This window comes from Rhipicephalus microplus, chromosome 3 (genome assembly GCF_043290135.1).
Source record: "Rhipicephalus microplus isolate Deutch F79 chromosome 3, USDA_Rmic, whole genome shotgun sequence".
In the NCBI taxonomy this organism is placed as follows: domain Eukaryota; kingdom Metazoa; phylum Arthropoda; class Arachnida; order Ixodida; family Ixodidae; genus Rhipicephalus; species Rhipicephalus microplus.
Genome location: NC_134702.1, coordinates 74,954,240 through 75,098,418, shown reverse-complemented (window position 1 = coordinate 75,098,418; position 144,179 = coordinate 74,954,240). Strand labels below are relative to the sequence as shown.

At 46.9% G+C, this 144,179-nt stretch overlaps 2 long non-coding RNA genes across 2 annotated transcripts; one reads left to right on the top strand and one right to left on the bottom strand.

The window, feature by feature from the left end:
• Positions 1–29,560: 29,560 nt before the first annotated feature.
• LOC142803237 (uncharacterized) lies at positions 29,561–91,265 on the top strand. Its single transcript, XR_012894019.1, has 3 exons — positions 29,561–29,676; positions 48,684–48,741; positions 91,079–91,265. It is a non-coding gene; the product is annotated as an uncharacterized LOC142803237 (long non-coding RNA).
• A 36,936-nt stretch (positions 91,266–128,201) lies between these two features.
• Positions 128,202–128,929, bottom strand: LOC142803236 (uncharacterized). Its single transcript, XR_012894018.1, has 3 exons — positions 128,778–128,929; positions 128,609–128,722; positions 128,202–128,311 (listed from the first exon to the last, which is right to left on the bottom strand). It is a non-coding gene; the product is annotated as an uncharacterized LOC142803236 (long non-coding RNA).
• Between the last annotated feature and the right edge of the window lie 15,250 nt (positions 128,930–144,179).

The following is a 144,179-nucleotide window of genomic DNA, read 5'->3' as shown; positions in this document are numbered from 1 at the left end:
GACGCAGGGGCGGCTGCATGGATGAACGCAGGGACGGACGCATGACCACACGCACGCACGGACGGGCTGAGGGACGCATGGACGGTCACACTGACGGACGCATGAACGGACGGAAGCAAGAACGAATGGACGGACGAATTCTTCGCCCCACTCTCCATCATTCACTCCGTGGATATGCTGCCATTTTTTTGAGGCCTGATCCCATCGTCGCCGGCGCCTGCTGGGACCAGCGAGCATGGTGTCAAGGCCTGTGGCGCTCCACCTCAAGGAGCACTGCTTTAACTTCACCGTCCCGGAACGACGGCGTCCCTCGACGAGATCATCAATGGCCTCGAAGACGTCATGGGGAGTGAAGGGGTGCTGTTCCTGCAACACCTCAGAGCTTCGAAGTTCCTTGTTGCGGCTCGGTCGGCTGCACTAGCAACCAAGTTGATGGTAAACCAAGTATTCAAGTTACAAGGTCACAAGGTACAAGTTGAAGCAGTCGGGGCGCGAAGCGTACAAGTCAGTGTGTTCCGCTTCCCGCCGTACGTGTCAGAGGACGCAGTTATTTACACTCTTCAGCCAAACGGAAAAGTGAAGGGTATCACATTTGTTACCTTGCAAAGGCATCCATCAACGTACACTGGTACCCACATCGTCCGAATCGAGATGGTCAAGCCCGCCCCTAACTTCCTATCAATTCAAGGTCACCGCGTGATGCTCGAGTATTGCGGTATGCGCAGAGTGTGTGAACACTGCAGCAGAGAAGGTCATGTTCCGGCTACTTGCACAACACCCTTCTGTCAACGATGTAGCAGCTTCGGCCATACATCTGCGTATTGTGTGTCCAAGTGTAAGCGCTGTAATGGGGACCACGCGACGAAAGATTGCTTCCGTCCCAAGTCATACGCAGACGCAGCGAGAGCGTCTCACAGTCACTGAAAGAATTCCCAGAACTTGGAGAGAGTGCTTCGAAGAGAGCAACCCAAATTGGAACCTCCAGGCACTTGGTGGTTTTTCAACGCAAAACCAAGCCACGGCAACAGAAGATTCCAGATTATTGGGATGAAGACAGCGCAACCGACTCAGAATTTTATGACGCCAAGACAGAAGACGCGAGCGGCATTGATGCCACGTCACGAAGCACAATGAGTGACAACGACGTTTTTGCGCTGACTGGAGACACCGCAGCGTTGTCATCTCCCACAACGTCGTCAGAGGAGCCCAGCAACGCTGTGGAGATGCCGAGTGCGTCTGCTACGTCTTCATCAGAGGAGCTCAAGCCTACAGAAAACGAACAATCCTCGAACGCATCTCTGCTGGAGGAAGCGTCCCAAGCATCTCGGAGCGCTGGCCACCGGGAAAATTGCTCCAACCTTCCGAGGCAACAAGTGCAAGTGACGAGCTCCATGAACGGCCACCTGTCGGCCTGGAAGGTAGCGTGAAGACGAGGCCCACGAAACAAGTTAAGACCACGCCTCGCACACACGCTGTACAGGCCCATGAAGAAGCATCCGACAAGACATCCAGACATTGTAGGAGCCGGTCACTATCATGAAAATTAAGGAGTGACAGATTTTCTCAAGCCTCACGATCGGTATCTTTGTTTCCTGAAAATAAGTGTTCTCTCGACAAGTTGTGAGGAGCCACAAACTCTCAGCGTCGCACAAAGCCTGGTAGTTTAAGCAGTGGAAGTGATCTCACCACCTCCGGAACATCCAAAAAGCCCCGAGTGGATTCGCCAAACCAAGATCCATCACCTGACGCAGGTGAGGACTCGATGTTTTTTTTTGGGCTGCCCACATTCATTCTTTCAGCTTCCTGTTGCCTGTACCGTTGCAATGCTTGCTTCCCAGCCATAGTACCACTATGCACTTGTTGTCTCGGATGCATGCAAACTGTTTAGCGCTCCATATGTTACTGTCATTCATGATGAAACCACCATGTGCCAATTTGTGAGCTCTATGCTGTGGCGGCTATACCCTGTTATAGTAATTGCATCATGTGAGTGACGTTACATGCTACGTGTACTATTTCTGTTATTATATGTGTTGCTTACTGGGTCCATTCTATCGGTGCGCGTGAGTAAATCTCATTGCCAGTCTTTCGAGTATCGTCACATTGACTTCATCCACTGCCGCTTGACCCAGGAGAGGCCGTGCCGTACCCTTACACATTGCTGTTAAAAAAACGATTGTTTCGTTTCCCCCTAAATTTATTTTAAATGAATAGGCTATCTTTCATAAGTTTCAATGCTCGTGGTTTCAAAGATCTTGTAAAACAACAGGAGATAATGAACCTTGCGCACTCTCTCGGAAGAAACGTGCTTTTTCTGCAAGAGACCAACTTATGAAAGTGGCACGACGTCATGACTTTCGTGCTAGATTTTTGGTTGAAGCTTTCTTCTCCTTAACGCAGACGAAGTCGCGTTGCACCGGTGTCGTGTTTTTCAATCTGAGGTTCAGGCGGGATGCACATTGCCTCTTCGATGCAGAAGGCCGTGTTATTGCGGTGTACATGTGGATAAACGACCAAAAAATCCGATTCACCAACTTTTACTCGCCCGTGGATAGGTCTCTTGCCAATAACTTTTTCAGAGGGGCCAGGTCATTTCTCCTAAATTCAGCACCGTGCCTGTCGCTAGGTGCCTGTCGCTAGGGAATTCAGCACCGTGCCTGTCGCTAGGTGCAACTGTGTTTTCTATTCAATTCCAGATCTCTGAGACTCTAGTCAAGGACAAAGCACATACCATTCGAAAGAGTTGCAGACAATTTGTAGAGAGTCGAAGCTGGTCGATGCATGGACAACGCTTCACGGGAACACCTTTAGAGCCACGCGCGTTCAGGGTACGTCTCAGAGCAGGATTGACAGAGTCTATATTCCTAATGAGCTCGCTACAAGTTTAGAGACATGCAATGTCATTTCTTTAGCGTCTGGCCAACGCAAGCTCAGCGACCACATGCCAGTGCTGTTCACCTTGAAGGCCCAGCTGGGGAGGCATTGCTCCAAGTTGTGGCGAATTTATTGATCAATTTTAAATGATGAAGTTTCGGCATCGGAAACGCGCATGAATATCTATGCGTCTTTGAAAGACACTCCACAAATTACGCCGACAGCATGGGATCTCTTGAAGGCCAGATGGCGTGTGATTGCGCAGGAGGCCGGGAAATGCGCCATGCACGTCTAACATCACAAATGAATGATATATTGAGGCGCATTGAAATCGTTGAGCGCGCAGGTAATCTAACCAGCGCAATTCAAGAGTACATTGGGGCCAAAAAGGCTAAATACGACCTCTTGTTCAGGGCAAGGTCGGGGCTTTTAAACGCGCAAAGGAACTGCACCTGCCTATGAATGGACTAGATAACTTCGCATGAGCACATCGAGTAGGGGTAAAAAAACACCAGTCCAGCATTATCGGTGCAGCACGGACAGAGTGTGGGAGCATCATCACAGATATCAAATCAATCGAGGAGGTCCTTAGGGTGCATTTTGAAAGACTCTGCTCGTCAGATCATCGCTCCAAAGACAGCAACCAGCATCAAATAATCGCAGATTTTTGTGAAGGCTTGCCCACGCTGTGTCCTGAAGCGTCTGATATGCTCTGCGCTGAGGCGACGAAAGATTAAGTTTGGCAAGCCTTGGGGAAAATGAACACTACCACGGCTGCAGGTCGAGACGAAATAGTGACGGGGTTTTATATAACTTTCTCCGACGTCGTACGCGACGCACTTACTGACATGGTTATCGAGTTCATTGTTGATGGACGAAAGCCGAAGTTTTTGAGTGAGGGCCATGTAGTCCTGCTGCCAATGGAGGGCATGGATCCTGACGATCCACGGTCATGGAGGCCGATTACCCCCCTTAAAACGGACTACAAACTTGTAGCTACGATCCTTGGCTTGAGGCTGAAACCTTTTCTAACCGATATAGTGTCACCCACGCAAACGTGTGCAGTGCCTAGTAAGTCAATTTTTCAAACACTTACTGTGATAAGACATTCGTTCTACTATGCCAACGCCAAAAACGTTACCGGTGCTTTCGTGTCATTGGATCAAACTAAGGCCTTTGACAGGGTCGAGCATGCCTACCTATACTGCGTACTTAGAATGTTTGGTTTGCCTGAGCAATACGTTGTCTGTATAAAGCTTCTATACACCAACATGACCAGCCGACTTCTCATCAACGGCGTGGAGACAGCAAGCTTTCCAGTAACAAGAGGTGTTCGCCAGGGACGCCCAATTTCACCGGTGCTCTTTGTTCTTTCCATAGATCCTCTCCTTAGAAAAGTGGCAAAGTGCCCTAATATTAAGGGCTTTCCAATGAAAGGTCTGGAGTCAGTTAGCATTACCGTTTATGCAGATGACATCTATGTGTTCGTGCGAAACCAAGCCAGTTACCGCGCTTTCTAGGAGCTGTTCGAAGAGTATACTAGTTTATCGGGTACTTTCCTGAATGCGGAGAAAAGCAAAACCCTTCGTTTCAGCGGCTTCCACGGCTCTTTGCCGGGTGGTATTCAATACGTGGATGCCATAAAAGTCCACGGGTATACTTTCAAGACGGGGAGGTGGCCAAAATAAATTCGGAGGACGCCGTACATAGAGCCACGCAGGTCTTCGCGTATGCCACTGACTTCAATTTGTCACTTCACGCCAAAGTGACGGTGGTGAAAAGCAATGTATCCGCATATGTTTTCTATATCGGGCACATTGCGCTCATACCCAAACTTTTTGGGAGTCGCTTTGCGTCATTAGTTGGAGCCTTCCTATGGGACGGGAAGACGCCAAAAGTTCAACAAGAGTTCCTGGAGCTCCCAAAAAGTTGTGGAGGACTCAGTCTGCCAGATGTTGCGACATTCACAAAGGCACTTGCAGCTAAAACAGTTCACAAATTGTTTCAAAACAATGACTATCCTGGCCATAGCTTATTGCTATATTGGACCGGAACTCTTGGAGCCGCGTTCACGTCGAAAAGGTACCGGGGACCTCAATCAGAACACCCAGAAGTTTTTATAAGGCAGCAGAGGGCCTTAATCGTTCGGTTGACGGCGACGCCACTGAAGAATACTTTGCAAAGCTCGCACCCGCACGCATTAGCGAAATTTTAATCAGTTGCTCAATTACTGACGAGGAAAAACAGAGAGGGAGGCCCAGAAAGTGGAAGAAATGGCAGAACAACCATGTATCAGAAATAGCTAAAGAATTTGATTGGCTGCGGCGATGGGAAACGTTGCCCACTCGTCAGAGACTGTCAAAGTGGGGCGTCGTTCCCAATGACCACTGCTCCAACTTTGGGAGAAGAAAAACGATCCGCAACACGACGTTTGAATGCGTAGCAGCGAAAGGCCTGTGGCACGTCGTGCGTCGTCAATTCGGAGTGTCAATTCCTTCGGGCCGACAGCGCGGAAGGAGATTATTTGAACAACTCGTACTGTACATCACAATGTTCGTCCTGTGGCGTTGCCCCTGTATGGCCGAAGCACGGCGACGACCCCAACGAGCTGCATACCCAGCGTTGCAGAAGATTAGAATGATCATGGCACGGTACCTTACCAAACACATTGAAACTCAGGGTGAAGAAGCATTTATCAGAAGGTGGCATACACGGTTTTTGGAGTTCGTAACGGGAACATTAAAATTCTTTTACTGCCGTTTTAACTCGGGGAAAAAATTGCTTCTCGTCGCACGTAATATGTGAATCTCTTCCAAGTTACTGCTTTTTTGCGTTTCTTTTCTCTGTGTTTTCTTGAGTGATTCATGATCTGTGAGAATATTGGAAGGGCTGTGTGTTACATCCTGTCTATTTTCTCTTGTATGTACACGCCACTCAAGGGATTTCATTACACCAGACAGTTGTGCTCACCTGAAATTTTGTTACCAGTTTGCAATAAACTTCCCTGTTTCGCCCCTAAAATTAAAAGCAACGTTATGGGTGGCCTTCAGGCTGCTGGTTGTGGCATCCAGCAGGAAGTTACTAGCCGCGACGTCCTCTGCCGAAGTCACCAGCCGAAGTTGCAGGTCCAGCCTGGTGCCGGACAAAGCCGCCTCCCACTGTCACGGACATCTGAGGAGCCAAGAGGCAAGGGGCAAGTGTGCCGAACAAGAGTAAAGTATGTGCTCATAGTTAGCGATTGAGCTGCCACATAAGCGGCATGCTGGCGAGTACGTTTTGGGGTGGAAGAGGGCAAGACGTACAAGAGTAAGGAAGTTGTGGGCCTGGGGTTGGCGCCGCAGATGTTGTCAGTGCTGGGAAAGGGATAGGTGTGGTGGGGGGAAGGTGAGGTGGTAGTGCAATGTGATGTCGTGGTACGTGAGAAGCGCGTCTCGCGCGTCTTGCGTGGAGGCGGGCTTGCTCGGTCGGTCGAATCGCGAGTGATTTTGTTGTAGTAACTATGGACAAGTTTCCTTTCCACGCGGGATAAGCTCATCAACATTAGACTTGACTTTTTTGTGTGGCCAGTTTATAATTTTATCGTGGGAAACGTTTGATAATGATCATGTACCTATTACTTATGAAATAATTCTACCACACCTCTTTTCTGGTAGCCGGCAACAACGGTTCATCTACTATAAATTTTATAAAACTGTTTTAAATTCTGCGCTTTCATTATTGAGAGCACGTATCGGACAGCAACGAGCTGCTTCAGTATTATCGAGTCTAAGTGACTCTGTTCAGCCGGCCGAGTTTTCTGTTAGGTATGGTAGCACACCATCAAATTCGGCTTGGTGGAATGAAGATTGTACGCCTGCGTATAGGCGACGCAAAACTGCTTGGAAACGTTTACGCCACAACGATACTCCAAAAAATTGGGTTGACTATAAATTCCAGGCAGCACTGTTTAAGCATACAGTTGCTATAGCTAAAGATAAACCAAAAAACCTGGCAGATCCCTCGTGCAGTGGAAATCGATGATAGGCAAAGCAAAAATGAAAAATGTTGATATGTCACTTTATTTATTATCAACACAACGTTACGAGGCGGAACTAAATGGTGCCGTACATGACTTCCATGTCATGATTATCATGTTCGGACGTGTCGTTTACCAGCGTCATCTATTCACGTCAAGTGATACCACATTTATAGTATCTTATAGTATAGCAGCTTGCGATATGGTCGCGAGTAATATATAAGTGTGGTATGTTGTCATGTTCTTACATTCTTACATAATAATTGTTTTTACAGGATTATCATGTTTGCACCAGTCTTATTATTCGCCATCTATTGACGTCACGTAACACCAAGTTTGGTATATGTGAAGCTAGCAAAACGGCCATGAGCGCATCATGAAGGACCCAATATACTCCAATGTATCGTTGACGCTCGCGCACTTTGGGCACAGCGACGCTACGTTTGCAAAACGTGAGCACTTTAAAGTTTGACGCCAGGCGCGGAGAGCGTCCGTCGGCGCGGACCGATGGCAACCGGCGCGAAATGCGTCATGCTCCATTTCGTGCCAATGCGTTGCCAAGACAACACTGCGTCTCCCTCTTTTCGTGACGGAGGGACGCCCGACGCGCTGAAACGCGCATGCGTCAGAGAAACGCAGCGCGGCGCGCGACTGCTAGTACATGGCAGGACAGGCGCCTGGCGTGGCAACGCGGGCGCGATGCGACGAAATAAACACCGGTGAACACGTGCACCGCGTCACGTCGAAATGTAATTGCACCTTGACTGCGGCATGCTGTCATGTTCTCACATGACATGCATCTCACGATTATCATGTTTGCACCAGTCTCATACCTTCGTCATCCAATGGCATCACGTAAAACTAAATTGGGCATATGTGAAGCTAGTGAGCGGCCTCGAGTGCATCATAAGGGTGGCATGTAGTCTTGTTGTTATATTTATTTATTTATTTACAATACTGCCAGTCTCTTACGAGACCAAAGCAGGAGGGCATGAGTTACAGAATACAATGAATGCTAAGTACTTTCTTACAGGCGGCATACAGAACTGTAGTTATTTTAAAATTGGTAATAATAATCCTAGTTACATAGAAACATTAGACATAGGTATTTATGCACTCCAAGTATTCACACTTCGGAAGCAGCGAACTGAATCTTTGCTGCATAAAAGAATCAATACAGTTTTATACAGAGAAGGCATTGTGTACACTTATACATCCAAATAAATACTACTGGAAAACAATAATGGAGGTCATGGTTGAAGAAAGCCTGTGTCCCAAAGTATAGTCTCAATTTTTAATGTTAATTCTGCCAGTGATGGTGCGTTAGTAATGGAGGGATCTAACCTATTCCATTCGCTGATTGACAGGGGTAAAATGGATTGCTTGAAACAGTCGTTGTTGGAAGCGTATTCTTTGATAGTGTATGCATGTTTATGCCGCAGTGTTCGTGATTCTGCCAAAGATATGTACTTGGATGCATCGATCCGGCTGTGGTTATGCAGAATGTGGTATAGAAATTTAAGACGCGCGATTTTTGCTCTTGTTGCAAGCGTGGGTAGACCAGAGGTTTCTAAAAGGTTTGTGGGCGAGTCGGTGCGTTTGTACTTATTATGTATAAACCTAATGGCCTTCCTTTGAACCCGTTCAACTTTTGCTATATTAGTAACACCTTGCGGGAACCACAAAGAGTTAGCGTGTGGTTCCCGCAAGGATATTCCCGCAAGGATATGACACGCATGCCGCGATTCTCAAGTTTGGATACGGCATTTATCTATGTTGTCCGCTTGCGTCGCGTCATACTGAGTTTGGTACATGTGAAGCTAGCGACATGGCCACGAGAGCATCATAAGAGTAGCATGGAGTCATGTTGTTACGTGTCATGTTGTTACATGACACGTATCTCATGTTTATCATGTTTGCACCAGTATTATACCTTCGTTATCTATTCACGCTCCGTGATACAAAACTTCGTATAAGTGAAGCTCGCCAAACAGCCCCCAGTACATCATGAGCATGGCATGTAGTCTTGTCGTTACATGACATATGTGTCAAGATTATCATATTTGCACCAATCACACACATTCGCTATACATTCACGTCGCGTAATACCAAACTTTGTATATATGAAGCTATCGCAACGGTCGTTAGCGCATCATGAGCGCGGCATGTAGTCATGTTGTTACATGACACGCATCTCATAATTATCATGTCGGAACCAGTCACATACCTTCGTCATCCCTTCACGTCCTATAATATCAAATTTGGTATATCTGACGCTAGTGAAACGGCCGCGAGCGCATCATGAGCGTGGCATGTTAGTCATGTTGTTACATGACACGATGTCATGATTTTCAGGTTTGACTCTGTCGCTTGTGTTCGTAATGCAATCATACCATACACTACCAGTTTTGCAACATGTCATGCGAACGAAACCACCGCAAGAGCTGCAGGACCATGATATGTAAATCATGACATTCATGACACTCAATTCATGATTTTTATGTTATGACTAGTCGAGTATGTTTTTATACAGTCATGTTATGCCATACCAAGTTGGCTATCAATACAATTATCGAAACGGCCAGGAGAGCTAAAAGTCGTAGGTGGCTAGATAGATAGATAGATAGATAGATAGATAGATAGATAGATAGATAGATAGATAGATAGATAGATAAATAGATAGATAGATAGATAGATAGATAGATAGATAGATAGATAGATAGATAGATAGATAGATAGATAGATAGATAGATAGATAGATAGATAGATAGATAGATAGACAGATAGATAGATAGATAGATAGATAGATAGATAGATAGATAGATAGATACGCTCAAAGTCGCCGAAGCTCGCCAAGAAATGCTTCGCATTCAAAATCTGACTTACATTCGCGTTTATCGAAACCTGATAAAAGATCTGCCCTGTACCGGTTTATACGGAACAAAAAACCGACATAGGTACCAGCCTATTTGCATTTAGTAGTGCTGTCTCCTAAAGAGGTCACCGATTTGTTGGAGGGCATCTCGAAAGGGCTAGGTGCCAACCAGTGCGGACGCGCGAAGATCGGCTCCTGCTTTCAAGAATGCTTTTCTGTGGTATTCACGAATTTGTCGCCGAGTTTTCAGTCTCATCGTGTGCCTAAGTTTTCAAGAAATCAGCAGATACCACCTTTGTGCTGGTGAGTGGACTTTCAAACCGTTTTGGGGGCATGTCTACATGGCAACGCCACCGGGGGATTTACCCTGACAACCAAGGCGGCTATTGTCGCCGATGCGCCGACCCGGCGCCAACGTGACTCAACGCTCTGCCCGTTCAAAAACCTGCAACTGAGAATGGAATACCAAGTAGATGGAGAGGACATTTCTCCAGAGGATTGCACGGAAGGCATGGGTTGGAAGGAAGCCGAAACGAGATGCTCAAGGAATAAGCAAGCCGCGGTTAGCGTTCCTGCTGCCAAGGGTTCGACCAAAGCTGGCGTTGCGGGAGACGCTGGAGCCAGTCGTAGTTGGTATAATACCATAATATCAAACATACAATCGTGCGAGCTGGACGCATGCCACCACTACCCAAGGACTTCAGCAAAATTGTGCTACGACCACGTGGAGGATTAAATATCTCGAGAATTGGCACTGAAGCCGTGGTAGACGCGATAGTACTGGCGGCCGGCATCAAAGAGAAGGAGGCCATGCAGGACATCATCTGTTCTAACTTGCAGCAGAACATTATGGTGGCAAGCAATCCGGATCAAGACAGAGCTTCAAAATACCTCAAGGTCAAGCAAATTGACATTAGAGGCAAAGTTTTCGAGGTTAGCGCGTACGCCACGGCACCCCATGATACTTGTAAAGGAGTGATTCGCGGGATCCCCGTAACCGATACTCAGTACATTTTGACCCAAAGGATTATGAACGCGAACAACCCGCTCGCGCTGCAGGCCAAGAGAATCAAGGACACCGGGCAATCATCATAGCGTTCGAAGGACACAAGGTGCCCAGATTCGTGAGATATGAACCTTCACTTTTGCAGTGCTCCCTTTACCGCAAGAACATTGATATTTCTTTCGTCTGTGGAAAGCTGGGAAATCAGTCTGACGTCTGTCCTAACCCAGCTGAAACCATCTGCGTAGGCTGCGAGATCAAGAACCCAGATAGCTTGCACAAGTGCAATCCAAGATGTAGGCTGTGTGACGGTCACCGTCCCACGGCAGACAAAGAGTGCAAGAACAGGTTCTTAGTGCCATACGTCGTCAGACACAGACGTTGGGAAAGATAGCGAGCAGCCGCAGAAGCCCGGAACGCGTCAATCACATCGATTCCAGACATCAACGACAAGCAGCTTATTCCAGCCTACAGGACCTAGAGCATCCAGACTACACAAGAACAGGAAAGGCGTTCCACTTCAGAGGGAGGTGCGTTCCAGAAGAGGTTCTAGACCCAAGGCCCGCTCCCAATCACAGAGGCGCTCGAGTTCTCAAGGTCACCATCAGGGTCGGGATCAGCCTGGGCGGCACCCAAATGACCAGCTGCCTGGCGTTCAGTTCGAGATCACGGCTTCACACCCAGGGAGGACGCCTGCAGTTACATCGAAAGGCAGCTGGGCTGAGCGAGTGCGCAATGGCGCGGCAGAGGTGATGACAGGTAAGCTGCCAGAGCATGACAGAATTGCACAGCTAGAGCAAGAAAACGCGAGACTTACGAAATCGAATGAGAGGCTATCAGCTGAGTTAAAGGAAATAAAAATTCTTCTCACTAAGCTAACCAGCGCGCAGTCTTCACAGCCAATGCCTCAGCCAGTTGATGTCCCTGTGGCTGAAAACGTGAGGGAATCGAGAACCACAAAAAAGAGGGCAGTCATGGCAGAACACGTGGAAGCCAACCAAACGACCACATCAGATATGAAAGAGGTCTTTGACACGCTCAGCAAAGTAGTAGCAAATCTTAGCGATCAGATGGGTAGGCTACAGTCAAGCGTGGTGGCACTGGAAGAGCATATGACTTTGCGCATTACAAAGGTCGAAGCATATCTGCACAATACAGCAAGGCCTCCTCATGCACCAAACTCACTCCTTCGGCCACCAATACTAGTGGTACCAAACCTGTCGACAGGCGCAGCATCAGGCTCTGGCCACCCATGTAATAACCATGATGGCAGCGCTACGTGAAGCATTTCGTATCTGGCATTGGAACTGTAGAGGTTACTTTAAAAAGAAGGCAGCCCTACAGCAGTATATCAAAAGCAGCTAAGAAAAGCCTCATATTATATTATTACAAGAAACCCTTTCACCGCAAGCAACGTTGCCTGGATTCCGGCCTGTAATAGGGAATACTGAAGGGAGGGGAGTCTGCACCTTCGTATGCAACAAACTAACGCACGTAACCCACGACCTCAAGATAGAAGCAGGCCGGTTGGAACACGTCATGGTAGAGATTGTGCCAGGTACCAGCAACCGTCAGATCATTTCCATTCTTAATATGTACATCAGTCCAAAGGAATAAAAGCAAGGGTTCAAGACGGTTCTAAAGAAAGCTGTTAATATCGCCGGGAAATGTACACTCGTCATAGCAGGTGATTTCAACGCCCCTCATCATACATGGGCGTACAAGTACAACACTGGGAAAGGAAATCGCCTTTGGCAAAGTGCCAGTGAACTTGATCTCACCCTAATCACAGACCCCAGCCTACCACCAAGGCTTGGTACATCTTGCTGCAGGGATTCCACCCCGGACCTCACATTTGTAAGGAACATCAAGAAGGCCCAGTGGAGGAACCTTGCTGTAGACCTAGGAAGGGACCACTGCATTCTTGCCACTACCTTCTCCGTGGAGCGTAAAAAGCACAGAGAATTCCACTTCACAGACTGGGATAAGTTCAGGAAGATAAGGATGGAAAGGCAACAAGATGGCCCCAGACAAGGGTTAGAGCAGTGGGTAAAAAGAATAAAGATGACATCAAATTCGTCTCCTCCACCATTACCACAGATTTTCCGGTTGAAAGAATGGACAGCCAGCTCGCTCACCCTCTTGAGGCAAAGAAGGCACTACTGAACCGTTGGAAGGGTCAGCGCCTGAACCAAAGACTGAGGAAGAAGATAGCTCCAGTAAACAGATCAGGCGAGGAAAATTGTCGCGCACTATCCAGGCAGCAATGGGACGAAATCTGCAACTCCGTCGATGGTCAGATGCGCAATGGCAAGACATGGAATATGTTAAAGCACCTCCTCACCGAAAACACCACTAAAACAAATCAAAAGCATGTTATCGCTCGGATTTTGCATAAAGAGATAGAGCGCACTACAGAACACCAAGTTGTGCAGCGGCTCGTGCATAAGTACCTCCCAATAAAAAGAAGATTGGCCCCACCAAGTAGACAGTACAAGGGCGGGCACAATCCAGGTCTTGAGGGCGACTTTAACATTGAGGAGATCAGAAGAACCTTGCATGATCTCAACGGCAGGTCGGCCCCTGGCCCGGACGGTATATCAAACAAGGCCCTTCGTAACCTTGATGATGATTCAATTGAAACCTTGAAGAATATGATCAATGCAGCATGGAAAGAAGGCAGGGTGCCAGAGCAGTGGAAGCTGGCCAGGACGATCCTTATTCCTAAGCCAGGAAAGCCCCCTAACTTGGACAACATGAGGCCAATATCCTTGACGTCTTGTATCGGCAAGTTTGCAGAACATGCCATACTGCATAGAATAAACAAGTACTTGGAAGATAACGACATATATACACACAATATGATTGAATTCAGGGCAGGGCTATCCACAAAAGATGCATTGAAGCTTATCGAACACCAGGTGATCGACAACAAAACGAGAGACGTGAGAGCCATTCTGTGCCTAGATCTAGAAAAAGCGTTTGACAACATCCACCACTCATTCATACTCGAAGCAATTTCCAAGCTTGGTCTGGAGAAAGCCTTTTATGACTACGTATGGTCCTTTCTTACCGACCGGAAAGCCGTGATGAAGATTGCAGATATCGAGACCGCAGCAATCGAACTAGAAGCAAGGGGCACGCCGCAAGGAGCAGTGATTTCACCAATGCTGTTCAACAATGCCATGATTGGACTGTCAAAGAGATTATCGAGCAATGCAGGATTGAAGCACAGCATCTACGCAGATGACATTACCATCTGGGGCACAGGTGGAAGCCAGGGGCAGATTGAGAGCTCTCTGCAAGAGGCGATTGGCACCGTAGAAGAGTACCTTCGTCCTTCTGGGCTCAAGGGCTCCTCGCGTAAGCCAGAACTTTTGCTGTATCGGACTGCACGCCGGGGACCGAAGCCCAGGGGATAGAAGCCGTTAAAACAGATAGACATCCACATCCGTACAAGTCAACGCGATTCCATCCAGAGAGTCGACTCCATCAAAGTCCTGGGCATGCTGATAGAGTATACCGGTGCCAGCAGCAAATTTATAGCCAAGTTAACTTGAAAAACAGACCATGCGGTGCACCTCATACGCAGAGTGGCCAACAAAAGAAATGGGATCAAGGAAGACAACCTCATCAGGTGGATGCATGCGTTTGTTCTAAGCCACTTCACGTACGAGGCAGCAATGCACAACTGGTCAAGAGCAGAGTCCGAGACACTGAAGGTGCCACTCAGTAAAGTTATCGAGAAGGTCCTGGGCCTACCCATACATACCAGCACCGAGCGTCTGCTTGAGCTTGGCATTCACGACACGCTCGAAGAAATAGCAGAAGCCCAAGATAGAGCACAGTTTGCAAGGTTATCTACAACAAGGTCGGGAAGAATGATCCTGCAGAAGCTGGGCCAACACCCAATGGCAAACAGGCACAATTACGATGATATTCCCGACAACATCAGGGAGAATATCACAATGTCTCCTATACCAAGAAACATGCATCCAGAACACAACGTCGGAAGAAGAGTAGCGAGGGCCAGGACTATACTTCGTCAAGTCTCAAACGAGGAACGAGGGGTCGTATTTGTTGACGTGGCTTCCTACGCCAATGGGAAAGCGTTTGTGGCAGTGGTGGTTGATGGCGCTGGCCATGTCGTCAACTCAGCGACGGTCAGGACGAAAGACCTAATCGTTGCGGAACAGGTGGCCATCGCCTTAGCACTCAGGATGAATAACATTGAAGTCGTCTACAGTGATTCCATGGCGGCACTACGGGCGTTCGCCAAGGGGACGGTCTCTGAACAAACGCTGAGAATACTGCAAGGCAAGAACATAACGCATCACTTTCTGAGTTGGTTCCCAGCTCACCTTGGACAATTCAACGCCCTCCCAATCTCAATGAAGCAGCACACGAGGCGGCGCGAGAACTCTCCAACCACGCCTCCCCGGGGATGCGTTCTACCGGTGAAGGGGATAACCGGGAAATTCTTACAACATATTGCTACGTAGCTGACGAGCGCCGAGGTAGACAAAGTCTGACGTGGTTGGTTTGACCAACGGCGGCGGCAATAGCGAGAAACGTGCCCAGGCTGGTGGCAGGAAAAACAAATAGGTCGGTCGTCGGGTGTTCGCCATTCCGAAGGGTTACGGAAGGGCATTATTGGAGGTGAACGGCGAGCATGTCCTCGGGAGTATGACGGGACTTCAGGGCGAGTCAGGGGACATGCTGAGGGAAGTCCGAGGTTCGCAAACTCCTGCCTCACCACAGCTTGTATTAACGCCACTGACAGCTGTTGTTGGTCAGAGGCGAGCGTTGCGAAAACGGGTGGCTGAAGAGGAGCCGGACAGGCGGCTTCGATTTCCCGACGAACAATACGTGTGACGTTGTTATACGTGGGAGACTGGCGAGCGGCTTCACACGATAAGGTCGCGGCCGTGTTGGGCAGCCGGGTGAATCGCTGAGTAATACGGCGGCTCTTGGCTTCTTCGAACCGCCGGCACTCTTTAATGATGGCGTCGACGGTGGCAACGTTGTTGTAAACTAGTAGATTAAATGCGTCGTCTGCTATGCCTTTCAGCACATGGGCCACTTTCTCCGACTCACTCATGTGCTCGTCAATCTGCCGGCATAGGGCGATGACGTCGTGAATGTACGCAACGTACGACTCCGTCGACGTATGTGCACGGGCCGCCAGTTGATTCCGCGCTGCGATCTGCCGCCCAATGGTGTCGCCATAAAGGTCGCGGATCTTTTCTTTAAAGGAATCCCAGCTCGTAATCTCCGCTTCGTGCGTCTCGAACCACACGCGTGGTGGGCCATCGAGGTAAAAAAGCACATTGGCAAGCATAAGAGTCGGGTCCCACCTATAGCTTGCACTGACCCGTTTGTACCGGTTGATCCATTTGTCGACGTCAACGCCATCCTGACCGGAAAAAACACCGGGATCACAAGCAGAAGGTAGAACGACGTATGTAGAAGTCACGGTAGGGGCAGGTGGCGAAGACGATGGTTGTTCAACCTGTGACAAGGTTGGACTTATGATGATGCCGCCGTTGCGGAGCTTCGTGATGAAGACGGGGAAGTACCCAGCACCTCCACCACAAAGATGTTACGTAAAAACGACACGAGGTGTGTCTATTTAAAATCTATATTCAAAATGATGCGTATGGCGTCGACTAAGATGGAAGCAGCACGCGCAACCGACAGAACACTTCCTCGTTGTCGTCTTTTCACCGCTGATACGTCAGCTACGTAGCAATATAATGAGCTCACTAAACATTTCTACCTGTCTAGAAGGATTTTCTCTCCACCTCACGAAAATCTAACTCGGCCCCAAGCTCTTACATTAAGGCTTTTGCAAACGCGGATGTACCCTACTTTGAAAAGGTTACACATCATGTACCCTGACCTATACCCAAGTAATCTTTGTCCACATTGTAAGGAAATAGCTTCATTAGAACACATGCTCTGGCAGTGCACCAAATTCGCTCATATATCGAACATCACCTCTGCCAGATGGGAGGCGCAATCCGCAGCTCATCCTTGGCAGATCAGCTCTGGGCTGTCCACGAAGCCCGCGAGGCGGCTGAGGAGCTTGGCATCTGAGTCCCCACGTGGGAGGTGCCCGCAACATAGTGATCTGTGTTTTAAAGGACCAAATAAAAGTTTATCCAATCCAATCCAATCTCGAAAGGACTTGAAGCGCGTGTTGCTTCGTCATGCCTAAGACCTAGGTCATTCAAAAGTTCAACCTCGGACTTTTGGGAAGTCACTATGACGGGACTGGCAGATGTCATACTAACTGTAAATCAAGCGGCTCCCAGTCTGGATCAAATTACAAACACTATGAATAAATTGATATTTAATTCCCAGCCCAATGAGCTTTTGAATATTTTGAACTGCTCCTTACAGCACACATTCCAAGCGCATGGAAAGTTGCTAAAGTTGTGTTGCTGCAAAAAATTCAAAGACTCGGTTAGGTGCTGGATAGCATTTGGCCTATTTCGCTCACTTGACACTTAATTAAATTAATTGAAAAAAATTGGCACATCCCACATACAGTGGGAATCGATGATATGCGAAGCACGATTGATGAAGGTTGATACGTCACTTTAAAATCAGTACAACGTTACAAAGCGGAGGTAACTTATGCCGTACATGTCATCCATGTGATGATTATTACATTTGGACGTGCCATTTACCTCCGTCATCTATACACATCCCCCGATAAAAAATTTTGTATATGATGAGTAAACGAAACAGCCGCGAGCATGCTACTAACGTAGCATTAGTCATGTTAACCATGACACGCATATTATGTTTGGAGCTGTCACTTACATTCGCCGTCCATTCACTTGACATAATACCAAATTTGGTACATGTGGAGCTAGCGAAACAGCCGTGAGCGCGTCATGGGTGAAGTATGTTGTCAGGTTCTTACATGGAACGCGTGTCATGATTATCATGTTTGCACCAATCATAGGCTTTCGTCATCTACTCACGACAAGTAACATCAAATTTTGTATATGTATGCAAAAGTAGCGAAATGGCCACGAGTGCATCATGAAAGGCCAAATATATTTCGACGTAACATTGACGCGCGCGCACGCTGGGCGCAGCGACACTACGCAAGGAACAGGCGCGACCGGTGCCACCAGCGTCCGTCGACTCAACCCGGCGGCAACCAGTGCAAAATGCAACATGCTACATTTTGCGCCGAAGTTCTTACCCAGCTCTACCCAGACAGCACTGCTTCACAGAACACCTGATGGCGTCTGCCTCTCTTCGTGATGGAGGGACGCCGAATGCGCTCAAACGCGCATGCGTCAAAGCAACGCAGCGCGGCACGCGCCTGCGAGTATATGGCAGACAGATCGGTGCCTGGCGTGGCATCACCGGCGTGATGCGACAAAACGAACGCCGGCGTGCACGCGCGCCGGGTCATGTCGAAGTGTATTGGCGCCTTGACTGTGGCATGTAGTGTTCGTACATCACATGCATCTCATGATTATCATGTTTCCACCTACCACATACCTAGAAATACATTTACGTGACGTATTAGCAAATTTTGCAGATGTGAAGCTTGTGAGACGGCCGCGAGCGCATCATGAAAGGGGCATGTAGTCATGTTCTTACATGACACGCTTGTCATGATTACTATATCTAAACGTGTCATTGATCTATGTGCACAGTTCGCATGACGTAATACCGAATTTGGTACCCGTGAATCTAGCGAAACGGCCGTGAACATGATGAGCGTTGCATGTAGTCTTGTCGTTACATGAAACATATGTCAAGATTATCACGTTTGCACCAATCACACACATTCGTTATCCATTCACGTGCCGTAATACCAAACTTTGTATATATGAAGCTATCGAAACGGCCGTGAGCGCATCATGAGCGCGGCATAAAGTCAGGATGTTACAAGACGCGCATCTCACGATTATCATGTTTGCACCAGTCACGTACCTTCGTCATCCATTCACGTCCCACAATACCAAATTTGGTATACCTGACGCTAGCGAACTGACCGTGAGCGCATCATGAGCGTGGTATATAGTCATGTTGTTATGTGTCACGCATGTCATAATTTTTTGTTAGAGCCTGTCGCTCCTTTTCGCCATGCAGTCATGTCATACCATACGAGTTTTGCAACTAGTCATGTGAACGAAACCGCCATACAAACAGCAAGACAATGAAATGTAAATCATAATATTTATGACTTGCAAGTCATGTTTTTCATGTTATGAATTGTAACTTATGCTCGTCATAGATTGATGTTTTGGCATAACAAGTTTGGTATTGGTGCCATTATCGAAACAGCCAGGAGAGCTTAAAGTCATAAGCGGCTAGATAGATAGATAGATAGATAGATAGATAGATAGATAGATAGATAGATAGATAGATAGATAGATAGATAGATAGATAGATAGATAGATAGATAGATAGATAGATAGATAGATAGATAGATAGACAGACAGACAGACAGACAGGCAGACAGACAGACAGACAGACAGACAGACAGACAGACAGATAGGTTCAAAGTCGCTGAAGTTCGCTAAGAATTGCTTCGCATTGAAAAATTCTTCATAGGAGGCTCTGTGAATTCATCTCTCGCCAGGGTATTCTTTCGCCAGGGCAAGTAGCATTTAGTCAAGGGTGCTCTATATGATCGGATTGTGTTGATTTGGAAAGCTGAATTCGCCTTGCAAAAGTATCTGGTGAGCTTTCTGCATTACTCGCATTAAATATTGCAAAAGCCTAGGATACTGTGGAACAAAGTACAATAATTTCAAGATTACTGGACTGTGATGTGCCCAAGTACATGGTATCTTGGGTTCAAGAGCTTCTTTCTGAGAGACAGTTCATTTGTTGCCATGAGAGAACTACTTCTGCCTTATATAAGCAAACAAGTAGTGTGCCGCACGGATAAGTTCAGTCACCTCTTTCATTTAAAATCTTATTACGATTGTAGAGAAGCCGCCGAACACTGAAGTGGGTAAAACTCTCAAGTGTTCTCTAGTGGGTCTACCCGAAAAAGGACGCTGCTCGCGCTTAGAGTCCGTGCTTGGCCGTTACTGTCGCCATTGTCTATACTCGCTGTGTGCCTGCTAATAAACGCCATAACAAATTGGTGGAGAGTGCTACGATCCCCTTTGATGCCCTGGGAACTGCGCTCACGTACCCTGGAGTCTACCATGTCCCACGACGCCTCTCAGCAAACGCCTCCTCCCATGCCACCCCCTTGTCCCGGTGTCCCCAGGATCCGAGATCCACCCATCTTCACGGGCGCCGATGGCACTGACGTGGAGGACTGGCTCGCTATTTACGAGCGCGTGAGCGTGCCCAACAAATGGGACGAGGACGGCAAGTTGACAAACTTGGTGTTCTACCTTGCGGGCGTTGCGAGCTTGTGGTACAACAACCACGCGTCCGATATCGCAACCTGGTCCAATTTCAAGACCGCTATCACCAACGTTTTTGGCCGCCCTGCCGTTCGTAAGCTGCAAGCCGAGCAGCGCTTACGCGAACGCGCTCAGCAGGCCGGTGAGTCATTCACCAGTTACATAGAAGATGTCCTGGACCTGTGCAAGAAATCTAACGACAGCATGTCCGAATCAGACAAGATCCGGAACGTCATGAAGGGCATTGACGATGATGCCTTCACGATGCTGCTTGCCAAAAACCCAGGCACAGTAGCTGAGGTCATCACGCTGTGCCAGAGCTATGAGGAGCTCCGCCGGCAGCGTTCGATGACCCGTCGCTCCACACCACGAGATGCAGGGCTTGCAGGCTTGGAGGCGAGCTGTGATCAGGTGGCACTGCTGGCAGACCTCAAGTCCTTCATACGTGAGGAAATCGCGCGGCAGTTCTCTATCCTGCACTTCGCCCACCCACCGGCTGCTCAGCAATCGGCCACTGCTATTCTTCCACCCATACGCCGAGCAATTGAGCAGGAAATAGCGGAGGTCATGCCTGCGTACCAACCACAGCAGCTTCCGGCCCCTGCGCCCTTAAGTTACGCCCAAGTGGTCGCCAGGCCGCCTCCAGTCGTTCAACCGCCCGCCCCACTGACTTACGCCGAAGCTGCCACACGACCTCCATCCTTTGCAGCGGCTACGCCGGCTACGTATGTTGACGTGACCTCTCAGACTCAGCTCCAGCACCCCCTGCAGCCTTTCCAGCCACCGTTCCGTCCATCGGCTCTTGCGTCATGGACAAGACCTACCCCAGCGAACCGATGGCGCACACCCGACAACCGGCCCATCTGCTTTGCCTGTGGTTACGCTGGTCACGTAGCCCGTTATTGCCATCGTGTACAGCCGGCTCGAATTTCTTCGCCTAGTGCTGGCCACCTCAGCCGTCCCTATCACGACGAACCACCGTCTATGCCACCGCCGTCTCGCCCAGGTCCATCTCCTCGAAGGTCGCCGTCTCCACGACGTCGTTCCCTGTCCCCCATGAGGCCAAGTTCAGCTACTCATGAGCGGGAAAACTAGTCGTCGCAGTCCCCGAGGCAAGGACTGCGAGGCTATTGCGATGTGAAAGCCCTCAGAGCCGCCCATCTAATGTCATCGACGTGCTTGTGGACGGTGTTCATGCGTCTGCTCTTATTGACACTGGAGCTGCAGTATCCGTTATGGACGAAAACTTTTGCCGCTTGCTTCGAAAAGTGACGACGCCGATTTCTGGGTTGTCCCTTCGTACTGCCGGTTCACATCGTATCCATCCTTCAGCAGAGTGCACAGCTCGCGTTGTCGTTCAGGACGTTCTGTATGTCGGCCAATTCATCATCATTCCTGCATGCTCTCATGACGTCATCCTGGGGTGGGATTTTCTTTCCCGCAACGACGCCGTCATCCATTGTGCCAATGCCGAAATTGAACTCTCACCCTTCTCGCATTTGACGCCGGAAGACAGTCCCTCAAAATTGAGTAAGATTCTCGTGAAAGACGACACCTTAGTGCCTCCAAGCTCAGCGATGGGTGTACATGTCTACTGCGCTGGACTCTCCGACTCAATTGCGCTCGTTTCGCCATCCGACCGTGCTTGCCGACGGAAAGGGTTGCTAGTACCTTTCGCGACCGTGCAAATCACCCAGAGCAACGCCGCTATTTTTGTGACCAACCCATCCCCGTACACTGTTACCTTGGTTCGAGGGGAATGTCTCGGCAGAGTGGAACCAGTGGATAACGCACAAGTCCTGGACGTACCTGATGACTCGCGTTGTCCCAGTTCGTGTACTGTCAGCGCTGTTTCCACTTATGATTCATCATCTCCTGATGTATTCGGCCCCTACATTGATGACAATCTTACGTCGGTACAGCGTTCCCAGCTTCTGGACCTGCTGCGAGAATATCATTCTTCTTTCGATGTCGGGCGAAGTTCTCTCGGTCGCGCGTCCACTGTTACACATCGTATCGACACTGGTGCCCATCCACCATTACGGCAACGTCCCTACCGCGTGTCGCCTGCTGAACGTCGGGAAATTAACGAGCAGGTTGATGATATGCTCAGACGCGACGTTATTCGGCCCTCGGACAGTCCCTGGGCGTCTCCTGTTGTTCTTGTCGCGAAGAAAGATGGTTCTGTGCGGTTCTGTGTGGACTACAGACGGCTCAATAAGATCACGCGCAAGGATGTTTACCCACTGCCGCGCATCGATGACGCAATTGACAGCCTTCACGGAGCCGAATTTTTTTCTTCTCTCGATCTGCGCTCGGGGTACTGGCAAGTACCCATGGCTGATGACGCTCGACCGAAGACTGCGTTCATCACACCCGACGGCTTGTACGAATTCAACGTCATGCCGTTTGGTCTATGTAATGCTCCTGCGACCTTTGAGCGCATGATGGACACCGTGCTGCGCAACTTGAAATGGCACACGTGCTTGTGTTACCTCGATGACGTTGTTGTGTTCGCCCCAGATTTCTCCACGCATCTCCAACGTCTGAAAGAAGTTTTCGCACGTGTGAGCAATGCCGGCTTGCAACTAAATCTGCAGAAGTGCCGCTTTGCAGCACGGCAACTGACCATCCTAGGGTACGTCGTGTCTAAGGATGGCATTCTTGCTGACCCAGCCAAGCTTCGGGCCGTGGCTGAATTCCCCAAACCTGCGTCCGTCAAAGAACTGCGTAGTTTCGTTGGCCTGTGCTCATACTTCCGACGCTTCATACGAAACTTTGCTACGATTATATCACCGCTGACGAAGCTCCTTGGAAGTAACGGGCCCCTCAATTCGTGGTCGTCTGAGTGCGACGACGCGTTCGCGAAGCTCCGCCATTTGCTGACGTCTCCTCCCATTCTACGCCACTACGACCCTACGGCCCCGACGGAGGTGCACACAGACGCCAGTGGTGTAGGCCTCGGCGCTGTCCTGGCGCAGCGCAAACCCGGATTCCCTGAATATGTCGTAGCATATGCAAGCCGTACGCTCACGAGAGCCGAGACAAACTACACCGTCACGGAGAAAGAGTGCCTGGCGATCGTCTGGGCCCTTACAAAGTTTCGACCTTATTTGTATGGTCGCCCATTCGATGTCGTCACCGACCATCATGCACTATGCTGGCTTTCATCATTGAAGGATCCCTCAGGCCGTCTCGCCCGTTGGGCTCTTCGCTTACAAGACTACGACATCCGCGTGCTTTACCGCAACGGACGCCAGCATGCTGACGCCGACGCCCTCTCGCGCTCCCCTCTGCCTGAAGGTGATGTGCTCTGCTCAGTATCCTCGACTGCAGTTTCTGCCATTGATGTTGACATCATCGCTACCGAACAGCGAAAGGATAATTCGATCGGCCCGCTCATCGACTTGCTCGCTGATCCTTCCGCAACGCCATCCACGCGTGCCTTGCGTCGTCAAGCTCGCCATTTCGCCATCCGTGACGGCCTTCTACACCGACGCAATTACGACGCCGATGGCCGGCAGTGGTTACTCGTGATACCCCGCAGTCTGCGGTCAGAGATCTGTGAATCCTTCCACTCTGATCCGCAATGCGCGCACTCTGGGGTATTCAAAACCTACCGTCGCATTCGACAACGCTACTTCTGGCGCGGGATGTACCGCTACGTGCAGCAGTTCGTTCGCTCCTGCCTCGCTTGCCAACGCCGCAAACCGTCAGCACACATGTCGCCAGCCAGTCTTCAACCGTTACCTTGCCCTGAGCGTCCGTTTGGGCGCATAGGTATCGATTTGTATGGGCCGCTTCCTCTGACGTCGGCTGGTAACCGCTGGGCCATCGTCGCCGTAGATCATTTAACGCGATACGCCGAAACCGCCGCTATCCCTGCGGCTACAGCGCGTGATGTTGCGTCCTTCTTACTGCAACGATTTATACTGCGCCATGGTCCCCCTCAGGAGCTTCTCAGCGATCGAGGCCGTGTCTTCTTGTCAGAAGTCGTCGAAGCCATTCTCATGGAGTGCCATTCTGTCCACCGCAAAACAACTGCTTACCACCCGCAGACGAATGGCCTGACCGAACGCTTTAACCGCACCCTCGGCGACATGCTTTCGATGTACGTCGCCGCCAACCATACGAATTGGGATACTATACTGCCCTTCGTCACCTATGCCTACAACACCGCCCCTCAGAGCACGACCGGTTTTTCACCTTTCTTCTTGCTGTACGGAAGGCACCCGTCACACACCATCGACACTATACTCCCGTACACGCCGGATCCATCTGAGTGTGCACCTATTTCCGAGACAGCCAGGCTTGCTGAAGAGTGTCGCGAGCTGGCCAAGACATTTACGACGCATGAGCAAGAGCGGCAGAAGAGTATTCGAGATGGCTCCACCGCTTCTGAACCTACGTTCCTTCCTGGTTCCCTTGTATGGCTCTCAATCCCGACCTCTGTAGCTGGCCTTTCTTCCAAACTACTTCCGAAATATGAAGGTCCCTTCCGTGTGATCGAGCGCACATCTCCGGTCAACTATCTTATCGAGCCAATTGAACAATCTTCGGACATGCGCCGCCGCGGGCGCGACATAGTCAACGTGGAGCGCCTGAAGGCTTACTATGACCCAATCGTAGTGACAAGCTGCTAGGTCGCCAGACGGCTCCCTTTTCGACCCCGGGGTGATTGTAGAGAAGCCGCCGAACACTGAAGTGGGTAAAACTCTCAAGTGTTCTCTAGTGGGTCTACCCGAAAAAGGACGCTGCTCGCGCTTAGAGTCCGTGCTTGGCCGTTACTGTCGCCATTGTCTATACTCGCTGTGTGCCTGCTAATAAACGCCATAACACCATCCATTCCCGTTCATAAAAATGTTCCTCTATACATCTACACCGACCATAATGTTTTTGTTTCTTGTCATCCCGAGATATCAGTACTTTGTACTATAGCTTACAGTCATATTTTAGTGAGCTTGAGGTATGGCTGGGCAGGCTGTCTTTTTCGCTTAATGTTAGCAAATGTGCTCTGCTTGTATTTCCTCTATCCGTTCCCGTATTTCTTTCACTGCATTATCAAAACAATCCGATTCCACAAGTAACGGCACTAAAATATCTTGGCATTGTTTACTTGGACAATTTAAATTGGCAGCAACAAATAGAATCAAGCACCCGTGAAGCAGAAAGCGACTTAGGATTGCTACGCCGGTTTTGCAGTAAGAATTCAGGGATGCGCAGGAATACGTTACTTATGATATACAAACTTTACGTACGTCCAATTCTGGAGCATGGTTGCGTTTTGTTTTGCCGAAGTTCTGAGTACAAATGAAGACTTCTTAAGTTGCTAGAAAGGCAAGCTCTGTGGCTTTGTCTCGGGCTACCTAGGTGTGTTTCGAATAGCGTGGTTTATTTGGAAGCTCGAATCATTCCACTTGATGCTAGATTTCGACAGCTTACAGTGCAAACACTTTTAAACTCTACGATGAGCCCCTATACTGTTCACAGACAGTTTTCATGAAATATTCAGTTTCTTTAAGCGCCCGTGGTGTCATCATCAAAAAGCCCCAGTCATTTTCGTCGAGCCTCTGTTATCAAATCTTCACGTTTCCTTCCAGCATTTGACTCCCCAAACCCTATTCTCGATGTCGGTTGACTTAATTATCGATGTCATTTTTTCAAAACACGCCAAGTTACTTCCAAAGCATGTGGTGGAGGGCCTCCTCCAAGACCATCTCAGTCATTTTTCTAATTATGTAGTAATTTCGACGGATGCAACGCAAAATCTTCAGAAGGCTGAAGGTAGGCATTTTTTCTCATCAGCTTAATTGGTGTTTTGCGCTCAGATTGCGTGACTTTGAATTTATCTCGCACAATTCCTGGCTAATACATTGGCTCTTCAAAAATTAGGTTCTCAGCAATAAAAGCTATTAATACTTCGGATGCTTTGTATGTTCGTACACATTTAACGTCTGTAAAGCAGTCTCCTCTTCTCAGGATATTTTGGTCTCTCGTACCACGTAGCTATCAGATGTTCGGTTTCTTTGGGTATCCGGGCATGCTGGAATGGCACTAAATGAAACTGCTGACTTGCTCGCTTCGGCATCTTTAAATTCCCCAGTGGTACTAGTTGCTCCACAGTTTTCTTTTATTACTGCCGAACTATTCAAACACCTGTTAATCTTAAAAATCAACGAAACATTGCTCCTGCAATCCGAAGAATTGCGGTACTTGCAATTCACCAGGACCACGGCAAAATGCCTTTCCCGTGAAGTTCGCCAGCGTCACGGTCGTGGTTTGCCCCGAGTGCCTGGTAGAGGTCAAGAATCGGAACGGCCTGCTTTGCTTGATCTCAAGCTTCGTCGTTCCACGGAGGCAGCGGGAAGCTACCGCCGCCACCAGGTCCACTGTCGGGCGTTAGCCCAAGTGCTTGGCTGTGGCTCCTGGTTCGCTCGTCCAAGGTGAAGACTGCCTGACTTTGCCAGCCCCTTCTTCGGAACCTACGCGCACCGTCTTGCCTTCATATGAGCGTCACCCTGCTTTTCGCCGGACCATCCAATGATGGCCACCAGGTGCACGATCTGCATGCTGTAGACGTCCGCGACACCTCAGTGTACTAGCACCCACCAGTGAAACTTTCGGTTACAGTTGGGCTATACCTTTTTTTCACTTCTTAGAGCTTTTGTCTTCGGTTGTACAATGTTTTGTTATCAGCAGTGCGTGTTCTGTGTTTCAGGTATGTGTGGTGTTTCCATAAAGTGAGGGAAACAGAACAGAGCCTCGCCGTCTTACGGACGCTGTGTTCAATGACGCAACGAAGTTTGCATAATTCACATATTCCTATAGAACCCCATCACATCTGGATATCTCCGGTGGGGTGATGAGACTTAAAAACAATAGGACTACTGACTATATATGCAAAACAGCGGGTAGCAAATAATGCAGGCTAAAATCGACGTAAAGTATTATTTTTACCTATTTCACATGACCTTCACTCAAAACACCCCCGAATGCAGAAAGAGCGCTTTATGGTATTGAATCTCGCGCCAAGTTCGGCTACCACAGACTTGAAGTCGGGGCTAATTATGTTGGGTGGTGACATCGACCCCGTTTGCGGAACTGTTGCTTATTCGAAAGTTCTCAGCATCGGCCGCCGTTCATTCGAGCTCTACAATACGAAAAAGTCACGTTTAGTCAGCGGTGGCTCAGTAGCAATGGCGCCGAGCCCCCATCACCGTGTTGATTAAAGTATGCACGGGTAGCTGGGCATGTAATTCTTATATAGTGTTGTGCCAAAAAGACAGTAAGTTTTGCAAAATGTCATGGAGAAAACCTATTCTAAAGGTTTCGTATGATGTCGAAACACGTTTGCCTCTGTGATGTACTCCCGCGACACCTAGTATTGTCAAATTTGCGTGATCGAAGGATTCACAAGGCAGAGCTCTCGCATGTGAATAATTTATCGTGGTCTGTACCTTGCAGCGACTGGACGGCACTAGAGGCTCTCTTTCATCATTAAAATGAGATGCTTCTGCTTTTCTTGTAACTCAGTAAGTGATCTAGAAAGAACTTTGGTGTTAGCAAACACATAGATTCGTAAGTGCCTTCCTTGCAGTGCTAAAGAAGGTGGTAATACAACGGCGCTCTTCGGTACACCTAATAGTAGTGGTATAAAATTGTCATTCCTCAAAATGTATTCTTCAATTCATGCTACATTAAGCTTTGAGTGCTGAAACAAAATGCCGCAAACTGAACGGATCACCAAAACAATCTACTTTTTACAATGATGAGCCTTGCGAGCAACCAACGATTTCTAGCTCGTCACATTAGACATCCCTGCCTTGTTCTTATCCGTAGTGAGATGCATATAAAACCTTTCTACTATGTCTGTCATACTACATAGCAGTAAAACAATTGCCTAGTGATATCTCCGACGGCTATTTTCCCGTCTCCTTGCGCGTACTTTTCTCAGTGTGCAACGTCATGACAAGTATCATCTGCCAATAATTAGGTCAAATATTGTACTGTGCATGGCGGCACCCAGCTTCTGATCACAATGAGCCCACACTTGTGGCGCCCGCGTGTGCAGTGACAGTCATGCAGCGGGTTTTCTGAAAGACAAGAACATAAGAACACTATACGAAGTGTGGCGAGAACCGTAGTCGTCTAGTGGTGTTGGCTATCAACTGCTGTCCCACAGGTCGCAAGATCGAATACGGGTCAACATGAGCGCATTTTCAATGGAGGAGAAAACGCTTGAGGCCCGCGCGTTTAGATATAGGTGCAATTTAAATAAATTCAGGTGGTTAAAGTTTACGGAGCCCGCGGCTACGTCGTCTGTACTATTCACTGCTTTCTGTTCATTAAAATTTTTTTTGTAAATATTCCACCCACCTCTGTAATGCCATTGGGCACTGGGAGAAAATAAAGAAATATATATATGGTATTTTTGGGACATCATACTGCATTGTTATTATGTGTAATGACAGCATCATATAGTCTATCTTAGTTATTTATCTTGTATTCTCTAGCATTTATTTCGCACTAGAAATTCTTATTAGCTGCCCATGTGTGCCTATGTTCGTTTCAGTGGTGCGAAGATAGACATTGCGTAATTTGAGCAGCACATACGTTGGTGTTTGCTGCCTTATTGCTCCTTTCTGAAATTTTACAATACAATTTGAAGTAGTGAAGTATGGCAAACATCTACCGAACATACTTGCGCTGGAGGTCTTTACACGCAGACAGCTGGATCGCCTTAGCCTTATACAGCCTCGCTTGTACATAGGCGAGTTATTTAGAGGTGAAAAGAAAATTGCTGTAGTCTCCTCTGTCCTATACAAGGTCTCAGTTCGCATTTAGGCCCATAAAGATATTGAAATCTGCGCTATATTATATGTTGTATGATGCATTACATAATGATATTGTGCACAATGCGCTTGCTTGGCGTATGATAGTGTCTTTTTCATAATAATTTAGGTAAAACAGCAGTGCATATTGGCCAGCGCAAGACGCCGTGCGAGCATCTCTCATAATCTTATGGTGGTTTTGGGACGCTAAATCCCACATGTGACGACTCTGTGCAACACGGTCTATTTTATAGCAAAGTAGTCTATTGTATGCGTATCAATGTATTTTACCACTGGCAAGAACATATGCGAAAGATTACAAATAGAATGTATTTGGCTTTTGTACATTATTTTGAAAAATAATTCACTTTTGATTTTTCGTTACCATAACCGACAAAGGCTCGCAACAATGGTTGAGCAGCACTATTGGACGACGTACGGTAATATATTTAAATCAATTAGGAGTAGCCTTATGAAAAGGCGATACGTTCATCTTGTTTTTACGTTTTAGTGAACTCGCCTGTACAATTGCAGTTCAAACCTCTAGAATATAAAAAAGGCCGCGGATCTAATGATACTCCAGTAAGTTTGCTCCTATCAAGGGTCCACTTTAAGCACAAGATGTTTCGTTACATTGCTTTGGCTTTTCTGCTTGTTGCGGTCGGTCTCCCTATGATGTAAGTGCTGCTACAAATATTACATTACACTCATTTACCACGTAACTGAGAGCATTGTGCTATGTTCAATAAGACCGTGAAAATTTTTCCCAAATAAATTCAAATAGAAATCATTTCTTAGCGAACCAAAGGCACCGTGGCCATTTTGGTTAGCCGGCAGGCTTGCCTCTGCCTGACTCTCTGTCCTATAATTGTGTTTGTCTGTTTTTCAGGGCGCGTACTAGATTATCAAAAGTGGACACGAGTTTTAGAGGAACGTTACTGACAAGTAATAGCAGGAATAACGTGAGACTAACGTAAAGTACGTCGAAAAATTCTTTGTGTGTCACGTGTTACGCTAGCTGCATAACATGGTAATTGGAATAAGCTTATGAATCGCACACATTGCACAGCTACGATCAGCCAGCAAACAATCAGAACATATAGTAAAAATCTGAAGCGTGAGCCTAGGATTCTGTGTGGCAGCAAATTCAGTCCCTGTGTCGTAAGCATTGTTCGTGGGCGAAAAAAATAGATGAACGCTATAAATATAGACCACGGATCGAGCTGGAATTGAGCACTGGTGATCTGCATTTCTCTTCAGTATCCTTCACGTAACTACGCCAGTGATAGAAAGTACGTTGAATCAAACCACAGTAGAGGTATTACGTCGCATGCTCATGTTGCTTGAAAAGTTGGCTATAAGGTTTTCTAACACTATACTTACGATATACTACTAATTACACCGTATGGGCTATGCATGTACATAAAACTGACTTTCAAGCTGTAACGAGAGAGCTGACGTTACGTCGGACTAGTTTCTAACCTCTGCGCGTCAATGTATAAATTTGTTTCAGAAGTCCACTTTGGGCAAAACAGTTAAACATGCAGATTCACCTAACCACCGCCTACGCTGCGCTAAAACTGCGGTGCTGCCTGCTAGTATATTCGTTCGACGTCAATTTTGATATTGCGTGTGTTCTGTCGTAATTTTTCACCTCATTTCTTCAGTAATGTTGCACATAAAACAAAAAAATGATTTAAACCATCCTTGTGCAATCCGACAATCGCGCATGTGAATTTGATTTTCTAGATAAATGAAAAACGGTAATGACGTTTGTTTATTTGATGGCCGGAAATACATATGATATGTTTTTCAAAAAATGGTCACTGGCAAGGCATCTTGCATCAAGGCAAGATAACCGCTGCTGTCACTAGTGTCGTTATTAGGAAGGCAATCGCCGGGCTAATATTAAGGGTTGACGTATCGTCCCCTCGAACTGCACCACGAAAGCGCGGACCATTTAGTGCTGGTTCTTTCAGTGCTGTAGCAAACGCCAGCGGTGATCCAAAGAATGAAGCGAAGCCCAGAATTGACAAAAAATATTATCAGAAGAGACACACCAAATAAAACACAAACATGTAGACTCGGCAGTTATCAAATACAGCATGACACCACTCACAAGATACTACAATAAATTTAAAACAATTAGCACAAAGAACAACATGCGCTAATGTGCAATCTCATGCATTAACTAACCAAGGCACATATAGGCTAAAATTTTCATCAAACATAATTACTCCAAAGTTGTTGGAACAAAGCTTGAACGCTTCTCTTTAAGGAAACACTATAAGGTCCAACGGCTGTCGTCGTCCCGCTGCGTTCGAGGTTTCTCTTCCAGGAAACTCTCGCATCGCAAACTTGCCACACTACAGTAACAAAACTTCTCCGTTGGTAACACGTTAGCCACTAATGCGCTGCTACTACACAACACGTCTTCACCCAATGGCGGTAAACACACACTGATCTTCTGGTTGTAAGACAAGCCTTCACCCACAGATGGAAAACACATTTCTTTTACTGATTCGCCTTCCTCCACCGCAAGCCTATATACACTCGCTCTGAAATCTGAAAGATTCGTAAGCGCGCTGCACAGCCAAAATTTGGGGGACCCTTAAGCTTCGTCTTTAAGAGTTGAGGTCAATAGCGAAATCCGGCACCTTGTGCAGCCTTCAACCACTAAGTGCATATTTACTCATATTATGAAGAAGAGCTTTATTCGAGACGAGTTCCAGCTGGCACACACTAATGATGACATCTACAGATGAGGAAATTATACAAATGATGATGACACGTCCAATTGATAAAGAAGAGTCAGTGACTGCGCTAACACTGATTCCCCGTCACGCTGGAAGTGGCCTCTTGGCCGCGTGAGTGACAATATAAGAATTGCATCGGTTATACAGCTTCCATCGAGAAACATGCACAATTTCTGTCCCACGGCAACGATGGTTGGAGGAAGCGTTAAGTGGTAAGATACGGTAATTAACGGGGTACGTTTGTTCGATGATCATACAAGGTCCAATGAAACGACTGAGGAAGTTTCCACATAAGTCGGGCACACGCACTGGAGTCTAGAGAAGAACTTCGTCTCCTGGAGAAAAGGTGACAGCTCGGTGAGTCGTAGCGAGACTTGCGAGCTTCCTGAGAAATGCCGGTGTTAGTTCGGGTTAGATGGTGCGTCGTGTAGCCGATGGTGCATTGAGTAGCCGTATTGTGGGCGAACGTTGTGAATGGCAAAATGGCGTCCCAGTTCGTGTGGTCACGGTTGGCGTACATGGCAATCATGTCCGAGAGGGTACGATGAAAGCGTTTCGTCAAGCCATTCGTTTTGGATTCTAAGTAGAAGTTGTCATGTGGATAGTGTTGGCAGCCCGTAGAACCTCCGCAACAATAGAGGGAAGGAAGACCTTGCCGTGGTCGCTGAACAAAACACGTGGAGCTCCATGGCGTAAAAATATGTTACGCAGAAAAAAAAATCGGCTACTTCAGTGGCTGTACCAGCGTGCTGCGATGCTGTTTCCGCGTAGCGTGTGAGGTGGTCAACAGTCATTACAATCCAACGATTTCCATTGGAGGTGACGGGAACAGATGGAGATGACAAGTCCAATTGATAAAGAAGAGCCAGTGACTGCGCTCACAATATTTTTGTTGCATACACAGGCACGCACACAAACATGCACACAGTAGATTGGACCAGTGCGCGATTATCACTGAATGGGCTTGTTTTCGTCATGACACCTTTCGAACAATGTGCGTTAAAAGGGCCCTGAAACATTTTCTCAGGTGACCATGGAATGAATTCACTAGAAGAGGTTATTGTCTCACGAATACGACGCCACAAAAAGTTTGAGAATCCGTCTGGTGTGGGTGGAGCTACAAAGGTTTGTCGCATGCTGCAATTGCATTATCTCTTCTCTCATCCCGACGAAAGTGCTTGAAGCTAAGCAGGGAGAGGTGACAGGTCAAAGAAACTACCGCGCCTCGTGAGCTTGAGCACTTTTTTTTCTTTGAATGCCCGGCTTTTTCAGTGTTATCGAGCGCGCACGCATGGACAAGTAGCAGCCTCCCGCGGCTATATCGGTAACATGAGTGTTTTGTCACAGACGCACAGACAATTTTTCACTCACAACCAGAGGGGCCAACGCCGGCGGCGGGTATTTTGCGATGCAAGCTCTTAAACGCTATCGCGTTAAAACCAGGGAAGGGGCGGGACCTTTATCGAACTCTCTGCGACCTATGACGTGACGCAACTAGGTAGTTACTCACTCTTTCCTTCCATATGTTTCAAGAGATCCCTTGGTGATAGACCGGAGGAGATCGGTTGGCGTGGCTAATGCCACGTTGTAAAAATAAGTTACGTGCTGACACTCGCCGCTCCGCGTAAGGAGATGGCGCGGGCAGATTGTGTTCACCGATGACTTCGAGCTACGAGTAATTTCCGGGGCGTGAGTTTAGATGGTGCTACTGAATGGGGTGCAAGGCATAAAATTTCCTAAAATTGACAAGAGACACTCTGGCGCGGCGATTATTCAGCTACCATGAAAATGATGGGTAATACTCAGATTTTTTTAGTTCTTGTACTTGTAGTCGGGGAATGATACTTGTTGCTTCGTTTACTGCTATGTTTCGACATTGTTTCGAAAGAAAGAACGAACCCTTTCGAACTTCGTGACCTAATTTAAAAGGGCCAGCCTGAGACAATAAGGTTGTGAAGCGTAACCTCCAAAAATTTTTGATCTTTTTTTGTGAGAAAACAGCTCCAAGCCACAGGAACACACACGGAGCCAGAAGTACGAAGATTCGAAAAATTCGCATACTACCCATGATTCCCATGCTCACTGAAGCACCGTGCGTTGCAGCTCCCATAGACACTGGCGCCAGAGTTCCCTCTAGTGTATATTTAGTAAACTCTGTGGTGCCAGGCATTCGCACGGCGCTTATAGGGAGCTTGCACGAACGGCGACAGTGCTATGCACTCTGGGTAGGCAGCCATTATTTTGTCAGAGGCGGCTGGGTATCGCAGTTGCGCAGTCGTGTTTCTGAGCGTTGACGTAGCTTGCAGGTGCAATTGAGTGCGCATTCAACACAAATTTAAACTCCATAAAGTGTCATGCACGATGTCAGCCTCACTGGAAGACTATGCCGCAATGCTGTGAAAGAAAGACCTCGAGCGGTATGAAGAAGAAACTAGAAGTTGCTTAGTGGACCCATTCACGCTTCGTGCTGGTGACTGTGTAAACGACGTGGACTTGTGACCTCTCGTCGACAGCTACGATATTTGCCCTGCTTGATGTCGGATAGCCAGCTTTTCACAGTTTTGAATATCTGTAGCACTTTATTATAACCGTCTTGCGACATTTCAGGAGCACTACCGATCATGGTGCTTACGGCGCAACGCGACTTATTAGGGCGAACCTTTGGTAGCCTTAGATGCCTCATGAAACTCAAGATGTGATTGTCTGCGTGGAATGGTGAAAATGGGATTGTCGGATGGAATGTTGCAAAGCTTGGAGGAATGGAGTGGCAATCAAATTAAAGGCATTCTCCACGCTGTGCAATAGGAATAGAATGGCGAATCACGAAAATAGAGCACATTTTCGCTGAAGCGCTAATTTTTCAAACTTCAACTATTGGTAAACCAGACCCTCGAATTCAACAACAAAGCAGTATTTCCAAAAGGCTTCACTGATTACAAGCACATTTATAAGCAACGCACCTACCATAAATCTCTCCCAATATTTATTGTGTAGCACCAACGGTTTCCACTATTCTTGCGTAACCACGGCTCTATGCCATGGTATTCGTCTCACGGAACTATATGGTGGCGGCATACCCACCTTACACCTTGTGATTTTTTCGTTCCTTGGTGGCACCTCATTCGCTTGCTTTCTCCCCATCGATCACTTTGTTTTTGCTTTTGCTGCCAACGGCGACTCCGACGCATATTCGAGAAAGTGCTCCGCAAAGCTGTGTTTCATACGGACGCCGGTGCAGTGCTTGAGCTTACTGCAAATTTTCGCATACCAGCTTGTGAGCAGTGACGTCACATATTACACTACCTCCATTTTTTGGCACTCCCTCCCCTTCCTACACACATGGGTGCCCACTTTGCCTGAAACTCAATCGCAAAGGTCTTTAAGCCAGTGCAGCACACATTCATACTCGATTAACTGTGAGCTGCGTGAACTGTGTCGGAGATTAACTGTTGCACACGATGAACCACACAGAGAGAGATGGAATAGACTTTCGATAGCATTGGCTTCGGTAGACAGGTACAGGCAGACAGGTAGATCAAATTGCAGCCGCTGCGGCTGGGATTTTATTCCGCGACCTGCTCGCTCGTAGCCGAGTGCCTTAGCCACTGGACCACAGTGGCGGGTCGCTACAAGATATACGGTGATGTTTATGAGAGGTCGAGGCGATCTTATGTAACGAAGGCGGCGTAGCCCGCAAAAGCACGTGATCCCATGGAATCAAGGCTTCGCGTCCCCGAATCTCTACGCGATGATTTGCTCAGTCAAAATTTTGCATTAATCCACTTAAACTTAAACAATATTAAAACAGTGTTTGTTAAAACATGCACTCTTATAAATAGGGCCTGCTTCTTTACTAAAATCTAGCCCCTTACATGTCGCAAAATCACTAACCTCCTAGTGAGCGAAGGTAGTAAAAAGCTGATTAGTGAAACTTGCTAATTTGCTAAGTAGCAAACAATTGGCACGAAATTCTTCGCCATACTTTAGCGGATACTATGCTTCTCAGAAGTATGACAAAAATAGCATTACGAATGCCAGCCCTAAATTTCTTATGACAATTGCCGTAATGAGCATCAAGCAAGTGTGCTTGCAGAAGCTACATAATGGGTGTTTAGAAAAGGCTCTGCAAGGCCGCTCTTTTAGCTTTCGGTGTGACTGTGCTGCACCTTCAGCGCAGGCTTGGTTTCATTTTACGCAACTACGAAGGGGCCCGCGTGGCGGTGCCGGCCTCTTCCGCCACCGCGGCGGCAGTTTTAGGTCCAGAACTGGCCAGCACAATATGAGAACCAGATGTGGACTCACACCGACTTTTGGATGTGCACAGTCTGGTTTTGTGCTGAGCGTATGCTGTTTTTTTCTCACTCTCGCAAAGCACTTTCAAGCCGAGAGGGACGTGGCAGCAACCAAGCTTGAACGTCAACGTTAGTCGAACTCATCCTCTGATGAAGGGAGGTCCCTTCCCGAAACTGTTAAGTAGTATCTTTATCTTTGTTGACAACGCTCCCATTGTGTTATATCCTGTATATATATATATATATATATATATATATATATATATATATATATATATATATATATATATATATATATATATATATATATATATATATATATATATATATGTATATATATATATATATATATACCAGTGGCATCGCAGCTCTAGCGGGAATAGTTCGACAGAAGCAGAGGAAGCGGAAGTGAATAGAACAACCAGTCGCATCAAGGGTGCCGTCTCTGTCTTCAAAGCATTTCCCGGACTGGCTTGCAAACACGAATAAAGACTATACCGCCAAAGTGAGGCGGTATATTTGCTTGATTGGCGTCCGACGACTCTTGCATGACTTGCAATGTCACCCTCCAAATACTCTGGCAGCATCACAAGACCATTCTGACCGTTATAAAGACCGGCCACCAGGAGACAGCCAGACTCGCCCACCAGAGACGTTTCTGGCATATCTTCCACCCACGTTGCATAGCAGTGGGGCCCGACCACCACGATGCCACCGACCTCGCTCACCTGAAGCACTGTCAGCCGCTCCCCACGCTGCCCGTCATAGCCGAGTGTTAGAAGTCCTAGAGACCGGAATATAGACAAATGCCTAGTTTCTTACTTGCCTTCCGATTGTGCCATTTTGATATATGGGCAAGAATTTCAGGTTAAAAATGGCTTTTATAGTGTTCTTACGGTGCCAATGAATTCCTATTCTTAGTGTTCGTGCCTAAATGCCTATAAGTTCATATTGTTACACAAGGCAAGGTAACTTAATGAGGTTTTTAATGGGCCCTGAGTCCGCGATCCCAGTATAATGATGATTATCTCCACCGCCATGGCTCGTACCCACTCAGAGGGATCATAGTGAAGGCAACGTCGTCTTCATTCTCTACCCGCGATTCACTTGTTTTTCCTGGTAGTGATTCTTATCTTCTTATCATTCCTCCGGTCTCATAGGAAGCCCTCTGGGTGAGTCATTCTTGCATCCTTCGTGTAAACGGCTTCAGGCGGGCAACATGCGTCACTTCTGTCTTGCATGAACGTCGGCCACTAGTGGTGACACGTGCAATTTCATAGTTGACCTCGCTGAGACGATGGAGTATCATGAAAGAACCGGCGTAGTGTGCCAGTAGCTTTTGGCTCAAGCCATGTCTGCGTATTGGGGTCCACACCCACACTAGATCACCGGGGGCATAGGTTACATGCCTGTGTTGACTGTCGTAGCGAGTTTTGGAGGACTCCTGCGCTGCCAGTGTAGGTAAGCAGGCAAGTCGACGTGTCTATTCCGCACGACATAAAGTTTCGGCAATTGTTAAATCGTAATGGACGACAAAAGGAAAGATAGTGTCCAGCGTATGTCGAGGTGAGCGAGCGTAGAGCAGATAGAAAGGGCTGTAGCCTGTCGTTTCGTGTTTCGACGTGTTGAAGGCGTGCGTGACGAATGGTAAAACTTCATCCCAGTTTTTGTGGTCGGAGGCGACATTTACAACATGTTGATCAACGTTCGGTTTGTGCGCTAGGTGAGGCCGTTAGTTTGCGGATGATACGATGTTGAGTGTCGGAACTTGGAGGCACACAAACGAAGTAATGATTCGACAATATCAGCGGTAAATTGTCGTCCACGTTCACTTATCATCACGCGAGGAGGTCCGTGTCGGAGGATGACTGAATGCAACAGGAACTCCGAAACCTGGACTGCCGTGGCGGAGCATAAGGCAGCCGTGTCGCAGTACCGCGTCAGGTAGTCGGCGCATACAAGTATCCACCGGTTACCTTTTGAGGAGCGTGGAAATGGTCCCATCAGATCAATGCCGACCTTTTCAAATGGGGAACTGGGAGGCTTTACAGGTTGCAGGTGGCCAACTGGACCCAAGGAGAGCCGCTTGTGGCTCTGGCACTGCGTACAGCTGGCCACGTAGTTCTGAATTGTCTTGCTCATTTTCGGCCAATAGAACCGCTCTTTCGTGCGACTAAGTGTTCTTGCGGTGCCTAGATGGCCACAGGCGGGGTCATCATGCGTGAGACGCAGAACAAACGTTTGGAGGGACGCAGGAACAACCAGCAGAAAGCGGGCGCCCATCGTGGACAAGTTTCTCTGGTAAAGAAGACCATTTCGGACGCAGAATCGGCCTTCACTTAATAAATTTCTCGATCCAGGGAAGAGAGCTTTCAAGCTTGGGTCATTACGCTGCTCAGCGGCGAAAGTCGCGGCATCAGGAAAGCCAGACGACAGAGAAGCGATAAGGTGGTCAAAGTTATCACCTTCACAATCTGCCGATAGTAGCGGCATTCTGGAGAGGCAATCCGCATCAGCGTGTAGACGGCCAGTCTTGTATGAAATAGTGAAGACATGTTCTTGCAAACGAATGGCCCATCGTGCAAGGCGGCCGGATGGGTCACGAAGGTTGACCAGCCAACACAGGGAATGGTGATCTGTGACGATAGTGAACGGGCGACCATAGATGTACGAGCGAAACCGTTTCACGGCAAAGACTACCGCTAGACATTCCCGTTCGGTCACTGTGTAGTTGCGTTCAGGCTTGCTTAAAGAACGACTTGCGTACGCCACAACGTGTTCCTTCTTGCCAAAACGCTGAACGAGAACGGCACCGATACCGATTCCACTTGCGTCTGTGTGAATTTCCGTGGGCGACGAAGGATTGAAGTGCCGAAGTATTGGCTGCGAAGTTAACAAACATTTTAGCTTGCAAAATTCGGCATCACACTCGGAGGTCCAGTGAAACGGGCTGTTCTTGCGTAAAAGGCTTGTCAGGGAGTGAACGACATCCACAAACTAGGGTACGAACCGGCGGAAATACGAGCAGCGCCCAACGAATCTACGCAGTTGTTTCCCAGATATAGGACGCTCGAACGATTCAACGGCCGCTGTCTTTTGTGGGTCAGGTCTAATGCCATCTTTGTCAACGAGATGTCCTTACACCAATGTCTGTCGCTCGCCAAAGTGGCACTTTTTTGAATTCAATACAAGGTCAGCTTTTTCTATGCAGCTGAGCACGAGGTCTAGGTGAGTGTTGTGCTCCTCAACCGTACGTCCAGAAATTACGACATCATCAAGTTAACTCATGCATATATGCTATTTTAAACCACGCAATATAGAGTCCATAAATCTTTAGAATGTCGCTGGAGCATTACATAATCCGAATGGCACAACGCTGAACCCGTAAAGTCCGTCGGTCGTAACGAATGCCATCTTTTCTTTGTCAGCTGCGTGCATCAGAATTTGCCACTAACCTTATCTCAGGTTGACAGATAAAAAGTAGGACGCGGAATGCAGGCAGTCTAGAGCGTCATCGATGCGCGGCAGTGGATAGACGTCTTTCTTGGTAACAGAATTCAGTCGGCAGTAGTCAACGCAAAATCTCCACGTACCATTCTTCTTCCACACTAGAATGACGGGAGCAGCCCACGGAGTTGCCGATTCCTGTATTATTCCCTTTTCCAGCATTTCTGGGACTTGCTCATTGATGATCTTGCGCTCCGATGGTGCCATTCAGTAAGGTTTCTGCCTAATGGGATGCGCCGACTCGGTGTGGATCTGATGACGTATCCGGGACGCTGGGATTAAGGGCCTTTGGCTGTATTGAGAAAAATTGAACACTTGCGAGTGCTTAGATAGAACGTCGAGCAGTGTATGACGTTCACTTTGGTCAAGTGACTTGCTGACCATTTGTATCAATTGGGCATCTTCTGAACCTTCTAAGCTTTGATGTTCATTTTGGTTTGTAGCATCAACAAGCGCAACCAGCGTCCTACATGACTCGGGTCTAAATAATGCAAGTTTCATGCCGCCTGGCAGGATTGCAGGCTCCATGGAACTGTTCATTGTCCACACACCTGCCCGTCCATCAACGACTGGCACTATACAATAGGGAATGAGAATGTTCTTTTTTAGGCATGCCAAGGGAATCGGTTCGAGCGTGGCATCAAACGTGCCACAGTTGTTACTGTGGCATGTCACGGGAACACACACAGCAGAAAATGAAGAACAATTGTATCCACGGAGACAAAAAAGATGGATTGCTCCGGACAGGAATTTTCCAAGAGCGCCGTTGGGAAAGTACCGTGTATAGAAAGATGCCCGCTTCTGCAGTCTACAGTTGCCCCACACTCACACAAGAAGTCAATACCCAAGATAACGCCATGTGTAGACCGCGGAATAACCACAAACTCTGTGCAAAACACCTTGCCACATAGCGAGACGTCCACAGTACTATACCCCACCGGACACAACACGTCACCACTTACACCACTAAATGTCACCCCACGGTTCAGGCAAAACATCACTTTTGGTCCTAGCAGGTTCTTAAAATTTACACTCATCCCCGAGACTGTCGCGCCTGTATCTACAAGTGCCATAGTAGCCACTCCATCGACAACTACATGAACTTTGTTCTTCAACATAAACGCTGAGGGGGGTATATCTGTAGATAGCACCTGTGATTTCGCAGCCTCACCCCCACTGGCCGCACCGACTAGATTTCCGGCGGTGGTGTACGTGCGCGTCGCCGTGACGACGGCGATCGTGGAGCACGGGGAGCTAGTGGTGGCGTCAAGCTTCGATCAGAGGCGGGCAAGGGGTAGCGTGACCCGGTTGGTGCGCGTGGTTTCCGTGAAGTGGAGTGCGGATGGTCGATGGTTGCCGGATGGTCGATGATCGATGGTTGCCATGGTGGAAGAGAAACAGGAGTCCGCACACGTTCTGGTTCGTTTACGTACACATCCTGAAAATTGCTGGGGCGATGATAGGTCTGCTGACATCGAAGCAGCTCTTCTCTGATGATCTGCCGTATGATAAAAGCAAGGTCGTTAGGCGGCACTGTTTCAACACTGGCCACAGTGGGGACGTTGGTCAGGCGGCCTAATTTCGAAGAAATTCGTCGCATCTTGAGGGATTCAAAGGTACGACAGTGCTTCATCACGTCGGACACGGAGTTCAAGTAGTCTTTCCCAATTAAGAAATTGTACACGTCTTCGGCTATACCCTTGAGAACGTGTCCAACCTTGTCTTCTTCAGACATCTTCGCATTCACGATTTTGCACAGCTTCAATATTTCTTCAATGTATGTCGTCTTCAAAAATGCTCATTTCCTAAATCAGCGCCTGTATGAGCACTATTTAAATACAAATTTTCTTCTCTAGCGTAATTTGAAGCTGTTATTTAGGCAAAAGAAGACAACATTGATATTTGCAAACACTACAAGGTTCAACGAGATCCTGTAGCCCCAACAGCTTCCGCAAAACAATTGCTAACCGCAGTGAAATGGCACTCGCTGTCCACTATACGCCACACAGTAGACACCCTTCGAGCGATTGGAGGAAGAGCTGAAAAAGACGCTATTTCTGCAACCCTGAGTGGACGAACGTCTCAGCGTCTGCGGGGGACGAGGAGAGAAAATTAAAAATGGGATAAGAAAATAAGAGTGGGGTCTATAGCCGAGGACGCGGCGACCGTCTTATAAAAACAGCTGTCCAGTGTCCTGAAAAAAACTTAATAACCCCCCTCCCCCCCCTGAAAACCTGGGTGTGGTGATGAGACGGAAACAGCGAGTTTTTCTGTGCATCCACGGGTAGGTGGCAGCGAATGGAAAACCATGTCACTCATGTAATTCTCATGCTGATTCAGTGGTGGCGAAGGCCACTAAATTTTTATACTTTACACTACGAAGCCTGAGAAAGGCGCCGGCATGTTCACAATCAACAGTGCATACATTCACCCTATGCCTGAATACGCTTGTGCCGTGCGAGGTCTCTTGGCATATGTCTTCAAGTGACAAGCATGAAAAACTACAGAACAGGGCTGGGAGGTTTGTCGTAAGCGATTACTCAAAAATTGACCACTGTACCAATAAAAAATTTCATCTAAGATGGGACCTACTCTCATCGCGTCGAATTAAACTGCGGTTAGAGCTCCTTTGTAAAGCATTTCATGGCAAAACTCGCATTCGAAAATGATTATACCTAACAGTCCTCTTCGCGAAATGGTAATTGAGACTTTTGAGTGTCGCTTCAGATCTAACTTTTCTATTTGTTTTTGTTACTTCCACGCCCCCAAAAATTGGGTTGTAAAGAAAAGAAGTGTGCTGTATCAATGAAGGCATGCTTTCTTTGAAATTGTAACCCATCTGCTTCAGTGCCTTCGTGTGAAAATGTTATGTGCACGCGGCTTTTGTTTTGTTTGTAATTTACTTCTTTAACCATCCCTCCTTAGGTGGTAAAAAAGTTATTGTTAAGTTCCTGCGTGCCCATTGAAAAGCGCTCTACCACAGTGATTTTTCAAATTGGTTCACTACGAGCCAAAAAACCATGGTGCGAGGTAGCAAGCTTCAATTTCTTGCATATCGCCCCATTTATAGTCATTGCGAGCCTGATTTTTTCCCTACTCTTTTCGGTATCGGGGCTGGAGGATCACATGATGCATAGGCACCAATAACATCACGCGTAAGCAAGCTCACGCGCTCAATACGTGCCCCAGCCTGCTCGTGCATGTACGCCATTGATGCTGGGTCGTTTTGGCGTTCTGTGTTTCGGTTTACCCGTTTCTGTGGAATGGATTAGTCAGTGCACGAACTTTTTTAGAAGGTCGCGTGGACCATATATTCCGTCCGTGATACAGGTCGTCACTCCGCTGAAACTGCGGCCAGAGACGACGCACCATACACAAGCAATGCGTTGTCGGGGCTGGCGAAGGCACGGTGCAGGAACGACGAGCAGACGAATGCAAGAGAAATGGAGTAGTAGTAGATGTGGTGGTCGTATGGGTGGTTTTAATAAAAAAACTACGATATGATTATGAGGAACGCCGCAGTGGAGGTCTCTGGAAATTTGACCGCCTGGTGTTTTTTTAAGCTAGATTCACACGGCAGGGGAAAATCCCGGTGCTCCACGAACCAAATAGTCACGCAATTAGTTTATGCCGGCGCAATAGCAGAGACGTCGCCTGCACACAGCCGTAGCTACGCTCGCAGAAGCATCGTTCACACTCTCGACTCCTATGCTTTTGCAGCGCGTTGTTCCACCTTTATTTTCTATGGGGAGCTATTTGAGACGGGACGCAGCTGACACCAATAAGATATTCGTATTTCTTTTAACTTATCTGTCATGACTTCATGTTCTCGAACACGTGAGAAAGTCCCGCCTAATTACGTGGACCTCAAATACTAAGCGTCGTATGCGTTTACATGAAACGCTGATGGAGCGCTCCCGTCACTTTCCACACCGTTACGAGACGCGCCCCAAAACAGAGTACTTCGCGTAGGCTGTCTGCTTCATAGCCACGCCAATCCGACAAATGTTGACAGATTTGATGCTGAAACCTCTCGCTCGAGAGAAGACGACCGTCAAACGGAGGGATCGAAATAGCGCCGACACATTTCCATCCGTGCCGCAAGCAGAGGAGAGCGGATGAAGCGAAGACGGCACGTTTCGATGACGCGCACGTTACGTGATGCGCCGTCCGCTGCGAAAATTCCTCCATCGTTCTCTCGTGTGAATCCACCTTTACCATGTCCTCACATCGCGCAATGCGCAGGCATCTACCTTTTCACCTTCATCTAGACGTGACCGCTGTGGCCAGAATTGAACCCGCGACATTCGTGTCAGCAGCGGAGCACCCGAGCCGTGCACTGGTCCACCGAGGCGGACGCTAAATGAGGACCGCTTAAGCTAGATTCACACACGAGAGCTGAATTTTACTGCTCCGTGGACCGAATAGGCTCGTGATTAGTTTCATCCGGCGCAGTAGCGAAGACGGCGCTTGCACACAGCTGGAGCTACACTCGCGGAATCCTCGTATGTACTGTCAACACCTATGCTTGTGTAACGCGCTTATGTCGTTATGCACGCCACGCGCTGTGAATGAAAACCACCAATTCACCACCAAAACCACCAAAAACCACTCGCCTCTTCCACTGTCACACAGCCGCTTTATACGCCATCCTTATTATTGTCTGATTTTTCTTTCTCCTCTCTATTCATGTTGTGGTAGGGTAGCGAGTATGTTACTCTGCTGATGACTAAGCTCTTTACCAAACGAAGCACGTCTTGTTCTTTCAGTCCAGCACGATTGTTCGTTATTCGAAATATCATACGAACTACCACAAAGCTCTTCAACTGCGAAGCTATTAGTGCTCGGACTTCACAATACATTTGATGAGTTGGCTGAGGCACAAGTAACCACCCAGATTACCCGCCTGCTACAGACGCCAACCGGCAGAAAACTTCTTCAGAGGATCGGCCTCGGTGAACAAGTAGAGGCACATGGAAGAGCTAAGAAATTGCCGTGCTCAGTCAGAGCCTGGTACAAAATATGCCCCCTACCGAAGAACATGGACCCAGTTTTACATGCTGGAAGACGTAAAGCAAGAGCCGCTTACATAGATAAAAAGACAAAATATTTGAATACGGCGAGATTTACTGCCGCTGCACCATATTAGGCAAATGCAAAGAACATGGTGGCCTTGGACACAGACCGAAAAGGAAACGTCACAAGTTGTGCCTCCATAATTCAAGCCTCTATCACAGAAGCGGAGGAGATAGCGATCGCGCTGGAAATCAAAAAGGGCAGGGAGCAAAAAGCCCCAATGACAATAATCACAGATTCGAAGGCCGCATGTAGAAATTACGAAAAAGGTAGAATATGTATGAAGGCCTTCCAAATTATAACCAAAGTTCATACGGACTTCCCAATTGAATACACCCAAACCATTATCTGGGCGCCAGGGCACGAGGGCGTCACCGGGAACCAGTTTGCGGATGAGGCGGCTCGAGGCTTCACAAATTACCGAGCTTCCTTGCACACTGCAATAGAGGATCCAACGCCCCTAGACCCTAACTTTGGTACAATTCTTCAGTATTACAGGGACAATAGAAAAGAGTATCCAGCTCCGCATAAGAAACTCACAGCAATGGAATCGGTGGCATTACGCAGAATCCAAAAAACACATCCACGAACTTACACAGGCTGCATGTATTCTACCCTACAGCATACAAAGATATATGTCCGTGGTGTGGGGCCACACCAACTCTGTTTCACATCACGTGGGAGTGTGCGCATCACAATGAAGAATACCACAACATGAACAACACAGAGGAACAATGGAAGGCGCTGCTGTCCAGCTCGGCCATTGTTGATCAGTGCTGGCTAGTCCAACGGGTAGAGATGATGGCTAGGGCCAGCGGTGTCCTGGAATAGAGGCCCGACCATTTGGATTGCTCCGCGTTATGCGCAAATAAAGTTTTTTCTCTCTCTCTCCACTGTCACACGAAACACATTCGGTTGTTTCGCAAAATTAAAACATGTGGATTTTAAGCCGGCAGCCTGCTTCCTAACCACGCCAATGCAACCAATGTCAACAGGTTTGACGCTGAATCTTGTCGATCCAAAGCAGGCGACTGTCAAACGGAGGGATCGAAATAGCGGCGACACATTTCCATCCGTGCCGTGAGCGGAGGAGAGCAGAATTAAGGGAGGATGACATGCAAGTCACGTGATGTGACGTCAACTGCAAAAATTTAATGTTGAAAACAAAAAACTTTTGAAAACAAAAATGCAAATAATAACAAGCTGACACTCCGTTTGCGTGTTTTATCATTTTTCTCAATGTTCGTTCATTATGCTCATTTCGAAAAGGCAGCGCAAACACACATGGAAAACAAAGACATAGAGACAAAGACACTGTCTTTCTTTTCCCCCAGTCTTTGCGCTTACCTTTCAAAATTATATGAAGCAGCTAGTCCAAACTAATGTACTCGTCATTCATGCTACACAACAGAACACACAAATTACGAATGCCAACTAAAATAATGTCACTTACATTGCTCTTAATGAGGTACCATATAAACGCAGTATATAGTCATGAGACAAGACATTTTTCATCTGTTTTTATAGATATAGGGAGTATTCATCCAAGTTCTAATGAAGAGTGTCCAGTAAGTAACGTCATAGCGCCGATGTTAACGTTAATGAGCGACGTAAAAGCAGGACCATTCCTTGCTGTACGTCCCTCCCATCATTTAGGGCGCACGCCCGGGAGAAGGGCAAGTGACATTTCGTAGAAATTTACGGTTTTTCCGCGACATGAAGCATTGCAAATCCTAAAAGACATGATCCTTAGTGTCAATTGCAATTATTACGCTTGCCACCTTGAAATGCTCATACCAAGTGAGAGCCTGCTGAGGAGTTTACCGACAGGAAAGCAATTAGAACTGACAGCCCTCACTTGTGGTGTATCAGTGGTCTGGAGTTCACTGACAGGGAAGAAATTGAGCCTGTGCGATTAGAACTGGTATCTCTTCCTTGTGGTGTATGAGTGGTCTGGTTATTTGCTCTTCCCCTGCACTTGTCAGCAATTACGAAACAAGAGAGACCCAAGAGAGTGTTGATTGGACGGTAGACTCCTGAATCACAATGCTACACAATAAAACGAAAGACCATAATCTGTGAATCACGGGAAATGCATGCCTATGTTCAACCATTGGTGTCTTTGTGCTATATTAAACATTATCATTTTTTCACTTCTTGTCGTAGATACCAGTCACCGAAGTCTTCGTCTTAAAGTATTTGAATTATTGGAGAATCTCATTGTGCCTTTAGTAAGGACTCTAAATGCCTCAAACGGTGGTTTACCTGCCTGATTTTGGCGCCTAAAACACACCTGTTTAGCGCCTGTGGTATCGCGGCACTAGCGAGAGCAGTTCGACAGGAGCAGAAAAAGAAGTGAGAACAGCCGGCCCGCTATCGTTTTAATTTGTTTTGAATTCGTATTAACTTGTTTGTAAGGGATATATATTTATATATATATATATATATATATATATATATATATATATATATATATATATATATATATATATATATATATATATATATATATATATATATATATATATATATATATATATATGTATATATATGTATAGGTAAGGTATATGGCACAACCCGGAGCGTTGTCAACAAGGATAAATATATTTATTTCCCAACAGTTTCGGGAGGGGTCCTGCCTTCAACAGGGGATGAGTTCTAACTCATCCCCTGATGAAGGGAGTCCTCCCCTCCCGAAACTGTTGGAAAATAAATATATTTATCCTTGTTGACAACGCTCCCGTTGTGCCATATTCCATACCTTCACGAGGACTAACTGGCCCATTGAATTATTACTCCCACTATATATATATATATATATATATATATATATATATATATATATATATATATATATATATATATATATAAATATATATATTTGCTTAATACCCACGCTTAAATTCACATATATACCCGAAGAAGTAGCTTCGAGGACAGCCGCTGTACAGGGTAGCTCAGTGGTGGTAGAGCATGGAACGCGGTATTCGAAGGTCGCAGGCTCGGTTCCTGCCCACGGCAAGTTATCTTTTGACCCACATTTCTTTCTTTACATTTACCTTACAATTTGGTCTAATAACTTCTATACTTTTCTTGGCATTGTTGTTTGTTAGATTTCATTGATATTGTGTCAAAACAAGGAAAAACGAGCCCTTAGGTATTCATTTCTTTCTCTTATTCATTAACGAGGGTTTCGTACTGGCAGACTTGGTACCTTAGGTTGTATACGAGGGACTAATGGTCAGCTGCCAGCTCGTAATAAGTTCATGTGCTACGTGACGCCACACAAGCTAATGAAAAATTGTTCCACTCTCGCCGCCATGGCTACAGATGGCGCTGACTAACACTCCCACGTTTAAATTCACATATATACCCAATAAAGTGGCTGGGAGGATAGCCGCCGTGGTAGCTCACTGGTAGAGCATCGAACGCGTTATTCAAAGGTCGCAGATTCAGTTCCTGCCCACGGCAAGTTATTTTTTCACCCACTTTCCTTTCTTCACATTTACATTACCATTCGGTCTAATAACTTCGTCTATAATTTCCTTGGCATTAATGTCTGTCAGATATCATTAGTGTTGAGTCAAAAACACGGAAAGACTAGCCCTTAAGTATTCCGCTTATCCACTTCTCTCCAATATATATATATATATATATATATATATATATATATATATATATATATATATATATATATATATATATATATATATATATATTCTACAAAACATAAAACTATGTTAACAAAACAACAAAACAAAACGGTATACAATTCAGGATCTGAGGCTCACTTCTTCACCCTATCACCAGCATTCATTCAGTTTGTCGATACGCACGTTTTTTTTTCTACATGATTATGTAAACCAACGACAAAAACAGCGTGCCGACAAAGGCACCTAGACAGACGTACGAGAAAAAGGGTCAATATACTTTTGGTTCGATGAAGAAAGGCTTCGAAGGAAAACATTTGTGCATTATGTTTACACTGAAATTATTAAACATCCCGCATGTGCTGTTCAAGTGCTGAACTTTACGACCGTTTTTTTTCCGCAGAACAATAACTTTCGGATCAGCAAACAGACCAGGAAGTCGCAGCAACATGTGTACGGGAGTAAGTTGCGCATTGTTACGTTTGTTCATGTGTGCGAAATGAAATTGTTTGTTCAGCAGTTTACAGAAACCAAAGAATTTTCGATGACGTTTAGATCCAGCCACAATACACACTACTAGAACCGACATTTTATGCCGTCTTCAACATCCAGAATGTGAAGAAAAGCATTTTTGCTGCATCGTGTCACAATATACGTATGTGCGCCATAAACGTCATCCAACCACTATATTTATTCAGGCTATATTGCCTAGTAATGAAAGAGGGTACGCGTAAATACTGATTAGTTGTGTGCGAGCTTGGGCGCAGAACAGTAGCTATGAAAATAAAATGGAGTCCACTAAAGCATTCCGCACGTCCCTTTTCGGTTAACTCGCAGGTCCATTCCTTGCCCCGTTACCGTGCAGGGGTGCCATTCGTCACGCTGCCAGAAGTGCGTGCACGCGCGTGGCACTGTAAACGTTCACAAACCGGTTCGGTGGTTTTCTTGTTAAAAGGTTGATTTATTTGTGGGGTTTAACGCCCCAAAACCACTATTTGAATATGAGAGACGCCGTAGTGGAGGGCTCCGAAAATTTTGACCATCTGGGGTTCTTTAACGTGCACCCAAATCTGAGTACACGGGTCTACAACATTTCCGCCTCCATCGGAAATGCAACCGCCACAGCCGGGATTTCATCCCGCGACCTGCGGGTCAGCAGCCGAGTACCTTAGCCACTAGACCACCGTGGCGGGGCTTGTTAAAAGGTTATTCGGTGCATAGAGTCTTCTAAAATGAACTTGACGGAACTGTGTCGCTGCGATCCTTCAGCAATCATGAGAATAATGGGTACTAGATTTGCCTAGTCTTCGTACTTGTGGTTGGCGAATCGCCATTGTAGCTTCGTTTATTACTGCGTTTCGGTTTTGTATCCAAGAAAGAAAGAAGCCATTTGAGCTTCATACTCGATTTCAAATAATAAGCGTAAAATAATAACGTGCTGAAGCACAACTACTGAAGAATTTCTGATTTTTGTTTTGTAAAAAAGAGCTTCAAGCGAAACGAATACACACGAAGCCAAAAAAAAAATTTTACCAATACGTGTACAACCCATCATTCTCATGCTCGCTGAAGTGCCTTTCATTACAGCTCTCGTGGACACTCGCGTGAGAGTTCCCTCTAATATACATTTAGGAAACTTTGATTCAAAGTTGACTCTAAGGCAAGATTAATCTGTGAGCCCGCTTGCCCGGGAGCCTCGAAATGCAGACCAAGGGAACAGTCCGTTAGCTGATATTTATGAAACCTGTTTTCAGAACGCAATTTTATCGTAAGGCTTTCATATTAAAATGACGACTTATTTATCTCAAAAAGAATCGCTTACTTTCCCTCAGTGAATGTTTAAATATCCCGGCGCATAAACACCATTATAAAAATCACGTCAACATAATACTACCCTATTGTAATCAATAAGGTAGCTGAAATTTTGAGCAAAATGCAGGGCGCTGTTATTTCTTGAACAAAAAATTTCGACAGTCGCAAAATGCATGTGAGAGTTTTGCCGCAAGGACGAGGCAGTTTATATGTTAGAAACAAATCAGGATTTTTTTTACGAAGGATGGCTCTCAACCCGCTACTTTTGTAAACATGGCAGCTTAATCAAGTGAAATTAGCTTTGCACGGTTAATAGCCTATACATGAAATTAGCGTTTAAAGCTCAACCCACATGATGCTAGAATACCATTGTCAAAGCTTCCTAGGCAGCACGCCAGCAATGGATAATCTCGGTGCAAATATGGCAAACAATGGCAGAAAAATTGGTCCTACGTTGATGTTTGCGGTTTTCCTGCACCTATATATGCATTTGTCAAAATTAAAAGCCATAGTACGCCGATATATGAGAAGAAGGCTACAGTCAATAATTTCCGTTCAACGTATCGCCAATGATTTCAAAGATAACTTGAGCTACCATGTACGTAATACGTAAAACCAATATTGTGTAAGTATTGGCACCTCCAACATTTCTTGCCAACCTTATTCTTTAGACGTGCCATTGTGTTTTTTTGGAACATTTAACGCTGGTTCTTACCAGCCATTTTGTAGGTTATGCCTTTACCTTACCGACGTTTTCAGCTTACATGACGAATGTTTCACGTGTAAAGTAGGGCCTTTGCACGCGCTTTTGCATCAAGATACGCATCAGGAGTAGGAACATCGAAATGCTTAAAGTAAACATAAATTTGCTGTGATTGTACACATTGTAGATATGGTATATATGCTTCAGGTTTTTCAAAGAAATTTGCATTTTGGGCTTTGTTCTGTTGATTACTTTGCTTATAGCTAAGAGCTGCCTAGAACGACACTGAGTGTTACGAAAAACAATCTTCAATTACAAATCGCAGTTAAGGCCTTACAAACACACACAACCAAATTCCTCTCTCTTAGGACTTATTTAGTTGCCACTACACCGAAAGTTCATCATCAATTGAGTGAAAAGTGAAGTGTGGTAGAAAATGAAGCTCATGAACTTCTACGCTAATAACTGTGCATTCAATACAAATGTTTTTATATGCGCTTTGAACTACCAGAAAGTAAACGACCTACCTAATTATTGTGAAATGACAGCGGCTAGAGCTTAAAAGAATGCGATATATTCACCTCTATTCAAAACTTGTTCGTGACAAAGCCGAAATTCTCTTACCCGACACGAGCAAAAGAACAAATTGGCCGTGTATTTGCATGTTACACTGCAAATGTTGTCGAAAGACGATAGTCTTGCGTCTGGAGAGTGTGATCAAAACGTTGACATGATGTTCTGCGCAAGAAAATCGGTAAATAGTATTCTGGAGGTGCTGCGTTAGAGTACCTTGAATGTGCAACGGAGGTGAACGAGCGCATGAAGTCACGTCACACGTGAAACATGAGCGTTATCTAGCAGTTATCCTGGAAAACGGAATGCGCGGCGTGCGCGCCCATCTCTGAGGTGATAAAGTGTAGAACGCAAGGTGACGGGTAGGTACCACCACCATGTCGTCGTAGCAAAGCACCAGAAACACTTGCCTTTTTGTGCCAGCGTTGCATAGTCAGCGCAGCATGCTCCTTAGAATCACTAACGTATGCCTTCTCTAGTCAATAAATACACATACATAATATTGACGTGCTGGTATGGGGCCTCATATATGCGCAATAATTGCTTTTTAATTGACAATTGCATGAGTGTGAACGCTGAACCTCGACCAATATTGGTGGGCGCTGCGGATTGGGTCGGCCATTTGAAGTATCGTTGCGACACTTTGGTGGCGTTTAGGGTGCTGTCATGGGCGCAGCCCCCGCGGCCCAAAGCGCTGAATCGAACGCCCTCCTATAGGCATGTCATAGGTATCTATACGAAATTAGCTGCGCTATACTTGGATACTCCGCTCCTAGGGATTCACAACACAGAGTTGGTGCAAAAGTTACCAGTGAAATCTGGCTGCGAGGCTAAGAACCTCAGGTTTCCGTGGGTCCTGCTGACCCCTAGCAGGCTACGGGGCAGTATACTTCAGGATGAGGTGTGGTGCTTTCGGTGGTCCGTCTTGCCAACGGCGGACCGAATGTACAGATCGCATCTCATCCGCTCGGAGCAGTGCGTGCACTGCAGGAAGCACGAGGATAATGAACACGCATTGCTAACTTTCCGTGTGGCCAAGACATTCTGGTTCGTCGTGGGTGGGGCGTACCACTCGTTTGGTATAGAGCGGTTCATAAAAAGAACTATGTGCCCGGATGTTGCACTGGCACGTCTAGTGCTGACGTCCGGAATGTTTTTCTTGTGGGAAAACAGAAATATAGCAGCACTCCAAACACGATCCCGCAAGAGCCAGTGGCCGATGATAGTGCGAATGCACAACAATGTAACCAATCATTTGGAAACTGAATTGTTCCTCCTAAGTGACAAAGAATTCCTCACGCGTTGGTCGTGGGCTTTTAATAAAATAATCAACAACAGCGTTGTGCTTGCCTGTTCTCCAATACAGGGATTGCGAACCACGTAAAAGCCACCCTAATGATTTGCTGTGTGTGTTCTCAAACTACTGCTGGTAATAATGTTAAATATTTGTGTGACTCTGCTGTAGTACCTGTGTCAATGTAATTGGAGGCCATTTGAACACTGAACCATATTGTGTGTGGAACCTCTGCTATGTAATTTTGATAAACAACAAATTCTTTTCACAAACAGACAAATGTACAGACAGACAGGCAGATAAACAGACAGACAGACAGACAGACAGACAGCCAGACAGACATACACACAGATAGACCGATTTTTTGCGTTGACGGTCCCCAAGAACGACGGTTGTTCTAAAATTATATAGTTAGCCGGTGCACGAGAACGCCATAAAAGAACAAAATAACACTGGCGAATGCTGACAACTTCACTAAAGGCAAGGTCTTGACTAACCTAACTTCAAAGTTAACATCCTAGGTACTGTGAACATTATTTAGAGACATCCTCTCCTCAACTCTACTTACTCATCTTCATCACTTCTGTTTGGGTTGTAGGGCATATACTAGAAACAATGCAGAACAGTCTTCAGGGTTTTCGGCATTGTCTTAAGAGTGGTGGAGAGTGCTTCCCGGTCCCCGAATCCTCTCGCGCTCTCGGACACCCTCCAACGTAACATAGAACACATCACTGGAGCTCAGTTCAAGACGCCACTTATACCACCTTTGTTCGGTAATGCCGCGAGATTAGCATCGTGGCACGCAGCTTTCAACCCCCTTTGGTGAACTCCGCAAACAAACCCTTCTCGGTTGGTCACCAGCTCTGAAAAAGGATCCACCACTCTTTACATGGCTGCTCGGTGAGGACGTCCAGGACTGTATCGAGGAGAATGGCCACATGAGTGCCATCAACCACTGTGATGAGCCTGCGAAACTCACCTCAGTTGCATTCTACCCCTCACAGGCTCCGCAAGCCGTGGTTTTTCAACCACGCGACAAATTTTGTGACTTGAGCCCCTACACACATCAGCTACGCCAGATTTTTTCCAAGCCTTCAGTGCGCTTGAATATTATGAAAAGACGCTTGGGGCACGTGTTCAATGAACCGTCGAGTCATACACTTCTTAGATCAAAGACAATCTCACCCCTGTGCCAAAGCGTTAACATCTCACGGGCAAAGAATGTCCAAGTGAGCCACCTGGTCAAAGGTATTGAGACTGTCGCTTTCAATGCATGACATTCTACCTGTCACTTCTTTAATGAGCTTTACAAGACCCTGTTGCAACTTTGCATGTCTCACCTGAGCCCGAAGCACGACAGGGTGGCGTGCAATAATCCTGCCCGTCATCTGCAAGAACGCCATGTACTGGCTTCATCCTGCCGTCTTGATAATTGTAGGACGCCACTTGCTGCCAAAATATGCGATGTTGCCGGTCATTTGGTCTTGCTGGTTATATTGTCACGACGGGGAAAGAACAGGACGCAGGACGAGGGTGTGACCAGGAAAAAGAAGGTTTGTATTAACAAAACAAAAAAGAGCAGCCACTTCGACGTTATCTTCATCGAAGGAACCGTGGTTGCTGTACGCGCTCACCACTTCACTGTCTTCTGTCTTCCTGCCCGGCCCTTAGCCATGACATTAGCCTCCTATTCAAGAATGCATCATACCGGTGCTTTATAATCAAAGTGGTTTATAGACTTTCGAAACGCATGAGTTCATTCGGAGAAATAAGGCTTCATCGGAACCACGCATGCAAGTGCTGCTACATTATTTTGACACCTTAGCATTGCGCAGTATCGGGAACAAGCTCTTAATTAATGTGAGTGAGACGTCATAAAGCTTTCCACGGCCCGAAGTACTGCCTTAGCAGTCTTTCTGAGAGGCCTCGGTGCCAAATGGGAGTCCAGATCTAAACTTTCTCTCACGGCTCGTTTGAGACTGGTTGATGACGAAGGTTGTAGCGTCCTGAATCGTAGTCCTGCTGGCGACTAATACGTTGGCGTACAAGTTGTCGCGCTTCTTCGGCAAGCTGGGTGTTATAAGCAGCAGCCGTTTCGGCATCTTCGCATTCGTGCGGCAGCATAGCATCAAGCATAGTGGTGACTTCATGACCATGAAAGAGGCGGAATGGCGTTGTTCTTGTTGTTTCTTGATGAACCGTGTTATGGTTGAACGTGCCATACGGCAAGATCTCGTCCCAGTTTTTATGCTCGACATTGACGTACATGCAGAGAATATCCGCAAGTTTCTTGTTAACACGCTCGCAATTCGTACGCGGATGATACGCCATTGTTAGCGATGAGATATGGCCCTTAGTAATAAATTGTCTGTAATAGTTCGGCTGCGAATACAGTTCCCCTGTCAGTTATTACCTTTGACGAAGCGCCATGCCTCAGTAGCACTATCTCTACAAAAATGGGGCTGTTTCACATGCCGTGCCCCTCTCCAGAGCCTTAGTTTCAGCGTAGCGAGTGAGGTAGTCTGTGGCTACTATATTTTATCTGCGACCTGCCGATGAGGTTGAAATTGGGCCCAAAAGATCCATTGCGACTAAGGCAAAGGGAGTAACAGGTACGTCAATAGGATGAAGGAGGCCAGCTGGTTTGATGGGTGGGGCTTTTCGGGGCTGGCAATCAAGGCCCGTCCGAACATACTGTCGAACGATCACGGCCTGTCTTGGCCAGTGATATTTCTGCCTTACTCTGCACAGCGTACGCGTGTAACCCAAGTGGCCGAATAGTGGTTCATCGTGGCGTGCCTGTAATACTTTGCTCCTTAGAGATGTTGGGACGACTAGTAAGTAGTCGTGTCCGTGTGGCGTGAAGTTCATCTCATACACGACGTCGTGGCTTCCGCCACGACGTCGTGTATGGCCGGCTTCTGACGGGCTTCTTCGCAGTTGTCGATGGTATGCCATAAATCCGTCTTACGGATGGATGGTGTCGACTGGTGGGCATCCTTTGCGACCAGGATGCAGATGTATACGAGGAGCTGAGTTTGTCAGCGACTTGGTCACCCGAGGGCAGTTCTGAGCAAAATACCCAACATCGTGGCAGTGGTAGCACCGGAGTACCGCTGTAGGATCGTGGAGCCGAGAAGGAGCCAATGGCTGGGTCCGGCATGATGCATCCGCGTAAATTGGCCTCCGGTATGGATCCTCAGCTGCTTGTGAGCGTTCTTGTATCTCCGCCTGAAGAGCGACAGCTAAAGCTGATCGTACGTCAATCTGACGAGTGAGGTGAACGAAGTGCTGGACGATTCTGTTACTGATGGCATCAACCAAGTCATTAGCAGCAATAGGTTCATGGTTATGGTGGAGCAACCTAACAAGGCCTTCCGAGACAAGCTGTCGACGTGAGCAGCGAGCTCTTAAAGGTCACGGTAAACTTTCTGGACGTGTTTAGGTTGTGTGAGGTAGAGCTGAAGAAGATGACTGTCACCAAATTTGGTTTCCAGCACCGAGACCAGAACTTCATAGTTTGAGCGGACGACTTGCGGGATGTACTTGAGGTATTCAACCGCGGCGCCACGGAGCTGCACAAAAACCGACTGAGCTTCATTTCGAACTATCCAGCCTTTTAGTGCAGAAATGGACACGAACTGCACCAAAAAATGCTGCCCATGGCGAGGTGCTGTCGAAGGTAGGTTGAGCTAACAGAGGAACACTTCGTTCGACCGTGGTAGACACACGTTGCCAAAGGCCAGACTGCTCCTCAATGACAGAGAGCCGCGCAGCAAGGTCGGCGACGGCATCCGCTATCGGGGCACGTTGGCCCAACGAGACCAATCTATCTATCTATCTATCTATCTATCTATCTATCTATCTATCTATCTATCTCTCTCTCTCTCTCTCTCTCTCTCTCTCTATATATATATATATATATATGTATATATGTATATATATATATATAAATATATATATATATATATATATATATATATATATATATATATATATATATATATATATATATATATATATATATATATATATTGCCACAGCTCGAACATCGCAGAAGACGCTGCCACAATTCGCGTTCGTAAAAGCCGCCAAGCACGTAGCAAGAAAGCCGCGCCATGGAACGCCGTCCTGCACGCGCCACGATGCTACGCCACGGGACCGGCACGAGACTCGAGGGGCAGAAGAAGAGACCGACGAATTTGGAGTCAGTGAGCAAGAGGCATTCTTGGCCGACCATCTTTAGCTTTGAGTTTACGGGCACAAGTTCGCCCTAAATAAAGAGTTTATATAGTACCAGGTGCTATATTTATTCGTAACAATCTGGTGGACGTGCTGGGTATGATTCCAAGCCCACCACAGGCAAGGGAGAGAAGCCCAGATCCCACAAGATTGGAGCCAGCAGAATTGACACCTGTGCACCAACGCACGAGTCGCCGACTACGTGGTGAGCAGCCCGAGTTTGGCCCCCTAATTGACCCATCAAGACCTGTCGAGATCTCAGGCACAAGCGTCACTGCGATGGCCACCCAGTCAATGCCATCTCCATCTCACCTCATTGTGCATTCGCCACGTACACCAGAGGTCTTCCACGGTGAGACCTTTGAAGATGCCGAGGACTGGCTTGAAGGCTTCGAGCGCGTTGCACGATTGAATGGTTGGGACGAAGCCCGAAAACTTCGTTACGTTTACGTCGCCCTGCAAGATTCGGCACGTACGTGGTTTGAGAACCACGAAGCGTCCTTGGTGTCGTGGGACGACTTCCGACGAGAGCTCATCGCAACCTATCCGAACACGGAGCGCAAAGAGAATGCAGAGGCTGCTTTTCAGACAAGGAACCAACGGAATAACGAGAGCGTGGCCATGTACATAGAAGACATGTCGCGGCTCTTCCGCCGAGCCGACCAAAACATGACCGAAGAGAAGAAGTTGCGGCACCTAATGCGCGGAGTCAAAGAAGAGATTTTTGCAGGCCTGGTGCGTAATCCACCGCGAACTGTGGCGGAGTTCCGGTCCGAGGCAATGACCATGGAAAGGACACTACAACAACGTGCGCGACTGTACAACAGAGACTTCAGCGTCTCTTCAGTCAGGGCGGAGTCAACAACCCTCCCCACCAACGTTGACGTCCTCCGGGAAATGGTGAGGGCTATTGTTAAGGAGGAGCTCCAGAAACTGCAACTCCCCCAAAGTCTCCAGCGATGCCCTCAATCGCGGACGTTGTACGTGAAGAAGTGCGGCAAGCAATTATTCAACCGCAGCCTCAGGTGCCACACTACACGCAACCGGAACCTCAGCCACAGCTGTCATACGCGCAAGTCGTACGGCAAGACATGAGACGCCCGAGCTTTGTACAAGCTCCCGTTATGCCACCGACCTTTCCTCGCAGTACGCCACCGCCGACGCCAGTAGCGAGAACCCACAAAAGTGATGTATGGCGCACGGCAGACCGGCGGCCCCTCTGCTACCACTGTGGGAAGGCAGGTCATCTTTATCGGACATGCCACTACCGTCGGGTCGGGCTACGCGGCTTCCCAGTGAATTCACCCTGCCCTCGTAACGGTGAGCGCCCTTACGAAATCGAAGAAAATTTATCTTCGCGCTATGCATATCCAAACACTCAGCGACATGAATCGCGGTCGATTGCACCAATGCGCGATAGGTCGCCGAGTCCACACCCATCATCTACCTTCCCGAGGCGTCGTTCACCAAGCCCTCGACGGGAAAACTAGAACCAGTGACCTGTGGAGGCAGGGCCGCTGATTTTCGGAAAACTGAAAACCCTCCATCGCTAACCGGATCAGACGACGACACTGACACAATGACGGACAAGCACAGTAATGGTGACGTGACATCCGAGCTACAAGTCAGAATCGACGACGTCGAAACCATAGCGTTAATAGACACAGGCACAGACTACTCAGTTATAAGTAGCATGCTCGCAAAGAAGCTGAAGAAAGTGCTCACTCATTGGACCGGACCGCAGATACGCACCGCCGGAGGGCATTTAGTCAGCCCCATAGGAATGTGCACAGAGAGAGGGGGAATAAGAGGCCATGTGTACGTCTGCAGTTTTATTGTTCCCCCCGAGTGTTCCCGAGAGGCAATTCTGGGCATGGACTTCCTGCAAGTGAACAGTGCCATCATCGACTTGCAGAAATCCCAAGTTTCTTTCTCTACAGAGAACGCTGTTGCCGTGTGTCATGCGGAGCAACCAATTGTTTCGTCTCTTCGTATTGTGGATGAAGGTGTGACAGTGCCGCCACGTAGCAGCGTGACAGTTTCTGTGAAAAGCGACGTTTTTCGTGAATATGCCGGACTAGCTGATGGAAATATCGAACTGCTACTCACAAAGGGGATACGCGTGGCGAGAGGTCTAGTGAACCTGCAGAACGGATATACTGATGTGCTATTGACTAACTTTACCAACGAGGTACAGCATGTGGCGAAGGGCGCAGCCATAGCATCACTTCATGACTACGTACAAGTCTGAGATGTTTGCACCATAGGAAAAGTACCCACAACGCCCTCAACAGTGGACAGTGTCCTCGAGAAAATAGATATTGACCGAGAGCTTTCATCTCTGCAGAAAGACCAAATTGTGGAGTTGATCAAGGAATTCGTAGAGTGTTTTTCCTCTTCATCGAAAGTCGGACGTACACCTGTAGCAAAGCACCGCATTGTAATCGAAGGGCATGTTAGACCAGTATGTCAGCATCCATACCGAGTAGCCCCGAAAGAAAGGGAGGCGATAAAGAAGCAAGTACAGGAGATGCTCGACGACGATGTCATACAGCCCTCCAAAAGCCCATGGGCATCGCCGGTAGTACTGGTGAAGAAGAAGGACAACACCATGCGCTTCTGTGTTGATTACAGAAAACTCAACCTCGTCACGAAGCGAGACGTGTACCCACTCCCACGAGTCGACGATACGTTGGATAAACTGCGCAATGCTCACTTTTTTTCATCGTCGGATCTAAAGAGTGGGTACTGGCAAATAGAAATCGACGAACGAGATCGGGAAAAGACGGCGTTTGTGACACCCGACGGACTCTACGAGTTCAAAGTACTCCCATTTGGTTTGTGTTCTGCTCCCGCTACCTTCCAGAGGATGATGGACACTGTGCTCTCCGGCCTCAAATGGCAGTCATGTCTTGTCTATCTTGATGACGTAGTAATTTACTCCACTACGTTCGAACAGCACGTACAGAGATTGAGAACGGTACTGGACGCCATTCGTATGGCTGCACTTACGATCAAACCCGAAAAGTGCCACTTTGGATTCCGGGAGCTTCGGTTCCTCGGGCACATTGTCAGTTCTCACGTTGTCCGCCCAGATCCGGATAAAATCACTGCGGTTGAAAATTTTCCAAGACCACTAGACAAAAAAGCTATGCGACGTTTCCTGGGGCTTTGTGCCTACTATAGGCGCTTCGTTGAAAACTTCTCCAAGATTGCGGAACCACTGACACGGCTTACGAAGGAAGGTGTACCATTTATCTGGCACCAAGAGCAAGAAGACGCCTTCTCTGAGTTACGACGGCGTTTGCAGTCACCTCCCATACTCGCTCATTTTGACGAAGATGCCAAAACAGACATTCATACAGACGCCAGCAACGTTGGCCTCGGTGCTATTCTTGTTCAATGGCAGAACGGGGAACAAAAAGTTATTGCTTATGCAAGCCGCACTCTGTCGAAAGCTGAGTATAATTATTCAGCTACGGAAAAGGAATGTCTCGCAGTTATAAGGGCCATCAGTAAGTTCCGTCCATATTTATACGGTAGACCATTCCGAGCCATCAGTGACCATCATTCATTGTGCTGGCTTGCGAACCTCAAGGATCCTTCCGGAAGACTTGCTAGATGGAGCCTGCGTCTACAAGAATATGACATCACCGTAGTCTACAAGTCTGGCCACAAGCACAATGACGCGGACTGCTTGTCACGAGCACCAGTCCAGACCTCGTCTCCTGAGCATGAACAACACTCCGCGTTTCTTGGAGCTGTGAATGTATCGTAGATGGCTCATGATCAGCGAATGGACCCAGAATTACTTCTGCTCATTCAATACTTACAGGGGCAGCCAGTCGAAGTACCGCGAGTTTTCGTCCGTGGACTACTTTCCTACGTCCTCCGCAACAACGTTCTCTACAAGAGAAACTTTCAACACACCGGTGAAACGTTCCTACTGCTGATACCATCATCACTGCGAGCGGAAATTTTAGAAGCGTGTCATGATGACCCATCGGCAGGTCACTTGGGCATTAGTAGGACTTTGGCAAGAATCCGCCAGAGATATTACTGGCCAAAATTGATGGATTCAGTACAGCATTACGTAAGATCATGTCGAGAATGCCAAAGACGCAAAGTACCACCCCTAAAACCAGCAGGTCTTTTGAAACCGATAGAGCCACCGAAAATTTCGTTTGAGCAGGTCGGAATGGATTTGCTAGGACCATTTCCTATGACATCGTTTGGGAAGCGCTGGATAGTTGTAGCAACCGACTTCATGACCCGGTATGCCGAGACGTCATCTCTCACAAAAGGAACGGCAAATGAAGTGGCTCAGTTTTTTGTGACCCAGATAGTGCTGCGACATGGCGCACCTAAAGTACATATAACTGACAAAGGAACTGCATTCACTGCCAGGCTAGTACAGTCTGTCATGAAGCTAACGCACACCGACCACAGAAGAACTACCGCATACCATCCGCAAACTAACGGGTTAACTGAAAGGCTGAACAGGATGCTTGCTGACATGATCGCAATGTATGTGGACGTCGAGCATCGGACTTGGGACACCATATTACCGTATGCAAATTTGCATACAATACCGCAGTACAATAGACAACCCACTTCACGCCATTTCAACTTGTTTATGGTCGGACAGTAATAACAACATTAGACGCGATGCTGCCAGTCAACAGCACGAATGAAGAGGACCCTGACATAAGCGAATATGTAGAAAGGGCAGAAGAGGCGCGACAACTAGCACGGAACCGCATCATTCAACAGCAGGACGTCGACGCGCACTGTTACAATCTAAGACGAAGGGATGTTCAGTACTCCCCTGGAGACCAAGTGTGGGTCTGGACGCCTGTACTTGCACGTGGCCTATCAGAAAAGCTTATGCGCCGCTATTTTGGCCCTTACAGGGTTCTTCGTCAGCTAGGCCCATTAAACTACGAAGTGATCCCTGAAGGTCAAGTATGCACAACACGACGCCGGAATCTCCCGGAAGTTGTACATGTAGTACGGATTAAAACCGTACTACGACAGGAACTCAACAAGTGAACTGACTCACGTCATCTAACACAAGGACAAGTCCTATTGTTTAGAAACTGTCAACCGGCTCTACGCATCGGGGCGATGCGTGCTAGGAGGGGGACTAATGCCACAGCTCGAACATCGCAGAAGACGCTGCCACAATTCGCGTTCGTAAAAGCCGCCAAGCAAGTAGCAAGAAAGCCGCGCCATGGAACGCCGTCCTGCGCGCGCCACGATGCTACGCCACGGGACCGGCACGAGACTCGAGGGGCAGAAGAAGAGACCGACGAAGTTGGAGTCAGCGAGCAAGAGGCATTCTTGGCTGACCATCTTTAGCTTTGAGTTTACGGGCACAAGTTTGCCCTAAATAAAGAGTTTATATAGTACCAGGTGCTATATTTATTCGTAACAATATATATGTATATATATATATATATATATATATATATATATATTTATATATATATTCAGCGCTGTTACCATATGTTCAGCGCTGTTTACCACACTGCTGAACAATAAAACTTGCACTCACCACAGCTGACCACACTGCATTTCTCATTACGCTGCTTTGGGTTTTTAACCACTAGTTCGTGGGATCGAATCCCGGCTTCGGTGGCTGCATTTCGTATGGAGGCAAAAACACTGTAGGCCCATCTGCTCAGATTTGGGTGCGCAATAAAAAACCTAAGGTTTTCGAAACTTTCCGACCCATTCACTACGACGTCTCTCACATTCACATGGTTGTTTTGGGACGTTAAACCACACACATCAATCAATCAGCTTTATGACCACCATATTTTATATATCATATTATGTTACATGATGAGTATGTCAGTAGGACTTTCTAAGGTTATAATTGACCTGCACGTTTGCGTGTGTTGCACTGATGTGATGAGACACTTCGGAGTGCCTTTGGCAATTAGAGCATAGTAAGGATATATATCAATATATGGTACACTCGCATAAAAGCGAAGTTTGGTGGATGACCCAAATATTGTCACACGCGCCTCCGCACGTGTTTGTGTGTGTGCGTGCGTCTGTGTATTTGTTTGGATGTTAGCAGAACGTGCGAAGGTTCAATAGAATTTTTATTCTCTGGCTTGAGTATTATTTAGCCCACGTACGAAGAGTCACAAAGTAATATTCTTGAACTTGGCCTATCAGACCTTGGAACTGTGTCTGGCTTTTACCCATCAAATGAATCTCTGTCGAGTGAAAACTGTCGTAGCGATTGAATCCACCGAGAGTCAATCGCTACGACAGTTTTCACTAGGCAGAGACTCATTTGACTCAGTCGAGAGTCAATAGCTTGCACATGGTGTAGGAATGAGCGAAAAGTCCTCACCTGTTCCTTTCTTCTACCCCTTCCCGAAAGGAATGGAAGACTGCCCTCTTCCACTTCTCCTCGCTGGAGTCTCAATGCACTCTGGTGAAATAAGCGCGAGTCGTGGCTTTGACATGTGGTGTCCTGAACTAGAGACGCCTACCATGTAGCGCGATCATGCTTTAGCCCCCAGACGTTTTTTCAACAATAAATGTTTTCATCTCTCTCTCTCTTTCCGCAAACGAGGTGACCTTCGTGACGTCGTTCCCATTCGGTGGTGAGACTTGTGGTGCTGGCAGGCACTCGAGACATGCCAAGTCCCAGGCTGGCTTCTCTGAACTATGCGTCGTTGACGTGGCAGACGGGTGTCCCTAAGCCCGGGCTCGTTGAAAGCTGGCGGCGAAACGCTGACCCGTCCCGGACCCTCACTGCACCACCCAGGAGCTACACGACAGGAGCATGAAGATGGCAGCCAACCGAGGTAGAAATTCGGGCGGCTTTCGACGCGTTGCAGTCTTCGGGCGGAACCCAGGCTGCCTCGACCATCCGCCATCTTCTCTGTCGTTCTCGCCAACGTTCTCCTCCGCACGCCCTCGTCCAATCTCTCCAGTGCACACTCATTTTTTGTCCTGCAAATAATTTTCTTGCTCACCGTGCCATGCGCTTTTCTTATTTTTCTTATTCGGCCGTATTCCTTGTCAATACTGACAATGCCCCCCCTCTTTTTGGAGTTATTGCTGTGCTAGAAAGTTTTCGCTTTGCCGCAAAGGCGAAGCAAAAACTGAACACGATAGCAACAAATCAGTGAAGCAATGAACGCGATAGCAATGAACGCATTAACAATGAATCAGAAGGTCACGCGCAGAATGGAAAGCAGATCGAAACGTGAGCGATTAGAACACGTGCCGCCGCGCGATTTGGCGCCGTGCGCTCATTGCGCCATCTTGCTGGTAGTGCTCAAAACAAGATGATTCTCCCCGATATGCCTGTCAGCAGTGGTAAGTGGTAGATATAATTAGCTTGCCGTTCGAATGGTGAAGGATGTGCTACTCGGTCACTCCGTGGTTAACGTCTCTCACTCACGATTGAGAGAACCGAAGTTCGATTCTGAGCGCCGGATTCTTGTTTTTTTTTTCGTTCTTGCTTTTTCCAACACGAAGAGAACATCTTTTTTTGTCAGACGAGTGAGGGGTTCGGCAATGTTTGCGAAATTTTGCACAAAGTGTCTGTAGTATGCGCAGAGGCCTACAAATCGACGCACATCACGTTTTTTAGCAGGTGGTGGAAAATCTGCGACAGCCAATGTTTTGTATGGGTCCGGCCGAATACCATCAGGGCTAACAAAGTAACCGAGGAACTTTAATTCGTTGTAACCAAAATAACATTTTTCTGGTTTCAGTGATAGACCTGCCGTGCGAATTGCAGCTAACACAAATCTAAGTCGCTGCAAGTGCTGCTCAAACGTTTGAGAGAAGACAACGACGTTGTCTAAGTAAACAAGGCATGCTTCCCACTTGAAACCGGAAAGCACTGTATCCATCATCTTCTGGAATGTCGCAGGGGCAGAACACAGACCGAACGGCTGCACCTTGAATTCGTACAGGCCATCAGGCGTTATGAATGCTGTTTTCCTTTGGTCGCGTTCATCAACTTCAATCTGCCAGTAGCCACTCCGTAAATCCATAGAGGAGAAGTATCGGTCGCGTCGGAGGTGGTCTAGTGAGTCGTCTATGCGCGGAATCGGACAAACGTCTTTCTTTGTGACTTTGTGGAGTTTGCGGTAATCGACGCAAAATTGGCAAGTGCCGTCCTTCTTTTTTACTAGTACGACGGGGGACGACCATGGACTGTTCGAGGGTTGGATTACGCCATCTTCGAGCATCTGCTTCACTTGAGAACGTATTGCCTCTTGTTCCTTTTGTGATACTCGGTAGGCGTGCTGACATATGGGTCGCTCAGCATGGTCAGCGACAATGCGGTGCTTTACGGTTGGCGTTTGTTTTATCTTGGATGTAGACGCGAAACAGTCGCTAAAGATGTGGAGGATACAGCGGATTCGCTCTTTCTGTGCACATGACAGCTTCGGGTTGACATCGACTGTATCCGCTACCGCGGTGTCACTTTCAATTGCTGCAGAAATAGGGGCTATCGTCGTACACGCTTCATTGTCAATGGATTCGATATGAGCGATAGTTGTTCGCTTGGCCAAATGTTGGTATGCTCTACTAAAATTAGTGACCAACAACTCAGTCGTCGCACGTTGAAATTGAATTATGCCATGGGCAACGCAGATTTGCTGAGACAAGAGCACCGAAAGGTTGGCTTCAGCAATACCACTACTGTCATGGACTATGTCGCCCTGTACAGTAACGAACATACTGGTGCGTGGCGGAAGTGTGACGGTGTCGTTAACAATGTGAAGCGCAGTCTTCTGCGGATCGATATCTCTAGGCTTCTGGCCATAGTCGTCAGCAAACGTTACGAGACAGTCTCGAAGATTTATAACAGCGCCGTGCTCGCGAAGGAAATCCATGCCAAGGATAATATTCCGGGAGCATTCGGGAAGCACAAAAAAAGAAGCAATGAACGTCGACAAACAGATTGACTCACATCTCTTGACACCAATCGGGAGATGCCTTGCGGTGTATCTCCCGAGTGGTGTCAAGAGATGACCATCTGCTGTCCATGCCCCCAAGGAGTCGTGATTTGCCTGAGTTCAGCCACAAGTTCAGCGCTGATAACTGAGTAGTCGGCGCCGGTGTCGACCAGAGCAGTCACTGAATGGTTGTCGACAAGAACGGCAATGTCAGCAGAAACGAGTTCGTCAGCGATGTGAGGTGTCGGCTGAAAGGAATCTTCGAAGGTCGGCGAATGGGTCGGAGGAGGCTGTTTTGACGATAGCTTAACAGTGGTTCCACCCCCGGGGCCGCTGATTCTAGTTTTCCTGGCGCAGACTTGGGGACCTAGCGGATCGTGCCGCAACAACATCGGCGAAAGTAGAGTATTGATTCGCGGACGTAGAGCGTCGAGGAGACGAAGAGCGTGATTGACGTCGCTGAAGATTCGGAGACGGTAGACTTGCCAAGTATTCTGAGATGGCGCGGGGTCGTTCCCCGTCCCTGGGCCGACGAGCGTCTGGCCGAAATCCAGGCAGGCCCATCTGTCTGTACGAGCACTCTCGGTACAAGTGACCTTTCTCACCACATTGGTAGCATAGTGGCCGATTGTCGGGAGCGCGCCACATGCTAGACTTCCGCAAATTAGATCGTGGATTCTCATAGTGTGGGGGACCGGAGAAATACTGCCGCATATGTAGGCAAGCCGGTCGTTGTTTTTCATAGTGCTGCAGGCCCGAAAAGTGCTGCGGCGTCTGAAGGCTGGTCGGTCGTTGGTTTTTATAGTGTGGTAGGCCCTAGAAGTGCTGAGGCGTCTACAGGCTAGTCGGTCGGGGGAAATAGCTGGCTGCCGGTGCAGGAGTGCGTACAGCTACCGCGTACGTAGGCAGAGGAGCTTCGGTTTGAGGTGGCACTAATGGTCGTACCAGCTACCGCACTTCTTCACGGACGACGTCTGTCAGAGCAGCCACTTGAGGCTGTGAAGGCACTGCTTGAAGCTTTTGCAGCTCGTCACGTACAATGCTGCAGACTAGCCCAGCAAGGTCTCTCACGCTCGTGACATCGGGTGTTACGAAGGTTGCTGACAGACATGAGAGGTTGTCGGACCACTCATACTGCGAAGACCGCTGTCTTAGCAATCGCTCTATTGTCGTCGCTTCACGGAGGAATTCCGCCATGGTAGCTGGCGGGTTTCGTATAGGTCCTGCAAACAGCTACTCCTTGACACCCCGCATCAGAATGCGTACCTTTTTGTCTTCCGTCATTGCAGAACCTGCTCGACGGAACAGACGAGACATCTCAACAAACATGGCCACGCTTTCATTTGGTCTTTGCAAAAATTGAGGAGACGTTCGGCTTGTTCTTTCCGGTCGGCGCTACCATACGTGTTCCGCAGCTAAGTGCGAAACACAGGCCAGGTTGTCAAGGCGGCCTCGTGGTTCTCAAACCAAATACGCGCCGAATCCTCCAGGTAGAAATAGACATACCGCAGTTCCCGGGGCTCGTCCCACTCTTTGGCGACGGCGACTCGATCGTATTGGTCAAGCCAGTCTTCAACGTCTTCGTAGGGCTCCCCATAGAAGGGCTTTGGTGTTCGAGGGGTTGGTGGCCATGGAGCTGGCGGAGTCGTGGTCTGTTCAGTCTAGCTTGCAGTTGTCGCATTTGCCATGGTTCTGGAGCGTTCCCGAAGAGGGCCGAATTGGGGTGGTAGGCCTAGTTGCCGCCGACTGCGTCGAAGGTTGGCTGTTTCTACCAAGGCGTCGATCTTGGGGCCGAGATCTTTCTCGTGGTAACAGTGCATAGACTATTACCTAGCCCCTCAACCAGTGTCCCGTTACACCGTAATTGTAACCTGTAGATAATGGCACACAAGGACGTCAAACTGACTCGTACAACGGCAATGCGACTTTATCGTTTTTCTCTGCACGCGCATCTTCATCCTCATCTGAACAGCGGCTCATAGAATCCTGCCAGCATCTATGGAAATAATACATTCAGAACTTGTACAACTGGCAATATAGATACGTATACATACTGGTCGTATACCAGATGCATATACGTATACTGGTCATTCCACGCACTTTACGATCGCGAGTATGCGCTTCTCTTCACGACGATCCACAATGGCCATGCCAAGGTGTTAAAACATATGAACGCCTTCGCCATCGCTATTACTGGCGTGGTATGTACAACTTTGTATGCGAATTCTTGCAGTACTGTCCTGACTGCCAGCGACGCAAATCAACACCGCTACGTGCGAATGACGCATTGCAACCACTTCCATGCCTTGCCAAGCCATTTGATCCCGTTGGCGTTGACCTCTACGGCCCCCTTCCATTGACACCAAATGGCAATCAGTGGATTATAGTGGCGGTCAGCCACCTAACACGCTACGCCAAAACAGCCACTTTATTCGAGCGCTACCGCTCAGGATGTCACCTCTTTCATTTTACGTCTCTTTATCCTTCGACATGGCACACCTCTAGAGCTCCTTAGTGACAGAGGCCATGCTTTCCTCTACGAGGTCGTCAAAGCTCTGCTTTCGGAATGTCACGTCATTCATCGGAAAACGACAGCATACCACCCACAGACTAACGGGATAACGGAGCGGATTAACCTCAGGCTGGGTGATATGCTCTAAATTTACGTGACATCTGATCATAGCAACCTGGACCGTGTTCTTACATACGTCACATTCGCATGTAACACTGTAATACAAACAACGACAGGATTTTCATCTTTGTTTCTTCTTTACGGAAGCAAGCCTTCCCATACAATCGATACCCTACTTCCCTACTGTCCTGATGCTTCCGAGTGTCCACCTATCTCTGATGCTGCTCGTCAAGCCGAAGAGTGCCGCCAGCTCACTCGTGCGTTCACCTCGGACGAGCAGCAACGCCAGAAAGAAAACCGTAGCACCTCCCTTCCGGATCCCAGCTATGCCCCAGGTTCTCTTGTGTAACTTGCCATCCCATACCGAACTCCGCAACTCTAATCGAAACTTGTCCCCCGGTACGAAGGGCCGTACACCGTTTTGGAGAAAACTTCTCTGGTAATTACCTAATTGAACTAGTTACCCGATCAGACGACATGCGCCGGCGCGCACGAGGCATCGTCCATGTTTCCCGCCTGAAACCGTACCATGAGCTTCTGCCTGAAAGTTCTTAGGTCGCCAGGACGGCTCCTTTTTCAGCGGGGGCGATTGTGAAGAAGAAGATGTGCCTGCAGCGAGCACCATCGCCAACGCCCGGCTCTCTCGGCTAGTGTATCGGTTCGTTGCTGTGCCGATCTCTGGACATATCTTCACGCTGTCTCGCCGCTGTCTTTAAGAACTAATGGACTAATGAACCTCTTCACAATATATATATATATATATATATATATATATATATATATATATATATATATATATATATATATATATATATATATATATATATATATATATATATATATATATATACGTTGTAAAGGAATGAACGAGACAGACAGCACCCTTGCTGCAAGTCGGCTGTTCTATTTCTATTCTCTGCTTTCTTCTCTTCTACCTCCAACCCGCTGCCCGCGCGCTAGAACCTCAGCGTTTTTCTTGGTCATGACACTCGGCCATGACTGCGTAGCGTGCGGGGGGGCCGTCGATGCTTCTGGCGGCCGGCTTCAGCTTAATCCCAGTGGTCGGTATTGGCCACGCTGTGAGTTGTCTGGTGGATCTGCAAGTCGGTCTGTTGTACGGCCTCGCAGTGGTCAGCCTCGGCCGCACTAGCATACGGCATAGACAGCTGTCGATGACGACTTTGGCGGGTGATACTGGCTGTGCCTGAGGGGTCTTTGTTCGGCTGGCCACGACAGGTTGTGTTGAGGTGTTCAAGTCTCAGGTGGCCGGCATTGGCAGCACCTTTAGGCCACAAGTGTTGGCCCCGTTCCGGCTTGGCTGGCATATTTGGTTTTCGCTTTGGCCGTCGACATTGACCATTGCGTTGTGGCTGCTGGTCTTGATCACGCTGGCGTTTCGCAAGTGTAACTGTCGATGGCGACTTAGCAGGACGCCTCAGTAGTCGGACGCGTCTCCGCAGCTTCCAAGAAGTGCATTTGCTTCGCGTTGATGCCTTATCACCATGCGAGCAAGCCGTAGTGTACAGCGCTGCCGAAACAGGGGCATCGATTGTTTCAGGGCTGCGCAGTAAAGCCACGTGTAAGAGGTTCAACAGTAGCGGTCTTGGCTCCATATTTGGCAGAGAAATGGATGGCATGTTAGTTATGAACAGATCTGGCCCTTGCATGGGGTCAAGCACTGGCGGCCTCACCTACTGCTGTTGCTTGTAGGTGGTCTTCTCTAGTGTAAGAAGTGGTAACGTGGCTTCTCTCTTCTGTGGGAGAAAACACAGATGTCGATCGGCTGCGTTTGCCGTGGAATATTCTGAGGAGTCTTCAGTGGTGTGACTGCTACGGGTATTTTCAGCACCGAGGATATGACCCTCTCTATTTTCATCAGCGAGCACAAAAAGGGATGGCTCCGTCTCTTCTGGCAGTACAGGCGCCTATGACTCCATATTCCCGTGTGGTGTGGAGCTTGGAGGCGACTTTGCCAAGTGCTGAGGCTCGAGGGTGGCCGTCTTGTCCGTCGTCGGGCTGGAAGGCAGCGATAAGCCATCAAGCTGGCATCCAACGTGAACTCGATGCCTTGGAGTGTGCGCGCTGGTAAAAGGCACAGCTGCCCCGCGACCGTCACAATCTCGGTCACTAAGAGAAGGCGGGGTGGTTGAGGGCCGAGGTGTTATTTTGGGATGGTGTGCCTCCCCATTGGCACCCGCGGGACAACTTGAGTCAGCAGTGAGGGCAGAACTTTCATGCGAAAGCTGCCTAACAACAGAAGTCAGCCTGGCACACCATCAATGTCAGGAATATTGCTGCACGCCTTCGTAGTTGTGTCAGGCTTTAGCAGCATCGCGAAGGTAATGAATGACCACCAGCCATTCTCTATAATCTGCCAAAGCATAGCGGGAGCCGAAAGCATTCACCCTTTCGGCCCAGAAAACGGCGTCGTACTGGAACCCTCAGAACTCCGTTAGTTTCGATGCAACTGTAGATGCTAGTGCGCAGTGCAGGGACCCGGCAGTACGCCGCGCTAAACAGTCTAGCTCCTGGGCAAGCACAGATGTCACCTGCATGACGTTCGTAGGTAGGACGTGCGAGGAACCTGAGGAGCCAAGAGCGATGACCGCGGAGATGATGGGGCCCCCGGTACTCACAGCGGTGGTTGAAACTCTGTTGTGCAAAGGTGCCAGTTGCTGCGACAAGCGTGCAGCCTGGCGGATGAACCTCGCAGCATTTTCAAAGGAGCCACCTGGGGAACCATTGGCGGCGGAATATGCAGCCGTCTCAGCAATCAGCGTGGCAATATCGTGAAGCACTGGATTGTAGTGAGAACACCGTCGAGTTACCGAGGACTCATGGTCACCTTCTGCGGTCGGTGGTTGAAGCGCCGGCAGGCAAGCGAGGGGCGAGGAAGCTTGGACGCCATCCTTATCAAACGACGCTTTCTGCAGCGGCCAGTTTGCGGTTTTCATGCCATGGCCAGACAAGTTTTGACAACTGCGCCATTGTAACGGAATAAACGAGACAAAGGCAGCATTCTTGCTGCGGGCCGGCTGTTCTATCTCTACCTTCTCTTCTACCCTCACCTCATGACTGCGCCCGAACCCCAGCGTTATTCTTCGTCTGATGCAACTGTAGATGGTAGTGTGGAGTACAACGACCCGGTAGTATGCCGCGCAAAAAAGTCTAGCTCCTGAGCAAGCAAGGATGTCGCCTGCATGACGTCCATAGGTAGGTCGTGGGAGGAGCCCGAGGAGCCAGGAGCGGTGACCGCGGAAATGACGGGGCCCCGGGTACCTGTGCCCACAACTGAAAGTATCTGTGGTAAGAGAACTACTAGTCAGTCGCACACCAAAGAGGACACCCAGCTGTCTCTTTTTAAAGACGATAGTCTTTCTTGGAGAATTTCTACGCAAAAATTTTGATCTTTCTGTACAATTATCTGTTTGTCCACACTTAACGGTACCGTGTACTCTGAACGGCACCAGTCGATAGGCCAAATGGCCAACCCCATCAGCAGTGCCCACCGACACTACTCAATATTCAGCGTTCATACTTGTGCAATTGTCAATAAAAAAGCAATTATTGCGCATATCTGAGGAAGCGTCACAACACATATATATTCTGTATGTGCGTATTTTACTAGAAAAGGTATACATAAGTATTTATAGAAAACATAGCGTGTTTTTACGATGCGCTGACCATGCAACGCTTGCACGAAAAGGCGAGTGTTTCCAACGGTTTGCTGAGACGACACGGTGGTGATACCACCAAGTGACACCACGGTGGTGACACACGGTGGCGCACGCCAATCTCAAATCCAGGCGTTTCGTTTTCCAAGAAAACTGCCAGATAATGCTCTTGTCGCACGTGTGGCGTGACTTGATGCGCTCGTTCGCCTCCGCTGCATGCTCGAGGCTCTCTAACGCAGCGCCTCCAGAATACCATTCATAGATTTGCTTGCGCATAACATCAAACAAATGTTTTGTTCACTCTCTCCACACGCAAGACTAGCGTCTTTCGACGTCATTTGCAGATTAACATGCAGATACGGGGTCAATTTTTATCTCTCCGAGACTTCCAGAACCACCAGCGCATGCCCAATGGAAGCTGGGTCCAGCAAGGTGCTCGTGCTGTACGATGGTCTCTGCGTGGCACACTGGTGAAGGCGCGTTATTTGAATGGAAGGAAGATGTCACGGCATGATCTCTCTCTTCATGCGCTTTGTCCCGATGCGTCAAACACTGAAAAGATTCTTGTTAGGCCTCAGTCGCTTTCCAAATACGTTCGTGGTAGGGCTTCATGCGGACTACATGTGCCACCTCCGTCGGATTGCGGCATCATGGGCTTGCGTGTCCAGCGGATTTCATCTCGTAGGTGACGTCACTGACACAATTGAGTACTTCATAAGGGCCGAAGTAATGGCTAAGAAGCTTTTAATAAAGTCCCAGGTGGCGTACCAGGGTCCATAGCCACACTCTGTAACTGGGCTCGTTATGCACTACACAACGTCGCCGGTTGTATTGGCTAAAATCTATGCGTTGTTTGCGGCGTATTCTGCATCTTGCCAGCTGTCGAGCTTCCTGGGATCTTTGCGAAAAATTGTCTAAATCATGTGGACTGCTGCTTTCTACATTTATAGGCAACATGGCATCCAACGGAGTAATTACTCTGGAGCCGTGTATAAGTTCAAATGGCGTCAGTCGCGTTGGTTTTTAAACGACTGTAATATAGACGAACGTGATGTAGGGCAATATTTCATCCCACAATTCATGTTCAACATTGACATACCCTGACAGCATGGCAGTAAGAGTTCTGTTCAGGCGTTCTGTTAAGCCCTTTATTTGAGGGTGGTATGCCGCAGTTTTTCTATGATCTGTATGTGTCATACGCAGCAGACATTTCATTAGTTCTGCAGTAAAAGCTATCCCATGGCCCATAATAGCAAATATCGGCACACCATGCCTGAGAACTTTGTTGCTGATGAATAATCGGGCAACTTCAAAAGCAGTTGTACTATAAAGATACTCAGCTACAGCGTAACTAGTGAGATAGTCCGTGGCTAAGACTATTCACCTCTTGTATTCAAACCTGTAAGGTACCTTTGGACTTAATCGTAGCACATTCTCTATCCTGGTAAGATAACGATACGAATTCAATGGTAGGCATTTCATGATCACGCCGTCTGGCCACTCAAAGTGGACGACCTGCTTGTCCTTGAGCAACACCAAGTCGCCAGCCCTGAGGTTTGGTCGGTTGATTTGCCACTTTCTTCGTTAGGCAAGTGTGGTCAAATAGGCCGTGCGCCATATCTTCCAGAACTGACTCGCTAGATTCTGGACATCATGCCATGGGCTTTTGTTGAGGTTTCCGAGTTAAACGTCCTCCAAGCCTGGTGCCAAGCATCCCAACTTCTGCGTCAGGATTGCCACGGGGGTTAAAATTACAGGCATTTCTGGATTAGATGGCACAGGTAATAAAGGCCTAGCTTTTATGATCGCGGAGACTTCGACCATAAAAGTCGGCAGGACCTTGTGGATCAGTCAGTGATTATGGGATTGCAGCGGCATCGTTTCAACTATCCTACGTGTGTTCCATTATATCCTTTCTCATATTCCACCCATGTGAGAGCTATATGGCGGGTTGAAGACCCACGTACAGCCCCTCTCAGACAGGAACTTTTTCAGCAGTGAACGATACGTGTCTTGTGGGCTGATGTCCCTAGTATGGCGAAAAATTGCCCGCAGCTTCCCTCGGGGGAACACTGAGGAGGATGCGGACCATATAATTGGTTAACGGGGCGCTAAAGTGCGACTTACTTGGGTCGATGGCTAAATTGGTTAACGTGGTTGTGAAATGGGGTGTTAAATTGCGACTTACTTGGGTCGATGGCTAAATTGGTTAACGTGGTTTTTCGAGGGGGTGTTAAATGAGTGAACACGTACACACGTATGCGAAAGGGCGGCGCTGGTCGAAGGGACGTCGATCATTGTGTTTGTGGATTCGTTGGAATTCATTTCACTGCGACCTTGGACGTCGACGCGCCGTACAAACCAACCGACGAGCGGCAACTGAGCGAGCGAGCGCCGACCTTGAGTATATATACAGCACGACGGCGCATGCACTGTCAGCTGTTGAATGTTCTCGAAGCGCGACGCCACATGCGCGTCCACTGGAGAATCAGGAGAATTGTAGATGTCGAACGCGGTGTGTAGAGGAGGAAGGGTGCACAGATGGTGGAGGAGTGAAGCGCGCGTGGTGTGTAGAGGAGGAAGGGATGCACAGATGGTGGAAGAGTGGGCGACGGCGCGACGGCGCATGCGCGCGCGTCAGCTGTCGAATGTTCGAGAAGCGGTGCGGACGGCGCGGACGGCGCGGACGGCGCACTACAAGGCGCGAGTATAAGATGCTCCGCATCTAAAAAACACCGCAAGGCGTTTACGAAACTGGATTTGTCCAAGCCTTCTACAACTTCAATGTGCATTGCCTGAAAGCTCAGACATGTGAACAACACTGCTCAACGTTTGCTGTTAGACAGTCCGCCTCTGTGCGGCGGACAGTGACCACCCATGGGCCAGAAATGCCCTCTGTAACATGGTTGAACGGAGGGTCAGTAGTCAGCACGACTTTCTGTATTTTGCTGACCTGCCCAGCGAGCGAAGCGCCAAAACGCCCTTTCTGGTATTGGTACCTGCCGCTATGCGCCCTGTGGAGCTCCAACTTACCTCATCCGAACCGGTTACTGGCAGCCAAAGCATGGGTCGCCACGCTTTTTTTTCGTCTGCTCGCGTGACGCTGGGAGAAAAGCAGCAATTATTACACGTGCATACTCTCTGGACGATTAAAATAATAAAAACCTCGGTTTGAATAAACTTAAAAGTATAATGACGATCTTTCGCTACCGTCTGCTCGTGCCGAGCTGCGACAGAAGCATGCTGGTCGGTGCAGTTTGTACACCAGTGAAGCGAGGTTTCTTGGTGCAAACTAACCATCACGATGGAGGTGTGCTGCGTGCCTTTCTGTGAATCAAGGCAAGGAAAGACTCCTGATGCGACTTTTCATGAGTTTCAGTGAGCGAGGTCCATGAAAAATGGATCGAGGTTATTTCTGTGTTGTGAAGGACCACGTGTCTCTAAAAGAGTAAGTTGCTGGGTGGGTTGGTGGTGCGTGACAGGCTCAAACGCATATTGGCGAAAAAAAAAATAAACCGACAACCTCAAGAAAGTAAACTGCAATGTGCTATACTCACAACTGTTTATTAGAAAAAAGAAAGATGACATGAGTGCACATATGGAAACCATATGTGCACTCATGTAAACTAGGTTGCAACTAGGTTCAACGTATGCAAATAGGTTTTGAAACATACCCATTGTGTAAAGAATTAGCGTTGAATAAGTAATTTTAAGTGCTGTTTTGTTTGAAAGCAGTTGCAGAGTGTCTTTCATTGATTAGTCATGTACCTGCGATGTACATTTGCCATTTGAGACGAAGATATTTATGCGCAAAATTATCTGTATTGTTTTGTTTTCTAAGCGCGCCGGATGCCGTGAACACTGTCAAGTGTCATAGTCCTTGCCCTTCCTTGCCCAGACAGTAAATGCAAGCCAGCTGAGTGTAATCCAACAGCAACAAGTCTACCATTGTATACACATATAGCTGGTATCATGAGTTAAATAAACATTTGGTGGCCAACGCTTTTTACAACCTGTCTCCATCGTCATTATTTCTTGTTTTGCACGCTGATACATGTGTTTGTACATAACTTGCGATTATATTTGAAAACTAAAGCACTCAAATGTCAACTAAAATGCAAAAGAAGCTTCTCAAAGTGACATGGATTAAGATGATTCAAGATAGCCCGCACATTTACTCAATGCGTGGTGAAACTCTTCTCTAACCGGCGGCAACCCATGCATTCCCATGCAATCACCGGCGCTCAGCTAGGGTAACTCGAGCGCCCCCTAGGCGGTGAAGTTCGGAATCCAAGCCGACGCAGGCAGCTCCGCAGACCGCCGCCAGCTGGGCAGGTTAGGAGTACAGTAGGTCGTGGTAGTCAGTTGGTGCTTCGGCAGAACAGCTATCTTCTGTTCCTGTGGTTAGCCTCTCAGTCTTTTGCACAAGACACATCTTTTTATGATGAATGCGATGCGTCCCTCCCCAGCAGTAATCCGAAACCCGGCTTATCTTACTGCTCTTTCCGTGAAATGTCTGCCGTGATGTTGTACTTGTTGATGGTAGTGACGTATGAGAAGCGTGGTAACGTGGTGCTGGCCTAGAATGATGAAAGGATGTTTTTTATGTTTAGGCACATCCCTTCTGCGCAAGCGGCGGCCGACAAAAGGAGGGCTTTCCCATCGAGAAATGGAGCCAGCTTTAAAAGTGGGCTTCGCTTGGAAACAGGTCTCATGTGTTCAAGGGCAATTATCTCTTCAGGAAAGGAATCTTGCTGCACGAAGCACAGTCTCTCTGGCTGTTGAAAGACGTTCGACTGCATTATTTTGCTCAACGTCACCCTTAAATCGACGAATAATTCTTAAAAGAAATGCTAAGGCATAGAAGAGTTACTTCCAGCTCAAGAACATGCTAAATCGTTCAGCCCCATGTCCCTGTTTTGTCACAACCGATGGGGTCAAGGCGTTAACTTCTGGGCGTACATCTTTATCTTCATCAACAACTGGCATTCTGGTAGTTGGGCGTGCTTCCCAGCAAAGCAAGCAGGGTGCTTGAGCGCATCACAAGCGATCAGGCAACGCCGGTGTGCATGCTCTGATTACCTTCGATGCGCATCCGCACAGTGTGCGCTGGCGTCCCGCGGAGTGCGGCAGTTGTGCGCCGTGTTCGCACCAAGAGTGGACGGCACTGTACATAAAGCCCTCACAGTAATTTTCCCACGTGCATCAGGCACATCACAACGTTGTTATATATGCGCACCTATTGTCCTTCTTTTGTCAATTGAATTTTTCCCGCGATGCACAATGCAGAACACCCGCAAGCACCCGAGCAAAGATAACACAGAAGCATTACTTCCAGTTCAGTTTCCTGACTGCGTCAACAACGTAGCGTGCGTGTAGCACGCACAAAGCACAGTGCAGTACGCTCGAGGCCGAAGATCTTCACGAAAAGAGTGCGCTTCCAGTATATGCAGCGCAGAGCTCAGTTAATAGCCATTTTGAACACGGTCAAGCTGCCTGCACAAAACAAGCACACATGGTTGGCACCGCCGAGCAATTTAGAAACTACCATCACAAGACATCGGAACGAAATGCCGACGTACAAATGCCACGACAGGCCTCCCTGAAATATGTGGTCTGCGTCAGCTGATGGCGACGGAAACGGCGTTGGCGGGGTGGCGCTTCACTCTCTACAGTTTTTTTTTTCTTTTTTTCCGTTCTTGCGCCCGCCGCTGAGCACGTGGGTGTAAGTTGATGCTAAGGTCCTTAGATAAAACAAGTTTCCGCTCTTGCGCCCACCGCTGAGCACGTGTGTGTACGTTGATGCTGAGTTCCTTAAATAAAACAAGTTTCCGCACTTGCGCCCACCGCTGAGTACGTGTGTGTCATTTGACGCTAAGGTCCTTAGATAAAACAAGTTTCCGCTTTTGCGCCCACCGCTGAGCACGTGTGTGTAAGTTGATGCTAAGGGCCTTAGATAAAACAAGTTTCCGCACTTGCGCCCACCGCTGAGCACGTGTGTGTAAGTTGATGTTAAGGTCCTCAGTTAAACAAGTTTCCGCTTTTGCGCCCACCGCTGAACACGTGTCTGTAAGTTGATGCTAAGGTCCATAGATAAAACAAGTTTCCAACCTTGCGCCATTCGCTGAGCACGTGTGTGTAAGCTGATGCTAAGGGCCTTAGATAAAACAAGTTTCTGCACTTGCGTCCACCGCTGAGCACGTGTGTGCAACTTGATGGTAAAGTCCTTAGATAAAACAAGTTTCCGCTCTTGCGCCCACCGCTGAGCACGTGTGTGTAAGTTGATGCTAAGGTCCTTAGATAAAACAAGTTTCCAACCTTGCGCCCTTCGCTGAGCACGTGTGTGTAAGTTGATGCTAAGGGCCTTAGATAAAACAAGTTTCTGCTCTTGCGCCCACCACTGAGCACGTGTGTGCAAGTTGATGCTAAGGTCCTTAGATAAAAGCGCAAACCGGCGGCGGCGAGTGGCGCGCGGCCACGGCCGGGTGCGAGGAAGGTGCCGGCTCCGGTGCGTGACACCACTGAACGTCTGCTGAGCACATCGAATTGCGCGCACACCGGCGGCGAGCCGCACGCAGCGGCGGCGGAGTATCATTGCACATGCGCAGACCAGTGCCACGCAAAATTGGTTCAACGAGGCCAGTGTAGCTAACGCTACAAAACAAGTTAGATGGTGCCGGCTCCGAGCGGCAGAGCTAGCGAGACAGCGGCGGCGGCTCTTTCCTTAGAGGCGCGAAGCTCCTTAAGCCGTGAGTCGTGCGTTCGTGATGTGTGTAGTAGTAGAAGTAGTAGTCGTCGTCGTAGTAGTCGTAGTGCGTCGTTGTAGTACGTAGCCACCTCCACAGCCGGACTAGAGGCGCGGCACGCGTGCGTTTATTCGAATTGAGGAGGAAACCCACGCACGTTAATGATAAATAAAAAGATAGTTGTTTCTGAATAAATATTCTACAAAGACGAGTAGCGGTAACTTAATCTGCAATAACATTTGCCTTGAATTTGATGCTTATTAAAAAAAACTAGCATCAAAGTGACGCATTTTGAGCACTATCTGAACAGAAAATGTTGGGTTGCCATGTTAAGCTCGCTTGGCGTAACCACCTTTGTTTCAGCAAGGTTGGGCGATCGTTAAGCTGCAGTGCCACAAATATAGTGAACTAGTATACAGCCGTGAACTAGAGGAAGGGAAAGGTGGGAACTAGACCATGAAGCGCAGACCGTAAGAAAGTGCGCGCGTGCCGCTGTTCTAGTCCAGTCGTGCCACCTCTCGTTTAGCCCTTGGAATGTATGCTGGACGACGGTACTTCTACATGATTAAAAGATGCGAGAAGGCGGTACTTGAAGTATTTAGAAGATAGACGGACAGATGGACACACGCGCGGACGGCGAGACAGACAGATGCATGGCTGGACAGACGCACGAGCGGAATCAATGGACAGACGCACGCACGAACAAACGGATGCACGGACGGACGGAAACATAGACGGACGCAGTGCACGAACGAACGGACGGATCGTCACTCAGATGGACGCACGGATGGACCGAAGCAAGAACAAACAGATGGACGGCAGCGCAGACGGACTGACGGATGCTTCGCCCCACTCATCACCATGCACTCCATCGATATGGTGTGCTTTATTTAAAGGCGATAATCTTTCTTGGGCTACCTAAACGCAAACATTTTGGTTTTTCTATATGTTTGTCCTCCAAAGTGATCCCCGAAACGGCCAAAATCGAACGCCATCCACAGCGCCACCAATAATGCTCAAGTTGAAGCATTTGTACTGGTGCGAATATGAATTAAAAAGCAATTACAGCGCATATCTGAAACACAATAACAAAACGTCAATATTCCGTCTGTGTGTTTTTACGCTAGAGAAGGCATACAAAAGTAATTCTAAGGACCATGGCGTTCATCACGCTGTGCTGAAAATACAACGCTGTGCACAGAAAGGCAACTGTAACGCAGAACATCAAATAAACGTTTTCGCAATTCTCTTTAGACTCAACAGTATTGTGTTTCGAAGACAATTGCAGTAAAACATGCAGATATGGGGCCAATTCTTTTTCTTCTTTTTTCTTGTTGTGCCCACTCTTACAAGCCAATCGTAAGCACTCCTGCACTGCGCAGCTGTCACGGGTATGTTTTGTCACTGGCCTCCCTACAAATAAGATTTTAGTCCGTGCGTAGGAGGACGCCACGTCTATGCCGTTCGTTATTCGGCACCTAACTAAAAGAGTACAACAAGAGCGGCAAGCTCATGTCCGCCTACGCGGCTTCTATTCAATGCGAGGCCACGCCGGCTGCACTGGTGCTCAAGTTAAGGGTGAATACGCTGAGCTGTGTTTGCTACTAAGCGGACGCTACTCTACATAAAAAATAGCAGATTCTGTACGTAATACGGCCGACGTAAATAATGACATTCGTGACTTCGATGTCAGGATCATCATGTTTGAACGAGTCATTCATTTTCGCCGTCTATTCATGTCACGTTATACGAAATTCGGTATACGTGGAGCTAGCGATACGGCCACGAGCACGCTATAAGCGTAGCATGCAGTCATGTTTTATAAGACATCCATATGTCATGATTATCATGTTTGGATGTGTCGTTTACCTCCGTCGTCTATTCACGTCACGTGATACCAAATTTGATATGTTCAAAGCAAGCGATACGGCCACGAGCGCATCATGAACGTGGCATTAGTCATGTTCTTACATGACATCCTTGTCATGATTATCATGTTTGTACTAGTCATATACCTTTTTCGTACATTCACGTCACGTAATACCAAGTTTGGCACAAATGAAGCTAGAGAAACGCCACGAGCGCATCATGAGCGTAGCGTGTAGTCGTAACTTACATGAGATGCATGTCGGAATTGCCAAGTTAGGATCTCTTTCTTATGTTTGTCATGCAGTCATTTCATACCATACCGATTTTGAAGTTTGTCATGTGAACAAAACCGCCGCAGCAGAAGCAAGACTATTGAATGTAAATAATGACATTCATGACATACATCTCCCGATTTTCATGTTATGACTAGTCAAATATATTTTTCATACAGTCATGTTATGCCACACCAAGTTTGGTATTGATACCATTATCCAAATGGCCAGGTGAGCTAAAGGTCGTGGGCGGATAGATAGATAGATAGATAGATAGATAGATAGAAAGATAGATAGATAGATAGATAGATAGATAGATAGATAGATAGATAGATAGATAGATAGATAGATAGATACGCCTAAGGTCGCTTAAATTCGCTAAAAAATTCTTTGCATTTAAAACCGCCAAGCCTGCGCAGAACACGCATGACTATCACAGCGAAAGCTAGAAGAACGGCGTTTCAAGCCTTTCACACTTGCAGGGTACCCACTGTGCCATGAACCATCATAACTTTTGCGTAGTAGAGAGCTGCAATGCGGTGAAAACTATTGTCCTGAAATTTTGAATAGCTGGAAAGTATTGCTCGGAATATGTGCACAAGTTTCATTGTTTTTCTTTTTCTTCAATGTCAAGCATCACCATGACAATATTTCTCATGAAACAACATTCGGAAGCGCCGACACAAATTTCAACGCCGTTTTCACTGAATGCGGAATAAACTGCCAGAAAAAATGCTTTACTGAGACGAAGCATATATAATAGGAAACTGCAAATGATCCGAACATGGTTACTCACAAGCGAATTTAAGTTCCATTCTTTTGTCTTTAAACAAGTTCAGATTTGCTCACTGTTTTTTTTTTTTTACAGTGTGTGAATTGTGATGAAAAACGAAGTCAATCTGTGACATTTTCTGCAGCTTAGCGTTAACGGCCTAATCACACCGCGAAGGTATTCACTGTCATGGCGTCTTGTGAGCAGATAATCATTCAGTAAATATAAATTTTGTGTTCCTCCTGATATTCCTCAAGATAGCACAATTTGACTACATGTATCTGTACGCAGTAGTGTAGTACGCAACAACTCGCCGGCCACTGATACCTACACTAATTGTGTTAATCCCTTCAAATTTCACGCCTAGAGATACATATGCAGGTGCGTTCGGACATATCTAGTGTTCAGGGGTGAGATACCGCCAAGCCTGCACGGAACGCGCAGCACAGTCACAGCGAAAACTGGAAGTGCCACCTTTCAGAGCCTTTTCTAAACACTCTTTCGGTGACTGCTACAAGGACATTCGCTTGGTACCCACTACGCTATAAATAATTATATTTTTGTGCAGTAGGCCATCATTCCTAGGTTATCTTTCGTCATTCTCGTGAGAAGCATCGTATCCGCCGCACCCTTGCCAGGATTATCGTTGATTTTTTTATGCAATGGCTACGGTGATAATTATGCTAAAGGGGGTATGCATCAAAGTTAATAGGTGATCAAGAACAAGTCTTTCTCTAATTGATTGGAGCATTGGACGACCAACTCGTTATGCAATTTGCGTTGTGTGACGCCTGTTTGTTCTTTTGATGTTCTCAAACGTTTTATTACGCAAGTAACGCGATTCTTTTCCCAAAATAAAGCCTGCCCAAAGTCTGTTTCAAAACGAGTTCGAAGCTCCAGAGTGGCTCAGCATTAAAGAAAAAAATGGCAGCATATCCATGGAATATATGATGGAGAGTCGGGCAAAGCATCCGTCCGTCCATTCGTTCTTGCTTCCGTCTGTCCATGCGTTCGTCTATTCCTGCGTCCGCACGTCTATCTGTGCGTCCGTCCCTGCGTTCGTCAATGGATCCGCTCCTGCGTCCGTTCATGCGTCCATCCGCCCGTGCAGCCATCCGTGCGTCCATCCATGCATCTGTATGTGTGTCCGTTTGTCCACCAATTCAACACTCTAAGTACTATCATCTCGCATCTTTTCATCATATATTCCTCATATAGAAGCACCGCCATCAAACGTACATTCCAAGGACGGAACGAGAGGAGGCACACGCACACTTTCTTACGGCTTGCGCTTCGTGTCTACTTCCCACATTTAACCACATCAAATTCATGGTATATACTAGTTCACTGTATTCATGGCACTGCGGCTCAACGCTCGCTAAACCTTTCTAAAACCAAGGAGGTTACGCCCAGCGAGTATAACGTAGCAACCCTTTCTTGTCAGATAGCGCTTAATGTACATGCCAATGGCTGCTAAGGGGGAATGAGAGACAGGAGAATTCGGCTTTTAGTTAACGCGCACGCTGCGAATTTTTCCAGTTTTCAAAAACGTTCAGAACAAATCTCCCACCAACACCACCTTGTAGGTCAAAATGTAAGACTGGTTACACACTACTACTACGACTACGAGGGACGAACGGGTGCCGCTATAATGAGCTTCGCTCCTAAAGAATGATGGCGTGGCTGAATGGTAGAGTACTGGGCTGACATGCAGCGAACCCGGGCTCGAATCTCATTGTGTCCTCTTCTTATTTTTGCGATACTTGTTACGGAAACCGGCGGCGGTGGACAACTACGACGTGATGCGTGAGCCGTGTTCTGAACTCGTAACAGCTTTCACGAACTCGTACAATTCGCTTCGTGTTCGCACGGTGCGCCAACGTGTGCCGTGCGGGCTGAGACATGCCGCCTCACTCCGCGTACACCACCCATATATATATATATATATATATATATATATATATATATATATATATATATATATATATATATATATATATATATATATATATATATATATATATATATATAGTCGGTAAGCGCAGTCACTGACTTTTTATCAAATAAACGTGTCATCATCATTTGTATAATTTCCTCATCTGTAGATATCATCATCAGTGTGTGCCAGCTCGAGCTCGTCTCGAATAAAGCTCTTCCTCATTAGTGGTGGAAGGTGCTTCTCGATCCCCAAGTCCTTTCGCACGTTACCACTGGAGCTCCGCTCGGGTCGTCATCTACCTCCACCTGCCATGGCAGTGCAAGACAATCCTGGTCCATCCAACACCACCGGCCCAGTGCAGCCTCCGCCATCGACCCTGGCCATCCACAGCCACCAGCGTGATCCGCCAGTATTCTCGGGTCTCAAAGGGGATGACGTTGAAGAATGGCTACGACCTACCACCTCGTCAGTGAGTTGAACAGGTGGGATACTCTTCACAAGTTACGTATGGTCCCTTTCTACCTAACTGATGTTGCCAAAACCTAATTTTGCAACCACCTAAAGATTTTCCCGACTGGGACACGTTCGCGCAGCAGCTCCGTCAGATTTTCGGTTCCACCAGTGTTCGCGCTAAAGCAGCAACGAAGAAGCTTGCTGAACGCATTCAGGTGGCGGGTGAGTTATACACCTTGTACATTGAGGATGTTCTTGCCTTGTGCAAGCGTGCAAATTCAGCTATGCCTCAAAGCGACCAAATACGTCATATTATCAAAGGCATCAGTACCGCCACATTCAACGCCCTTGCGTCGCAAAACCCTACCACGACTCAAGATGTCATCACCATTTGCCAGAGACTGGAAAAACTTCAGTCTCTTCGTCTTTGCCGTGATGCCTCGGACATTCGTCTTCCTGTGGCCCTCAACATCCATGCCCTGGTCCGCGACATCGTTCGTGAGGAGCTTCATGGGCACTGCTCTTCCTTCGCCCCACCATCTACTTTAACCTCAGCTCCAACCAACTTGCGGGATATCATTAGGTCAGAGATTGCATCTGCGTCACGTCCACCTTGTTTCGCCGAATTCAGACCTCGTCAGGTACCAAGGTACGCAGAAGTCGCAGCGCTCTCAGCACCCACCACTATCCCCGCGGCTACACCAGGTAGCCATGTACCTGTGGCGTCAGTGTCACTACCGATGCCCCCACAGCCGTATTACGCCTTACCACGTCCTCAACGCCCAATCTGTTATTATTGCAGCTATAGGGGTCATATATCTCGCTTTTGTCTAAGGCGCCAACATGACGAGCAACGCGCTACACTCCAGGGGAACGTGGACGCTTCAGTCCACTCACCTAAATATCTACACAATATTAGTAAGGAGCAGTGGGAGGCTGCTATGTGCAGCTCGGCGCCCGAGGTGCAGGACCAGATCTTGGATTGGGCCAAGAGGGTGGCGCAGACCTATGCTGGGTAGACTCCTCTGACACTCCACCACCACACCCTTCCCTCTTGGGATAAATAAAGTTTTTGTCCTCCTCCTCCTCACGAACTACCAGCGCGCGCCTTACTTGTCTTCTTTTCAGCGTTGCTATCTCGATCTTACAGTAGTGGTCTACCTGTGAACTCCCGTGAGTCTCGCCGCCGCTCACCATCTCCGAATCGCCGTTCCGTGTCGCCTCTGCCACCCGCCTGCAATGTTCTGAATTCCTACTCGGAAAACTCCCCAATGCACTTTGCAGTGCTGAAGTGGAAAACGCCCAAATGCATTGCTGAAGTGGAAAACCTGCTTATGCTACCTCGACGACATCATAGTGTTTTCGTCTACTTTTTCGCAACATCTGCAACGTCTCGAAGAAGTCCTAGGCTGCCTTGCAAAAGCTGGTTTACAGCTGAATGCGAAAAAATGCACCTTTGCAAGCAAGACGATCCAGGTTGTAGGGCACTTAGTCAGCAAAGACGGTATTCGACCAGATCCCGAAAAGCTTGCCGCCGTCCTCGAGTTTCCTCGTTTGTTGCGTCAAAAAGACCTGAGCACTTTTCTCGGCTTGGCATCCTACTTTCCGCGCATCATACGCGATTTCGCAAGGCTTGCCTCTCCGCTCCATCAACTGCTCGCAATTAACACGGCATTCGTCTGGTCCGAAGACTGTGAAAAGGCTTTCGCGGCGTTGAGTCAAGCTCTGACATCCGACCCGGTACTATGTCACTTTGATCCAGGTGCACCCACCATTCTTCACCCTGACGCCAGTGGTGATAGTCTCGGTGCTATTCTACTGCAGCGTGACAACACCGGACGCGAACGTGTCATCGCTTACGCCAGTCGTGCTTTGACTGCTGTCGAGAAAAATACACAATAACCGAACAAGATCCTTGGTGTTCTATGCACGGTACAAAAGTTTCATCCATACCTCTACCGCCGCCACTTTACAGTCGTCACCGACCACAATGCATTGTGCTGGCTTTCGTCGCTAAAGAACTTATCGGGCCATCTTGGCCGTTGGGTGCTTCGTTTACAAGAGCACAACTTTGATGTCGTCTACAGGTCTGGTAAGAAGCACCAAGATGCTGATGCTCTCTCTCGCTGCCCTCTACTCAACCGTAATAGCCCATCGTCACTAATATCCACTGCAGCATTACCCATCACAGGTCTCAGTTGGTTAAGATCCGGCCGCCCTTCTACCCTTGTGTCGCATCAACGCGTTGACCCTTACTGCCGCTCCATAATATCACGCTTAGAAGGCACAGCCACTCCTCCGAACACCCAACTTCGCCAACAACTGAAACAATTCAAGCTTCACGATTGTGTTTTACATTGCTATATTTACCACGTTGAAGGAAACAAATGGGTCCCCGTTATACCACGTTGTCTGCATCGTCAGGTTCTTTAGACATTCCACGATGATCCTGCTGCTGGGAATCTCGGCTATCACAAAATGTACGACAAAATACACAGTTGGTTCACCTGGCCTGGCCTCTCCTCTGCCATTGCCAAATATGTTTCTTCGTGTGCCTTATGTCAACGGCGGAAACAACCCACTACTGCTCCTTCTGGCTTTCTCCAACCTCTTCCTTGTCCCGTTTCGCCATTTGCAGTCGTCGGGATAGACTTTTACGGCCCCCTTCCCGTGACCTTCAATGTAAATTGTTGGATTGTAACGGCTGTTGACCACCTTACTCGTTACGCGGAAACAGCCTCACTGCACGCTGGTACAGCCATTAAAGTAGCCGATTTTTTTTGCGTAACATATTTTTACGCCATGAAGCTCCACGTGTTCTGCTCAGCGACCGCGGCAAGGTCTTTCTTTTCTATATTGTTGCTGAGGTTCTACGCGCCGTCACGGCATGCGTCGCGGCCAGCATGCCGTCGCGGCATTCTTGCCGACAGTGTGCGCGTACCTTTTCCGGCTGTCGCCGGCGTTGCGAGGGCAAGCGATTCTGATCGCGTTCTCGAATGGCGATGTCAACACCGACGATGCTCGAGTCAGGGAGGCCGAACGCAAGCGTCGGCAATGGAAAACCTAGTGACAAGCGACACTGACGAGGAGCGAGTCAGGAACGCCGATGGCGTTCGAGAATACAGCCGGTGCGCGGGTAACAGTGACGAGACGTGAGCCTGGAAGCCGAACGCAAGCGTCTTCAACGCATTCCGCCTCCTGTGTTTTTGCGTTTCAAAGAAGCATATACTCGTGTAAACGCTGCACCGAGTATCGCTTGAAACCGTTATTCCATATCCGCATCAACGCCCTTTTTAACCGGGTCAATGCCTTCCGAACCGCTGCTGCTTCGCCTCCAATCAGGGTTCCATTCCGGAATATGATGCAAAGTTTTTTGTAGTTTTCTATTTCTCCTAGACATTTACAGCTATTGCAGCAAAAAAAGGAGAGAAAAAGCTGAAGGTGACAAGGCATGGATACGTTTTTTTCCCCTGTGCCATCCCTCCTTGCTTAGCTTCAGTGCTTTTATCAGGACGAGAGAAGAGAGAATGCAGTTGCAGCGTGCGAGAAAATTTTTAACTCCGATCGTAATAGACAGATCCTGAATTGTTTTGCAGTGATGAATTTGTGAGACAATCACCTGCTTTACTGAGTCAATTCCATGACTATATTATGAAGTGCTGCAGGGCCCCTTTAAAGTGTGTCATAGAGGTCTGTGTCCGCGGCTCCGTACAGTGCACATTCGCCTGTGTTGGCGCGGTTATCTCAAGACGAAGCTATCGTCAACATTTTACACTGGCCGCACAACTCTAATCCCCTTACTACAATTCGTTACAAACCGGCGGAAGATCATTTGGATGCTACCTCATACAGGCTTCTTTTAAACCACACTTGTCTAATCCTCTGTTCGAGCAGCGCCAAGTCACCTAGAATTACATTTTCGGCATATTATGGGGCGGTCCAACTATAATCATCAATGCATCCCATGGCGCTTGCGAATTTCCGCCACCAATACTCTCAGGTCTAGCCTGGACGAGCAGGTCCTGATAAGGGGATGGGTAGAGGCAGCAGCCACAGAGAAGGGGCTCTAGGCACAGAGTCGTCGCCTCCCGCAGTCAATGAAACCTCTAAAAAGTTTCATCGATTACCAATAAATGTTTTGTCCTCCTACTACTGGAGTGAAAGTCTGTTCGGGGTTGACCCGAACTTCACGTGTTCGGCTCCTGCGCATAGTGTGCGTTGAAGTGACAAATGACATGAACATCACTTAACTTGGCTAGCTCCAGCGGCCGCTTTGGCTAAAAATCTAAAGGGTCACTCACCAGGCCCCATAAAAAGTTTTAGTTAGACTGTGGAAGTAGTTCTGTGTCGATGAGCAGGATAATGGCACAAAATTTTTTTCAATCGGTTCATTACGAGCTGAGAAAACATTTTTTAAGCGGCGCGAAACAAGGATAACAGGATGCGACCACGAAACCCTTGCCGCTTCCCCGCGTAGCCTTCGCAAGCCAAATCTTTTCCCTACCCTCTCCGGCATACGACAAAGAGGTCACGGACGCTTGACGTGCCCGAACAAGCCCAAACCTCAAGCTCGTGAGCTGCTTTGTTTCGTTCACTACCGGTTTTTGTGGTCTACTGCCTGTTTCTGCGGAACGATTTGGAAACGCTGGCTGAGAGAAAGAGAGGTTGCCTTTATTATTTCCGGCAGGTTGCTGCGCGGGGCTCCCACCTAGGAGCTCAGGGAGGGACCGTATCTCCCGGCAGAGTCTACTCTGCCTATTGGCCCGCTGGATTCTTCAAAGTTGCTTGTCCAGGCCCGAACCAAGCAGCGAATTCCGCCAACGTGCCCGAAAGTGTTTATTGGAGGCCTCGACCGCAGAATTTCTCGCTAGCGCTGGACATTCCCATAGGATATGGTAAAGAGTGGCTCTGGTGGTATAGCACTGGCATATATTATAACTATAGACGTCGCAATATATGTGGTGCACGATGACTGGGTTCATGTATGTGCGTGTTTGTAGCTGCCGACATTGAACGGACTGGGCTCGATTTAGCTTGGTATGAGACGGATGGTACTCCCGCCTTTGCAGTCAATAGTGTTATGTCCCAAATTTAGTGAGCCTATTGTCCCATTCCCACACCGGCACAGAAAAGTTCGTTTAAGTGACCGCTTCGTCTGACGTGACTCGGCACGTAAGACCTCGAGCCACGTTGTGCGCCACTTCACTCGGAGTGTCCTCCAGGTTACCTATTGGTGTGTGGGCAGGGAATTACAGAATGAACGCGTATTTTCCCGCCTCGTGAAGTTTGCCTGTACTAAGAATCCGCAATGCCTCGGGGTAGATTCTGCCGCTGGCGTAGTTTCAAACGGATGTTTGTGAGTCGCTGATTACACATTAGGCGTTATTGTGGGCTATGGTCATCGCGATAGCCACTTCCTCTGCCGTTTCTACGTTTCGTGTGATGATTGACGCGCAGCTTTTGCATTGTTGTGTGTGGTCTACGACAGCAGCCACGAAGTGGTGACGTTCCCGGTAGCGTGCTGCGGCGACAAAGACTGCCAAATGGTTGCGTCCAAACATCTTTGACATGGCTCTGGCTCTACTGACACGTCTGCCTTTGTTGTGTTCAAGGTGCATGTTTCTTTCTATGCGTTGTACTATGAACTTGGCACGGATAGTGTGTGGTATGTCCTGTTTGTATCCGTGTTGAATGTGGTAAGAAATACCTGGATTACGTAGAACCTCGTGGCCTGGCTTAGTCATTTTGTTGGGCCTTGATAAGTTCCTCAAGAGTATCGTGTAAACCAAGTTGAAGGAGAAATTTGGTGCTGGTGTCTTGAGGCAAACCTAGTGTTTATTTGTAGCTTCTCTTACTTAGGCTGTTGAGTTTTGACTTTCCTTCAGTGAACCATCGGTGGTATGCCGCCGTATAGGTGATGTGGCTTAAAACAAATGATTGAATTAGACGGATGATGCTAGCCTCTTCCATGTCTTTGCGTTTAGTGGTAATGCGCCGAATGAGGTGAATCGTGTTAGGCACTCCGGTTTCAATGTGGTGAACTGTCTCTCCGAAAACCTAGCACACGGACTTCATCCACGGTTGGTATGACGTGCCATCAATTGTAGTGAGTTTTATATCGGTGTGTGTCTGCGCTTGAGGATGTTGTTTGGCTGGCCGACTTCTGAGTGTAGGGCAATATATATCGTCTCCACCGAGATATAGATGTCTCCACCGAGCAAGTTAGAATATATTAACATAATAAGTGCTCTAATGCGCAGAACCATTTATTTCTTCTGCAAGACAGGCGTATGCTTGATGCGCTAACCACGGGGTTATGAACGAATGCAAAACGCAGGCATATTAGCCTCACATCTTGTTGGAATTCAAAGGGGAAAACGGAAAAAAAGGCATGCACTTTGTCTTATCACATCTAATTATTTATATTAGGTTTTAATGTTCTACTCAAGAAATAAAATACATAAACCACACATGTTGTGTTAAATAATTTCTACCGTATCGCGTGCTACTGCTGGCATTGCCAGAGTGCAGTCATTCACGTGGACCAACGTCACAGCACTGACGTGAAAGTCCTATCCTTATTTTCTGGAAGAGCACCTGCGAAAGGCAGGGAGAGCAGCGTTTATCTTGAAATTTCAGCCATTTCTGCGGCACGTAGCATTGTAAATTTTAGGCAGCCGTGATCGCGAACGCTCCATCTACGCAGTGCGCTTGTTAGCGCAAAATTATCAAACCTGGTGAGATGCCAATCAAGCTGTTTGCCTTCATTCGATTACATTCAATTTGTTGTCGCATTTATTTCTTCTCTCTAGCAAAAAGTTGTGCTTTTTTCAATTGGAACATAATTTGATGCCATGTCCTATTTTTTTCAGAGATGTACTCTCTACCGAAATCATTCCTTTTCTGGATGCCCAATTGATGGTAATTGTACGTGTGATTGGGTCGACAGAACAAACAGCTGGCCAAAAACTGGAACTTGCATTGATCGAGAAAGCACTACCCGCCGTTCATAGTTTCGAATTTCTCGAATCAAAATAAAAGAACTAAGTTTCTGGCGAACATTATAGCTGCGTTCTCTTTCAGAAAGTCATATCGCCATCAGTTATTAAGCTTGCCATTGCGGTTCGAAAGTCTTCGTATTACGACCTTTAGTTATGCCTGTTTTTATTTTGTCAATGGTTCTCTTATAGAAAATCCTTGAAGAGTTTCTGTTGCGAACTATGCGAGACTGCGTAGTTGAGCTGTCAAGGTTGAAAACAATAAACTTTGTCAGCAGCAAAAATGTCGGTGAAAATTAACAAGAATTCGCTGAGCTTGTATCTAGTCTTATTATTCAGGCAACTTAGAGCTAACATTTCATTACTCAGATAATAATAAACAATGGGGTTAAACTAGCACGGTCAGAAGAGAATTTTTTTTCTGTCTGGCTTTATTTCTTCTAACCAGCAAATGTCCTGTTCACTGACAAAAGTCTACCTTGATTGACCTCAGTCGATGAGCAGGAACATTCGCTGGCTTCACTCAGGCGTCGTGAACAATGTAGGCCGAAGTGGAAAGCACTCATAAAAAACAGAAAGAGAGGCGCCTGAAAAGCTTCATATCACTAGGGTGCCTTCGAGCCAGTATAACTGCGCATTCGCGCAACGCACCGTGTGCATTCACCATGCGCACTACCTCTTGTACTCGCATTGAATTATTTTTTCTTTCTGGAGTAGCCAACATTATGATGAAAAACAGTGCATTTAAATGGCAATTCATAGTAGTGAATGCTGCAGAAATGTAGTCTATAGGAATATGTATATTTGCGTCAATACAAATGTGGTAGACTCAAGACGTAAACGAAGTTCACTGAGCGTACCAAAAAGTTCTTTCGCATAAGTAGGACGACCTCATATGATGACCAAAAGGTTCCTGCGGCCCATAATGATATTAGGGGACTTCAATGCTACTCATGAACTGTGGGGTTATACTGCGACAAACCCCAAAGGCAGGACTCTATGGCGTCATGTGGACGAACAAGACCTGGTCTTGATTAAGAATAAAGGGTATACCACAAGAATCCGTAATTATGTCTGTAGAGACACCACACTCAACCTAACCATTGTCAAGAACGTAGAGCATGTGATACGGACAAATACCGGTCATAACTTCGCCAGTGATCAGTATGTTCTCGAGGTTAAGCTGGAGGCTCAGCAAGGCCGCACTCGAGAATTCGAGGTTGTGTATTTGGATGTTTTTCGCAGAATTATAACGCAAAGCGCACTAAGTGCTGTCAAACCAAGCCTCAAAGGTGGTGCGAATCAACCAGGAATGATATCAAGGCCGCCTCCGGAAACTCACTAAAGCTAACGGGGAGGACATGCATTCTAAACTAGCCTACATAATACAAAGTACGCCATATATAAGAAATGGTGGACTCATACTAAATCATGAACTAAGGAAGAAAATAGCAGAACTAAATAAACAAATCACACAGCACTGCACTAACCTACGAAAGCAACAGTGGGATGAATTCTGTGAAAAGATTGACGGGCAGATCAGGAATGGCAAGGCATGGAAACTCATTGACCACCTCTTAGATGAGCAAGGCACCAAGTCCAAGCAGAGACACTGCCTTGCCCGGGCAATACACATAGCACTTCAATATCAAGACATTGAAACAGTTACTAAGCAACTCATGAACAAATACCTACCAGTCGCAAAGGAGCAAGAACAATTTCCACAATCAGAATACCAGGAAACCCATCAGCCACAGCTCCATCGATCCTTCTTTTTTTCTGAATTGAGAAGGGTGCTGAGTGAGTTAAACAGAATGTCTGCCCCTGGCCCAGATGGCGTGACCAACAAGTCACTCAGAAATCTCGACGAGCCCTCTATTGAATCACTGACTGATTTTATTAACGAAGCACGAAATTCGGTAGAAGTTCCAGACGAATGGAAACTTTCTCAAGTCTTACTAATAGCGAAGCCGGTTAAACCTCCAAGTCCGTAGAACTTGCAGGCAATATCGCTAGCATCATGTGTAGGAAAGGTTGCCGAGCATGCAATGCTCAACAGGTTGAGGGATTTCTTAGAGAACAAGAATATATACATCCACAATAAGCAATGCATCAGCTCCTCACTATCTACTCAGGATGCTATGAAGCACATTAAACACCACATTCTGGACGGGTACTCTAGAGATAACAAAGACATCATCGGACTAGACATGGAGAAAGCATTCGACAACATCAGGCACAAATACATCCTTCAAACAATAGAGGAAATGGACTTGGATCGAAAATGTATAATGACATAAGCTCTTTCTTAGGAGCACGTACATCAAGGTTAAGAATAGGAGACACCAACTCAGATGTGCTTCAACTCGGTGATTATGGAACCCCTCAAGGCTCGATGATCTATCCCGTCCTCTTCAATTGGTGCATCCTTAGCCTGTCCAGGAAACTGAGCAATATCAGGCACATTCACCACACCATCTATGCTGATGACCTTACTATATGATGTACTGGTGGTAGTAAAGGACAGGCATGAGATGCTCTTACAGAAGCGGCGCAGACAGTGGAGGAATACTTGAGGCCCAATGGTCTCAAGTGCGCCCCGCACAAATCAGAGTTATCACTTTACCGAAATGAAAAAGGGGGAGACCTAAGGGCTGGAAGCCTCTATTCGAAAGTGACGTGCATATAATGACCGAACACAGGGTTAATATACCCTGAGGCGACACGATGAGGGTACTCTACTTTTTATTGGTGCTAATGGCAGGAATCATATGGCACTCAAGAAAATCATCTTTAAGACAGAGAAGGCATATTGGATAATCAGACTACTTGAAGGGAGACAAAAACGCATGAAAGAAGACAGTCTTATCAGGTTGATCAACTCTTTCGTGCTATCTGATATTTCATATGCGGCTTCCATGTATAACTGGACCCAAACCCAATTAAAGAAGCTCGACGCAGTGATCAAGAAAGTCATCAAGAGTGCACTGGGTTTCTCGCTTCACACAAGCAATCCGAAATTGCTCACATTCGGGGTACACAACACGACTAGACAAATTGCGTAGGCTCAATAAAGGTCACAAATAGCAAGACTGTACACATTGCACGGGTATATCGATCCCTGACAGAATCATGACCAACGCTTTCATCGACCAGGAGACGTACACCAAGATACCACAGGACATTCCTGAGAGCGTCATCATTGCCCCGTTGCCAAGAAATATGCACCAAACCTTAACCATTCCCAGAAGGAGTAGCCCAGGCTAAGGCTTTATAAAGGCAGGGGGCTTCCTTTGTCGACTCAGCCTCATCTAAAGACCGAAAAGGTTTGCCGCGATAGCAGTTGACCACCAGGGCAGGAGTACCAAATGCGCCACGGTTTAAACTTCTAAACCAGAAATCGTTGAACAGGCTGCCATCGCGTTGGCCCTTACGGATGATCAATACACCGAGATATACAGCGACTCAAAACCAGCCATTAGAGCCTTCAGCAGGGGCAGGATCGCACCACAAGCAGTTCGAATTATTATAGGTAAACAGGCCATTGATACACATTACATATATTGGTTTCCAGCGCACTTTGAATCACTCGACGACATTTCCATGAATCCAAATGAATCGGCCAACAGAGTTGGCCACGAACTTAAGAACCGGGCCGCTTTTACTCATGGCTTTGACTCTGCTGGATTCAAAAACCTACAACGGGATACGCCTATGACTTATAATGAAACTACTAAGCATTAATACCTGGGTAGAAGAGAGTTTGCACCCCCTCACAGCAGAGTGAACAGAGCAAATTCGGTCACACTTAGAAAATTACAGACACACTCTGATTACTCACCGGCACAGGCAAAAGAATGGTACGATGTAAAAGATATGAACGCTGTTTGCAAGGTATGCAAGAAAGAAGTATGCACGCTTGAGCATATGCTATGAGAGTGTGGGTCGCTAGGCCATGGCATTTCCCAGGAACGGTGTACGGGGATGACTAAGTCTCACGACCATATCCCCCAAGTCGTTGATGTTCAGTACGCCGATGACAGGACTAGGAGGCTTGACCTCCCAGTCCCGGCGTGGAATTAGCCAGGTAAGTAGCTACACCCCGTACAGGACGTATAAATAAAGTTATTCCCAATCGGTCCATCCATCTGGGCAAGTGGGTGGGTCTTAAGTCCAGCGCTCCACTGATCTTTGCGGCTCACTAGGCCTGGTCGACCAAAGCCAGCTGGCTTTCTCTAGCCTTGCTAGCAAGCCAGGTCTCCCACAGCCTCGGTCGAGATTATAGTGAACTAGATTCTAGTTCACTATAGACGAGATGTTGTCCCTAAAAGAGGAGAATTGACGTTTTGGGACCGTGATTCACATTCCCACATAATATGGGTGAGAGTTGGCCGTTCGCCACATTACGCGCTACTTCGTGCGTATATTGTGACATTTATGTGGTAGTTTCCTTGTATGTGTGGGTACGTGTTCCGTACTCGACGCCAATCTCGCGCCTGTTCTTCGGTGAGACCTGAATGGGGATGTCTGTATCTTTTTTGTTCTCCTCTTTGGTTTTCGTGAACGTCACGTGTAGTTATTGGGGTTCCTCGAGAGTTGCGACCGGTGCTCGGATGCTTAGTTCACGAGCAAGCCGATCGCCTTTTAATTGCCCTCATGTCCTGTATGCGCGCGACGCCAAAGTATTGCATGCTCATTTTGTGGTTGCGTCACTAGAATTCACATAGCTGCCCTTGGAATGGCCCCAGCCTTAAACATACGGCAAGTTGATTGACAGTCGGTAATCATAAAGGCTCAGTCTTCTTTTTGTTCAGCGCGTCTGATCACCAAAGCAACCACCACTGTTACGGCCGTGCTAACTGACGGGGTTTTCATCGACGCTGCTCTAGTTGTAGTACCGCTGGGCGCAAGATTGGTGTAACTATTGCTTTCTAGTGTTCTTGCTCTGGCTTGCTGCCTGTCTGGGTAATACTTAGCGCTCATATTCTTAGAGATGGGGGCCGCCATGATTTCGGCCCTAATGTGGTGCGGTAGTAGGTATGTCTCCTCTTGGCGTGTTGAGGTCGTAACCGGTAGCCAACCTGCTTGAGTAGAGCTCTGCCTTTGTCCATCAAATTTATTCTTTCCTTTACAGATATCACTACGGCAGACGCGAGTTCTGGAAAGGTATTTTAAAGTACTAGTGCCTCAACGTTTCCGGTGCTAGCATTGGTGGGCACTCCAATCGCTACTTTAAATGCCCTTCTTATGATTGAGTCGATTTTTGCTGTTTCAGTATGGGTTAACTTTTGGAAAGATAGACTGTACGTGGTTCTACTTATGACAAACTCCTGTACAAGGCACAGACATTCCTCTTCTATGAAGCCTTTTATTTTCCACGTTACCCTATGTATCACACGAGCTACATTTTTCGTCGTTTTTCGGAATGTTTCTATCGCGCAATCTACTCTACCATTGATTTGGATCCTCAGGCCGAGGACTCGTAGCTTTTTCACCTCTCTTATAGGTTGGCAGGAAATAGTGACGTGTATTTGAGGGCGTCCCACATTTGTTGAATATTTGGTTTTTAACCTGCAAAAGTTTCAATTTTTTTGGTGTGCATCACAGCCTGCATTTGTTAAAGCTTTTTTCACTTTGTCGATGGCTTTGTTAAGGTTGTCTTGTTTGTCGCTGATGAAGCCTTCGGAAGCCCATAACGTTATGTCTTCCGCGTATATCGCTTTACTTAGCTCGGATTCCTCCTCTGACTATAGGCCAAGCTTGCGCATCCCAAAGTTAAAAAAGTAGAGCAGACAAAACTGAGCCCTGCGGGGTATCGCGGTTGAGTATTCGCGTTAACGTTGTTTGGGTTTAACTGTTGCCTATTGTAGCCATTTAGTTCATCAAAAAAGAGTTAGTGTAGCTGTAGATTTTTTCTCCGCATTCATTGTTGCGTAGCTCCTCAAGTATAATTTCGCAAAATATGAAGTCAAAGGTTTTTTGACGTATAAGGTTATGATGAACCTATCCGTGCTCCCGCTAGGCGGGTTAAGCGCCTATTCCGTGAGTAGCAGGAATACGTCCTGTGCTGGCACCTTCGGTCTAAGTCCAATCATTTAAATGGGAATGCGTCGGTGCGTCTAAATGTAATACCTTATTTGTGTCTGAATTACTTTTTTGAATAGTTTGCCACTCAAGATGTCATAAAGATAAGTCTAAGGTTCTGCACAGTTTTTTGGGTTTTCCAGGTTCGGGTATAAATATTATTTCTGCTTCTTTCCATTCGCGTGGTACTTCTCTATTGTATTTTGTTGTTGAAGAAGCCAGTAAGCTTGCATTGTGTTTCATCGTCCAGGGTGCGAATCATTGCATTCGTGATTTTATCTCTGCCAAGTAATGTATTCTGTTTGAAAGTTTGCGCAGCTGCGTGCACTTCTGCTACTATTATGTAGCTGTCGAGTTCTGGGTTGGCTGGGCCGTCGTACGTAGGGCATGCCTTGTCTGTGTCTGGTCCCTGTGTGGAGCTTAGATAGATTTCTTTTAACTGAGTGACTAAAGCTTCATCACTCCCCCTGAAGACATTTTCTATTTGTCGGGGAACTTTGTTCGTGGCTGTCCGTGTAGTAGTCGGATTTAACTTGCTACGTAATATCGACCACGTTTTGTTCGGGGATAAAGTACCCCGAAGGGATGCACAAAATTGAAACTAGTTATTGTTATCCAGAGCTCGAACATATTCGTTGGCTTTCTGGCTGAGTTCTGCGATTCGCATCTTGAGTTTTATGTTAGGTCGCTGCTTCTGTCATCGCGTAGCTAAACTCTGTCTAGCTTCCCACAACCTTAGCAAGTGAGGATCAATGGCAGGTGCATATGTCGTCGTTGTTATTTTTCAGGTAGTTTACATGAATGTTTTGAATAAACTTCGCCCACTGAGCTGCATTTGATGTGTCCGCTGGGTTGCCTTGCTTCCCTCGAAAAGCAGCCCAGTCGGTTATACTTGCCGTTCCTAGTGGTTGTCTTATTTTAGGTGAATCTAGGGACAAACCAGTCCTGTTCTGATCGCTGCCTAAGTTTTCATCAAAATGGATCCATGCTATCAGGTCTAGGTCGTTTGTAAAAGAAAAATCTGGAAATGTGTCTTTACACAAGTTCCGGTGCGAGTTGGTTTGTCTAAAAACGTGGCAAGCCATAGCTTATTGTTTTCGATTGCTTGAAGCAGGTTGCCTTTAGATTGCCTTTAGAGAAGTTTTTGGTGTACCCCCCTTCCGTATGAGATGCACTGAAGTCCATAAGAACGACCATTTTGTCCCTCGGATTTGCCATTTGGCTTACATATGTTATCAAGTCTCCAAAGTTGACGTTACGTTCTCTGTGCGGGCTGTATATATTAAGCACGATCGTCTTAGATTTGTTCCTTTTATATGGGGAGATAACAACAACTTGGTGTTGTATGTTGCGGTTAGACAGCTTATGAGACTCAACATGACATTCTTCCGAAGTGAAATTCCCATTTTGGGGTAATCAGGATGAGTGTAGAGGTTGTAACCTGCCATATTGAGCAATTTGGTTCATATTTCCTGTACATCAGGCTGGTTTGGCGTCGGTAGTCTGTATTGCGATAAAGCTGATATTTATTGTGTAGCGTAAAACAATTCCACTGCCATACTTGCAGTGTTTCTCTAGAGTGCACATAATTGCTAGCCATGAATGTTGCTTTCGCTACCCAACGTCTCAAAGACTTTGGGAAGAAGAGGTGGGGCTGCCAGGCTGATGCTCGCGCATTTCCTAAATCTTTCAGTGACAAAGTGAATGGAATCGTCTACGTATCTTTTAAGCTTGTGTATTTCGGCGAACAGCTCTTGCATTTGTTGTGCTAGGGTAGATAACTGACTTTATATCTTGTCGCTTTTACCTCTTGCTTCTTGCTGTGGTACCAGCTTAGCTTGAGATTGGTGTAGTTCGATATGGTTGTGGTATTGGTTTAGAGCAGCCAACTCTCGCTTGATGTCTCCCAAGCTGGCTTTTATTAGTTCATTTTCCTAATTTTTTTATATTCCGGGTTTTCAGCTATATGTGATCTAGTGGGACAAGTGCCTTGTGCCCAGCCTACCGGCAGTTCAGCTTGGCGCTGGCCTGGAGTTTCCCTGGACTTTGGACGGGTTTGGTGAGGGGTCTTGGGTGCTGGTGGTAGTTTAGAATTCTTCCCGCGGTTAATTTGTCTGGGGCCTCATCTGGATTTTGTTCTGGACCGGGATCTCGACTTGAAAATTGAGCGAGGCATATGAGCGTGGCGAGGCAGTCCCGGAATTTGTGAGCACTGAACTGCATCTCTTGCTCTTCGAATTCAAACCAGCGTGTTCGCTGGCTGCTTTGAATATCGACAGATTCTTGTGGTGCCTGTTGCATCTTGGGTGACGGCTTCTTGTTCAGGTATTTGTGGCGATGTCGAGCTGGCTTTAGGCACTTCATACAGCTGCGATCTCCGGTCATGTGCTATTCTCTACACGTCGCTCTGGGCGGGGTGCACTCATGTCCAACCATTGGCTATGAAGTTCCACATATTTTACAAACGACAAGTTCGGGCTGCGTACAAACGTCCGTTCAATGACCCACTTACTGACAAATTTTGCAGACCTGTACTGTGTTTTTGTAGGTGTAGAAGGTCAGTTTACTTCCTTGGTAGTATACGTACTTGGGTACGAAAGCTCCGAAGAACGTGATGACCACTGTCTTTGAGTCACCCAGTATACGAGCGTGGATGATTTTAATCTTTTGAGTGTGGATGCGCAAGTTGGCCTTTAAAGTATCGCATGAGTTATGAGGGTGTAGGCGATGAATAAACCCCCGGACGGCTCCATCTCCTGTATTGGTGTATGCGTTAACTTCATGGGGTCCACCTGTCACTGTAATAAACGCGATTTTACGTACAAGTACTGCCACTTCTTGGTCACGAGTCAACACAATTTTACCACTAGAGATAGATTTTAAGCGTACAATGAATTTCTCAACTTGGATTTTATTTCCACGTGCTGCGATAGCTGCCTCTGCCAGTAGTAGGCTCGTGAGTGTTCATATGGGCAATCCTCGGCGTGGTCTTATCACAGCTTTAAAGTCGTCCCGTGGTAGGGGTGGGAGTTTGTGGTACTTTGGTTTACGGTACCGATTGAAAACTCCTCGTGCTTTTTTATCAATGCTAGGGCCACTCTTCGACGCCTGTTGGCGTTTTTGTGCCTATTTTATTTGTTAGCGCACCGTGAGTACCGTTCTTCAGCCTTCGTCGTCATCAGCGTTCCGTTGTGTCGATGCCGGAGTGTCGTCTGTATCCATACCGTCCCCGTGACTATTGTTGTGGATTCGTCTGCGTTCAGACTGGAGCTCCGAAAAGTCCATACCTTCGCCCATGAGAATGTCACGGCTCGGTACACGCACGTCGGCGTTTTCCGCGCCAAGCACAGCTGTTTGGACCGCCATCAGAGTCTGTGTTGCTGGTATCACTGAAAGAGAAGTGAGAGGAAAAGCTTTATTTATCCCAAGAAGGAAAGGTGCGGTGGTGGAGTGTCAGAGGAGGCTACCTAGCGTATGTCTCCGCTACCCTCTTCGTCCAATCCAAGATCTTGTCCTGGACCTCGGGCACCGATCTGCACATAGCAGCCTCCCACTGCTCCTTAGTATTAATGCACAGAGAATTTAGTGGTGGGTTCTGAGTACACCCCCACTTGTTATGGTCAAGGTTAGCTCTTTGTTGACAGAAAATGCACAAAGGGGAGGGGTATATCGCAGGGTGCATAAGATGACGAAAAGATGGGAGAGGAAACGTACGGGTCTGCATTGGCGCCTTAATATTTCATGGTAGCTTGATCCTCCATGGTGTAAGGGGGGGGGGGGTATATAATGCGCTGTTGGCGATAGTGATTTTTTATGTCCTGGAAAGTCAAAAGACGACCTCTCGCGCTGAAAAAAGCCGCGTAGTCTAAAGCGCCATCGGAGTCCTGCGCTCGGCCGGTCATTCCTCGAACACAGGTATGAGCCCCCTCGTTGCCCCTCAACCCTGCGTGCGCGGACGTTCATAAGAGAAAAAGTCTTGCGTTGGAGGATGTTCTTAAGACTGGAAAGGGCAATTGGTCAAATGCGACTTGCGCTGAAGTTACGTATGACAGTTTTGTAGTTACAATCATAGTGGTATAGAGGATGAATAAACCTAAAGCGATGGCAGGCTCCTCTGCCTCCTCCGAGAAGTTGACAGTGATGGATTCCGTTGTGAGCGCCTTGCCATTATAATCAACAGCATAGATGGCATAGGATAAGGAGGATGGGTATTCCGCCGCATCGACGTGAGCACGTCATTGGCTCCATGCAATTTTTTTGAAGAGCTTTTCATCTTTGGATTGGATGCTTAGTATGATATGTTGGGTGCATGTTTTTACGAAGGGGCGGTATTGTTTGTGTATGTGATGGGGAATGTTAAAATTAGCATTGGTGAGTGAGGTGAAGGTAATTCTACGAGACGATAAAATGTGGTGACCTGCGCTAGCGGTCGCGAGAATTGCGTATTGAGCAGTTAAATGGGGTTCACAGATTTCACATAGGGTATTTATGACTCCTGTCTGGTGGAGTCGTGCGTTCGAGGTATTGATTACAATGCCTAGCGCGTATTTGTAAGCTCTGCGAAAGAGGGTGTTGACCAATTCTTCCTCTGCTAAGTTAATATGAAGGTAAGGGAGAGTATACGCGATTTTACTAATCACAAAAGCTTGTATTACGAGGCAGCTCCGACACTCGGAGCCCTCCATTTTTCCCTGAGATTCTTCCTATAATACTTAAGGTGTTTTCAACGGTACTGCATAAAGCTTCGAGTGTATGCATAGTAAGTAGGTTATTTTGGCTTGATGAACCTAGAACTCGAACACGTGATACTCTAGGAATGAGGCATCTAATTATGTGAACTTTGATAATTGGAACGTGTTTGTTCCGACGATGAGTTAGTAGAAGAAGTAACTCTAATTTGCTCGGGGTACAATATAGATCCATCGGAGTTGTTAGTGCTGCTAGTATGTCTACAGCTGTTTGTAGGGTATCTTGAATTTGTCCATCTGAGGGTTCTTTCAACCGTAGGGTGATATCATCGGCATAGATGGAGAAGTTCAAGTCAGGGATACGTTGAAGAGCGTTGGGTATAGGTAGCACAACCAGGTTAAAAACTATTGGAAAGAGCACTGACCCTTGAGGCGTCCCGAAGCTACGTAGTGTATAGGGTGAGGAACGTTCTGGTCTTAATGTTGCCTGAGTAACCTCGATATGGGTAGGAGTTATGATGTCGTTTTGAAGGCGAAACATCGCATCTTGCTCCAAAAGTGAGGCTCTAAAGCCAATAATTTCTGGAATCAGTAGTCCAATATCCTCCACTTGTGTCTGGAGGCGTGCAAGCACAACATGCTCCATAGTTTTTTTCAGACACAATGTTAAGGAAATGGGCTCTATATTTTCTACTAAGGGAGCTTTGTTCGGTTTAGGTATAAATAAGACTCTGGCATCTTTCCACGAAGGTGGAAAGGTGCCCTTGTCAAAACAGTTGTCAAAGTACTCAGTCAAAACTTTATTAGAAATAGAGTCAAGATTTCTAAGTAATTGGTTCTTAACGCGGTCGGGGCCTGAAGCCGACGTGGTACAGAGTGTTGCAAGAGCGTTCCGAACTTCCACCTCCGTTATCGTTGCATCTAATGACACCATAGTTTTCCCTGTGTAAGACTGTATAGAATGCTTACGTAATTGAGATAAATGCAACGTGCGGAGATCATCGAAGAGTTGTCCCAAAAAGGCATTGAGTTCATGTAACAGTTTGGTGATAGCGTGACAGCGTCGTGCGCGATAAGTGCTGAGGTCTAGCAGATAACTAAAAAGTTGCCACGTTCATTTATTACTAAGATGGTCATGCATTCCTTCGCAAAGCTGACCCTATTGTTGCGCCACCAATTGCGTCACGTATCCCTTAATCTGTTGGTCTAGCTTCGCTATCCTAATGTGGAGTTTCCTGTTGTTACGCTTGTGTTTCTACCATCGCAGAAGTGAATGTTGTGCTTCCCACATATGGAGAAGCTTGGAGTCGAGAGTAGTCATTGTGATGTCGGGGGGTAGAGTTTTTTTGTGGATTTCAGCATCTTTTTGAAGCTGTTGAGTCTACTCAGTAAGGTCTACAATATTTGTGAAAGCGGTACTGTTACGTGCCTCGTTAAACTTGACCCATTCTGTGAGCATCAGTGGTTTGGGTACAATGGATCCGCGTTTTAGTTGCAAAGTAATGCTAATAATGTAATGATCACTGCCAAGATGTTAGTCTGAACATTTGTGGGAGCATTGTGAGTGAGGGTAAGATTGGGGGACGTATCTTTGTTCACACTGTTCTCCAAACGAGTAGGCTCCTCCTGGTTGTTGTGCAGTGCAAAACGATGCGCCTGAATATGGTACCAGAGGGCTCTCCTTTTCGGTGTAGATGCGGTGTAACCCCACGCTGTGTAGGAGGCGTTGAAATCCCCCACTATGAAGAGGGTACGCTTGCCTGCCGAGGATGAAGCTCGGGCGAATAGAGAATCGACGTGGTGGCTTTTCTCTTGTGGTCTACAAATGCAGTGAGAATGTATAAGAATAGCGAGTTAAGCTTATCAGGTATTATTTGAAGAAAGTCGTGCTTATTGTCGATGTTGCAAATTTTGAATAGGTAACTGCAAGGTGCTTCTGAGTTAAGGCAGCAGTGCTTGGTTTGGTATCAGCCGGATTTTGATGCATTCTATAAGCCGGCAGCTTCACTACACCATTTGTTTCTTGTAACACAATGATGGGGGTAGGGTAGTTTATGATTTAATGTACTGCTGGAGTTTCCCTTTTTTCGTTTGCCTTTTTTCAGCGAAACCCTCTGGATTTCGATTGCCGTACGCAAAAAATTGGTGCACTTACGAGGAGCCATTTTCGCTAGGTGGCTTTGGCTCAGGTTGGGCAAGCTATGAATGATTAGCGTTGACCGTGTCCATTCACTGCGTGACTCTATGTAGGGTTTGTTGCATCGGTAACATGGCTTGTTGTATCAAGGCTACGGATCTTTGTAGCTTCTGCAAGGAAGCTGTGGAGAAGCAATAAAATTGTCTCGTTTTTCCTCGAGTTTGGTTACTTTTTCGTTAACTTGGTCAATCCTCTCTACTTTCGCTTCGACTTTGTCTACTTGCTTTTTGAATGACAGTGTGGGACTCAAGACTTTTTGTTTTTGCGCAGGTGGCTGAGCGGGGTCTTTAGTTACAGGGGTGGTTGAGAAAGGAGCTGGTGCTTGTGAGATGGATGTAGGGGTGAGATATGAGGCGGGGAAGTGTGGGGAGGTAGATGGTTGTTTGAAGGACTGAAGCTCTAAGCGTAGTTTCATCTCCGCCTGCAATTGTTTCAGCTGTTTTTGAATGGAGATTTCAGGGGAAGCTACATCAGCCTAGCTCACCTAATGTCCAGGGCCACTCCGGGGTCTGAGGTCTTGATGCATGCTTTTGTTGCGGCTTCGGCTACAGCTGTGGCTTTTTCAGCTTTGTTGTCTGGTGACACTGGATGAGCGTTCTCTAGGGGCATTCTTGAAAGATGAGCTTGGGTCGAGGAATGGAGCTTCATCTTGTTGAAAATTGAGGTTGCGTGCTTTGGTTAGGGCTTGTAACGCTGTAGGCACTTGGCGAGCCGGTGGGGTGGTTGCTGTTGCACACTACACACTTAGGTTTACATTCGTGATCAAGGAGTGGCCTCGAAATGCCACACATTGGACATAAAGACTGAGAGGCACATGGGCATACGTCTGATCTGTGGCCAAGGGTGCGGCAGAGATGGCAGGCTTCCGTTTTATTACGATAAGGTGATGGTACCCTGATAGCTTATGTAGAAAGGCACGTACGTACCTCTGAAGGTAACCAAAATGAACGTTGTGGTACCGATGCGATGTCCGGCCAAAATGAGACCTAATCTCTCATAGTCCAATTGACTTGCAAGATGGTTTAGATGGTTTCGGGTGTGTGTTCCATGGCAATATTACGGATGACCCCTCAGCGGGTATTCGATGAATCGGTAATGTGGGTGACAACTTCAAAGCTGCACTCATCCACCTTAATAGATTTGATACGGTGTTATGCTTTGGTGCGTTCTGAGTCCGGTGTGCTTATGAGCACAATGTTGCTTTCAGGGTTGATGTAGCATATGTCATGCAGACAACTTGTGAGCGCTGCCGCTTAGAGGACGGCATGTATGAGCTTCGATAGTAGAGTGTCAGCACAGCTGAGGCCTCCACGCATTCGTGGGACTACTTTGTAGTCGTCCACTGGAAATAGAGGGGGTCTGAGGACACTGCGACGAGTCGATGGGAGAGCGTTCTGTGAATGTCCTTGCGAAGTGTTGATGACAGGCACCGATTTCTTCGGGAATGAAGCGGACTTTCTGGCCCTGGCATACTCTTGACGCCAGCTGCTTTCATTATAGTCGAGAGCTTCGCGGAGGGAAGCTCATCTCCCTCTGCTTCGTGGATGACCAAGTTGGTAGGCCTAGCAGGTAGGCCCACCGAGGAAGTCGAACGCTGCCAAAAGCCATAAAATTATCCGTCGATAATTAATTAGTAATTATCGTATAAATATTATTATTAAATAAATCAATATTATTTATTGGATAATTAGAATTATCCTTCGATAAATTATCCGTCGAAATTTTATCTGTCGATAAAATTATCCTTGAAGAAGTTCTTGTGCTGAACCCTTACGAGAATGCTTCTCGGTGGCACACGATCACTGAAAGAGTGTCAATGCTACTGCGGCGGACACTTAAATTCACGAAGTGTGAAAGAGCGCGTTGACCTTCTCCTGGCCCACTTCCTACGGAATGACAAGAAAAACAGAAAAAACTAAGTAGACCGCATATTTCACGTTATCTTCAAGCCACCACGTAGTGGCCAAATTTGTAAACGTGAATGTTTGCTTGACTAGATCGGGAACAGAAGAAGAATACGCGGCAATCGACGTACTTCTCCAGCACGTGGCGGACCTCACCGCCGAATACTCGTATCGGCCACGACAGTCGGCTGTTCGGAAGCACCGTGCGAAGAACACTCCAGCTTCCGCATCAGAGACCACGCCAGAGTCTGCGTCGGAGTCCACTGCTAAGCGGGTCAGACCTACCGCGCAGGCCAGTTGGGACGACCGCCACATCGCCGCGCTGGAGTGCTATGCTGCTGAATCAGCAGCGGAGATAAGCAATCAATCTCGTAAGAACTTCGCTACAATCGCCCCCCCGCTTTTTTTCTTTTTCTTGTTTTATAGGCGTGCAGAAGGAAGCTCTGAAACATTGGCACTCATCTGCATCGTTCAATGAAATTTACTTGCACAATTCGAGGCCAAATATACTCTGTATTGGTTGACCCATATGATACATTTATGTTAACATTATCATTCACACTTAAATCTGTCAATGTGTGACTTTCTGAAAGTTTTTATTTCCAGTTTATATGCACCAGATAATTGCTATTTTAACCTGATAAAGTTTTTGGAGTGAATTCCACGATGACACTGCTATTACGGTCCCTACGAATTCCCCTGAATTATCTGATAATCCGTCTTCTTAACTACCTCAAAGGAAACAACCTATTGTTATGGCACCTATTTTTTGGCACAATGAAAACCTTAATAGTCAGAGTATCTAATCACAGAATAGTAACAAGCAAAATGCTGTGAAACATTTGTAATAATTTGTTTCTATCTCCGGTGAACTTGCGGTTGGAGATGCACGTGACAACACATGCCTCAAACAGTTAGCGCAAGAGTGGTTCGTGTCTGAGCAAGGCAGTACACTGTGCATGTGCACACTCTATGCGCTTACGCAGCAGCTTAAGAAGGTGCACTGGCTGCTCAAAAGGCAGCATGCTTCTCACTGTGCAACTCCTTTTGCCTAGTAAATAAAACACAGAATAGAGCGGGCTTTGTTATACGTGCTGTAATTTTGATGATGGCATGCATGACAGCATAAGAATATGCAACTGCATACAGCAGCAATACATTCAGGAATATAGCTGCGAAGGGCTTCTTCTGGGCTGTCGGACATACCTGTTTTTGGTTGCTTTTACAAAAATATTCAAAATATAAATCCTACTTACAATGCGAAAAGGCTGCTGTATTCTGTCACTATTTTCATGTTTGTTTTTAATTTCTGCTTGGATGTAGTCACACATTTCTACTGGTTGTCGGTCCCATCAAGTAACTGCATTCCCAAACTTGCAAATGATGTGCCGCAACGATGCTTTCTAGCGTTTAGGGTCACTGGTGTTGTTCAGTCTGATTGAAAGCAAATATGCACTTATTTCAGGGTGAAATGTTAGGGAACTTGTGTAACTAACATCACTAAAGAGGCACTGGTTTTTGATTTCATGTGTTTTAATACTTTCCATCTGTACAAGGTGACACAGTGACTCTAGCGGCTTCACTGCTGCGTAGCATGTATGCAAGGGAGAATGAAGATACTGCAAATAATGTGGACGATCCAGACAGACGCTGCCATTTTGACTGGCCCTTATCAGCCGAGGCACAATGTATGTAAAAAATATTCAAGTTTCAGCATAATTCACTATAACGAAGAACTGGTGAGGCAATTAAACACATTTTTGCCAGCATACTCTTGAAAACCTGTAAAAGCCGTTGTTAGGTAAAACTGCCTTCACTTATTTTGCACAGCAGTGTTTCTGTGCATGTGGACAGCGTGATGATCTGCCACATATTCTGCATTGTTCTTATCATCTATATAGCTTACCGCATAACACTGTTTTGTTTTTGCTGTTGTTGGTTGAGCATATGCAGCCATACCATCTCGTAGCACTGAATGGATATTTTTAATGAATAAATGGTTTCGCTCTCTGTTGTGATAACTACCCCAGACACCAGTGGCAACAGCTAGAATGGTGAATATTTTTTCCTACGTTGTTTAATTAATACTTCAGCAATACTACTTATGCAGGTGTTTTGTTGCTTCGTGTCACCCTGCTTAATGCAATGAGCCACTTAAAGGTTTACTTGAAATTATGTCATTACTTTGAAGAATCACATGTGTGCCCATAATGGAGACAATGTTTCTAGCTCGCTACATGAGCGCAGCTAGCATGGCTGATGAGCGGACCCACACGCCAGCAACAACTGTTGATTAGCCAGTAACAACAGTTTATGGGCCCTCAACAAAAGTTAGTGGCAGCCATACACCATCACCAGGTATATTATTATTGTTGTTTCCTTGTCATGCTTTTAATAGCAATTATCAGTGGGTTTTCATGTGCCACGTAAAATTTACCAATTTTCTTTGGTTGTGAGCACAGCTAATAGCATGATGAATACTTGGGCAGGTATACTGGTGTAAATGTGTTGCTTTTCGTAATGTTGCCTAGTGTAACAAGCCAATTAAAGGATTACTTAAAATTATGTCATCACTTTGAAGAGTCCCGTATGTGACGATGATGGGGTCAATTTTTCCAGAGCTTGAGCTAACACCTGGCACCACGGCCAATGAGGCAAGCCACACGCCAGCAACAAGTGTGGATGGGCCTTCCCAAGTCACTCATAACCATACACCATTGCGAGGTACATCATTTTGTTGACTTTATATCCCTGTTTGTTATGATTTTAATAGCTACAATTGTGGGATATCGCTTACAAAACCCACAATATGAGTATGAGGTGTGTTGTATGAGGTGTGTTGTGTCAGTTATTTTATGTCAACCTTGGTTAAGTACACGAATGCCATTGCATTTCGCACACACTGAATTGAAGCCACAGCGGCCGAGAATTCAACCTACAACCTTGGATTATGCAGTTCAACAACTAAGCTTGTTTCATGTTTTGTTTGTTCTGTTATAAAGAAAACAGACAGTATTTGCGATGAGCATGCCACTGCTTGCAGTATGATTATAAGCATTTAATGATTCATAATACAGTTCATGAAACACGACTGCCTGTTGACATATGGATACTTTTTGTCAGCTTGTGCAGAAATTATATTCGATGTGCCATATTGTGAGGTCATGCAGAGACACAAGTATTCAATGCCATTTGGACATATTTTACAGCAATCTTTTAGACACTTCCATTATTATCAGATGTCCAGTGATGGAAGTGCATTTTTTACTTTTTGGAGCATACTTTGGAGCAGCCGGAGTTGTTTTCGGAGCAGAAAAAATGGTAGTTCAGAGCAGCTATTGGTGTTTTAGAAGATATTAAATTTGCCATACATTAGTACTAGTTCGGAGCATTGTCGAATGAGCTTGAAAGTATTCTTTCTGAATAAACATATTTAACATACAACAGTCATTGTAAATTAAATGTATCATACAATAGCAGATTGTCCAAAATATGCTGTGCAATAAGCTGCAATTTAAAATACTACCATGTGTGGCAGATATAAAATCAAACTGGAAAAGCTGAGCACCACATTTTAGAAGTAACCACAGTCCCATATAACTGTTGCCAAATAAGCAGTAGATAATCGGCATCAGATAAAAGCAATCCTGCTCATTTTCAAATTTCACCATAGGTGCGTAGCCTGCATGTCTAGCTAAGAAAAAAAAACCTATGAGCTGTATGCTTCATATGCCAATTCTTGTCGCACATATAAGATCAGAGCCAATAATGCTGCACACTAGTAACACACTGGGATGGTAGTACGCAGATTCTTTTTAGTTTCTTTAAGACTTGTGTGTCAGTCAAACAGTAAAAGTTCAGCATTCTCATACTCTCAATGTCGTCTCAGAGCAGGTGTGAAGGAATTAGTAACAAAGAATACACTTCGGAGCAACATTTCTCTTTTAGAGCAGTTTGGAGCAATTGAAGCAGCACTTCAATCACTGCGTGTCATCAAGCAAGCTGTGGTTTATGCAATGAGCAATACTGGACTCCCCAAACATAGGCTGATTTTGTGGCTACAATTAACATTCACGTGACAAATCAATTTCAGTTAGTGTCTGAAGTGCACATTTTCAGCGGCAGTAGACATAAAGCAATAAACATGGCAATCTTGTTCATTTTCAGAGCTTCCAACAAATGTGCCACAGCCACTGCCTAGAGGCAGTGCACGAGCACAACTGGCTGCATCAACAGAACAGATCCCTCGACGACGCACACCACTAAGAGGTACATAACAAAGTTTTTGCTCTATCCAAATGAACCTAGAGCTTAAAGGGCTTGTCTGCCATGATGGCACTTAGGAAAGAATTCATTTCACCACAGCAAAGTAATACGTGCCATTGTGCAATCACAGCACCAACTTTGACCTTACTACCGTGTGGTTTTAAGCTCAAGTACAAATATGAATGCAAAAGTCAATCTTTGAACTCCAGAGTAATATTTCATATCTTATGGGCATATTATTCAGCAGCATAAAGCGGCCTTAGCTTAATAAGTAGATTATGTATAACTTATTCACAATAGAAGTCACAAGGCTGTCCAGAGAGTTAATGTTTGGTGCACTTTCTGTCGCATAGCTTGTTGCTGAGACATAAAGCCTTGCCACTTTCCAAGGGATTGTAGAGCTGGTTAAAGTTACTGAATTTCAATCTGCCACTGCCAGCATAGCAGAACACAAAAATGTATTCAACTGATTTCAGAAATATAATGATAATTTCAGTAATAAAGCCCGTTCAACTGAAATGTTCGCTATTCAGATAAGTTCAACCGAAACATTTTTGCACAAAACAGATAGAAAAACTAATGGGGGTTTCCTAAAAGCATAAATAATTCTTAAATGTTTGTAAACATTATGTTTGTAAATCCAAGTGTTTACTGCATATGGTATTGAGAACCCCAGCAAGAGTGCTCGTCTTCTTCAGTTGACGCTAGATTGTCAATGCTTGTCAGGGGGCTACTTGGTTTGCAAGCACTGTAACGAAAAAACAGTGCAAGAAAACAGGGACACACTGGGCACACAGATGAGCGCTGACTCACACCCGATTTTTATTTTTTATTTCCTGCAGTGCATAAATATATATACTCTACACATGAAAGTAAAAAGCTGTTCAACAACTCTTGCTTTCGTCCGCTCATAGTGAACGCTTATTCACACAAACAATACAAATCTAGAAATTCGTTTTTTTTCTTTATTGACACCATGCTAACACAAGCACCTTCCGTTTTTTCAATGTGTGTAGCTTCGATGATTGATGTAGTCACCTTGTCTGGCGAGCGGCTAAGCACTGTCATATCTTCCAAGTGAGAAATGCTCCACAATCTCGGCAATGCAATCAGGGTGTATGCAGAATTTTATTTCAGTATGTGTCTGTTGGGGGGCGGGGGTGAGTCTCCACCTAAATGTGAAGGGCTGACCAGGCCGGCAAAGTTTTTGCCAAATGAGGGTTGTATCAATTGATTTCAGGAGCCAATCTTTCCGTTTGCTTGAATATTACAGTGGCAAAAATTTTATTCAGTATCCCTTTAGGTACTTCAGTATGTCAAGTCCAATGTTTCTTGTTTACATATTTTTGCAGCAGCGAGAAGCCAAAATGCGGCAACGCTGGTGTTTTTGGAGGCCAGGTATGATCAAGACGCAGAAATGCGCCTCCTCAGCTACCAGATTGACAGGAGAAAGCTGGACCTGAAAATTCGCCAGCACGAAGGCAACATGAAGCTGCTACACCAGCAGCATGCCGATGACGTCAGAGTAGGGGAAGCGGAAATGGAAATGAGAAGGATGGAAATAGTGGCAGCACTTGAAGAGAGGTGCGCTAACGCAGCATACCAAGCATCTCAACTTGAGTTAATCAAAGGACTAATTGAGGGGAAAAAAGAATAAATTATATATAAATAGTGTGATTCCTAGAAACGAGTCAGTATGCATTTCTTTAAAGTTGCTATGTATTGAAGAAGTCTCTCCAACGACCCTTCAAAAACCTGCAACCAATAGAAGTCACTGTAGGGGACAGAAAGTGGTTACGACTACCTTATTTTAATATGATATGTGGGGTTTAACGTCCCAAAACCACCATATGAATATGAGAGACGCTGTAGTGGAAGGATCTAAAAATTTCGACCACCTGGGGTTCTTTAACAAGCACCCATATCTCGACGCACGGGCCAACAGCATTTTCGTCTTCACCGAAAATGCAGACCCGCAGCCAGGATTCGATCCCGCGACCTGCGGGGCAGCAGCCGAGTACCTTAGCCAGTACACCACCACGGCGGGGCACGACTGCCTTATGTTTATTGTGCGTCATGTCTCCTATCTTTCTAGGAGCTCTAGAAATATTATAATACATTGTGCACTATAATTCATGAATTGTTGGTGCTGCTGTGTGTATTGGTATGCGTTCAAGCTATTTCATGTTGTCCCAGGAATCGTCATTAGTAAACTTGCAACGTGCGCCTCCGAAACTCTCTCTTTGGTAGCCATACAAACTAAAACGAACAGAATAACTCTAGGTCAGTTCAGTTTACCTGCACCTTATGAAATCGGTTCACGACTGTGTACGCAAAGTTCAAAAATTGTGCAATGCGAGTTCAGCAGTGCTGGCACAGCGCAACACCTGAAACGAATGACGAGGTGCCGACAAGTTGCAGGCTTTATTTCTGTTCGCTGAATTCACATCGTTCAGCTAACACTGAACGATGGCGAACTGCACATGAGGATGCCTACACGATCCCTACAGGATCACTTGTAAAACATAATATTCTATTAATGAAGATAAAATTTTACACTTTTTGAACTGACACATAGAAAAGCCTCTCTGTAAGCTGGCTGTGCAATCCAATTTTATTGTGATAGAAAAATGCACGTATATTGAAATGGTTGTACACGTTGGGCAGTATTTCGTATATAAAAGGTCCGACAAAAAAAGAAATAGACTAAGTGTGAACTTTGAAAAGAGTGGAATTGAAAAGAACTGTTTTACTGACATCATCCCACACACATCCTCTATACATGCGGCCAGTTTGGGCTTAACACGGATCACACCAGTTGTGAGTGCAGTGCCATAAGAGAACACATGCAACTGTGTTCTAAAAAAAAAAATGTGTAATGCAAAAACTGAACTGAGGCTCAGCATCAAGTTTCTTGTGAAACTTAAAAAATCTTCTATGAAAACATGTCGAATAGTAAGTGAGGATTATAGAGATGAAATTTGTCATGCTTGTGTGTTTGAATGGCGTAAGTGGCTTTCAGGGGAAAGTAAGTGTGGAAGATGAGGAACAATCTGTGGGCCCAAGGTCAGAGATTACAGATCCAAAATTTCCAATGTTTCCGCGTGATCTGTGGTGACCGGAGTTTAAGTGTTCATGCAGTTATTGTTACAGGAAAAGCTGTTCAACGCATTTTAAAGGAGCAGTGCCCCCCAATGTCAAACTTGAGATGCGGCGTTCATTCGGTTCTATTTCTATTTGTAGAGCAAAGAGCGTCCAAAGGCGCAATGGCGGCAATCAAGGCCACGAGACATCGACAGTATTTTGTAGTGTTCAGCAAGCTCGTAGGCCATGCCTCAGGCACTGAGCGACATCGAGCGAGCAGCGATGACGTCATGCCTGGCAACGGTTTCACGTGCTTTGTTTTGCTCTGTTCACAGCGCGTTCGTGTGAGTTCTGCGTTTTCGTGATGCCGCTTCGGGTAATTTATCATGAAGCCCAAACTCCATAAGCGCGAAAATGCACGCGACAGCGACGAGCGACGCGACGTAGATCGGCGTCGCGTGATCAGTCGCTAGCGCAGGCAAACCTCATTCACGCGACGGCTTCGGCGAGCGAATTCCACTGTTGCTGGCATGAGGCCGTCTACTCGCACCAAGAAAACCGGTTTGCAATTTAAAAATAAGATATATTGTTGTGTAATGGAACGGAAAGTGTTTATTATTGCCTTGCAGCATTTTTTATATGTGCATGCGTAATAAACATTGCGTTATTTCTTGTTGCGCATACGTGACTCGGGCAGGGTCACGTGCACCTATGTAGTCTTCGTCTTTTCCGGTTTTTCGCTATTGGCTGCTTGAGCCCAGCACTTCCGGGCGATGAGCGACGGTTTCCAAATCTGGAGAACCGAGCGATCGCGCGAAAACGAGCACGCGACACGTCGCGCGAACGCCCTGTTTCGTCGCTCATAGCGTCGCTCGTCGCTGTCGCGTGCATTTTCGCGCTTATGGAGTTTGGGCTTGAAGCTGTGAGCGTCGACTTGGTAATTTCAAGCTACAATCATTGCGAGGTAACAATCACGCAGCGTTCGTATGTCTTACCAGCCAGCGTAGCCCAAACACGCGTCGCCAGCTGCCTCATCACTGCTCGGTCCAGCGTTGTATGCAGAATTACAGCTCAGAAGAGGACAGAACTCAGAATGGTTTGCCATGCCACGATTCCATATTCCTCAGTTTTTCTATGGTTGCTAGTGAATATTGATGATGGAGGTGAGAACAATGGGGGTGAAAAAGGCATGCGTATACATGAGCACGCCGAGCAGAGGAAACGTCAACGGAAACTGGCACCCACTCATGTCCAGCCACTCACTGATACCGTCTTATTATTGCCTTTTTAGCCACTAGATTTTTGGTTCTGGCACTGCAGTGCTGCCGTCACACTGAAGGACTTGACCACATGGTACAGCTCTATGGCAATGAGAACTGTTCATGATCTATGAATAAACAAAGCTTTATGGTACCTATATATATGTTAATGGCAAGAGCACAATCAGAAATAGCTGCAATAGCCAGAGTAGCATCACACCCACTATATTCGCTTAATTTCAATTGATGTTTTCTATTTTTTATTTGTGAAAGGTACATATTGCTGAAAGGGAACCTATGTTTAGCTCAGTTAAGAGATTCAGTCATAATATAGAATCTCCTGAAGGGCCTCCTCATCGCAAACCTCATCGCAAAGCTATCACCAGCCATAATAGCACTGTATGCAGAAGTGTGTGAATGCAGAAGGGGACTACATTGAAGGTTAAGGAAGACTGTTAAGGAATGTTGAGGAAGACTGTTTTTGCAAGTACAAGAAATTATTGTGCACTCTCATGTTATTCTTTTTTTCAGACTTTGTAGCCTCTTTAAATCATGACATCAGCAACAAAGCTAATACAGTCGAACCCCCCTACAACGAAACTGACACGGCAAGGAAAAGATTTCGTTGTAGTAAAATAAACAATATAGCTGATCTGAGCTAGCAGAACAAAGAAACGTTTATTCTCAATATTTAAAAAAATGCCCGCTGCTTACTATTCTTTCCCAGCAGCGACACGACGTGCTTCTAACCCATGTATAGCGAGGCAATGGTCAAAAGCACGCTGAAACAACACCTGAAACCACCATAGTGAACGAACCAAACAGTTGCAATAACACATTCACACCATCAGCTGTCCGCCATCAAAAGTATCCGACAACGCCGAGATAGAGGCAGAGTATCGTGGAGCGGCGCCTTTTGCATTATTCTATACCATTCTTCTCATTCATCACTCGCAGCTAGCTGATTTTGTTGATAATGCAGACGAACAGCCACTCTTGTTACTTACCACACTGGCCAAGCACGAACATAACGATAAGCATCGGAACCAGAAAAGGCATCGTTCCGAGGTTGCACCCTGTAACTGCGTGGAGGAAACCATGAACTGAGCTTCAGCTTCGGATTGTCTGCGGCTCAAAAGCAAACAAGTGGCAAAAACAGGGCTAGAGTGTACTAGCAGGGCAGTCTCATTACCACTGCTATCGAGCAATGACGGCGCCCATGCTTGCTTAACAGCCCCGGTCCTTGTGGTGCCAACATGTGTTTTAGGCTTCGTTGACGCATTTTCAGGCTCTGAATATGCATCTAAATGTTAAAAATTGGGTTTACTGCATAGCAGTAAGTATCTGAGTCTCGAATTGCATCGTAAAATTTCGTTGAAGCGGTACGATTGAACAAAAAGTGTTCGTTGTGGCGACTATATTTATGCCTTGACTCCTATGGACTGCTGATGGGGAATCGTGAACTTTTCGTTGAGGCGGCGTTCGTTCTAGCGGAGTTTGACTGTACAAGATATTGTCATGATAATAGAATAAAAGTCAATTAGGTCCCGGTTATCAACAAGCCAGTTAAAATAGAGCCGAACGTCTTGGTTCTCTTCTACTAGCTGCAAAATCAAAACTCGGCTACGCACAAATAGCAAACTGCCTTGCACAACACACAGGGATCCATTGTATGCTCAAGTCAATATGCTATGCTGGCATCTCAAATGGCACAAGGTATTCTCTGAGGGTGGGTGGAGTAACATCAAAATATGTAGACACTTGGCAGCCATACATGCAAGTACGGCAGTTTAAGAACAATGTTGCAACTTTGTACATCTGACCCACCCTCTGCCGAGTCATCTTCTGGCCTTTATAAAAATCAATGGAGGCAAAGTCTGCAACGACTCTGCCGAAGCCCCACTCAACGGCCTGCCGCACTGAGCTCATGCGCTTATTGAAGTTAACCTCATGGGGACGCAAAGAAGCACCTCCAAAAGGCTTGTAGAGCAGTGGCTGGAGTGGGTAGGCGGGGTCTCCGTATATTACATATGTGCGGCCTTGAGTAACTGTCTCCAAGTTGCGGTAGAGGGCAGTCTCCTTTAGGATACCTGCAGAAAAAAAAACTGCTCAACAATACTGAACATTATATGGCATAATCAGTCATGGTATCCTGCTACAGAAACAGTAGACTTGAGCTTGCAGAGAAGAATGAGTTGTTCAACAGTGTTAATAAACTAGTGCCACCAAATTTAGTATAGTAAAGAGAACTTGCTGAACTGCCAGTTGCATATTTCCTCTGCTAGTTGTGGAGCTATCTTTGGACTGTACCAGCTGCTTGACTACACACCTGTGCTCCATCATGGGGGTGTGTCCAGTTAACGCATACAGAAACAGGACAGTGAAGAGCATGGCAAGGTGAAAAAATTGCCCGCAGCTTCCCTCGGGGGAACACTGAGGAGGATGCGGAGCATATAATTGGTTAACGGGGTGTTAAAGTGCGACTTACTTGGGTCGATGGCTAAATTGGTTAAAGTGGTTGTGAAATGGGGTGTTAAATTGCGACTTACTTGGGTCGATGGCTAAATTGGTTAACGTGGTTGTAGGAGGGGGTGTTAAATGAGTGAACACGTACACACGTATGCGAAAGGGCGGCGCTGGTTGAAGGGACGTCGATCATTGTGTTTGTGGATTCGTTGGAATTCATTTCACCGCGACCTTGGACGTCGACGCGCCGTACAAACCAACCGACGAGCGGCCACTGAGCGAGCGAGCGCCGACCTTGAGTATATATACAGCACGACGGCGCATGCACTGTCAGCTGTTGAATGTTCTCGAAGCGCGACGCCACATGCGCGTCCACTGGAGAATCAGGAGAATCGTAGATGTCGAACGCGGTGTGTAGAGGAGGAAGGGTGCACAGATGGTGGAGGAGTGAAGCGCGCGCGGTGTGTAGAGGAGGAAGGGATGCAAAGATGGTGGAAGAGTGGGTGACGGCGCGACGGTGCATGCGCGCGCGTCAGCTGTCGAATGTTCGAGAAGCGGTGCGGACGGCGCACTACAAGGCGCGAGTATAAGATGCTTCCGCATCTAAAAGAAAAAAACTGTGACCATGAGACAGAGAAGGAAGCAGCATATATCCTGCTGTGTTCTCAAGGTACCACTGAATATGAGAAATTGAAAAGGGTAGAGGGCTGTTGACCTTTAATCGATTTTTCATGGCAGTGTGACGTTACTGGAAGACAGCAACTAGTCACTTGCTAGCAGCAGATCTGTATTTTTTAAAAAATAAATGTATATAAGGAGAGGTTGGTGCCAATGCGTGGCGCCGGCTACTCCTCTAGCACAAAAGTCGACATCGCACATTTTGTAGCAAACACAAGGCTCTACATATAGCCTTGTGCTAAGGCTATACATATAGCCATAGCACAACACTTACACAATGAGGGCACGTTTTTCAACACTGAGTGTCCACACCACACAGAATGTGTCCACACTACATAGAAATGTGTCTGCACCACACTGAGTTTGTAAAAACACAAGTAATCACACCAATTTAAGTGTTCACACAAAAAGAAAACACAAAATTACTGTTTGGAACATACCGCGGTTAACAGTGAAGTAATTATTTTTTGTTTAGTACTTTTGAGGTAGTTCTGATTCCTCCAGAAAGTAAACAAGTGCACGCGCTGCAGTGGCTTGTCGCTTTCCTTTTGGTCATCATTTGCTTGTAATGCGCATTAGCAACAATAAGACAGAAATCTTCCCGTGACCTTGTCAGTGATTTAGCAATTTACGCGGCACCCAGAACGTAGTGTTCACAAACTCAGAGTAACTGCGTTGACTAGTTGACATTATGTTCATTGCAGTGAGGCATGCTAATGCTCTGTGATAGAAACTTTCAAATCAAAGAAAATATTTTTGATGTGTTCGTTTACTCCAGTGTGTGCACAGCGTTAAATACACTGCATACTAATAAAAGCAAAAATGTCTCAAAACATGTTAGTACACTTTTATGCTGCATACCAATAATTTAAAAATGTCACTTGCAGGACATCTAAAATTGTGTCGCTGCTCCTTTAAGACACCTCGTCAAATCTCAAGGGCAAGAAGTGGTTAGAGCAGATTAAGCCAATAAAATATAGAAAATTTCGACTGCTTTAAGCCTAGTGAAGAAGTTACATTACTAGTTGAGCGTTTGTCTTTGCAAGGTTGGTAATAACTAGGGGCTTGCATAGTGACATGTAGAAATGAACAAATACACATTGAATAGTGATCATACGTAATTCATGCCTGATTGAATAGAGTACTATTCAAATAGTAGTTGAACAGAAAGGCACCCATTTCCAAGACAATCGTAGAGTGCCACAACACATAATTCCAAGCAAATATCCACATTATAATAAATTAACATCGCCATAATATTGACCACCAAATTATACCATTATGTGAACTGAGTGTTTACATACAGCAGTATACAGTCTTTGAAGTATTTTTTCATTTCTATGATGGACATGGAAGTTACACCAATATTAAAGGAGGTACTTTGCCAACAGCTCTTGAATAACATTCCTATCATGAACCTTATGGTAAAGAATTGAGGTTACACTTTCTTCAGCAACGCTGAAGTTTAAAGCAAAAATTTGTTATTGCGGTGGTGACTGAATACTTTGTAATCCCGTAAAAGTGTGAAATTAATGTATCTTCACAATCCAATCATTTAAACAAGAGTTTTGATCTTTTGCTCTTCTAGAGCTTTGTTGCTTTGAGATTTTGCCATTGGGTATTTGCAATTATTGTAGTTTGAATGAACTCCAAATGTTCATTCGATTAAAACACCAAATCGAACAAAACACTGTTTAGTTCGTCATTTAGAATTTTTGAATAGTCAAACACCCTTATACTAATAAATGAGGGCAGACACAAATGGACAAACGGGTACATATGTGCCGTCTGAAGTAAAGGTGTCTGTTCAAGCTGGTGGTACATCATCATTTCATGATGAACTCACTTGCCAAAACAGAAGTGTTAAGCATCAAGTGGGTACAATTATACGAAGTAGCATGCTTTTGAAATGAGCCTACATGAATTTTCTATCATAGCCCTTTCAGACGCTATGTACACAATTGTGTACATTTTATTTTTACGGTTTTACGAGAAAACAATCAAAAGTGAAGCTTTTCAATAACTTTGGACAATTTGTGTGTGCCTCGTCTGGCAACACTGAAGTTTTTAGGGCCATCTGCCGGATAATAAAGGAATTACGACCATAAACAAACAACATGGCGGCGCACACGACGGTTTTCGCAGGTGAGCTCCTTCGATGATTTCTCCTGCTTTTACTAAAGGTCATGTGGCTCTAAAAAAATATGGTGACCGTGTCTTATACACGAACATGTGCGTATCTGGAAATACTGAGCGTTACGGAAAAGAATGCATTGCCAGCGGAGCATTTAGTGCATGGTCACAATTGTGTTCAAAGCGTGATAGTGGAAGAAAAGAGGACCACACGCCAATTGCTGTCTAACCGCGTACGTCACTGCTATTTTTCAGGTTTTATTTGCTTGCCTTGTGCGAATTTTTACAAAGCAAAGTCGCATCATGCAACCAAAGAAACAGCCGACAGACTACTAGAAAAGGTTTCTTCCGGGAATGTGTCTGATATCGATGAAAGCGACGATGAAGACGACATTCCACAGGAAGATGTTCCGCAGGAAAATTGTGACACGCCGAGTTCCACTGAAGGCGAAGACGGGGGCGACAGGTCTCCATTAAAAGAAATACGTGTTGAAGACAACGTACCGAAGAACTTTAAGTGGAAAAAGAAAGTTTACGCGCCCCCATCAGACATCGACTTCAGCGGTCACAACGAGTGGCCACCGGAGGCGGATGAAACTTGTACGCCATACACGTACTTTTCGAGGTACGTGCCCGAGTTCATTTTTAGAGTAATAGCAGAAAACAGGAATCAATATAGTGCGAAAACAACTCTGCAGAATGTGAGTACCACAGCCACTGAAATGAGAAAGCTGTTCGGTATGCATAACCTGATGGGCGTCGTTGTCATTCACTTACCTCGGGTAAGGCTGTATTGGAACCCAATGATGAAGGTTCCTCTCATCAGCGAAACTATGACGGAGAAGCGCTTTTTCAAGCTTCGAAATAATCTACACTTTGTTCTAGAAGATTCTGGATTTTACAGTGAAGATCGCCTGTGGAAAGTGCGTCCATTTCTGGAGCTCATACGAAACCGATGGTTGGAGCTGGCTCTTGAACAGGAATGCTCAGTCGACGAGCAAATGATTCCGTTTAAAGGCCAGCTTTCCATAAAGCAGTATGTGAAAGGCAAGCCATCTTCCTCGGGCATAAAAGTGTTTGCTCTGTGTGGTAGCAGTGGTTTACTTTACGACTTTGCAATATACCAGGGGAAAAACATGATTCCCGCTGACCTGAAGAAAGAATACGGTCTTTGTTCTGGTGTTGTATTGCATCTATCTAAAAGAATTTCTTATGGATGCAATTACCAACTTTACTTTGATAACTACTTTACATCAGTGTTTCGCCTTCGCCAGCTACGAGAGCACAGAATTTAGGCAGCTGGAACTGTGCGAAAAAACAGGCTGGGAAAGTGCCCTCTTGAATCCAAAAAGGTGATCTAACAAAAAGCCGCGGGGATACTCTGCTGAATACGTCACAACTGATGATGTTGTAGTAGTGATCTGGAAAGACAACAATGATATGTCGGTCGCGTCCAACTTTGTTGGCATTGGTAATGAAGAGGATGTCAGGAGGTGGGACAAAACTAAGCGTGAACACATATTAGTGAAGCAGCCGGAGGTCATCGCCCAATTCCAATCGAAGTATGGGAGGCGTGGACAAGATGGACTTTCTCTTGAGCTTGTACCGCACCAAGATCAGGTCAATGAAATGGACGCTGAGGGCGATATTCCATTTTGTAGACCTAGCTGTCTGTAATGCTTGGATGGAGTATTTGCGTTAGAATGCACACACACGGCGATCAAAGCTACTTGATCTTCTGCACTTCCGTCTGCAAATCACTGAGGCTCTCATCAGCATTGTACAAAACACAAGAAAGCGTGGAAGGCCTTCCTACAAAGTCGAACCGGCGGATGTTCCTGAGGAGAGGAAAGCCCGCTTTCGACAGCCTTGCTCGGATGCACGCTACGATGGAACGAATCATTTGTCAGAAGCTCGGGACCAAACGCTTCCTTCTAGATGCAAGTATGTAGGTTGCTAAGGAAGATCAAGAGTGTTTTGCAAGAAATGTGAAGTGCCGCTCTGCATGACCAAGGATCGTAACTGCTAGTACAAATTTCACACTTGAAAAACTTTTTCCTGTTTCTTGACTTCTATGACGCTATGTACACAATTGTGTACATAACTGCAAAAAATAAACTGCGCTTGTACTTTTGTCGGAAGCCTGTATGTTCATCTTATTTGGTCAAATATAGAGAGTTGAAACAAACAAAAACATTTTTTGATGGAAATAGCGAGTGGCGTCTGAAAGTGATAGAGGTGCATGCTACCTTGCCAGGACATGCCAATGTGTTTGAAGCGAAATGTTTCATTAACAACATGGTATTCCATAGGGCAATTCAGTTAGTCTGGTACCTTTGCAGGAGAAATTGAAGGAAAGTTCTCATACCAGCATCATAATGACGACCTGGAAATGGCCCATCCAACTGACAGGTTATGCCATTTGCGCACATCAATGCCTGAGACTTCACAGCATGATAGTGTTTGTGCCCAGAAAAATAGTCTTCTTGTCTAGTTGATGGTCGACAAATTCGTCTAGCTGTTCCGTCAATAAATCCCCAGAAATTCTTCAACGGGCAACCTTTCCTGTGCACAGCCTGAAAAATGAAATGGCAGCTGCAGAAAGCAACACATAGCACGACGTTCCAAGATCGAAATAAGTATAAGGTAAGCTTTTCTCATTAACCGAAGCTGCTTAAGGTGTAGTAGCTCTACCTGACAAAACGGGTGTTTGGCACTAACTCGGTGCTTAGCATTACTGCAACAGGGATTCAGATCTCTCTCCCACAGAAGAAACACATTCAGTGACCAATACATGAATTTTGCTTATCAAATTTTTAATGAAAAGTTGTTCATGTGAATCTGTCATGATTATTCATTGAAAGTATTTACTAACCACTTTTCTGCTGGTAGTTGGCATCAGGTACTGTGTCTGTTGAAGTAATGGAGTAAACTGCATGCAAAAGTAGGCTGCTGACACAGAACAGCCAGTTATAAAGAGCAATGGTGCAAACCTTGGAGGGCAGGCTGCTCATCGGCACAACACTGATATTTTTTAGTTTCGGAATGAAACTCGTTTTTCTGTGACCACTGATTGAACAAAGCTCCAAATAAAATTCGAAATTGTCTCGTTGGGCAGAAAAGTCTGAGAAATATGTCAAATGGCATTGGTACAGCAAGAAAGAAAACTGATCTATAAGGCATTGTTAAATTACAGTTGTTCTGACACTGACTACATCATGAGGTTTTTCTTGGGGCAGTAATGATAATGAGGAGGCAAAATAATGAAGGAGTAGGTGTCTGGTTCACAGAAATAACTGCTTTACAGTGTTGCGAATAAAGGGGATGTCTCCTGTGCTTTTTTTTTTTTTGAAGCACGCTAGGAATGACTCCTGTGCTTTTTTTGAGCACGCTAGAAAATAATAATGGATTTGACGACAAATTCATGTATTAAATTGATGCGGCAAAATATTACTCAGGAGTTTATGTTGCTACGACATTGGTGGGGTTGAGGGGTAATTTAATGTGCTTGGTGTGCTATGAATATAGAAAGCCAGAGCCTTATTTTTCCTTCATAATGACGAATTAGATTTGATTGATTAAATGTCCCGAAACCATGATATGATTATGAGAGACGCTGTAGTGGAGGGCTCCGAAAATTTCGACCACCTGGGGTTCTTTAACGTGCACCCAAATCTGAGCACACGGGCCTACAACGTTTCCGCCTCCATCGGAAATGCAGCCGCCGCAGCCGGGATTCGATCCCGTGACCTGCGGTTCAGCAGCCGAGTACCTTAGCTACTAGACCACCACGGCGGGGCACGAATTACATTTAATGATCTCTACCAAAACACAGAGATGTAGTGCGGTGAAGCATAAACATAGTGCTAAAGTCAGTCATGCAGTGCAACAGCACGCCTTCTTAGCTGAGAAAACAGCTCCAGTGATTGCAGATTGAGCCACTTGTGCACTGTAAGGTACGCAAGGAGGTGCGCGAAGTAGTAATCTATGTGGGCTAACACTTTAGACACAACACTTGATATTACCGAGCTGTGGCGCCCAAAGAAGAGCTCCAGCTCACAGAGACGATTAGGGTAGGCTAGACGCCGCAACGTCATGCACAGCGCCTCGCGACCAGACACTCGAAGCCGTTGAGCGCTCACGACCTCTTCGGGAATCAGCAAAGCTTCCATCAAATCTTCCAGGTCTCCTTTTTGGAACCTGAACGAGCGGTAGAATGTAGTGAAGTCCATTCCGTCCAAATCGAGAAGGCCGTTTATCTGGAGGTCACGGCGCGATGCAGTTCGGAGCAAATACATATTTTCGATTTTGTTCCATCGCAAAGTTCACAGGAACAGTTGGTCGTGAAACACACTGTACGGCATCGTTGATGCAGACACGAACACAGCAAATCACCGACACTTCAACGGGATCAATGGATCGCTGCGACCGATGCCACAAAGGAGCACACAAAAAGTAGGCATAAGTCGCATGACACTTGTGTCATAGAGAAATAAAAAAAAAGATTAAGAGTGGACACTCCCGTAGACCCCAGCGGCCCAATCGACCCTAGCACACCTGTTAATTGGTGAGAGCAAGTGGCGTGCGCCTCCTGTTTCGGTTTCACTGGCGCAAATTTTGAATTACTTTGCGTAACCGACGTTTGGCTATGAGGAAAGTTCATGATTTCAGACCACTTTTCATTGCCCAAAAGGTTAGTTTTTGTAGGTCGATTTGATTTAGCGATTCCCCGTTTTGTTTTGTTCAGTGGTTCGTGCGAATTGGTTGTGACGTAATTTTCATTTCGATTAAGTTATAATAAAAAGAGATGCAGGTAATGATAACTCACTGCGGTTTTATTCATCGCGCTTGTGTTTTTTTTTTTGGAACAAGTGATCAATGTATATATCAGTCAAAGAGACAGAGTATCTGCAATGTTTTATTCAAAGACAAGGTAGAGTCTGAGAATATAAAAAGCACAATATGACAAAGGTAGACAGCAAATGCATCTCGCCTTACAAAAAAATTGTAACATATATTGTAACAAATACAGAGAGAACACAGACAACGCACACATCGCTAGAGTTGGCAGAAGCCGAGAAGCTGGTGAAGTATGACATACCGGGCCAGTGGGTAAGTAAAGATCTATGGCAAAAACACAGCGCACAATGCTGGTGAAGAAGGAAGAAGAGACATATACACAGCAATGATGCCGCGAATCACGCCTGGGGTTAAACGAAATAATGCATAGAAAAAAAAAGAGCGCACAGAAACCACACGACACAATATAGCAGAAAAGCAAAGGTGCAGTGTGCTGGCTGTGCTTAAGAACAGCTAGCCCAAAATGAAAAAAAGCAGACTTGATGCCTGCTTGTCCTCAGAAAGGTAGGGCTTTGAAGCTTGCTCACTACGTGAAAGACAAACTTTATGCTAAAACACTGGCAGGTCTTGTGGCTCTTCTTAAGCGTCGCCTTCATCAAAAGCTTAAGATCCCAAGTGAATTGCGTCTGGGTGTTGCTGTCACGCTTGCCAGCTAAAATGGACTGTAGTCCTCACTTATCCAGAATTGTGGACCTTAATTGGTGCTACGAGAGCGGTATTACAGGACTAATTAATAGCAGAAGGAAACCACTTTGGCTCATTATTTTTCACAAAGGCTCTACATCGTACGTTATCACTCACAAGCTACATAAAAATAAAATGGCAGCGTCCGCAGCCCCATCAAACGCTACAAGTTTGGGTATTCTTTTGAAAATTTTGATGGGCAAGATGAGGAGGTTGATGAGAAGGTCAAATACGAAAAGCGTGATAACGTGAACCGTGCCCACTTCATACTGTGTTTCTTACCCGCTCGAAGACATTTCAACAAGCGGTTTTGTTATCGATATATTACTTGAGCTGGAGAGATAAAGCATACACAGTGACCAAGTGACCCACAGTAATGTCTACAGTTCGCCCGCATTTGCTACAAATATACAGACAGGATACCCATTATTTTTAAGGTTATGCAAATCACTTCGAGCGAATACACAGTGTCCCTACTCCTCATAGCGGGTAACCAAAACAATGTATGCAACGAAGGAGTGGTTAGTCCACTTGAACTGAATATAAGCATATAAGACCATAATGACTCTGCGGTAACGAAGTAATACCATAAAGCTATTGCAGGATTCGGCTCAACTCGAATACTTTAGTGTAAACCTGCCGCTAATTCCTAACCTTTGAACTTGTCAAGCTGTATGCCTGAGATTGAAGACTGGAACCTAGCCCTATCTAAGTTTCGGTTCACAAAACGCACATGCCAACATAAATGAACCCAGCAAAACATCTTCAGAAACTTCGCGCGACACCCAGCAGAGCAGAAATGAAAATCGCCAACACTTGACAGATGGTGATACAAAACATCGCACACTTTCAGGTGATGTGCAGTGGCCTCAATCATGGCAAGAAAGTGAGATTCAAGTTGTTGTACGTATGCAAAAGCTGCTTCTGATGGCACAGTGAGATTCCCAAAAAGCTAGCTGGGGACGTGGTATGCTTTGAGCATTGTGAAATACTGGTGGGTACCCTTAAGCGTCTCACTGTCGTCTTTCAGTAACTGTGGGCAACTGCAACCGTCACATGCATTCCGAAGGAAGTGTTTGATAAGAAAACCAGCTACATATTATGCAACGGAGTCATCAATAATATGGGAGGGAATGTTGGTCGCAAGTTCAGAGAGATCGTCTAGAGCGGGAAAGTCGTCAGGCTGTGGCTGTGCACACTCCTCATTATCCACAAGAGACGCACTGGTGAGGGAGAATGGCGAGAGCTGCTCCCGGAGGAGGTCACATTCATCATCCTCGACATTTCCGTATTCTCATAGCTTGAAGAGTTTTCTTATGCAGTTGTGCTTCAGGCCACAAATAAATTGTGCTACATTTGGGTTGGTGTTGCAACCCTGTTTTTGCCTAATGTGGCCAAATATGTTCTCCAGAGGATCCTGTTGAAGCCTGCGTGTTAACAGGTATTCAAAATTGTAATTTTTGGAGAGGTCGTCCCATAGCTGACAAATAGCCTGAATTGTAATTTGCCAACCTACGATGGTTTGTGCTGGACGTCTGCCAACAAACTGCCATGATGCAATCCAGGGAAGCTGGCCTCAGAGGAAGTCAATCAGCTCTGAATTATTTTTCATGATTGCATGCCGCAGCTTTTGCAAAGTTCTTTTTTTACTTGAGCTGTTCAAGGCATCGAAAATCCTGTCCATACGATCACAAAATTGAGCTGTAGTGATGGCCGAGGCAGGCAGCACCTTCGCATACACCATTGCCGTGATAGCAATCGAAACTGATGCACTGACGACCTGAGTTGCTCTGCTGACCTTCATATTAGAAAAAGGTTTCTGATGAACGTGCCGTTCAGTCAACTTTGGAGCCAATCGCAACTCATGTGAGGATTGGTAAAGGCTTACAATGTGCGACCAGTTAATGATGTCATCCCCAATTTATAACTTGTTTTCTTGGACATTATTGCGCGTTGTTTTAAATAATTGTGGAACATCAAAAATGTAATACACCCGCTCACCATTATCTTCAAAAACAGGCTTTGCTACAGTCACTCTTAGTTGGATAGCGAGACTTACATTTGAACTGCCCTGGTCACAAACGACTGCTTTCACTGCAATATTAATGCTCCTAAGCTCCAAAATGAGTGACACCAGCAAGTTATGCATACCAGATGATGGTGTTGATGTGTGCCCTATAGTAAAAGCAACCGGTTGAACCCACTTTCTCGAAACACCAACAAGAAGAAACACCAGTGCTCGATCAGCAATACTGAAGTGCGACGAGTGCCATCATCTGTAAAACCCTGGACAACGTCTTTTGCAGCATCATAGAACAAATTCTTTTTGAGTGCTATTTCGTCGAAAACTAAAGCGCACACTCGGTCCCGTTCATTCCAAGCTTGAGTATTTGTTGCAATGGAAGAAAGGATTCCTGGAATTATGTCTGGAGTCATCTTTACATTAGCTAGCCATCTCCTTAATGAACGCCGGGAGGGCAAAGAAAAATATGGAGTCAGAAATCGGTATGCTCGCAGACCTCGGAAGTTTAATTGAAGAGCGAGTTTCTTGAACCACACAAGAAACCGCTTGCCCTTGCGTTTGGGCCTCAAGCGAACATGTGCAGAAAGAAGTTTAAAAACCTCCTCGGTGACGTGCGGTCGGGTAACTATAAGGGCCTTTGAAGTCGATGACGGTGCTTGGTAAGGCTATATCCGCAGTCTTTTGATAGTTTTCCTCTGTGCTGCTACTTTGGCTTGCAGATGTTTAATTGTTTGCTTGTACTTCATTGATGGAGACATTGTCGCTGGCACACAGGAACGCACTGCAATAAACAAAAAAATGGATGTAAAAGCGAAGAATAACAAATCCCATACGAGCACTTTCCTCGCTCTTTCAGACCCAAGGTGCACAACTTTCTGTGGTGCAAAGTTTTCGATTCCACTACCTAAAAACAAACCATTCACAATGTTGACAATGCACAAAAAAAAATGAAAATGACTGAGAGCCCACCCTTCCACTTTGTAAGTGCACACGTAGTGTCCTTTTGAGGATAGTTTTCTCAGAATGTCCAAAGCATAAAATAGCACATTAAAAACAGCTGCAATAAAAGCATAGTCACCATTTTCTCTAGGGCACTCAGGCGTGGAGCTGTTGGCGGAGACGTCTTCTGGAGGGTCTTGTGAAGCTTGTTCAGTGCCTCGGACAGTGCTGTCGGAACAATCTTGCGAGCGGCCTGCGGAAGTCCCTATATCAATCCACTCTGGTGTTGAAGTGAACATACAACTTACCGGTCACACAAGTTCCTTTTGTGACACCTGAACGACTGGTTAAGGTTTTCTCCGGCAAGACGAAGTCAGCAGAAATTCTTTCACCAGCTACAAGGGAGCTGCCACCTGCAGAGGTTTGGTCAACAGTCAATTTGGGTAAAAAAAAAAGAAATCGCGACACTGAGTGCACACTGCTCATCGGGGCACCTCAATGTGTGGGAGCCGCTTTTTGAAGCCTCTACCGCAGGTCCTGAAAAAATGAAATTACGATAATGTGTCAGTAAGAGGCTTGAAATAAAACAAACTGAAGCTTATCCGCACCTTCCAAGGCAGCTTCTGCAGTCATGTCACAGTCACTATTTGAAGCGACGCTCAGAGAACCTGCATATATGTGCAGTTGGTACAAGTTACAAAGCTTGTAGCATGGGGAAGCTTAAAAAGCTCTTTAAAACGCATAAATTGGTCGAACGTGGAAGAAAAGAGAAGGCACCAACTAGGAAACAAGTTATTTGTGACTTTTGGAATTATCAACAGTGCCAGCTTTCCCTGATGAAAGGTATATGTACATGTGCACTCAGGCTTGAAGATAACGTGAAATAGCCCTTTAAAGTCTTTCAAAACAAGTTGCGCAGGTCAAGAGCATCAAAAAACGACAGAAATGTAAAGCTGCTGTTAGGAAGGTAATAACCCACAATTCACAAAATTTAAGACTTTCCAAGTGTTACTTCTATAGTGAGGTTTCTCCATCGGCTACAAAGATCTTCGTGGTTAACTGTCGCCACTGATTCAATACAAGTGGCAGCTATTGCACATATTTGAGTTTCAGTCAATCACTTACATGGTGCAGCTGGTTGCACACTGGGAACAGCCATTCTTGTAAGCCTTGTGTGCCCAGGGTCTATGAAACTTTGAGCAGTAAAATGGTCGCTACAAACCCTGTACGTTGCGTACAATAGGCTGGCCGGCTTACTCAGGAGATCATCGCGTCCAGCATACTGCATCCATGCTTTCATCCTGCATTGGCAATGAACTATCAGCTGAAAGGGGAAGTGCTTGAATAGTGATATTTCATTGTTACCCTCACTGAGCAAGTACGAACAGTAAGCCTAAAGACATGCAAATCATAGAAAAGCTTTAACACCTGTTGTCCCGTGGTATGCGGAAGAAACTCGTCCCAGGCTTCTTGTGGGTTCTGCCATTGTTGAAGCACCACGATACACAGCAGTAGCTGCCGTAGCTTGGACCGCCGGACGGCATGGCATCAGCGCGGTCTGAAATTGTTAGTAAGTGGATGCTCCGCTGTCAAATTACGAAAAAGATATGTGCACGTCATAAGTGTAGCAGCAAACACCTTTGAATGATTAGCTAATCGATGCACAATACAAAACCAGTGATACATCTCTGACCCATAAAACTCTGACTTACAAAGATAGACGTCAAGACCACGTACAAAGATCTTCAGAAGTTTCCAGGCGCTATCCCTTGTAATGCAATGGTATCGCGGCTTGGGAACTTTAGAACACCTTCGCGCTTACGCAGTATCAGCAGTACATTGGGAAGAAAAATTGTAGTTGAAATTTGTGCGGTAAAATTATATTGGAAACGTCAAAAAAATTTGTGGGCAGCTTGCACTAGTGGCACAAGGCTAGCGAAGAAACGAAGGTGATGGCCACTTGGCTAGTCCAGATTTTCCTCCGGCACACCAAGAATTATTCGTGTTCCGGGCCTTCGGGAAACGCGTCGTGAAGCATGCGAGGCCCAGCGAACGCTTCTCAATATTTTGCACCGAGCCACTGAGCCTATGACCTAGCTGCCCAGCTATGCTCAGCGCACAGACGCTCGCGTCCGTGGCAGACGCAGCACGCGTCGCCTCGGCTTGACGCCGTGCCGCCTTTGCTATACTGCATACGTTGCACAATGTTCCCGTCTAGCCGCCGCATAGAGCCGCAAACGTTCTTTTTAGCGATCCTCCCCGTCCTTACAAGCTTCAGAAAAAGGTTACAACTGCGTGAATGAGACGCCACGTAAGAAACAAACTCGCACACACGAAGCGCAACGTGTGTGTGTGCATCATTCTATGTTGCATGGTGTCTTATTCACGCAGGTGTAACGTTTTTCTGAAAAAAAGACCCAACAAGCCTAACAACATGTCATTCAACAAGCTTCGCTTGAAAACGTGCCTCACCTGTTATCTCACGCACGAAAACGCCGACGCAGCCGACGTTGACGAAAGCGACGAAAGCTTCCCGCTGTCAGACATGCATGGGCTTGTCGCTGGGTGGATGGTGTTCATGACAGTACGGCTTCAGAAAAATAATCGCGTAAGGTGTGTTGAATAAATTGTTTTTGTGTATAAAGAACATACCAGATTTGGGCGTATAATTACTATTTTGTAAAAACAATTCTGTGGCATTGATTATAACTGTTTTTTTGCGCTTGCGTCCTCTGACGTTTGGTGAGAGCACTAGTTCGTTACGTAGTCGTGACGCACTTCCTGAGGCCAGGTTTCGCGGAGTGTCCTCTCTTGTTTTTTTTTTTTCTCTATGCTTGTGTCAGCAACTCGTGATGCCGATTCTGATGCCGATCACCGTGATGCTGATGTTTTCTTCAGAGTTAGGTTTAAATCATAGCGCAAATAAAGAAAAGAGAGATAAAGTTCCGTTTTGTAAAGAAAAAATTTATTGGCATTGTCCAATGTTTTTTTTTATTTTCAAATTCAGTCAGTAATTGCGAAGACTTTCTACTTTCCGCATGCGCACATGCGGCGGCCATGGCCGCGAAGGCGGTACGGGCTACCATGGCCACGAAGGCGTACTTTGGGCGGTACGGGCTAAAAGTACAAAAAGCTTGCTTCAACGGTATCCGGCTTGACGCCCTCCGGCAACCCGGTATACGCAAAAACTTACCGGAGTGCCGGACAGACTAAAACCCTCTTATGGTTCGTCCCGGTATCACTGAAGTACCCGCCAGCGTCTCTCACCAACCGGTAGGTCTGGCATAGCGGCTACGCCATGAAGGGCTTCTTCGGTCGTGGTGACGAAACAATGTGCTCCCGGGTGAGAACACTGGTGCCTACAGACTCCGGATAACTTCGCAAGTGCAGTGGTATCAAAAATTTGGGATGCCTCGAGGAAAACACACCAAAAACATGAGAACTATGAGGCACAAAGCGAGTGCGTCCACACCCCTCGACGCCACCTAGCGACCTCCGATTGAAGAGGAAAAGCAAAACAAATGGCGGATGGATGCGAGCGCATGCTTGGCGCGCTCGTCTACCATCGGTGCAGGGGTTTGACACAGAGAAATCTTTTTTAAATGCGAAGCGTTTGTTAATGAACTTCGGTGACTTTGAGCGCATCTATCTATCCATCTATCTATCTATCTATCTATCTATCTATCTATCTATCTATCTATCTATCTATCTATCTATCTATTCATCTCGCCGCCTATGACTTTCAGATCTCCTGACCGTTTAAATAATAATATCAATACCTAAATGGGTATGGCGTACCATGACTGTACAACAAGCATAAGCGACTAGTCGTAACATGAAAATCATGACATGCATGTCATGAATATCATAATTTATACTTCATGGTCATGGTGCTCTGCGGTGTTTCATTCACAAGACATGCTGTGATATTGGTATGGTATGACATGACTGCATGGTGAACACAAGTCACAGACACTCACCTTAAAGTCATAAAATGCATGTCATTGTAAATCATGAGTACACGCCTCGCTGAAGGTGCGCTCGAGGTCATTTCACTAGCTTAGCATATATCAAATTTGGTATTATGAGGCGGGAATGAATGACGAAGGTATATGACTATTGCAAACATTATTATCATGTCATGCGTGTCATGCAAGAACATGACAACATACCACGTTCATTAAACCCTCGCGGTCGTTTCTCTAGCTTCACATATACTAAATTTGATATTACGTGACGGGAATGAATGATGAAGGTAAATGATACGCTCAAACCTATTAGACATGACACGCGTGTCATATAACATAACTACATGTCACGCTCTTGATACTCTCGCGGTCATTTCGCTGGCTTCACATATACCAAACTTGGTATTACGGAACGGGAATGGATGACGAAGCTATGTGACAGGTGCAAACATGATAATCATGAGATGCGTGTCATGTAACACCATGACTACATGCCACGCTCATGATGTGCTCGCAGCCGTTTTGCTATCTTCACATATATAAATTTCTATTACGTGACGTCAATTGATGAGGAAGGTGCGTATATGACTGGTGCAAACACAATAATCATGATATGCGGGTCATGTAGGGATATGATCACAAACAACGCTCATGATGCACTCGCGGCCATATCGCCAGTTTCACATACAAAAAATTTGGTATTACCTGACGTGAAAGGACGACGAAAGTAAATGGCATGTATAAACGTGATGATCTTGGCATGCGTGTCATTTAAAGCATAACTACATAATGCGCTCTAAGCACTCTTGTGGCCGTTTCGCTAGCTCCTCAAATTTCGTATAACGTGACGTGATTGGGCGACAAAGGTAAATGACATGCCCAAACATAATAATCATGATATGCGGGTCATGTAAAACATGACTACATGTTGCACTCATAAAGCGCTTGCGGCCGCTTCGCTAAGGGGGGCGCTGCGAGCGCTCGATGGTGACAGACGCACTCCACATCGCCTCCGTAGATTTTCTGCTATTTCTGCGGACATCCACCTTGGTACCCGTGAAAGTTGGATTTATCGTCACCGCCAAGTTCTCTGCTTCGCCTAGACAACACCTTCGTCCAGGTGGGTCCAGTTTCGACAACTTGAGGGACGTCCTTCACTCCCGGCTACAACACCGCCTCGCTAAGGGCTCTCAGCCCAGTGATGGCGGCCGCTAACGTGGTTACGGGCTATGATCCTACCTCAAGCCAAATGCTGTCCATGAAGATTTCATCCTCCGTAAACACTATGCCATCAGAAGACGAATACCTCGACGACATGGTGAGACTGTGGCAACGCAAGCAAGCGAAATTGAAGTCTGTGTCTCAACAACAACGAGACGCCACAGCGGGCCACCATTCCCCAGCCTTGCAAGGAACGCCGGCGCGCCATCCCTCTGGTGGTGTGCCTACCTCTGCTCCGTCCTCGCAGCCAGCGAAGCAACGCAAGTGGCGTCCGCGTCAAACTCCTCGCCTCTCTCGCGACGACTACATCGTAGTAGTGCAACCTCGCGTTTCCTGCGAGCTACGCACAATCGTCCCGGCCGATCACGCGGGCGACGCCATCCGCAGCTACCTCGGCGACCGGACTACCACGCAAATTCAAGTGTGGCCGATCTGGGAACAAAACATCTTGGTCTGTAGCACCACCATCTTGCCTATGGCACAGCGACTCCTTGGGGACTTCCAGCTGCAAGTGGGGGATCAGCACCTGCCCGTTCGGGGCCATGCCAAGGCACCAGGGGATACATGCAAGGGCGTCATCAACATAAACCCTGCTGAAAGCCCGGAGAAGATAAAGTCAGAACTGCATTGGCCTCGAGGTACTATCCTCGCGGTCCGCAAACTCGGAGATTCCGCGGCGGCGGTGGTGACTTTCGAGGGCACGAAGTTACCCCGCTTCCTCTTCTACCACTGCGTGGCGACGTATATCCGCGCCTACAAGAAAACGGTCCCTGTATGCACCAAGTGTGGTACCATCGGTCATCGACCACCTCAGTGTCCTCACCCCGCTCCAACCTAGTGTGCCAAATGTGGAACCCCCACACCTGCAGGTCTCAATGCCCACGACTGCCACCCCAAGTGCCTTCTCTGCCACGGCGCCCATGAGACTGGGACCAGTGGCTGCACTGCAAAATATCGAAAATATCGGAAACGCAAGCAGCCCTCAACGACTCCTCGAGGGACCACCTCATGTTCGTCACAGCCAGACAGCAGCACCAACCTGCATCGTTCGGCTCCACCACTCCACGCCGACACTCAAGCATTCCCACCGCTCGAAGCACCAGCGGCGGTACCTCAGGTGAGCAGTTGGGCAGGGAATGCTGCTTCTAAGCCTCTCTCACCCTCTTCTGTCGATCCTCCTTCTCCCGAACTTGCGGCCCTTCGCCAGCAAGTTGCGGTACTTCAAAAGCGAAATTCTCTTTTAACTAAACAACTCGAACTCTTAAATAAGTGACTTCAACCCCAACAACAGTGTACTGCAAGGCCATCCGGTATTGCCTCCTCTGTCCAGGCGGCTACGCCAGCTACGTCCAAGCTTAGTCCTCGCGCTAAGTCCACTCCCATTAAACCGCCGGTTCAAGCAGCCATGTGTACTCCAGCACTCGGAACCGGTGCCACATCTACTCCAGAAGCTCTTGAGGCTCCTGGGGCACCTCAGGTTCTCTTGCCCTCTAACCAAACTCTCCCTAGCGAAGAGCGCGCCCCGCACGTAGAGGAACACCTCACGCATGTCGAAGCTTCTATTAATCACCTCCTCACCAGCTTCTCGATCCAACGCATAGTAGTAGAGGTTACCCAGGCTATTCAAGCCTGGGCAATCACCCAGTTTCAACCCAAGGTATCGCGTTCCCGCTCCTGCTCGGTGAGCAGTGAGGGTACAGCTCCACGGCGTCGTCGTAAGGTGGCTACCACCACACCGTCGTCGGACGATCCGGCCTCCGTGCCCCTCCCTGCCTCTGAGGATTCCGAGCGGGACATGGAGGACCAAATATAAAACCTAAGACAGTCACGATGGCTACCAATCGTACGTCCCGTTCAAACATTGCGTCTAAATTCGAGATCATACACTGGAACCCTGGAGGCTTCGGGAACAGGCGAAAGCGTTCACATCTTTCCCTTTTCCTCAGCTCACTTGGCTCTCAGCCGGCCGTCTTGGCGCTCCAAGAATCTGGCCCTGCTCCATTTCTTTCTGGATACTGCTCCTATGTAGGTGGCCCCACCACATGCCTCCTCGTGCATAAAGCTTACACGGCGATAAAGATTGACCTCGATCTGGATCTTCCTTACGACTACTGCATGATATCAGTGCTGTCTCTGCAGAGGGGCCAACCATCAATACATATCTTAATCGTGTACGGTCCCCCTCGCCTTGCGATGGCTTCGTTTGGGCATCTCTTCCATCGGGCGCTGCGTATAACGGCCCGAAAACCACTCGTGATTGTCGGGGACTTTAATGCCCCCAGCCCTCACTGGGGTTACCACTACGAGAAGGCCCGGGGCAGAGAGCTCAAGGAGCTTATTTCCTCGCTGAGCCTGACGCTTCTTACTGATCCGGCACAACCCACACGTTCCGGCAACTCGGTCACGCGAGACACATGCCCCGACCTCTCCCTCACCCGTCACATCCGCGATGCTACATGAGAAATTTAGGCGAAACCCTAAGCAGCGATCACTTTTTACTCCGCATTTCGTTCACACCACGGCAGAAAATGCGCCAACACTGGGGCCAAGCCCGTCTCACCGATTGGACTTAGTTCAGAATGCAACCATTCACCGCCGTCCTTTCCTCGACCGAATATGCAGCGTGGGCGTCATACGCTCTCCATATGAAACAAGCGAAAACTCGCACCCTTGCAACCACTAATTTGACTCCTGCAATTGATCCACACCTCCTACATCTTTGGCACGCTCGCCACGGGCTCATAAGGCGCTGGAAACGCAACAAACTTAATCGGAAACTTCGCGCTCGCATTGAGGCGCTCACTGCAGAGGCGGCGGCATAGCCCCGCACAACTTTCCGATGCTAACTGGGCACACACCTGTTCGAAGGCTGCAAACCAGATGAGCTCTAAGAGTGCGTGGCGACTCTTTAGAAGCCTTCTCGATCCCTCCACCACCAGGGGAGAAACGCAACGCCAGCACCACCGTGTTCTGCATGCCTTTCAGGGCACTACGGATGAACTCGCGCGAGAACTTTGTGACCGCTACATCTGCCGCACAATTGATTCCGCAGGCCCAGCATATACGTATTCCGGTGCGCCGAACACTGACTTCGACGCCCCATACACACTTTCTGATTTACGATTTGCACTCACGAAAATGCGACGGGGCACGGCCCCTGGACGCGACGGAATCACAGTATCGCTCCTGGCAAATCTTCCCGACCAAGCACACCTCTCGCTACTCCACCTTATAAATTTGATATGGGACGGCTCTCCGCTTCCAACGGAATGAACCACATTGGTCGTGACATTCATTCTCAAATCGGCAAAGTCCGTTAGTATTGAGGCACTGAGACTCATCTCACTTACGTCTTGCGCAGGCAAACTCATGGAAACCATGGTTCGCGAACGCCTTTCCGCCTACTTCGAGGCCAGGAGCACCTTTGCCGACACGATGTTTGGCTTTCGCCCGCTTCTGTCGGCGCAGGACGTTCTGCTCCAGCTTCAATACGATATCATAGAGCCGACTACTATGTGCCATAACGATAAAGCCGTGCTCGCTCTCGATCTCCGCGGGGCGTTCGACAACGTCAAACACAGCACTATACTCACTAACCTGTCTACCAAAAACGGCGGGCAGAAGACTTTCAACTACGTTCGCGCCTTTCTATCACATTGCACCGCCTTCATTCACCTTAATTCTACCGAACACGGCCAGTACTTATTAGGCACGCAGAGTACACCTCAAGGGGCAGTCCTGTTTCCTCTGCTTTTTAACCTGGCGATGATGAACCTCCCCTCTCTTCTAAGCGAGGTCGAGGGAATACAACACGCACTATATACGGACGATATCACAATCTGGACCAACACCGTCTCCTTAGCGCAAATCGAAGAACGCCTGCAAAAGGCTGCCCTTCTGGTGGACACCTACGCAGGTTCATGCGGCCTGGAGTGCTCTCCAGCTAAATCGGCTCTTCTTTCAGTCTCTCCGCTACCGCCGCCTCAAATTTTTTTTTCCGTCCGGGCCCGTCGCGTCAGTGCAAAATATTCGGGTTCTTGGCCTTCACCTCACATCGTCCTTGGATCCAAAGGGCACAATAGCAGGCCTCAGACGCACCAGCGAACAGGTGAGCCGCGTGATACGGCGAGTTTCTACCAAGCGCGGCGGCCTCCGCGGGTTTCAGTCCCTCCGATTGGCCCACGCGTTTGTGACCAGTCGCGTCCTCTACGCTTTGCCTTACCTTCGCCTGCGTCGTCGACACGTGCACCAGCTGGGCGTTCTTCTTCGTTCAGTATACAAACGCGCTCTGGACCTACCTATTGCAACTTCCAACAGCCGATTCGCGGCTCTGGGGGTACACAACACCTTTGCAGAGATGCGCGAAGCTCATCGCGTTAACGACTGTCGCAGACGCCTTCAGGGCGCCGTCTTCCACACAGACTTGGCCTTAACCCGATATCTGACGAAGACCCTCTGCAGCCGGTACCAGAGCTCTGGCATCAAAAGCTATGGGTGGAACCTCTACCCCGTAGTATGAACCCCGACCTCCATCCTGGCCGTAGACTAGCACGCGCCGCGGCCCTTCATACGCGACACTCCGATCGTCCTGGTGTTTTCTACGTAGACGTCTCGGGTCCCTCCCCGTCGGGTCACTTCACGGCTGCCGTGATTACAGAGGGCAAACACGTAGATGGCCTCTCCTTTCGAGCAGACACAGTAACGCACGCTGAAGAGGTTGCCATAGCTTTGGCCGCCTCTCACCCTGCCTCACGCACCATCCTGACGGACTCGTGCTCGGCCTGTTCTCAGTACCTTCAGGGTTCCATTGCCCCGCTGGCGGCTAGCCTACTACAGGCACCCTCTTGGCGCTTTAACCCTCATCCTATTCGTATAGTCTGGACCCCAGGCCACTCGGGCCTGCCCGGCAACGAGGCGGCAAATGCCGCTGCCCGCGCTTCTTCTGTCCGGGCCGTTGCCCCTCCATGTCCCGAGACGGAATCTGGCAATACCAACCTGACGCGCTTTCGCGAAATTTTGGCTTATTACCGGGCTTCGCGCCGCCTCTACCCGGACCCCGCACGCGGTTTGGAGAAAGCGGACGAACGACTGCTACGCCGCCTGCAGACGAACACCTTTATCAGTCCGGCGGTCGCCAGGCACTTTTTGCCGGAAATCAATGGCACCTGCTCGACCTGTCATGTCCTCGCCGACACATATCACGTCGTAGCATTGTGCCCAGTTAATCCCGTTTCTTTCTCATCCCCTTTTCCTATCCCAACTAGAGAGGCTTGGGAGGAACACCTGCTCGGCTGCTCTACCTTGGCTGCACAACGCTCCTTGGTGGAGCGCGCACGGGCAGCTTTCAGCTCCACTGGCGTCCCGGAATAGGGTCTTGCCACTCTAGCACGCCGATGGGCCACGTCGGCACACTCTAGTAGACTTTTTCTGAAATAAAGTTTTTTACCACCACCACCGCCGTTTCGCTAACTAAACATACACCAAATTTTGTATCGCGTGACGTGAATATACGACGAAGGCAAGTGGCTCGTACGCCCTGATAGTCATGGTATCCCTGTCATGTACACCATGACTACATGCTACGCTCATAGCACGCTCGTGGGCGTTTCGCAAGCTCCACATATACCAAATTTTGTATCACCTGATTCGAATAGACGCGAAGGGAAATGACGCGTCCAAACCTGTTAATTGTGATATGGAAGTCATGTACGGCATGATATACATCCGCCTAGTAACGTTGTGCTGAATTTAAAGTGACATAAACTTTCCTCATTCGTGCTTCGCATAACTGCGATTCCTATCGTACGTGGCATCTGCCAATTTTTTTTTTTTCTTTTTGCATCGCCACCACATCTCTGTTGCAGGCAGCTTCAACCGGTGATGATGGTGATAGCGGTATGCCGGTAAAAGAAGCTTCACTCCTAAAGAAAATTATCCGTTCACCGCGTCGATGGGCCTTTCTAGTTAGAAAAACGGTAACCAGAAGAGGTCAAAGTCAGCTGGTGCAGGTCATCCGTAGTATTGCTTTTAGAAGTAATGTGTGATGTTGAGACATCATTCAGACGAGAGTTTTCCACTGGATATAAAAGATCATTAAACCACTGAAAGTAACTCGCAAGGAGTGAGCTGCACTTTACGTCCCTTCGTGCGTTACTTCTTTGCGCATTTAGGTCATATAAAGTGAAATAATTATGTAATATTCTCGAGAGATGTAAAACTAAAAGCGTACTTTTTCTTGCGCATTTCATGAAGCGCAATAATCTGGATAATATGCAGTGTCTATTGCTTTCAACATGCTCTACCAGCGAAGTGATGCGGTTGAAGCGATGAAACATGTAGTAACGGTCACAATCCATTGCTTTGCGTTGACTTCATTACTTCACCGGCGCTCTCCGCACAAAATCGTTCGACGAACTTCGCAACGTCGTCGACGGTGCAAAAGTTCTCGTATATTTTCGCATCGTTGAATAAGTTGCAAAAAGCATACCTGTGCATTATTCATGTTTCGATTGTTCTGATCAAACCTGCAACACGCGTAAAGTCACAACAACGCTGGGTGTCCCGTTGAAGAAGTAGTTTCCGCGTTCTTTAGTGCGCAAGTAATGAAGACGGCCTAATGCGTTTCCAAATCATCACGTCATTAAACATATGTTCCCTGCCACAGCGATGGCACTTATTACCAGTGACTTACTACAGCGGCAAATCCACCAATTGGGTTTGGTACGTGCTACCTCGGAGTGTCGATTCTATTTCATGCAGAGTTCTGTAGCACAACCAGGATTTCACAAAGCATTCTTGATACATAGTAGTGAAGGTGAAATTGATATGTTAATATAAATGGTTTGTAATAAGGTGATGAAAACTTCGCACTCAGTGGTCTAAGCAATTATTTGGTGCAGCTTGTGACTTCTTCTGGTTAAAGTGACACGGGCTGTACGTCCTAAAGTCCAATCCATTTCTGTGCTAACAAAAGGGTTGAGAATCTTTTTGGTACCGTTTTGAATCGCGGAGGGTGCAATTTATTGTTCGAGGGAATTGCGAACAGCTAGTCTGCGCACGCCAAAGGCGACAAATTAGCGATTTTCGCCTATTGTTATTGTTTGAGAATCCAGGCCTTTTTTTTCCTTTTTAAAGCTATTCAAAACGTGAGTGTAAAACACCGGAATCCACACAACTTTAAGTGACATATTTCATTCACAAACATCACGTTGATATGGATTATATGATATCACCGTGAAGCAAACCAAAAGCATTGTAACGTTTGCGAAAGGTGCGAATGACAAGTAAGCTCTAATTTTATAAGTTACACGGCTGTTACAACGATTCAATTTGTGTGTTTGCTTTATTTTCCTCTAGCATAAAGTTTACATTAACTGTAACATTCTATTTTAAACTTTAGAGCACTGAGATAAGGATTTTAACCTTCATATTGTAACTTAAGAAAGTGCAATGACTCATCCGTCCGTGGCCCTACCTATGGATCGGAAGTTCGTTCTTTCTCGTTTAAGACTAACTTAGGTAATTGACCAGTGAATTGTTTATAGACAGAAGAGGTCATGACAGCACAAAAGCAAATCACCATTGCGGTGAATTCAAATTACGAGGTACTGCAATGCCAATAGTGTAAATGGAAGAAAACCGTAGTTAAATAAAGTAAGTCCACTTCCAAAATACGCAATTGAAGAGATAGCATAAATTTTGAACAGACATGGGCTTCTATCCTTGTGCACAAGAACAAAATGTTCTCTATGTTCGTTAAATATTTGAGATAAACAACTTCCTACGTTGCTCTCACATATACTTTACTTTGAGCCCACGGGTCTAATCTATTCGTCCCTGGGAAGCTCCGCTATTAGCGGAACAGGTACATCACATGTTAAATGGCGAAACGGCAAAGTACTGCAAGCATACGACAACCAACAAAATTAAACTTACAATGTGATTGGAGAACCATTCCTTGGTGCAAGGAAAATACGTTCTAAGACTCGCTATACACTTTATTCAAATTTTCTTGTCGTCTTGTATAGCTGCTTTAACTACTTTTCTGCGTGATAATTCACTGGCCGTAAAGTATTGCGAATTGCACGTCACAACAGTGCACCATAAACACCTAACCGTTACTGATTCGCCAACAGAAAATAAATCACAGCATATCGACGGAGTGCATGATGATGAGTGGGGTGGAGCATCCGTCAGTCTGTCTGCACTTCCGTTCATCCGTTCATTCTTGCTTCCGTCCGTCTATGCGCCCGTGTGTGTGACTGTCCAAGCATTCGTTCATCTCGTCGTGCGTCTGTTCGTGCGTCGGTCCGTGTGTCCATCCGTCCGTCCGTCTATGCAACCGTCCCACCGTGCGTTCATACGTCCATGCGTCTGTCCATGCATCTGTCTTTCTCTCTGTCCGTGCGTCTGTCCATCCAATCGTACATCTAGTGAGCACTCCAAGTACCGTCATCTCGCATCTTTTTATCATATATTCATCCTATGAAAGTACCGTCGTCCAGCGGACAATTTAAGTACTTATCGAGACGTAGTACCGCTGGACTAGAAGAGTGACACGCGCGCACTCCAGATCACCTTTCACTACCGCTAGTTTATGGCACTGTGGCCCAACCCTCGCTAAGCTTCGCTTAAATCAAGAAGGTTACGCCCTGAGAGTTTAACGTGGCAGCCTTTTCTGGTCAGATAGTGCTCAAAGCCCGTCCTCCTGTTCCTATTTTTTTTTTATTAAGCATCAAATTCAAGGCAAATATTATTGGAAATTAAGTCACCGATACTCGTCGCTGTAGGTTATTCCACCAAAAAGAACTATCTTTTTATTTATGGTTAGCGTGCGCATGTCCATCTCAATTCAAAAGAGTGCGCGAGTGCGGCTCCTCTAGTCAGGCCGTAGAGGTGTCTACCTATTACTACTAATACGCCTCGCCGCGGTGGTCTGGTGGCTAAGGTATTCGGCTTCTGACCCACCGGTCATGTAATTGACTCCCGGCTACGGCAGCTGCATCTTCGATGGAGGCGAAATTGCTGCAGGCCTGTGTGCTTAGATTTGGGTGCACGTAAACAACCCCAGGTGGTCAAAGTTTCTGGAGTCCTCCAATACGGCGTCTTTCATAATGAAATGGTGGTTTTGGAACGGTAAACCCCACATATCAATCTACTACTACTACTACTACTACTACTACTACTACAACTACTAAATAAATCACGGACCCACTACCCACGGCTTAAGGAGCTTCGCCCCTAAAATGCTAGTCCAGTATTGTTTCCTGCGATCGTTTTGGCTACAACGACTCCCACCGCACACCCAGGCATTTCAGCGGGCCCAGGTCAAACTACCTCTCTACGAACTTGGTGATATTCCTAACCGCGTCGGTGAGGCCTTCTTGTGGCAGTCGCCCACCTTTTAGGCTATTGCCACACCGCTGAACACTACAAAGCTTGCGTGCCTATTGAGGACAACGACCGACGGCGTACCTTCATTGAACGACACCTGAGTGAACGTATTTCGATGAAAGAGTGCCGCCATTCGAAAATCTAAGACGGCAACATCACCTCAACGCTGCAACCAGACATCAATGGTCCGTGCTGCTACCACGAAAGCTTCGGTGACAAAGCCAGATCACCCTGTTCCATGGGACATGCAGAAAACAGCAACGGCAGCTCATATAACGGCCGCAACCAGCCAACCTGGAAGCCATCATGCCATCGTCGCCGATTAAATTACAAATTAGCGTTACCTGGTTGACAGCACTTCTGACTTTTTCAGTGCCCGCGATCCCACCTTCAAGGTTCTTGCCCACCGACACCTTTCGAACTCAGCGCGTTGAACAGGTCCACAATAAACACGTAAGACTTGCTGCGCCTGCATATCAAGCTCAAAAACTTATGCCGTGACTTTCACTGGAACTTTGTCATTGCCAACGTCACCGAGTCAATCATCGGCTCATAATTTTTGGCCCACTACAACCTCCTTCTGGACTGCCACAACGACCGGCTCAATAACGTGACAATGGGACATTCTATACCAGGCCAGCGAACGACCGCCCAACAGCCAAGCATCAAGAAACTAAGTCTCTACAATCACTCACCATGTCATGTCATTCTCGCTATATTTTCCTGCTTGACACAGTTCGGTAGGCTACCACGCAAAGTGCAGCACACCACTGTGGTCTACATCAGGGCCGCTTCAGGCCACCGTGTTTTCCGCTGTGACCGTCGCCTTGCCCTGAAGCACATGCACATAGCCATCTACACTACGGCGTCTCTCATAATAAAATGGTGGTTTTGGGACGGTAAACCCCACATATCAACATACTACTACTACTACTACTACTACTACTACTAATACCATTACTACTACTACTACTTTAATCGCGGGCCCACGACCCACGGCTTAAGGAGCTTCGCCCCTAAAATGCTAGTCCAGGATTCTTTCCTGCGATCCTTTTGGCTACAACGACTCCCACCGCACACCCAGGCATTTTAGCAGACTCAGGTCAGACTACCTCTCGACGAACTTGG